Below are 111,420 nucleotides of genomic sequence, written 5' to 3'. Positions count from 1 at the left end.
CAGCTGAAACCTGATATCCTGTCAAACAGACGAATATGTTAAACACCAAGACCAGCTGATGATCAGTTTTTCTTATATTAACCCACAAAATGAACCAGATTTAACATCACAGTCATGAACAAAGGTAGGAAACTACTAAGAACATCGTGGAATCAAACAGTTGCAGGCTTTAATATGGCTGTACACCACGGTATATGATTTATTCACCAAAAAAAGGATAAAGTGGTGGAATTGCAGTCATTTTCCGAAACAATACCGCGAGGTGTATTTATACAAAAGCCCCAGCTTTAGCTGGTTATTTTTACTGACCTATGGGGTGGTGATATGGGCGTGATGTCATGAACCCACATCATCAGGTGAATATGGAGTGATTCAAACAAAGTGACCCTGCGCTGCGCTGCCTGAAACGCAATTAGAGACAGGCTGAACACAAACACGCCATCAAGCAGTGATTGTCGGCGACCTCACACTGGCACGTTCTCGCAAAAACTGGCGTGCGTGGCCGACCGTGGATGTGGAGACATGTCATTTAGTGTGCCCCCACCTTCCACCTGAATCAGCTCCAAACCTTTGATGGAACATCTCATATATAGTCAATTAAGACTCAAAAAGTATCAAAGACTGTGTGTGTGTGTGTGTGTGTGTGTGTGTGTGTGTGTGTGTGTGTGTGTGTGTGTGTGTGTGTGTGTGTGTGTGTAGACACAGGGATCAGCATCAGATAATTAGCTTTTTCTCTGTCTACACTGTCAGCCTGCAAATCTGTAATTGTAATCACAGTTAGTTGGGCTGTGTTGTTGTTGTTGTTGTTGTTGTTGTTGTTTTCCATTAAAGTGTGCTGACACAAATTATTAAATCCACTTGTTCACCGTGAAAGACACACATTCATTTGCACAAACTCAGGTTAAATGCAAAAGAACCATCTGGATGTGCAGGTAACGTCATTAGACACTTTCAAGTTTTGAATATTGTCTTGAATTATATATATAACTTATATATGTAACACACACACACACACACACACACGCACACACACACACACACAACCTTGATAAATATAAATGCCCAGAAATATGGGCACAATGTACAAGGTCCATAAAAGCTACAGCAAAGCAACTCCGCTCACATAAAAAGTTGCTATCTTTGTGGGGCCTTTACATTAATTATTTATTGCCCACAGACTCAGCCTGAACCCCGACCATCCTCTTAATCCCAGGTAGGGAAATGGGCAAGCAAACACGCTCAAGCGCCCGTCTGTGTCTGGTATCGCTGTTGCAACTTTGAATGACTTCACATGATGGTATCTCAATAAATACGTTCAGCTGACATCAGCGGTTGTAGGCTAAGCTCGATATCACGGAGGGTCTATCCGAGCATTTGTTTATCCGGAGATTTAATGAACCTTCCACTGAGGAGGGTGCAGGCAGCAGGCCAACAGCTGTTACGGTAGACAGGTGAGATACTGAAGCAGCGTTTCATGCACGCCGAGACCGAACAAAGGTAGCAATCAAAGAGAGCATTCATTAAACGTGAGCACGTGGCCATAAACGAGGGCAGAGGCTCATTTGTGGATGAAAGTCATGGTCTGGTGATGTAAAAGTCTGCAGAACCTCGGCCCTTCTGTGCATAAATCACATTCTAATGATGGCTGGAACCTTTCACGGGCAGAGAAAAGGTGTTTTATCATCGGGCTTCTGTTCATTAAACGGCCAGGCCCCGGGTCTGGCTCTGGAGGGTTAACCCCCCCATTCAAAAATGACTTCTATTATCTGGGATGAGACCTGCTCGAATGAAACGAACGGAATGGAAAACACAGGGAAAAAAGAGAACATGCCTCATTTTAATGTGATATTTTTTAAAAAACAGTTGCCTAGAAACAACCTTGCTGATCCTGACTCCCCCGATCCCAACCCCCCCCCATAAACACACACATACACACACACGCGCGCGCACGCAGGCGCGCCATGGGAGATAAGATCAGATGCTTCAAGAAAAGTTAGGGTGACTTCTCTCTGTTACTAAGCAACATGTTTTCTTGCCTTCTCTGCGTCTCTGTGGGTTTCAACGGAGATTAATGGTCACAGACTGAAATTTAGGCAATCGCCAAAACTTCCACTGCTTCTCAAAAGTTCACTTCACTGCGGAGCTGGATCTTCCACTTTCCATTGATCTCTTTTAAGCTAATTAGGCTGTTCTTTTTTTGTTCAGTTGCTCAAACAGGGCAGGATTTGTACCATTAAGAAGCTCATTAATTTAGGCAAGCAAAGATCTATTAAAATGAACGGAGAGCTGCTTTAATGCTTTATGTTCCAGTAGTTGCCTGCACCCAACATGGCCCCTGACAGATTAATGGTCCCATAATTGCCACAAATGTACCTGCAACATATTGCGCGTTGCGCGCGTAACAAAAGAAGTGTAGTAGAAACAGATGGCAACCTATATTTGCATTGGCAGAGAGTCTTTTACATTTAACCCTCACACTCTGAGGGGCTTGGTTGGCAAGGCAACAGATTCTGCAGTCTGTTTCCCATGACTGCATCTCAATAGTCCAGATCGGTCAGTCTCTTTTCCCACCGTCTGCCTCGAGCGAATGATTTGAAACTTCCGCCTCGTGCCAACGGACAGGCCTCACATCTCTGACTGAGTTCTTGAGGACCCAACGCAACCCAACGAGTCTGCAAGTCCCTGTTGTTTTGGAGTTTTCATACTTACTGCTGATGTCCAGGGCGCCATCATTAATTCCTGATCGGAGACCTTTATCAGCCCGGTCAGATGGGCGGTGCGTCCTCTGGGGTCCAGACTGGAGACCTCATTGTAGATAATAGATTAGGTGATCAATAGCTCATGTCATAGAGCCTATTAGCCATACAGACTATTGATCCATCTCATTCTTCTCCCATTCATCTCTTTCCAAAGGAAAAAAGATATCTGATAATTAGGCTGATTTTTGAAGCGCTGGTATCTTGTAGCAAGAGGATCTCCTGTTTATAATAGCAAGCTAATGTCCACATCCTCAGTGAAGATGGAGCCTGGGCTGGAGACGCTGCAGCACTGGTTCAGGGAGGTAAGACACGAGCCCCGCCACAGGAAAAGAAAAGTCAAAATGTCTCAGTTGGGCACGTACTTGTTGGAAATGGTGTCATTTCAGATTATTAAGGAGCATGAAGTGTGCTTTGGGAAGAAGGGGGGAGAGGAGTGGGTCAGGGGTATCAAAAATGAGAGTAATGCTCTCCGTTCACCTGCTGCCTCACAGCAAGATCAACTGCACCAGAGGTCTTTAAAACGTGCCCTTTGCTCTCTCCCTCTCCTCATTATTGCCCCTTTATCTGCCCTCTGCAGCAGCTCGGTCGTTTCTTCTCCCACCCACTCCTGCGTTGTCACTGTTTTCCACACCCTGCTGCGTTTCCTTCATTTTTTCCTGACAAATGAGGGGATGTTTTGCTTGTTTCTCACCTGTCAGAGTCACAGTGTAGCATATGTGTAATTAGCATTTGTTCATGTGTGTGTTATAACCCTGTAATTACATGGGTAATGTTAGTGTCCTCACAGACTGAGCTCAGACATAGTGGGATGGATCCCTAATGATCCTTGATAAATTCCTCATCTATATTTGCTTCAAGGACCTTCAAGGGATATTGCTAAAGGACCTGCAATGAGGCGGTAAATATCAAAAAGACCCCCGAGACCCTCTCAAGGCTCAACCTTGTTGGATTCTTCTTCAGTTTCTCATTATGGGAACGAGGGGGGGGCATTGTAAAGTGACGCAGTAATCATTTCGCCTTTTGAAGGAGCCGCTGAGCCCGTTCTCAGTATAGAACCTGCCGCTCATTGAATGGAAGGTTAACGCTTCCTTTCAGCAGTTAAACAGTAATACGGGCAGGGGGTGGGGGGGGCAGCGGGGTTGGGTCGAATCAGACCTGGCTGATCCTCTTCCCATTGTGCAAGTGTTCAGATTTGGCATTCAGCTAAAGAGAAGTGCTCTGACAGGTGGGGACGGCGCAGACAATGGTTTCATTAACTTGATGCTTCGCAGTATTTGCCCGTCTTCCCTCCCAGTTCAAACATACTGGTTGGACTGGATGCAGCTCGACGTACCTGCCCTGGAGCCACATGGGTGTCTGGCATACTTCTGACTTGAAAAGACACCAACGTCCACGGTGTCAGCGCTAATAGTTGAGAGCCCTGAGACAGGGCGGCCTTTGAAACTCTCAAGAAACAATGACTGGTGCCTGGTTCCAGCCAGAGAATCCAACTGTAGCTAGTGGGAGTGTTAACAATATAAATAAAACCAGGCCGTGTGTTCTGTTATTGTCTCACCACCTTGGGTCCTCCTCCATTTCTAACACCTTTACCATTGGGCTGCCTTCTCCACTCTTTTATACCACTCATTTATACTGGTGAGGACACATCAGAAACCAATATTAAAGATTCAATGTGAGCAGCAATAAAAGGTTCCTTCATTTCGAATGCAGCACGAGTCGGATGTAAATGAATAAGAAATAAGAATAACGCTGGGCGTGTTTTCCAAATTCCGGCTCCCGTCAGCTGACCAGGCTCTGAGGAAAACCTGTCTGCTAATAAGACGGGTGACACATTTCTGACTCTTACATCACACGCGTTTTAACGAGACGTCCTAGAGTTCTGCGCGGCTCGTCGGGCGAGACAGACGGTTCAGACCTGTTCTTCTGACGCTGGCAAAAAGTTTCCACATGTTTCCAAGGTGACGGGGTGAACATTTCAAAATGGGAGCAGCTGTCTAATTCGACAGAGGTTTTCCCTCATACTGCTCCATCCCTCATCGTCACGTACCTACACGAGATGGGTATTTTAGAGGAATAAGGATTAGTAGTCGATATTTTGATTCTCTCATGTATGAAATGCCCTGATGTTCAGAGGAGGAGAGGAGAGGAGAGGAGAGGAGAGGAGAGGAGAGGAGAGGAGAGGAGAGGAGAGGAGAGGAGAGGAGGGGAGGGGAGGGGAGGGGAGGGGAGTGGAGGGGAGGAGAGGAGAGGAGAGGAGAGGAGAGGAGAGGAGAGGAGAGGAGAGGAGAGGAGAGGAGGGGGAGGGGGGGAGGAGAGGAGAGGAGAGGAGAGGACAGGAGAGGAGAGGAGAGGGGAGGGGAGAGGAGAGGAGAGGAGAGGAGAGGAGAGGAGAGGAGAGGAGAGGAGAGGAGAGGAGAGGAGAGGAGAGGAGGAGAGGAGAGGAGAGGAGAGGAGAGGAGAGGAGAGGAGAGGAGGGAGGGGAGGGGAGGGGAGTGGAGGGGAGGAGAGGAGAGGAGAGGAGAGGAGGGAGGGGGAGGAGAGGAGAGGAGAGGAGAGGAGAGGAGAGGAGAGGAGAGGGGAGAGGAGAGGAGAGGAGAGGAGAGGAGAGGAGAGGAGAGGAGAGGAGAGGAGAGGAGAGGAGAGGAGAGGAGAGGAGAGGGGAGGGGAGAGGAGAGGAGAGGAGAGGAGAGGAGAGGAGAGGAGAGGAGAGGAGAGGAGAGGAGAGGAGAGGATGGGAGGGGAGGGGAGGGGAGGGGAGGGGAGAGGATGGGAGGGGAGGGGAGGGGAGTGGGGGGGAGGAGAGGAGAGGAGAGGAGAGGAGAGGAGAGGAGAGGAGAGGAGAGGAGAGGAGAGGAGGCGAGGAGAGGAGAGGAGAGGAGAGGAGAGGAGAGGAGAGGAGAGGAGAGGAGAGGAGAGGAGAGGAGACCATTTGATCTGATCAAGAATACGACACATTTTTATTTCCACTTCCCATGAAACCAGTTGAGGCCAGTCGACGTTCTTCGGGGCCACGCAGCAGGTGCGTTCTAAAACGCACAAAAGTGAAGTGTAACACTCAGAACTGCCGAAAAGAAGGAAAGCAGCTTAAACAACATTCTGTCACTCCCATCAGTCCAGGTTGCTAAGTGTTGTGGAGAGCAGGACTGTGCTGTCACCTTTTGCCTTTTCTCCCCCCCCGCGACAGTGAATACCAACGTCTGCGTTCTCCTGAGGGTAGGGTGGTGACTCAGACACATTTCAGATAAAAGTCCGGCGAACGCTGCACAGGAGGCATTGAGTCAAGACAGGAGCTGTACAGCCCAGCCTGCAGGGGCCTCACATCTTTTAATCCTCTCAATTAGAGGTGGGCTTTGCCGCCGCCGGTTCTTCCCCCCCCCACTCAGCTGTGTGTTGACTCAATCCAATTCACGTGCGGCGGGGTGCTTTTCACCGCTCCTGGAGGAAAGAATTATGTCGTTCTTGCTAAGAACTCTCCCTGTCACAAGTAGCTCCTTCCGGCAATGTCGAGGTGTCCTCGAGGTTTTAGAGCCACATGTTGTCCTCCAGATTTTGCCTTTATAATCGTGTACAAGTCCAGTCAGTCCTCCTGTCATTTTGGAGCTAATCGCACCGCTCTTGTTCTTTCTCCTGTTCTTTGATTGGTTTTGTCCCCCCGGCAGACTCACAGCTGTCATTTCTGTCTGTCTGACACTGTTTGCCGCCTGTGTGCATATTGAGTCAGGACTCCTGTTGCTGTCGTCGACAGATTTAGCTGTCACACACTTGTCATAATGCCGAGCCGTCAGCACTGAAGGCAAAGCTCAAACGTAAACACCGGCCGAAGAGATGCAAATCCCGACTAAATCAAAGATTTTTGTCTATCAACTGCATAAAAGAAATGAGCAAAATGGAAAGAGAGTTTCTATGTTGAATGTTTATCGTCATTACTGGCAGAAACTCTATGTTTCAGGCTGGCTACACCACTCAGATAAGGTTAGCAAAGAGGTTTGTTTTAAGCCTGTTGCAGCTAACGCTAACACACAGCTGGAACTGATGACTTTAAACACATGAGAGTGGTCTTGAACCCGGAGTAAAAGTCAAAGAGTCAAAGTAGGGTGTTCATGTTATACAGTAAGGCTCCTTGTCATTGGCTGAGGGGTCGTTTCCATGGCATCAATTTGTGTTAAAGAAGATGACTCCAATGCAATATCTCAAAGCTAATCAAATATGCTATTTGCTATGTACAAGTCAAACGCCTTTGAACAATTTTTATGTAGATGTTTGTTAATATCTTTCAATAGCTGCATGGTGCGTACTCATCCCGAACCCCAGGTAGATTTTAGTTTGCTACTGATGAGACAGAAGCGATTTCATTTCCACGGGCTGACTGCTGGCTGGATGCTGTGATTCATGATTTTAATGACTTTAACAGAACGGAGAGCAGCTGCTGCATTCGCACTTGTTCAGATGGCGGCATCAGACTAAACGACTTGTCTCTGTTGATTCGACTTGTTTTGTCCCCCCTCCCGGAGATGATTTCTGCCGACTCTTGTGCAGATGGTGCAGGTCCATTTTTCCCTCTGTGCACACATTTGGTTGTGCACTTTCTTCACCCCCTCTCCATCTGGCGCTGCTGCTCGTTAACACTGTGTTTACTTACGAAATGCACAATCATGCTTTCTGCTCTGTTTTCCTCTGCGAATTCTCTCAGACAAATCTATCAGTGCGACGCTGAGCGACAAAGGATCCAGTCGTCTCGCAGCGGGATGCGGATGCGGCAGTTTGCGCGGCCAGGAGGTTCTGGGTTCCGTTCTGGGTGTTTTGTTGCACGTTCAGACTCCTCCTGGGAATCCTGTGCATTCAGGAACCCTTCTGAAGAGTTGAAGAACTTTGTTTTTTGTGTTTTGGATATGGTAAACAGTGTTTTTCTGGTTGCTATTGGATACGCTCCTCTGTGAACAGGCGACTGTTCATTTACCAAGAGTCTCGACAAATATAAAACAACCTGGAACATATTATCTAAAAGCAGATGGCAGAAATGTTTATTATTAAAGCTCCTGCAAGTACATGCTAGAACCTTCGTAGGATGAAACAAATCCACGCTGTAACTAAACCAAATATCGGACGCATGGGAAACATTTGCATTTCTTCCAAACCCAGCTTGATCCTCCTATTAAAATGATTCAACCCTCTGCCATCAGACAGTCCAATCCCATTTGGAGGCCATGACTCACACGAAATGTTTAAGAAATCTGTCATGTGTGAGAACAGCAGCAGTTAAATGTTGCCCTTCTGAACATTTGCAAAAGAAAAGGATTTGATTAGCAACACCTAGCAGACCATTGAACCTTTTGGTTTCACACTCTGCGATGATCCATTTTTTCCCGAGCTGGAATTTCCACAAAATGGCCCAATGAGACCTGACGCGGACGTTTGCGGAGTTGTTGTTGAGATTGTGGGGAAAATAAAACAAGCTTTCATGCCGCTAAAAGAAAATAATGCTCTTGGCAGTTGCTCCCAGAGGGGCGCCACTGGTCAAGATCAGAAAAACAGGCTCTCATTTATTTATATGTAATCACTCCTGGAAAGTGTTTATAACGCCCACAGTGTGTGTGTCTGTGTGTGTGTGTGTGTGTATGTGTGTGTGTGTGTGTGTGTGTTTTCAGTACTTCCCAGGACATCCACACATTATATTCCATTTACTTAAACCTCCACTACTAACCGAACTGAAAATAAGATTTCAATCAACTTTTCTTCCGGTGAACCATAATAACAACATCCGCCGGGGAACAGACAATAATGAAAGCAATGAAAGAAACTTGGGTACATTTTCCTGTAATATGAGAGAGCAGAAGAGAGCTTTTATATGTCAATCAGCATCCTGATTTCCTTCATTTGGGCCCCATATTTTTCTACATATTTTCCACATCCATGTCAAGCATTTGTACCAGGTGAGCTTCCGATCTGGATTGGATACTGAGAGAAGCGCGGTGATATTTACAGAGGCGGCGAGTATTTTTAGACGTAGAAGTGATTATAGATCATAGCAACAACGGCTATTGTCACACGTAAGTCAGAGGTTTGACTGAAGAAAGGATTAAAGAATGAAGTTGACAGATTTGGAGAAAAAGATGAATGCAGCAATTAGATGAAATCAACTGAGCGGGTCGTGGACACGCAGGAGTGTGTGTATAAGCTAGATGTTTCTGTAATGGTAATTACAGGGTACCGGGTTCATTCTTTATGTTTCCCACTTCAAAATGAGGAGGGGGAAGAAAATGTCTTCCAACCAACCAGAACAGAGAACGATTGAACAGAAACAATTAGCCTCTCGTCAACCTGAGAACAGGTTATAAAACCTTGAACAAAAAGAATCACACAAGTCTATACAGGATTATGACTGATTTGAAATGAAATGACAGAGCATACAAACAAAAAGTCGCTCTCGAGTCACTTCTACCCGCTAGGGTTCACTCGTACCGGCAGATCTATTAACATCAACAAATGGACTGGATCAGCAATGCTGGAAACCGTTCAGAGCGAACCGAGTGTGTCTAATATGCACTCACACAGGCTCAGATTCTGTTTTAGAAGAATGAAAGATTTATGAGGGCAGGAGCAGCAAACCAAGAGGCATCAAGTACACTCCGAAGCCTTGTACAGTGCTAATGAGCTCTGCTAATGAGCGCCACTCAAATAGCTTAACTCGACTGTAGTTTTCTGCTTCCATCAACAATTCCTAAAGCCACAGAGCAGGAGACACATCAGGCTGGAAGGGAGACGCCAGATTCATTTACATCTGCATTGGTGCCAGTTTTGACTCAATGTTTGCCCAGATTGTGTCAGTATCCAGTGTTGCAGACCTGGTGTGTTTCATGCTTCCACAGCATTTCCTGGAGGGAGGGAGGGATGGATGGATGGATGGATGGATGGATGGATGGATGGATGGATGGATGGATGGATGGATGGGTGGATGGATGGATGGATGGATGGAATACAATCATCGTTGACAACCAAAGGTCACAGCGTGGAGAAGCGCCACTAATTGACAGTGGAAGAACGTTTTACTTCGGGCCTCCAGCCCTCGGGCTCAGCTGGGGGCCGCCCAGAGCCACGTGCACGGCGACATGCAGTGACATGAGGATGGTCGTAGCAGGAGGGGTGCGGCGGCTGGTGGGAGGGATCACGAGCGGCGTGGACAGCCTCGCTGCGGTCTAATTAAAGGTGATCCTGTATGTGCATGGGGTGTGTGGGAGGGTGAGATGATGGTGTCACTTTAATATGCTGTTTTTGGATCGCACCATGTTGCCCTGTCACAGGGTTGCCTTGTTTCTCCTTTTAGGAATGTTGGATCATCTCATTCAGCACCTTGCAGGTGAGCCACACAGATCATGGATTTGCTGCGGCTACAGACGCTGAAGCTACTGGTTTTTTCTTCTTTTGCTATTTGGAACGTCATCGTTTCCAACTCGATGAGGTGACAATCAAGCGCTCCCCCGCCTTTACCACGAGTGGAAGATCCCATTTTTTATCGTCCCATAAACTCCATCCACAGTTTTTGGATGCTTAATTGTCGTTTATCCCTCAGCTCCACATTTACTGAGTTCCCAAACAGATTTTGATGACTCATTTTGTACTTTACATATTAGATCCGTGGATGATGTCTAAAAGCTTTGCAGTTTCCAGCACACATTTTATGCTTTCAGTAATAGTCTCCATACCTATTTGATACAATGAGAGTTCATTTTCCCTAATCAAGTCAACTATATGTGGTGGAGTGTCTGACCATCTAGGATGAATCACACGTCACTAATCTCATGGTTCATCACTAATCTATAATTGGCTACAGTCTATTTTCAGAAAAGCCTTCATGGCTTTTGCACATTTACGTGAGCCGTCACTGGCACCACTTATGTCTGAATGTTGTTTGATTTGCATCGGTGCATCAGATCCGCGCCGTATCTTCGGATTTAGTAAAAATGTTTGCTTTGGAGTCGAATCTGTTTCCGTTCTTCCACAAAATGACTTTATTTCTGGAAAAAACCAGAAGAGCACTCTCGGTGAGGTGGTCTTTTTTTTTTTTTTTTATCAAATTAGCCGACAGAGGAGACGTTTTTGATCAGGCTGCTTTTTGCTCTTCTGTGAGCGAAAACAACAACAGGAAGATGAAGCCGAGCGGAATGAAAATTGAAGAAGATGCTTCTTTTTTTTTTTTTTTCAAGGAGCGGACTGAGTTTTGAGAAGACTGCACAAGCAGAGCCTGACAGCCTCGTCAGAATCAGCCCCCAGACAGAAGCATCACAGCCAAATGTGAACAGCGAGGAGCAAAAGTGCGTTAATAACATATGCAGCCGTGCAAATACAGACGGAACCTGTTGCTTTTACATGACTTCAATGCAGCAGGTGAGATTTCAGAGAATCTGCTCACATTAAAGTTTAAACTGAACCAATGTTGGCTACGAAACGTGGCGCCTGGGAGACAGCAACTGTGAATTAAAGATTCGTGTACAGTGTTTGCAGCCTGATATTAGCTGGCTGATTTTTTTGTTGTTTTTTTTTTAGTCGGCGATCCAAGTGACTCCTACGACGTGGATGCTGAAACCATGACAGATCCACCTCCGAGTTTAACACCTGGCATCAAAAACACTGTGGGCTGAGCAGGATGGGGTGGGTTTTTTGTTGGGTTTTTTTTTCTTTTTTCCTGGCTTTGACCAACACAAGCAGATCCAAAAAATAAAAAAATAAAAATAAAGACAATTCATCCAATGGAAGATCTGGCATTTTTATGTAAATGTGTGGAAGAAACTGGTGGGAAGGAAATGTAATAGCCCGAGAAGCTCGTTCTGGGCTCCCCAGTAAAGGGACCATGGAAATGTTGCTTTAATCACAATTTAACACGAAAGGGTTCGAGCTTTCCTGTCATATCTATCAAGAAATGTCATATTACTGAAATAACAGGCTTTGATGAAGTCAAATGCGTTCAAATGTGCAGAGTTTATTCAGTTTTAAGTGTGCTTTTTGAACTCTTGATGCTATATACGAAATTAGAAATCATTCTTATTAATTTCTATTCACTTGACTTACTCACAATAAATATGTTGGATATAGTAATCTAAACCAACTAGGCCACAATCTGCTCTGCCACAATCAAGACAATCCAGCACGCCTCTCGCTCCCTCCCAGCTCATCAGCCGTATCTCACACACCTGTTTTCCTTGGTGTTTAAACCCAACCTTTGCCCCCCCCTCCCACACACACACACACACACTGCCAGGTTGTTTGTTGCCTCGTTTTCCATCACTTTTTCCCAGCCTGATTTCTCATTTGACCCTGGCTGCTGTGTCTGAGCCCCACTAAATGCCTTTGTTTTCTGTCTGACCTAGTCGGACTGCTCCCTGCTGGGTTCCCCCTTCCTTGAAATTGCTTTTCTTTTTGGTTATCAAAGTAGAGATAATGGTTCTGTGGATCTTTATTGTGGATGTTGTTTGATTGAGATTTACTTCCACTGCTCCACTGTTCATCCTGGAAGAAGAACATGCTGTGATTGGGCCCAGTTTCAATCTGTTGCCATGATTCCATAATTCTCCGTCTGACCCCTGTGGCTCCAAGTTTCACCTCAAGCTTAAAAACATTTAACAAAATGGCATAATACAGCAACATTTGATCAAAATATACAATAATCTATAGAATACATTAACCTCCAGCCATTCTTTTCCAGTAAAAGAGCTCTCTATCAGAAACGTGTCTGTGAGCTCTCTGATGTGTCACATTCATGCTACGTCGACACTGTACAGGCAAAAAGATTCCAAACACCTCTGAGAAAGATTTGAGAATATGATGAATATCACATTTTCCAGTCCCCGAACACCTCCCGCACTAGTTCCACGACTTGTAGAGTTCCATTTTGAAAGAAAGTGAAGAGATGAGAGGTGTACAGTATAAACCTGCCAAGAACATCGAATGACAGCGGAAGAATTGGTAAGGGCGGTCACCAAGACACTCGGGACTAGAGTCAGGGAGCTTTGAAGTTATGCAGTAACCTCTGCAAACAGTCAGTCTTCAGTCTGTTACTGGAAGAATGGTGAAGAGAAATCATATCTGCAGCAGAGAGTATGTGGATAAACAAGTCCATATGCAGCGTCACGCCGTGGGGGGATGCCTCTCAGCAGCAGGTCCTGCAGGCTCGTAACGGTGGAATAAACATCAAGAGGTCCTGGAGGACAGTCTGGTTCAACATGAAAAAAAGCCACAAACAGGAAGAAGATTTATTATAGGGCAAGAAAAATGACAGAAAGTTCACGGTGGAAGCTGCAAACCCAATTAAAAGACAGCAAGATGAATGTTCTGGAGGGGTGGAGCTAAACCCCAGAGCTCAGACAGGGCTTGATTTGATGAATGCAGCTCATGTCTGAGCTCATCTAGACAGAAACTGAGCAGTTTATGAAGGAGATAAGGGTAAAACATAAGTGTCCGAACATGGACCCATACACAGCCCGCGCTGTGATTGCTCAGAGGTGGGGGGATTTATGCAATAACACTAATTTTGCATCATCTATTAGAAAAGTTAAAATATGACCCAAATAATCTCTCTCTTACAATGTACTGGAAGGTTTTCTTTGTGTTTTTATTCAGCCGATGAGATCAACAGTTGAAATTCATTTATATGCAAGTGCAGCTTACGGAAAAATGGGGGGAAATTGTTTTCAATATATCCATCATTAGCTCGCAATATATGAAACTTGTCGGGGGGAAAACGTTGATGTCTAAAATGAGTAGAAACTGTGACTGACAGAGACTTTGGTTGCACTTAGAATATTTAATGCAGACGATAAAACTGTAACGGGTGCCTGGAAGATGCGTTCACGGCCGCCTTTATATTAGACATTACTAGCTCTGGGAGAAAAGGTCTATTCAACAGGTGAGCTGTGCCAGCAGCTATATTAAATTATAGAATTTTTGAAACAATAAGGTCTTTTTGTCGTGCGTTTAATCCCAACACGGACCAAAACCCGATGGAGTGAGACGAATCGAGACTGTAGATGTCGCCTCACACTATCACTACTTTGTCTAATTACAGATGGAAAAGCTCCGTATGTGTTAACAACACAAGGGAGAATATAACACGGAACGAAATTCCTGTGACGCTTCCATTAAAAAACCAACGGGGCGTGAGGAGTGAAACCCGCATCATTTGCAACACTTCAACTGATGAGACCAGAGTCCTCAGCTTCCCTCCCACCCTGCGTCTCCCCTGTGGCCGCGCCGGAGCGGTTCTCACAATAAACAGCATGGAAAGGTATCACGATCTTCTTATTGGCTCAGAAGTCAGAGACCCCATCATATAAAGCCGGGGTATTTAATCCAACACCCACACACCGCTGGCAAAAGCTTCTGGATCTGAGCTCAGGCTAGAGTTGCCTTTTACGCACGGCGCGTCCGGAGAGGTTTGTGAAAAAGCGCACGCCGAGAGGGAGATTTTTCTCTACCCAGGAAAGGAGTTTCACGCTCTACAGGTTCGTGGTGATCTGATATAATCTAAAGGGATGAGTTAAGTTTAGTAATATAACACTGATTTGATGGCGAGATTGCGATTTAACGAGGACGGTCGTTTTAATTTGGTGGCGCACTGAGGTTTGTTTTGAGTCAAATCATTTGGAGTGATGATTAAAACCGATTTGTAAAGAATTTGTTTGTTCTTGGGTTTAATTTCAAAGTTTATTATTTCTTAATTTACACTTGTGCGTGCTGGAGGAGCCCTGTTTTCTCTCGCTGGGAATGAAAGTGAGCCAACCTTTACAAAAAGATGAAATACTGTTGATGCCATTCTGACTGCACCTGCTCTCTCCTTCATGCATGACTTTCCTGCTAGCAGAGTAACTGTCCACTGAGGCGTCATACGTGGGCATGTGGCTGCTGGAGAAGCTTCGAGGCTCCATGGAGAGCAGTGGAACACAGCCTCCACAGACCATAGAGGCCATTCCCATCTCCGTTTACGCCAACGTCCTCACGCCGGAAAGGATCCCCGATTTCTTCATACCACCAAAATTGATCTGCTGCCCGCCAGAGCAGCCCCTCACCCCAGAACCATACAGTTCCAGCTTGCGGCCCTCCTCATCTGACCACGCCATCTGCAGCCAGAGCCCCAGAGCCCGGAGCAGCAAGAACCCCTGCAGCCCTCGCCTCTTTTCTCGGCATGGGGGAGACGCGCGTAATCTCCAGAAATCAGCCAACCGGCACATCATCCAGATTGAGAGCGCTGATGAGCCGAGTGCGTCAGACAGGGCCAGGACCGACTTCAACACCAATGCGGACCCCCAGTCACAGACCGCGATGTCCCTGCCGTACGTCCCCAAGGCCCAGACCTCCTACGGCTTTTCCACCCTCGTGGAGTCGCCTCACACCAGACGCAAGGAGAGTCTGTTCCACAGCGACCCCAGCAGCCCTCTCACGTCTCCAAACTCACAGAGGCGCTCCCAAGGGGGGACTCTTCTCACCCCAGTGGACCACAACCAGTACCGGTATTTCAGCGGTGGAGAGAGTGACACTTGCTCCTCAGCAGACTCCTCCCCCTTTAACTCCCCTCTCCTGTCCCGATCGGCCTCTCTGCTGCGGTCCATCACACAGGGGACACAAGCAAAGGTGAGAACCGTTTCCGCAACACTTGGCGTGTTTGGAACTGTGGTCTCGAGCGTTAGAAAAGAGTTACAAAACTGTTTGCCAATAATGGTTCACCAGTATGTTTCTCCACTTCCCACAAGGTGTCCCGTGCCAAGCGCTCCCTGGCACGCCACAGTTCTGTTTCCACTGACGATTGCAGCTCAGCGGACAACAGTCCCAACATGCAGCGCCGCCGCGTGCGTTGCCCCAGATCCCCTGCCTTCCATGGATGTAGAGGCAGCGGCCTGAGGGCCACAGCGTCAGACATCCTGCAGCGTGAGCACACAGTCATCCTCCACAAGGGGGGCACTCTGAGGCTCAGCACACATTACGACCGCGAGGCGGCTCGGCTGAGGGTCCGCGTGCTCACAGCCGAAGCCATTTATGACAGGCAGACGGACCTTAAGAGCATCAACTGCTGCGTGGCACTCTACCTGAACCCTGGCAAGCAGCAGAAACAGAGGAGCACCATTATCAAGAATAGCAGGAACCCAGTATTCAATGAAGACTTCTTTTTTGACGCGCTGCCTCAGGCACAAGTCAAGAGTCTGGCCATGAAGATAAAGGTAGTGAACAAAGGCACCAGCCTGAGGAGAGATGTCCTCCTAGGAGAGAGGGAGGTGCTGCTCAGCGAGCTGCTTTCAGACCTTTAGGGAGCTCCTGTCAGGACTTTGATGAAAACAAGCAGCTTCACGTCTCGAGGGTCCTTTTTTTTCCCATCTCTGGCTACTCGTCCATCCTGTGCTGTGATCTGATAAATACCCGGCAGGTGCAGTGGTTAACCCAACCGATTACCAGCAAACTGCATCCTGTCAAATAAATCAGAGCAAAAACAAGGACGAGGTTCATCAAACTATGAATACAATGGTGGAGATAAATAGATTCCTAGAACCCCTAAATGCAAGTACGTGCTGAAAGATGTTACAACTATAAACAGTATATGTTTAAAAATGAATATTTTGCTCTGTCGCTGTGACTCGTCATTATTGACATTAGATGATAGAATCCAGAGCGTAGCGAATCAAAATAATGTAAATATGGTCAATATTAATCGATGCAGATGAATATTGATGAGGGTGAAGTCCACCCAAACTGAGGTCGGAACCTAAAAAGATAATATTAGCTGAAAGCACACATATATATGGAAATGTCAGCTTCTCTGTTGCCCTGATGCACATCAGTGGAGTCCACAATGCATCATTTCTTTGATTGTTTGATCTCTCATAGCAATGATGTTTGTGGCTCTACAAACGAGGTTTTATCAGATTTAATATTGCCATTATAGTCTCAGTGTTTACCCCCCCACCCCAAAACATAAAAGTTCTTCTATTACAAATGTCAAAGTGATCTTCAAAATTTGTGTTAAATAAAGAAAAGGTCACATTGATCCCTTTCAGAGGTGCCAATACTCGGCACCTCTGATCTTGACTGGAGCTCAGCTGAGATGAAATCAGCAGAGAAGACAATTACTGGGAACCTAACAGTGTATCGACTTTGTGAAACGTGGTGCTGTCGGCATTGCATACTTCTGTCTGAACACCGAATAAGATGGGCTATTTCTTTTCTTGCATCAGTATCTATCAGTTCCAGTGCATTGATGAGATCTTTTAACCTGGACGTGTATTTTTATTTGCAATAAGTATAATAGAGTAATGTTGCATGTTGATCTTTTGCACGCTCCTGTGGATGATTGTACTTGAGAAAAACTGAAAATAGATTATAATCGCCGCTGGTGTTGTTAAGTGGTGTGACATGCCTGTGGATTTATTAATAAAAACACTGAGACTAAACTTCTGATGCTTTTCTCATTCAAGGATTTTTACACTGATTGAAGAGCAATCGTTGCTCTCCTTTGATTTCTGCTCCAGTAGAGGCTGTTTTCTCTGAGACGGATATGAGCAGTTTCATTTGTGAGACAAATGAACACTGGTTCATTGCAGACAATATTGTCTCTGTGAATCTCCAAACTCCCTGCTTAATTAGAAAAACATGCTTGCCTCGCAGGCTATCCTCCAGTGAGTTTCGAATAGTTATTATGGATGGCAGGTAGTGAATTCATTGGCTCATCTGCTCTCACTTCCTGAACATCCTGTTACTGTAGACATGTGCAATTAGATTATCCCCTAGTTTAGAGTTCAATAGTTGGGTTTACGCAGGGATGGAGATGGGGTTTTATTTTTGCTGGGGAAGCAGTCTTTAATTCACATTTATACCGTTTCAAATATAAATGGTGGTCCCTCGTGATATAAAGAGCACGAATGAACTATGGCTCAAATGCCCCCTCTACTGGTAAATCTTAAAAATGACCATTTTACACAATGTGAAATTTAAAAAATCTGAGGCTGTTTTGGCAACTTTTAATAGACAATTGACCTAGCTGTTTCCCGCCCCCTTTGTGTATTTGTAGCCTATATCTACATTGAAGCAATTAAAATGAAATAAAACCTTCAAACTTTTAGAACAAGCATTTCAACAAAACAAACGCGACAGCCACTCTGCAAAAAAGGTGAGAAACAAAACAGAAATGAAACGTTCCACATAATTTGTGCAATACATTTGAAGAAATAATCATACTTAATATATCTCTATTAACCTAAATGTTTCCTCAGCGTCTCAAAACATTTACATTTGCTTGATTCTGGCGTCGGCTGGTACCGTCTATAACCAATTCCAACGAACTCATCAGCTGGTAGGTCATTTAAATCACGTGCATCCTGGGACATGTAGTTCTTTTAAAACTAGGAAGCCCGCCCTTACCTCGACCCGTGTGTATCGAAACTACATTACCCACAACCCACATTTCTAAACTCGGACGGATAGAACTGTCAAACAACACAAACGCCATCTTGACAGTACCCTCAAAATGGCAGAAAGATGTCAGCTGCAATCCGCGTCCAAACTAAGATTCCTACGCTTTGCTATTTAAAAACATACGCGCCAGCCTTTCCGTAAACGAGTGGTTATGGGGCTGGCGTCCAGCTCGGCAGCGTTCACCCTATAAAATGGACATATCGACGGCGGTTTTCAACGCGGCCAGGGATGGTAAGCTGAAACTTATCCAGAAGTTGCTGAGCAACAAAACTCCTGAGGAACTAGAGACATTAGCCGAGGAGAAAACCCAGGGAGGCACACCTCTGTTGATCGCCTCTCGATACGGACATTTAGAGGTGGTCGATTACCTCCTCGAACACTGTAAAGCCAATGTTGAACTCGGGGGGGCGGTCAACTTTGACGGCGAGACCATCGAAGGTGCTCCGCCGCTGTGGGCGGCATCGGCGGCCGGTCACCTCCCGGTGGTGAAGAGGCTACTGAAACGCGGTGCCTCCGTCAACAATGCCACACTAACCAACTCGACGCCCCTGCGGGCCGCCTGCTTTGACGGGCATCTCGAGATAGTCCGATATCTGGTGGACCACAGAGCCGACATGGAGGTGGCCAACCGCCACGGCCACACCTGCCTCATGATCTCGTGTTACAAGGGCCACAAGGAGATCGCCAAGTTCCTGCTGGACCGAGGAGCTGATGTCAACCGCAAGAGCGTGAAGGGCAACACCGCCCTGCACGACTGCGCCGAGTCGGGGAGTCTTGACATCATGAAGATGCTGCTAAAGTGCGATGCTCAGATGGAAAGGGACGGGTACGGCATGACCCCGCTCCTCGCTGCCAGCGTAACCGGTCACGCCAACATCGTGGTGTACCTCGTCCACCAGACGCGGACCTCCAGAGAGGAACGCGTCGACGCTCTCGAGCTCCTCGGGGCGACGTTTGTGGACAAAAAGAGGGATCTGCTCGGTGCAATGAGGTACTGGAGATGGGCCATGGAGCTGAGGCACCCAGTGTATATCACCGAATCCCTGGCCAAGCCCCCGCCTGGTCCTCCCGTCCCAGCATACGGCTGCGCTCAGGAGGTGAACACCGTAGAGGAACTCGAGGCTTTGATCACAGACCCCGATGAAATGAGGATGCAGGCTTTGCTGATCCGCGAGCGCATCCTCGGACCTTCTCATCCGGACACTTCTTATTATATCCGCTACAGGGGAGCCGTGTACGCCGACTCGGGCAACTTTGAGCGGTGCATCAGCCTGTGGAAGTATGCTTTAGACATGCAGCAGAGCAACCTCGACCCTCTCAGTCCAATGACGGCCTCCAGTTTCCTCTCCTTTGCAGAGCTCTTCTCTTTTGTCCTTCAGGACCGCGCCAAGGGCACCATGTCCACGCGCGTCACCTTCTCCGACCTGATGACGGTGCTGGGGAAAAGCGTGCGGGAAGTAGAGAGAGCGATGGCCCAGAACGGCAACCTGCCCGAAGCCTCCCAGTTCACCAAAGCGCTCTCCATCATCCTGCACCTCATCTTCCTCCTGGAGAAGCTGGACTGTAGTCCGGAGCAGGAGCACCAGAAGAAGCACACCTTGTACCGCCTGCTGAAGCTGAATCCCCGCGGCCGCAGCGGCTTCACCCCCCTCCACATGGCCGTAGACAAAGAGACCACGTCGGTGGGCCGCTACCCCGTGGGTCGCTTCCCCTCTCAGGCAGTGGCGGCGGTGCTCCTAGAATGCGGCGCCGACATCGATTCCCGGGACTACGACAACAACACGCCGCTGCACGTCGCTGCTAGCAACGGCTGCCCGGAGATCATGGCTCTGCTCATAAAGGCCGGGGCTCATTTCGACGCGAAGAACGCCCAGAGGAAGATGGCCTACGAGCTGCTGGACGAGCCGAGCAGCGGCCACCCCGCCATCTACCCGCTGAACTGCGTCACCCTTCAGTGCCTGGCGGCTCGTGCCATCGAGAAGCACAGACTCCCCTACAGGGGGCTCATTTCTGAGGAGATGGAGGCTTTCATTGAGCTGCACTGAGTTCCTCAGCGACCCCCCCCCCCCACCACCCGTCGCCACTGCTCCATAACCATCTGTCTTCGTGACCTTTGCGTTCATCCTCGCCTCCGTTTGACCTTCTGCGTCCCTGGTTTGACCCCGTTGAACCTCAGCAATAAAAACCAGGCCGTCACGTTTGATTTGGTTTTAAATTCCCAGACATGTAATTGAATTCTTTGGAGTACCGTTTAACTCTGGGTGGAGTCATGGCTTGATGTAAACTACACCAATTCCATTCGGTCAGTAAAAATAGAGTATTATGGGATGACAGGTGGGGTGCTGGGCTGTGTGGGAGGATTATTTAGTATTACAGTATCTGAACACGGTGGGCTGTTTACATGCATGAAGATGAGTGGGGGGGGTCTTTTCCTAAGACTTGAGCTGGTCACCTTTGTTGTATGCACAGTTGTTGAGAACCTATGCAGTTTGTGACGCTCCAATCAGAAGTCAAACATGGTTCTTTATGGGACTCTGCTTCCATTTGTCAGATGTGTTTTAAAGTACAACAGCTTTCCAGCCAGAGGCCACTTCACTGACGGTTAATTGACATCTTAAGAATGTTTTTTTTTATATATATATACAGTATATAATATGTGTGAATGAAGTCTGGATTGATTAGTTCTTCTTCAAACGAGGGCCCTGAGTGTCCCTACCTTCATCTCAAATATCTAAAGACGTGTAAATCGTTGGTGGAGAAGCAGTTTTGGAAGCGGGGACATCAACTGACGGCCGTTCAGATTTTGGTTTTTTTTTTTGAGTTTTGCCTTTACCAGGAAGGAACCGATTGTCCTGTTCCTGCATTTAGTCTTACAACGGCGTCTCATCTATTTATCTTGTGTTATTGTGACTGCTGTGTCTGCCTGCGCTCCGCGCCGTGACGTGCACGCCGCAGCAGGCTCCCAATCCTAAACAGACAACTGGCATTCACACTGTGAACAGTGGCTGCCTTTCTCTCTCTCGGCTGAATGGCTGCACAGACGATCGCTCGAGAACAAAAGTGTGTGGGAGATACTTGAATAAAATTCAGTGTCGCTGCATCAGCTGCTGTGTGTGGACGTTATTGTCGTCGGCCTGAAAACAGGCTATTTTTGTAAGGTTTCAAACCCAGCTGTTTGTCCCTGCTCCTCATGCATCGATTTTTAGCCCAGCTAATCAGCATCCAGGCCGAACCTCCGTCCAAACAAGGGCTTCCCGCCGCTCTGCTCGGGGTAAACCTGAGGCCACTGAAATAAAGCGAAGCAGAAACTCGATCTTTCTCGCTCCCGCGCGCTTAAAGTATAAATAGTCCAATTAACGTCACTGCTGCACGGCAGTGTTGGAGACAAGGCTCCTGCCTTGCTAATTTTAGGGCCCATTCACCCTTTGCCTCTCCTCTGAAAATGGGAATACGGCCACAATGTGTCACCATGACAGTAAAGAGCATCGTATTTCTTTTTAATCCAGTCCACATTTTCCATTGCTTGCTTAAAATGTTCAGTGTTGGCGTCGTGCTGCCGCAGAAACAAGCACGGATGTAATAATGATCTCAGTTAATTGGGATTGTAGTGTCCTAACTTTTGGTTTGGGGGCCCAAGCCTGAGTTTCAAAGCAGCCACCGCTAGATGGCAGTAGTGACCCGGAGAATCCCAAACCGGAAGCCTTTGTCCGCTCAAGCCTCCAGAAAGGCAGCTCCCCATCACCATCAGAGGTGGTGGCAGTTGGTTAATTTTCCTGTCAATTAATTCTTGCATCGGAGGCAGAGTTAGTTTGAGATTGACTTCCAGCCTGACACCGCGCTGGGTGGAATGGGTGGACCGGAGTGCAGAGATGCTGACGCCGGGTCTCTGCAGAACAATGCCCCGAAGAGGGAGCAATAAAGAGTGGTTCTGGCAGCGCCATCGCGTCCCACATCCAACACCTCGCACGCTGCCCTTGTGGCTGCGCTGGCTTCACATTGTGCGACCTAAAAAAAAAAAAAAAAAAAAACCCACAGAAATAAGCACAATAAAGACCAGCTTGTGCTAGAGTATGGCGCGTTTTTAGGGGTTAAATCCAGCAGATCCCATTTTGATTAATGCCAAACATGATTAATGGCCTTTCTGCGAAAAGGTGATTGAATCTTTCAGCTCAATTTCCCATATATTGATATTGAAACAGATTAATTTAGTCGACAATGGGCGCACATCTGATACACTCTAAGGACTGATCAAATATATTTTGTTTCTTGTTGAAAACACTACAATAAATAGATTATCAAAGAGATAGAAGGCCTACTAAGCTTCCAAATATATGTCATGTTTGGTGGCCATATTTCTACTTTTTGTCAGGTTTTCTTTATTTCCCTTTAATTCTTCCGTGTGGAGCTCTGTGGTGCAGATCAGTCCGTTTTTATCCACACACACCGTCATGGATCTCTTGTTCTGCCTTTCTGCCAGCAGCTATAATTAGACCCAATATTAAGGGAATCTACTGACTCCCTAGGTTCTTATCTCCATTATTGCCTTCGGGGAGCAGACTAGGGGTGTGGGGGGGGATTCAGCAACCCCCTCTATGCACCAGGCAGCGGTCCAGCCGGAGGTGGGCGCGCGGGCTGGATGATGGGGGCAATAGGGGGTGATGGGGGATGCGGTTGCTATTGGAGACCCTCGCCAGCATCACGTCATGTGAAAGTTGGAGCCTGTGAGGGGGAGGGGGGGGGGGGAGAAATCCGGTGTGTTGGGAAGAGAGAGGTAGAGGGAGGGGGAGGAGAGGAGAAGGCAAAAAGGAGGAGGGCGTTAAGGAAGGAGGCAGGGAGTATCAATGACATCAACCAGCAGCATCTGAGGCCGCCCGCACGGTTGCGCTCTCAGAAGGGCTGAAGAGCGTTCGCCGTGTTCCGGTCCACAGCCAGGTCCGTGTGCAGAGCAGCGCCGGCGATGCGCGCACGCATCCCTCCCAAAGGCAGACCTTACCCCGACCGGAGCCGCGCTGCCACTGGATTACTCTCATCCCCGCTGTTTCCGAGGACGCCTCCAGCTGCAAATCCACCCACATGAATCTACCAGACGGCAAAGAAGACGGAGCACTTCCTGCCAAGGTAACCGCGGCCGAACACCTTCACGTCTCTGATGGTTGCAGTGCGCGGTGCACCCCACCCAGACGTGCCCTCTGCACAGCCAAACACTCCATTAAAATGAAATAAATAAGTAGTTAGTGCTGATGGAATCTCTGGTTGATCAGGGGCGCGCGTCCCTCCGTCCCTCGGAGCTCTTTGCTTTCTTGCATCTCACTTTATACTTTTGCTCCGGCGTTTGGGTCAAGATTGTGCAGACCAGAGGCTGGTTGGCGACGGCGGTGCCCGCGAGTGCGCGTTCCTCGACCCCCCCTGCTTATTTGTTAGCTGGGCAGCATGAGGGACTCGGGGCAGACTGGCAGAGCCTTTGTTCACCATCCAACATGCACCAAGTAGCTTTTATGCCCGTCAAACCACACTCGGGATGCATTCAAGTGTCCCAAAATGAAAGAAAGCAGGAAAAAGAACCAGTCAATGGGGCTGAAAAGGAGTATGATGCTTTTGTTATGCTGATAATTTGGTGATTGCACAGAAAGGTCTCATCACCGTGATGTCATTCTCATCACCTCTGAGGGTTCTATTAGACACCAGTGTGGCGTTATTTACTAAAGGCGCCGGGTGGCAAGATGGATCGGCTTATTTAGTGGGACTGTTTTCTAACAAATAGGATGGCGGCTGCATCTGCTCCTCACAGCCGTTGCAACAAACCCATCTGCACACGCATGTTTCCGTGTGTCCACTCCTCATATGTCTGCACGCTCTCTGCTGCTAACACGGGCCACTCATGCGTGCAGGCTGAGGGGGGGGTTAATGGGACGTAGCGGCCTGTTTGGGGGTGGAATCGTGGACTCTTGATGCCCGTTCAGGCTCTGTTGTGTTTCCGCTTTGTGGCCTGCGTAAACTGGAAAATCGCACTTTTGTGGCGCATCTGAGGGAGGTCTTCCTCCCTCGCGCACAGATGGGAAATTTTCCCTGGGGCGCCTCGCGTTTGCTGGTTATTGTTCCAGACCATTTCCACATCCCTAATTATTTTAATCAGTCATTTTCACACATGGATTCCTTCCTCTCTTTGGTTGATTCTCTCCCCCTTTTTCTCCTGTGAAATTTCAGATTCACGGGGGGGGGGGGGTCATTGCATGGAAGCAGAATAAGTCAAATTTGGCTTTGCTTTGCGAGCTGAGGAGCTCTCGGCCCGCAGGTACTCATCCAGTCGCTGTTAGGAGCAGCGGTGGCAGCGTGCTCTCCTTTAAATAGCATTTCTCAGGGTTCAGTCACAGGCCTCAGTGGTATCAGGATCCATCTAAACTGGAATGTTGGGATGGGATGGCACATGCTCCCAGTAGAGCAGCCTCATTCCCACACCCTTTGGTACTTTCCTTCTGTTTCTTTCTCGGTTCTGGTCGTGGATTTATGTAGAAGAGGGGGGGAAACTTTGTTGTACCAGCATTGATATTAATTGACCTTTTCAGAGACGTCAGAATGACGGGCTTTAGCCGGCGCGCCTGCTTTTTTATTCAGGTGCTGCTGGGGAACGAAGCGCACCAGCATGCAGAATGAAGCCGCAGCAGTAAGGTTCAAATGATGCTAAGAGGGAAAATCTTTTGAAAATATTTGCCTGGATGTCAGGTTCGGTCGAACGGCAGCAAGAAGGAAATCAACAGCAGCGTGTGCAGGAAAGGTTTGTTTATTCAGGTGACCTTTGCCAGTCGGATAAATCGGCATTATTGTGCAATGGAATCATAAGAATATCCACGGTGAAATAGTTTTTGCAGGTTTTAAAGAGGCAGGAGCCTCGCAGAGGAGGGACCTTCCGTTGCTCTTCGCGTGAGGCGATCATTAGCCTGCATTAGCCACAGTATTGGTGCTGATTACCTGATTGATCTTTGATAAGGCCGCGCCGTCACGTTGATGGATGGAGCCGCTGAGACAGAAACAATCGCACAACGCGCTTCATCCATCAGGTCAGAGCCCAACGCCGTCAAAGATCTTCTCCGCGCCATGACCCATCTCTCCTCTACAGCCCTGCGTGGCGTTCACGGTCATGTTTTTCTGCGTGTTTTGTCACACGTGGGGTGGGGTGGGGTGGGGTGGGGTGGATGGGGGGGTGTTGACTGATGCCCTTCTCCAGATGAATCACAGATACTGATGTGTCAGCAGGGATGAATAATGCACAGTCCTCCGCTACCCCTTCCCCTCCTCTCCACCTCTTGTCTCCAGTCGTTCGCCTCTCTTTTCATCACAGCTGCCACATCTGAAGACATCTTCACCCTCCTCCTCCTCCTCCTCCTCACCACTCCTCCCTCCCCTCCCCTCGCCTCACCCTGCGAGGGAAGGCATCACTCCGCCGCTGCCTCGCCGTCCTCCGGTTCGGCTCCTCAAGTCAAACCCATCAAGATTTTCATTTTCCCAGACTCCACTTTGAAGCAACTTTTTTTTTGGGCCATTTATTCGTTTGCTCCGCTGACGTTTGGTGCTGAAAAATGCCTAAATGTGTGTTTGTACACAGCTCATTATCCCATTATGGGAGGATGGCGTGCCACCATTGACTGGGTCTGACAGTTACATGCCTGACTGACAGGAGTCATTAGGAGGGTCGGGCTGAGTGACAACATGGCTGACAAAGCAGAGGACAAACTGCCTAATCAGAACTTGCAGTGAGCAGCCTCCGCTTTGATGTGAGCGGAGAGCTGCGGGCGAACCTTCAAACGGCTGAATATTCCGCGCATCTTCCTTAAAGCGCCCGATGGGTCCCCCGGAGAATGTGAAAACTTGGCAGGAAGGAGTCCTCGCTGCGCACGTTCGCGCTGGTTCCCGGCGCTAACGGTTTCCAAGATGGCACCAAACCAGCCAGTAAGGTTTTTTTGTGGCTTTGCTTCACTTAGCGAGATGGATGAACCCAAACCAGGCTCGTTAATCAAGGCTGTGCGGTCAGAGCCATCGTTCGGATGTCTGGATTCGTTTGGGATGGTTGCAGCCCAAACGTCAGCATCAACATGAACTCCAGACAGTAATGTTAAAATCATGCCACAGCCAACACTGGGTGACCACCGCAAACCTGCTGCCTGCTCCTTAGCCGCGGCTAATGCTAATAGGCGAATGTCCTTAGAAAGAGTAGCCGACGCCGCAGGAGCTGTGCTTTCCTCTGGTTTGCAGAGAAAGAGGTTCAAAAAAAGATTTAAAAAAAATCCAATTACTAAACCCAGAATATCCAAGAAAACCAGATTATACATCGATGATTTTCAGACAGTGGTTCTCTCATCCACCCGTTGGGATGGCGAGGAAACAGACGGTACAGGTCGGACTTAAGAATCATTCCCACTTTGATGTGTTTTCTCTCTTGTGATGTTCTTCCATGGAGGTTGTAAGAGTAGTTTTGGTCAGTTAACATGTCCAAAAAAGGACATTTTGTCCTCTGCTGGTGGAGGAATATCTTTGCTGCATCAGAGAGCAGCTCTGCTAACACAAGATGGGATGGAGGGGAGGGGGGGGGGGGGCAATCCAGGGATCAGGTGGCGCTGAAAAAGAAGCGAGGGCTCGCACTGTTCAGGTAATGGTAATGGCAATCTGCGAGACATGTGACCGCGGCTCCGAAGGTTGTCGGCTCGGCGGAAGCATCAGCGTGATGGATGCGACTTTAATGGCAGAAAACGCTCGCCGCTACGAGCGTCGCCCTTGACGAGCGCGTCTTCACTTACCTCCACGCTCGGGCCTCGCTCGATCCGAGGCGAAGGCGCAACAATGCATTTCCTCGCCCCTGAACAATCGCTCCATTTTTCCACTTGCCTTAACAACTCTGTCTCCCAACGATTTGAGACGCGGCTAGAGAAGCTAACGTCTGTGCAAATGCAACACAAAGCTGCTGAATTCAAACGATTGTGTCGGGCGCTTTTGTGGACGTCATTTATGAATCCACCCCAAAGGCCGCATGAGGAAAAAGTGCTCGTTTCTGCTCCTCTTCTGCAGCCGATCCGTTGTTGCCCAACAGTCGTGCGCTAATGAGCTCTCGGCGGACGGCGTATCATGTGACCAATCCGGAAAGGTAACACTCAGGCAGAACAAACACATGGGAGAGAGTGGCAAACGCGTGGGCGGAGCGCCTTCGCTCACAAGGCGGTTCGGCACGACTGCTGAGAGAGGAACGCCACATAGGCGATGCTTCGCAGGCGCTTTCTCAGCAGCGCGCAGGTGTGTGACGGCGCCTCGAAAACTGATGGCGCGGATCCGTAAACGGAAGTCTCCTTCTCTCGTCCCATCGCGCGGTGCTCTGAGAAATGTCGATATGGGTTTAGTTGAATCGAGCTGCTGTCAACAATGGGAAATCTGCTCCACACAACCCAAATGATGGGGTGGGGGAGGGGCTTAGCCGCCCGTGGCAAACACGGCTGGAATATGATGAAGGCCGGGGCGATGACAGCGATGCGAAGATGAAGGTGTGCCGCGTTGTCAGGGAGACCTAATCCCGCTCCAGAAGAAGCTCATTAATTGGCCGTGGTGTGTCTTGGCTGGCTGGGTCTCCAAGCGTGCGTGTGTGAGCCGCTCATTCATCTCATTATGGAATCTTGATGAAACACCAGGGGACGACAGCCACAACTGACTGGAGACGGAGAGGCGCACATTCCCAATCGCTTCGACACTGACGGATGGAGGTCAGCGCTGTTTACCAAAACTGCCGACGGTTCTTCCCTGCTCTTTTTCTTCACGCGCTGTGAATTTTCGTTCCTTGATGACTGAAGACCCAGCTGAATTATGAATGACCCCACTGATTATAAAATGAATTGTTAACCACCCTTAAAAATAGCCAAATGGAGCCCGTGCTAAATAGTTCAAACCTCCTCTATCAAGACGCGTGTGGCTCTGGAATGGCTCCTGCTTTATTGCTGCCATCATTCAGGCAACGCTTCTTTGCTCCCACGTCGCCGCTGTTTAACAATTAGGCAGGTGCGTGCGAGCGCATAACGATGCTGGCATCAGTATGGATATACGGTTCCTCGGCGCGCCCGGGCGGGAGACGGCGGCGGCTTTATATGCTAATTGGACAGTGAGTTGACAAGGACTCAGCCGTCAGCCTGTGTAATGAGCCGCTGCACACGCCATCGACTTCCTCTGAAGAGAGCCAGGGGTCACCGCGAGGAAGCGAGCGGAGGCTTGCGAGCTCCTTGTCGCCGTTCCAGGTGACTGAACGTCAATCCGCGTGGCCAGACGCGCATTCCGTTGTTCCGGCAACCATCCACTTGCAGTGGAGTTGGCGTTTGCCAAATGTTATATTACTTGAGCGTTATTGTAAAGCTGGTGACGTGTTGACGAGCCCATTTTCCCGTGATTACACAACCATACATGGCCGTACCATATTTTTCAGCTGAATTAGCATCACTTGCTAACGTAGCCTTTAAACCTCCAACTCAGCTCGGACCGGCCTGCAGCCTGCATATTATCCACTTTCCATATCCAGCCAGGCTGATCTGAAGCTGATGCATCATAAACGAGACGTCTCTGTCTTTGTCTGACCTTGGAGCCCCTTTAGGAGGCGTAGGTGTGTGTTGGCAGCACCGCCGTCGGGCCTGCTGTCGCCGACACGCTGAGATCGGGGTCAGGGGTGAACGGGTCAGTCACGCTTTTCGCTCCACGTCACCACGATCGTGCCGAGTTGAGCCGAGTTGAGTGAAACTGAAAGTGTAGAGTTGAAAGTCGCTGCTTTCTTTAAACGATAGCATTCGATCCCTCATGTTTATGGTACACGTCGCAGGTGACAAGCTAATCACATCGTAGCCTCGAGCGAAGCTGAAAACGACAATGTTGCACGATCAAAGTGAGGATGAAGTGTTTTTCTTTAATTATTCTTAATTCTCTGTTCTGGTGATTATGATAAAAAAAAAAAAAAAAAAAAAACCGAGGAGGATTTTTCTTTCCTCCCCCTGATTGAGACAAGGACAAAATCTTGTAAAGATGCTGTGAAAATGGCTGCAAATGAACTTTTCGCAGGGACAGTTGTCGAGAAAAAGGCTATTGTGCGTCTTGAAACGAGCGTTTGAGTATTTCTGTCCACGAAATCACACAAAAATCCTCAAATGGGAAGCGGCACAGATGCTCCACGGTGCGCGGCGGCTAAGAAAAGCTAATGATCCAACATGTCAGCAGGTAATTATTGCGTTCTCCCACTGCCTTTCATGGGAACGAAGCAGCGTTTTCATACAGAAGCAAACGTTCTAACAAGATTAAAGCCGCTCTCAGCGTGCCACTTGATCACCAAATCAACCATAAAGTAATGATGAATAATTACAAAATGAGTAATTATAAACTCCCCGCGCCCACAGGTGTGGCGTGGGCTGGCGGCTCTCTGAGTCACGCGTGCTCGCGGCTGTGCCATGAAAAGCTCTGGGGGAAACCTTGTTTTCAGCTTCGGGGGTCGCGCTCCGACCCGCTGAACGTTGACGGGGGCGCCGTCAGTGATGCCGTTCAGCGGCTCCATTAAGGAGGTTGGGAGTTCAGGCGCCGCCTCTCCGGAGTCGTTGTTATTCCGGACGGAAGGATCTCGCCGTTTGATTGGCAGCTGGGTTTTCTTGTTGGAGCGGCCTCAGATAGTTGCCACTGCTAAAAATGGAAGCGGGGCGGCGCTGCTCCCGCCTGCAGCGAGCTGCGCGTCACCCCGCGCGTCTGATCCTCGACGCCTGCCCGCGCGCGTACGCACGCGCACGTCTGAGGTTCTGTGTGTTCAGGAGAGAGAGAAAGGAAGCGCGAGAGCGCGGCTGCCAATCTCCCCCATGATGCTTTGCCATCTGCCGCGCTAGCATGTGCGCGCGCGCGTGCGCGGAGATCTGTGAGCGTTGGGGGCCTAGAGAGTCCTCGGAAAAGGCGAGGCATTATCAGTCCCTCAACTCCGACTTTGAGCCGAGTTTCTCCTGAAAACTTTTCCTCCGCGCGCTGCCTCAGAAAAACATGCATAATTTAATACCAAAGTTATTTTTATGCCGGGGAAGGAAAAAAAAGGCCCCGGCTATAAATGTGGAGTCATTGGGAGAACTGTTTAAGAGGACAAATGACTCCGGATGTGATGTTGTGATTCACCTGTGCGAAGCTCCGCGCTGCATTGCGCAGCCACAGATTTGGCTCCTTCCGTTGTGATCCCATAAAATATGGATTAAACACCTTCCCCCCCCCCCGCAGCAGGTAGGCGATGCATCACACGCCGCTTCCACAGCCGCCTTTATCGCTTGTCAGCCAGCGCAAAGAGATCCGGCCTTTCGAACAGCGCACCCAGTTGGTTGTCATGGAGACGGGCCCGCAAGGCCATCTAAAAACCCACTTGTGGAGTGGAGGGGTGGGGGGAGGTGAGGAAAAACAAAAACGTGTCATCTTCCCAAGGCCCCAGCGGAGCCGGGGCCGGCCGGGCGCCGCTGGAGCGGAGTTATTTCATCAGCCTGATGGGAAACAATAACCGGTGTGGCTTTCGCCACCTGAGCTGCGGTGTCATTACGCGCCGCCCTCGCAGAGCCCCTGGACCCCCGTCAGCCCGTCTGTGCTGTCGCGCTCCAAAGCTAATAAGAGCGGCCCTCGCCGTCTCCTCTCTGGATGCTGAGCCAGATGATCAGAGAGCTCACGGGGGGGTTTAGAGGCTGTGGGGGCCCTGAGTCATGATAATATCCCTGCTCACACCTTTTAATGGGCCTCAGATGTTCCGTCGGAGCCGACAACACGGCAGGACCATGGACAGCCGGGCTGCGAGAACGGTTTGAGCCAGTAACGTAAATACGGGATTGAGGAGACGATCCCGTTGTAGAAAAGTGTCGGGCCGAGGAGTCAGAACCTGGCAGAGGTGGTACCGCCACCGCGGGCTCAGGAGGAAAATACAAGACTTTTAAAAGTTAAGGCTGCGTTTTTAAAATAAAGAAGAATAAAGGTCGAGAGGGTATCCGAGAATTCTGGAGTCCGAGAGAGACTCAAGACTTCCCGGAGGAGAGGAAATCCAACCCAGCCGTCGGTTTGGAAGGAATTAAAAATAAAAGGCCGGGAAAAAAAGAGAAAATCCTGCCGTGAGCTACAAAAGTTTGTGTAACACCAGCGCGGCCTGCTGCTTGGTTCCCTCTTGCTCAACATCCTCGGGACGCTCGCGCCCCCTCGTTTGACCCGAGCCGACGGACCCGCAACAGCTGGAGCCGTGCAGTCGGCCCGGCACAGCTGGGGAAGGAGAGGAAGCGGATTTGGATACGAATCGAGGCTGCAGTGATAAGAGACGGCGAGGAGGGTGAACGGCGGTGGGGGGGGGGGGGGGGGGGTTGAGATACGGGAGATTTGATGCCGAGGCCGGCGCCGATCCTGCGCGGACAGGCCGCGATGTGTCCGCAGCCATGTGCTCCCATGCGGAGCGGCGTTCCTAGTTAGATTAGCCCCGGAAAATTGAGTTTCCGTAAGGGTGGAATTTACTTAACATGCTGCCAGTGGCGCACAAATGAGCCCTGATTTGATTCCCTTTATCGCGTTGTTCAATTGAAACGGGGGGTCCGCTGAAAGCTTTTCTATTTGGCGTCGATTCGCACGATATCAGATAAGGGGGGGGGCATCAGATCGGCAGCCATGTTTTTCGGATGGGCTATTTTTAGCAGCAGACAGTGGGCTGCCTGACAGCAATGTGCTGGAGCAGGTCATTAGTTCAATAGGTGTTGGGGGGGGTGGGTGTGGTGTGTGTGTGGGGGGGGGGGCGGTCTTTGAATATGCAATTGCCAGAATTGCCTTTATCTGTCACTAAAAGCTGGAAAGGCTCGGTCTAATCTCCGCTCCTCCATTTGTGCATATTTCCGCACTGATCTCCCCCCCCCCCCACTTCCTGGGCCGCCGTCCTCGCCGAGCCCCCCCCACCTGTGTTCGGTGGGGGTTCAATAGCACCGTAACGATGGGCTCTCGGTCCAGACGCTCCTGCCTGTCTAAAGCTCAGCCAGCGGCACTCTGAGACGCGTGCACGTACACTGGTGGCGCCCCCCCCCCCCCGCGAGGCGGGGATTATCAACGGGGAGGGGGGGGGGCTCTAGGAACGTAGCAATGCCTGAAACATTTGCTGTCACTGAATTTTGCCGCGACCCCTCAATCCTCTTTGTTTAAGTGTTTTCCATTAATGCGGCGTCGCGCACGTTTATTCGCCGCCAGAACATTCAAAACGCGCTCAGAGGGAATTAAGAGCAGGCTGAACTAAAATGAAATGATTTTGGATGACTGGGGGGGGGTGGGGGGGGGGCGGGGGTAAAAAACACTTAAAAATTGATCATTGCTTCCCACTTGAGGGCTCGCTAGGAAAGGTGACTTATTAATAAGGAAGCCGTGTACGGAAAACTATTTTGGGCTTTTTCCTTGTCTTAGGCGTTGTGCAGCGGCTCCATTGTTCTGGTATTAGTTCTGTTGGCGCCGGCCCGCTTGAGCTGTTAATCCCGAGTCAGAAGTGCTCAGGCTAAATCAAAAGAGCTAATCCTGCATTAGCATGAATTTGTCTTGAATGTTCTTCATGAGGAGCTCCTCTCTCCTCCTGGTGAATAATTGTATCTGCCCCCCCCCCCCCCCTGACATTTGGGCCGCCATTCTCGGAGCAGAATGATGAATCAGAGATTGAGGAAATATGCCTTTAATTCGCTGCATCTGACCTTCATGCTGTGGGTTTTTTTTGTCTCCTCCTCCAGAGTGCCTACTCCTGTTGAGCGAAGCCCCACTCCAATCGCGTTTGCCTCCGACCCAGCGACAGCAGCGGCGCCATGTCTCCGCTCGGCGCAGCTGGAACACCGATCCAGCCCGGGAGACCCGTCCTGAGGCCCTGCCTCAGCCCCTCCCCCCTGTGGATGCTGCTGTCCTTCATCTTCTTCATCACCAGCCATTTCAGCTGCATCTGTGGAGCGCCAGGTACGCCTGGGTCGGGCTAGCTCCAGGGCTAGCTCGCTAGCCACATCCTGTGTACACTTTTAAGCGCCAGCGTTGCCAAACCATAAATTAATAATCCAAACTAAAATGTGTTGAAATGAAATAATCTGTTATTTATCCTCCGGTGGGTAAATTTGCTGTAGCCTGCAGATTAGCCTAGCACACAGCATATGGGTCCAAGAGGAGCGGAACAGAACGACGCAGACGATCGCCGGCGAATACTTTCACCATCTGCCGCCATAATCAGTCAAAAAGGGCCCCCCTGAGACTCCGCCGCCCAGAGCCAGGAACAGAAGCCTCAGCGTGTAGATTATGTCATTAACAGGCGCCGTTCCCTTGGTTCCCACGTGGGCTCCGCTGCTCCGTTTCCACCGACTCCACGGCAGGTCGCACCGGCGATTCGGGCGCGGTATCTCGGGTGCTGAAAAAAAGTCATTTGCTGCTTTGATTCCTTTCTCCCCCCTAGAAACGCCCCTGTTTTGGGAAGCGGCGCGTTTGTGTGTCGCAGTGAAACCGGTCCCACCAGTGGAACCGCACACTGTGGCCTTGTTAGTGTGTTGTGATAAACTGGGCTGTTTCATCAGCATGTTTCCCATCATCTCCCTGATTGCAACATTTTCCACAATTTCCTGCCTCAGCGGTCTAACACACACACCCACACACACACCCACACACACACACACACACACACACACACCTGCCGCTACTAATTAAATCAGCCTGGAAACAAACATTTACATTATCAGACCAGGGTGGTCTGATAACATCAGAATTAGAGTAGAATCACCTTCTGGACCACCTCTGGACCACCTACGGAGCACCTGAGCAGAACCCACAGGCTGGGTTCTGCTCCATCGCTCAGGCAACAGGAGAAGAACACTCTCTTCCTTCCCTTCTACTATTAAGAGGATGCGCTGCAGAAGTTTTCAGCTAAAACTTCCTAATTGGCAACAGAGTTTTTCTCCTCTCCTGGAGTTTACTCGATTTTAACGATGTTTGTGGAGACTAAACGGTATCGACCCAGATTGCAGGTGTACAGTTGAACTGGAGTTGTTAGCTAATGATTTTTTTTGGGAACACTCTCAGTGTAATGACAGAGTCGCGGTGTTCCCGAAAACCCGCGTCAGGCTGTCTTGTCAACACTTTATCGATGACCTTTGCGCCTACTGACTTTTTTCTAAAGTTCACGGTGGAACCCGTTGGCAGCGTTGAAGAGTAAATGCCAGAATAAGTGGAGACAAATAGAATCTGAAGCGAGGCGTTAAGATATTCGGCTGCCGGATCGCCCTTTTTTTTGTCTTTCCTGCCTGTTTTGTGTGCAAATGTTTCTCTGTTCCAACATCCAGATCTGAATTTTCCCCAAATTACTGCTTAAACTGCAAATCCTGAACGCATCGTCGTGGGAAATGAGGCTAAGCTCATTTTCCATTTTCCCTTTTTGTTCCTCCTGATCATTTAACCATGACTCGACTGAGGTCAGAGGCGTTTTTGGACCGGCGCTGAACCCATCTGCACAGCCGATGATTTCATCTTCAACAGGTTTCCCAACACATTTGATCAGAACAAATTATGTTGAGTGCAAATCCACCCCGATCCAGTGCCTTGCTGGGCTTTTCCAGGCTTTTGAAAGAGGCTTAAGCGCTAACGTTGCCAGTGGGCTCTCTTTTTTTCTTTCTTTCTTTCCTTCATCATAACATTGGTGTTGAAGAGCGTGTAAGCGTTTTGGACCAAATATAAAGCCAGCTCTGACCCATGTAGACGTTTAAAAGCGCGTGTGAAATGCAGAATTCTGGACTGTGGAGAGGACGGAGATAGATTAGCATCAGCAAGGAGAACGGCCAGTCGCTTCCTGCTCCTGACTCCTGAATTAAAGTTCCTCTGATTGAGGATTCTCAGCCAGCTTCCTGTTGAAGATTATAGCAAGGATGACCTCCGAATACCTTATTTATTTGGACATTTAGAGGCATTGTTGGGAAGCCGCAAAGGTCTCCGTGCACCTGTTGCTGTCTGACGTGCACGCAGGTTTACTGGATGGGTCGGACTCCTCTTCTTTTTCCGCTGTTCTGCCTTCAGAACAGAAGTGAGCCGACACAGTCGGACGTCACACGACTGGGGAGTGGGATGAGGGATCCGGGTTGCCATGGTAAGGGTCATCCTGACTTCACCCTGATAGATAGCGGCGGTTCTGTAGCTGGGAATGAGTTAAGCTGGGCGCCATGGCAACAGGCCACAGACAGATCGCACAGGGTGGGTGCGTGAAGTTGCCTGAGTGATCTGACTCAACCGCAGCAGAAAACGTAGGTTCACTCGGTGCCGTCGGCTCAATAGCCCACTTGGAAATTACTGTTTTCTTACAGGAGCCACCGCCCCCCCCCCCCCAATCAGACACAAATCCCCCCTGAAGTTAATGGCAGGAATTGGCACTGAGTGACGCCGCGCTGCAGCCGACTGCTCGTGCGAATTCCCCCAACGACGCCTGGAATGAGCACGTTTGGGCCAATTATTTGATGCGAATTTGCGCAACTCTGTCAGAGAAACATGTGTCGAGGCAGCCTGCAGCACGAGGACAGGCTGGCCGGGCGTGAACGCGTGCATAACGGAGGGAGGGGGGAGGGAAAGAGGGAGAGAAAGAGGGAGAGAAAGAGGGAGAGACCTTCCTCCGAGACCCAGCCACATATTTTATTTATGACCCACAGGAAGTCCTTCAGTTTGTCCTCCAGATGATACCCAGGAAGTCAGCGCCGCCAACAGAGCACAAGTCAGAGCATTCACCCCCCCCCCCCCCACGTCCCCCCCCCACTTCCCGTCGGTGGAGTCGGGTGTGGTCAGGCGGGGGAAGTTTTCCGCTCGTGCGGTCGGAGCGAAGCCCTCCTGAGGCTCAGGGGAGCGACACTCCTCGTGTTCATGCTTTTGTTTCCTGTCCTCTCTGCTCTCAGCGCCCCCAAAGTTCACCAAGATTCCCACCGACCAGATCGGAGTGTCGGGGGGCGTGGCGTCGTTTGTCTGTCAGGCCTCTGGGAGTCCCAAGCCCGTCGTCTACTGGAACAAGAAGGGCAAGAAGGTCAACTCCCAGCGTATCGAGGTGGTTGTCACAGTGTACAACGGATAACCATCAATGCATGAAAGACAGTGGACATAATCACATTAAATCAAATACTAATGTGGGTTTTAGAATTAAATTGACATTCAAAGATCGTTAATCATAAAAGCTCAGGTCATACAGATGCTCTATATTTTTGGTTTAATGCTGAAAGTTAGCTGAGTCTGCGTATATGCTAATGTACTTAGCATAGCATCTGTTCTGATGAACGGCGGAATCAGGTCGCCTGGATTTAGTTCAGTAATGTTGGAAATAATGAAATCATTGTTTTAATCTCACAAAAATAGCAAAACGCCCGATCAGTCGTTGTTCTGCTGCAGTTTAAGGTAGCGCAACTGTTTCTTGGTTTCACAGTGAACTTGTAACTGTTGTCGCTTTAACGGCAAAGAGTCTTTTCAGTTTTTGCTGTTTTAAAATATATTAATATAAATATATATTTCATTTTGGCAAAAAAAAAAACAACAACCCTAAAACATTAAAGCGCTAAAGACTTTTGTAGCCACTTGATTCCTACACTTCCAATGGGAGGATAATTCCACATCGGTGCCGCGTTTGTTAGCATTTTCACACCTTGATTTTGCACTCAGCCCCTTGTGTTGGTAGGGCATCTGCCCTTCTAAGGTGTCCTCCTGCAGGACACCGACTCCTTCTGACCTCCAGGACCCGACCGAGTGGAACGGTGGCAAGTAACAACATGGAATGACTCCAGGGATCAATCCGTTTTGTTGCATTTTTGCTGTAGAACAGCGCTCAGACCATTAATTAGCGCCGCTGAAATAGTGATTCGTGTGTTTTCTTTGCTGTGTCTAATTTCTTTTTGTCCCTCCTGTGGTTCTGTGGCCGTCCAGACAATCGAGTTTGACGAGGGTGCCGGCGCCGTGCTGAGGATCCAGCCGCTCAGAGCACCGCGGGATGAAAACACCTACGAGTGCGTGGCACGCAACAGCGAGGGAGAGGTGTCTGTCACCGCGAAGCTGGCCATCATCAGAGGTGAGGCACGCCCCCTTCCCTTCCCTTCCGTCCTAACGTCCTTTCCTTTCACGTGCACAGACCCGGGTCCTGGACGTGACAGTAGAGCCAGACTGTGGTCAGAGACAGGCTGCTGCTTTTTATAGTCGCTCTTCAGTGCGGCCGAGCGTGATCTGGCCAGGGACAGGGCAAGCTAGCGTGCTAGCTAAGGGCTGCCGCACCATCCCAGTTTGCCATAAACGCTGTGATTTCTGGCCCGATTGAGGGTGTTAATCGAATAAACCCTGCTGCCTTGGAGGGGGAAGCTTAGCTAGTGTCGCTCTTGAACATGTTAGGAAATAAAGTTACAGCTGGGGGCCTGGTTCGTAGCCAGCAAGATGAAGGGGGGGGGGGGGGGGGGGGGTATCCGCCGAGGCTGTTAGTACACGCAGAAACACCAGGGGATTTTGTCCTGGTTTGGCAGTCAACCAGTCCCCGCCCGCCCGAGGACGTTGAGCAAGAGCAGAAAAGAAAAGAGGGAGGAACGGCTCAATAAGTGTGATGGAGGACGAGGAGGTGAGGAGAACGGGGTGGCAGCGGGGGGGGGGGGGGGGGGGGGGGGGGGGGGGGAGGGGGGGGTGAGGGCTGTGGGGTCCTGGCAGGGCTGGATGCAGAGGGAGCAGACTCCTGTCCATCTGGTGGCCCCTCCATGATCCCTCCTGGAACACATTACCGACCTCCAGGGTGAAGCGTGCGCGTTTGTGACGGTGAAAGCATTTCTGTGGCCTCCTCTGCCCCCCCCCACCATGAAGAGGACGCACGGATCCCAGATTAAGAGATAAACTGGAGCGACGGAGACGGAAGCGTCTGCAGATGATCAGGTCACTTCCTGTATGAAACCCACGCGCACGTCGTCATTAAAATGCAAACAATAATCCCCTCTAATCCAAGGGCCGGTTGCTATGGCGACGCGTGGCTTTCTAAACAGCTGCAGGAGGCTTTTTTCATTCCCTGCAACATCTGAGGCCCCGTTGAGAAATTAATTAGCTTTGTGAGCGATTCTTTAACGCTGCAGCCCCCGTTTTTGAGCTGAGTCGGAAACAGCAGATTAAATGAATCAGGAATTAATCCGTAATGAGAAAAACAGCCTCTCAAAATGATGTCAGCCCCCCCCCATCCCCCCCATTCACGCCCATTAGTGGAGGGGGGGGGGTCTTGCGGTTGGCCACAGGACGTGTGCAAGGTTACCTAATCCACCGAGGTGTGGTAGACCTTCCTTGTGACATCACGTGACCTCTGCATCTGGTCACCTGATCCCCCCCCCCACCCCCAGCAGGCTCCTCTGCCCACGCTGCTGCGTTTCTAATTTCTGCTCTCCTGTTTTATTCATTTTTGTTTCATTCTCTCCTCCATCTTGCCTGCCTCCCTCGTTGCCCCCCTTGCTGCCCCCCCCCCCCCACACACACACACACACACACACTCTCTCTCACCACCTTAACCGCTCTTATCTCGACACACTGCAGTCGTGTTGTTCTGCCTCGCGGATCTGCGAATATCTGCGGCTCTGCGTGTTTAAAAACCTCTCGTGGGCGACAGATCCTCCTCGGCCGTATGTACGGCCCGTGCACGTGCGCACGCACGCGAGCGGCATTCACGACGGCGTGGGTGGACGCGGGCGCGTGGAGTCCTTTTGTTTGCATGTGAGCGTTTGTCAGGAGTAATCCTGGTTCTGCTCAATTCTCAGCGTCCCATTTTCAGAGAGAGCGAGCGAGCGAGGTAGAGAGACAGTGAGAGAGCCCTGCAAACAGCCTGCAAGTGAACAGTCGGATCAGTGGTTCCCTCCAGGCGCCGCATTGGCAGGCTGGCGGCTCCGGCCCGATCCTGAGACAACAGAGAGCATCGGCGCAGCCAGGATTGCCCCCCCCCCCCCTCACGGCGCCGGCACACGTGGGGCTTCGGCTCTGTTTCGACTTCCTGGTCCATTATGGCCCGTTTGCGTTTCAAGTGTTCCGCTTCCGCCCTCCTGCAGGTCATGTGACTCACAGCTCCGCAGCCTCCGGAGGCTTCGGAGCGCCGGCGCATTAAGCCGGAATCGGGCGCTCCTGGTCGGCTTTCCTCCCGGGTTTCCTCTCATGACGCCGGCTGACTGACGAACGGGGAACCGGCTCCCGATCCGGGACGAGCGGATGTTTCCTGCGCACAGAGGAGGGAGAGCTGGATCCCCGCGTGTTTGTTTTCCGCGGCATCATATGCATTCGTGCGTCTGCGAGCGCGTGTTTGCACGCCGGCGCGCGGACGCCGCGTTGGCCCAGAACCGGCTGGCTCCTCTGACTGGATTTGGGCGCCGGGCCCGTTCGCCCTTCTGCAAACACGACCGGTCCAACAACAACAGCAGCAAAAAAAAAGAGTCATTCTCAGCCTTTTAATACAGCCATCCTTTGCCAGTGCTGCCCCCCCCCCTCCCCCCCCCCCACACACACACACACACACACCACCCAGAACACTGTTGACACGCCCGCTGCCTTATCAATTTATCCAGGGGATGGAAAATAAGCAGAACTTTCAGAAGTGTTTGTGTTTGGTAAATGATTCATTTGTGTGTGTGTGTGTGTGTGGGGGGGGGGTTAGGGGGGGCAAGGCCGCGCCTATTTCAGGCCGCCGCTGACTCATCCAGGAGCCTCGGTCCAGCAGTGATGCTCCCAATTCTGTTCCATCACTTATTCGCTGTAAAAAGCCCCAACCTGACCGTTCTTTCATTAAACTTCAATCTAAAAGGTGCTGGGGTGTGTGTGTGTGTGTGTGTGAGGGTGTCGGGGGGGGGGTATTGTTGACATCCCCCCTCCCCCTCCCCCCAACTTGGCATGCTCTAATTAACAGGCATGCAGTCCATGTATTTGTAGTCCACCTGGTGATAAAAAGACCATCTGACCCCCCCCTGGGGGGCTGGGGGGGCGCAGATGTCCATTTAGCATATGCATTGCCTTGGGGACGCCACCTCCTGACCCCCCCATCGATCCCTTCCTTGTCTTCTCTTCACTTCCTTCTTTTTCCAGCAGCGATCATACTGCCGGCCTCCGCTCGGGTGGATCATTACAATTGATTGGTGGGGGGGTGACAGATGGGGGTTTGGGGGGGGGGCAGGGGTTCAAAATGATTAGCTGGTGCGAAGCCCGATCACCACCTGAGCTCAACCGGCGGAGCTGACCCAGTTTTACCGCCACTGATCTCCCGGAACGCCTTCCTCTCCCTTTGTCCCAGGATTTGATGTGAGACCCTCACCGCCTGTCCCACGCTCACCGCCGATGTGACCGTCAAAGCCTCCCGGAGAGTCCACACTTCTTTTGAGACGTTTTCCTCGGGGGTGGGGTTGAGGTGCCCCCCTCCTTGGATTTATTAGCTGGAGAAATTGCCATCTTGGTAATTGCTTTGCTGTGGTAGGAAAGTGGAATATATAATTAGAGCTGCAGGTATGGGGAGGTGTGTGTGTGTGTGCGTGTGTGTGTGTGAGAGAGAGAAAGAGAGAGAGAGAGAGAGAGAGAGAGATGGAGATGGAGCAGTTAAAAGGAGAGGAGGAAGGAGGAAGCAGCCAGGCTGATGGATGCCTGATTACACGTCTGGCCATCTGGACTGCTGTTACCGAGCCGCTTAATCCTGTTCACTATAGCAAAGGTGTGTGTGTGTGTGTGTGTGTGTGATTTCACACGTTGAAGCTCGGATCTCCAAAGACGCTAATGGGAACGTAGCGAGGGAAGCTAATATGATCAATGTGCGACACGCGTGCACGCTCCCGCGCTGCTTGCGTAATCGGATGCCCCCCCAATCATCAGTACATTTTGACAATTGCCCCTAACCAGCGCTCATTACCCCCAGCGTCCTGCCCGTTGCTGGGATCCCGGATCCTCCGCTGCCGGCGTTCCCGCGCAGCTCTGCATAGTTATCAGACAGGAAACGGCGCCAAACACCTGCGCGCAGGGGTGAAGCGTGCGCACGCGCACGTGTGTGCACGTGTCACCCTTTCAGTACCTCCTGCTGACTGGGCCGTGTGTTCATATTCCTGCAGAAACAGCCTGTCAGGACCACAGTCAGGCTCAGCCAGATTAGCTCAGGCCAGCTAGCCGCTGCAGCAAACTGGGGGGGGGGGGGGGGGGTACAGTGACTCCACTGTAGTGTTCGCAGATGTTCAACAGTGGCTCTCACATCACAACGGAGAAGGGAAGTGGGGGATAAATAAATCCACGGCAGGGCTGACTCCGCTCCTGCGCAGGGAGATAAACTGGTTTTGTTGTTCTTGGTAATAAGCGAGGATTCCCGTTTCTCCCTTATCGTCGCCCCGACTTTTCCTTCATGTTGCAGTTTGTTACTGCTTTTCTGCCGCGCTAGCGGGTTTTCCCTGGAGACCCAAACAGGGAACAACTTCAAACTTTGGTCAGGAAGTGGAACATTTGCAGAAAGGGGGCGCATTCAGATGAAGAAGCCTGTTTCTTACACATTAGCATCGTAGCCATGTTTCTTACACGTTAGCATCGTAGCCATGTTTCTTATATGTTAGTATCGTAGCCATGTTTCTTATATGTTAGTATCATAGCCATGTTTCTTATATGTTAGCATCGTAGCCATGTTTCTTATATGTTAGTATCGTAGCCATGTTTCTTATATGTTAGTATCGTAGCCATGTTTCTTATATGTTAGTATCGTAGCCATGTTTCTTACACGTGTCCTGGATGGTTCCAGAGGACCTGCTGCCCTTCGGCTTCCCCAGCATCGACATGGGCCCCCAGCTGAAGGTGGTGGAGCGCTCCAGAACGGCCACCATGCTCTGCGCCGCCAGCGGCATCCCCGACCCCGAGATCTCCTGGTTCAAAGACTTCCTGCCCGTGGAGCCCGGCGCCAGCCAGGGCCGCATCAAGCAGCTCCGCTCGGGTGAGGTTCTATTCCATTTATCCACCCTCGCTATCAGGTTAAATCCCTCACGCTCCAAATTTGGGCGATTATCACTTTTTTTAATTGGGTTTGAGGGATTACACGATCCACTCAGAGTTTAGCTGCATCCTTTGGGGGGGTGGGACCCTTTTAACGCCAATTTCATTAAAGCATAATTGTCCTGTTCTTAAGTCAGGGGGGAGGAGGGGGGGCGTTTTTATTAACATTTGGGAGAATAGATTAGAAAAAGCGGCCACTTTTAGCACACAAAGGTTGACAGAGGTCAACAGGACAAAGAAGATTAAAAGGTTAAAAGGTCAGTAATCTAGTGAATGACTCCTGACCCAAAATCGCAATTGTTAAACGGATTTCTTTGGGGGTTTTTTTTGGGGGGGGGGGTAATCGATAGATAAACTCTGGGTCGGGAATTCCTTTATATCCTACATTTAATTGACGCTCCTTTCATCTTTTAATCCATCTGGCGCTTTAAAACGGGAGCTGAAAATCACTGTGCAGGAGACGGAGGGATGCGCTTTGATGGCGTCGGCGCGCGCACGCCGGTGCCGGCAGATCAAGGGGCGCCGCGTATCGCCTCGAAGACGGTTTGCTCAGCTTTGTTTCGGCTCCTCTGTATTGCTGCTCGCTCGGCGGTCCTGGGGGGGACGAAAGTGATGGTGAGGCGAAACCATTTTGTTGTTGCTTCATCCGTACGCCCCCCCCCCCCCCCCCCCCCCCCCCGGGGTCCCGCCAGCCACGCTGTCAGCCGATATCCCGCGCTGATCAGCGGCGCCCTCGACATGAAAGGGCTGCAGATGCAGTTTGATGGCTTCATGATGCACGAGCAGCTAACGTCTCGGAGGGGAAGATGCAACCTAGAAGGGAAGCTATTAGCCTAACTAGCGGGAAAAGAGACGTAAACACTGAGGTTCTGCTCTCGTGGTGCAGCGGATTCGCACTTTTTGGTCCCGCTTTCGAGAACTCTCCAGATGAAGGACCGTTTGGAAAGCGGGCTGTTACGATCCCAGAATGTAATCAAGCGCTAAATCGCCGTTATTGTTACCCGGAATCCATCATTTCCTCTCGCTTTCTTTTTAAAGGGACTGATTGGAAGTGTTTGAGGAGCCTCTTTCTATGTCAGGGCTCGGCAACCCGCGGATCTGGAGCCTCTTTAGCGCCGCCCTAGTGGCTCCCTGGAGCTTATTAAAAATATGAAAAGGAAATTGTTTTAATAACGTGACAATCCTTCTTAAAGTTTTCCAATGCTGTATAAATGTGTAATATATATATACACATATATAAATATTTAATTTCAGCTTCTCATTATAATGGAAGTTAAACTTAAAGTGGCCATGTGGTGCATTATGTATTTGTAGCCTACTCATCATTTGGAAAGTAGGCTAATAGAGCTAATATACAGCATGTGTTGCCTTTATTATAAACCGTATATGAGGCTTTTAATTTTTTGTGGCTCCAGACAGATTTGTTTCTTGTTTTTTTGGTCCAATATGGCTCTTCCAACATTTTGGGTTGCCGACCCCTGCTCTATGTGGCGATTAGCTGCTTTTAAACCCTCCTCCGCACGCCGCTCGCTCACGCTGCTGATGTAGCAGCGCCCGGCGTTGGCCGGCAGATCCCATCAATGTGCCGCTAACAAGATAAATGGCCGAGCACCGCGGGCTTTAACAGGGCCTCAGCTAGCCAAAAGCATCTCAAAACGCACGGCATAATGAACCGAACGCCTCAGTGAAATGACTCGGAGGAAATCAATTAGACCTGAGGTCGGCACTAAAGAACGCCAAGCTTTGGAAAGGATGAAACATTCCCTTTAAGGCCCGTTTGCCGGAGACGCCTTCCAAGCAACGCCTCTGATTCCGTGGACGCCCGCCAGCTCTCGTTGGAACACAGCGAGGGGCCTTTTCATTTTTGGCCGCCGGCATTGTCTCCCTTTCTCTCCCTCGCTCTGTGGGGTCCTTGAAGTGGTTTTCTTCTCGGGCGGCGCCGATCAGGATGAGAAATGACGCCGAATGCGCCCAAATCCCACAAGAGATGACTTTCAGCTGCCCCAGAACCCACAAGGTTCCCGCACATCATCTGTGGTTTCCTCCTCCGCCGGGTCACCAACACCACCACTCACACCGCCCTCTTCCTGTGGAAAAATATGGCGGCCTATAGAGATAAACAGCTCAGGAGATCTTCTTCTGCTGCGCCAGCTATGGTTTTTTTACCTTGCCGCCATCTGCTGCTGCAGAGTTTATGGACAAGCACCACCGGCTAGCCGGAGGTGATGGCGTGTGGCTCGTTTACCAGAGCTCAGGCGCCTCTGGTCTGACAGACGCTGAGGTTGACCACCGGTACTCAGATGCTAATGCTAACGCTCTCGGTTTAGCGTTATTATTTAGACGAGCAAACGTGGCGTCAAAGTGGCTGCGACTGGCGCTTGTCACGCCGCCGAGATCGAGAACGGCGGCGATTTCTCGGTTCTCTAACAAATTTCTTTTCCTCCCGTCATCTCATCTCGCGTCTTCTTCGCTGAATCGGTCAAAGGCGGCGGCTAACTGTGGCTCATTAGCGAGAAATTGTGCTCCGTCCCATAAACCCATTAGTTTAATGGGTTTCCGCGATCTGCCGCCAGTTTGGAGTTAATGTTCCACCTTGCGGGAGGTCGCCGGGCCGGGTGATCTGTCCGAGGTGAATGCGGCGCCGCTATTGGGTTAGCATATCCTCTGTCATCTGATCAGGCGCGTCCAGGCGCAGCAGATGCGGCTCCTTTTTCAGAGGTTCCATCTCAAACGGCTGTCACACGCTGTCACTTTCTATATTTACCCCCTCCAGTTGCACGTATACATATGTATACGGGGAAGTTGTTGTTGGTTTTTCGCAGCCATACGATAAACAGCCAACACGTTTTGCGTTAAAGGAGATTTCCGATGCTTCGCTACATGAGCTGCGTCCAGCTGTCAGACGGGCTCCTGTTTGCACTCGTCTGCCTCCGTCTCTCCTCCAGCCCGTCTCCCTCTCGCTCCGCCACCTCCTGGAGAGAATGCTCAGCTCATGGAGAATAGAATTTACTCCTGTTTATCTCCAAAGCCGAGGGCCTGTGGTGGGGGGGGGGGGGGCAGAGAATAAGGAGGGCTTTCATGCACCTAATGGAGGGGGCAGAGGCGAGCGGAGGAAGTTTCCCCCTCTAATCGGCGGCAAACGCGTTGTTTCAATCTTCTGCGCTTTGCTGACATCACGATTTAATTACAGTTGGGTTTTTTTAACCCTCATGGGTGTTGAGGAGGTCGATGATCAATACCTACTTTTCTGAGTATTGAGTAACTTTTTGTCCAATTGATCCAATTAGAGCTTTAATATGCTTGTGGGGACTCGGTTTCTAACACCAAAGAAGAAGAAGAGTCTATTAAAGCGTACAAGTCGCCTTCCTTTCTGACCGTTTGTCGTCTTTGGAGACCGACTTTGCGACCTTTTCCCGCGCTCGCGCCGCCTTCCCGAACTTTTCCAGCGGAAATTTTGCAAAACAGACGCCATTTTAGGATTTTTGGACATGACTCCAAAAATAACCGTCTGTCATGTGAAGACGACGTCCAACTGGAATCGCTTTGATAGCTCAGATGAGAGCGAGGGATCGTATCCTAGCTATGCCGCAGTTTCAAATGCTACAATTGGCGCAATGAAGCGAATGAGCTACGCTAGCCTCTGCTTGTTCTGGGCTCTGCTAGTTCTGAACCACTTCAAGGCCAGTAATGGATTTTTTTTCCCTTCCTCACCCTCTGCTTTATCCGTCCAATTGTCTGTCAGCCCAAATCACCCCCCCCCCCCCCCCCCCCCCCCGCCCCCAGCTAATCTGGAACGGCGAAGGTGCCGCTAAAGGTGCGCAGAGCCACAATTAGACGCAGCTTCATTGACCGAGCATGTGAACACATGCAAGGGCTTGATTTGTTTGGTGTTCCCATCAATACGACGGAACACTAAATAGAGACGGAGCCACACCATCAGCTAATTGGTTTTGCTGGTATCGAACTCCAGCTGACTGTATCGCGTGATGAAGCAGCGGAAAGCAGCGCAGCGCGGAAGCGGCGCGGAATCGGCCTTTAACCGGCAAAATCTTGGGAATATTAGCGATCAAACAGGAAACGAAAGGCCTCAGGACTGATATTAGCGGCCACCGTTTCACCTCCTTCCATTGTGTAATTCTCCCTCAAATTACAGCTTTACCTGAGTTAAATAAAGATCTTTATTTTGTTCATCACTGTTTGCATCTCCTCCCTCCGGAATACTGTCGATAATAATAAAAAGCCAATTTCTGGGAAAGCGCAGCGAAAGGAGGCCTTAAATCACAGCGCAGAAGCGTCTCCCTCAATACCATGACACTAATGTTCCATCCCACCGTCTCTCTGTAGCTAACAAATGGCTGCAGAATTAGCTTGCTCGCCACCGTTAGCACGCGCGGTGCATTTTGAACCGTCTCCTCCTGCAGCTGAAGGTGAACGCCGCCATGTTGCGTCTCCATCGCGGGCTTTCGCATCAAAGTCGTCTTGATGTGAAAAGGCCCCGAAAAATAAAAACAGAAAATGCAGGTGGAACAGGAGGAGTGTGAAATAAAGGAATATCTGATGAGCGGTGTGTGTAATTATAGCACATTTAGATTTGGATGTTTACCACAGCAGCGCCGCGGAGGATGAGACGGGAAACAAGGTGAGGAGGTAAAAAGCCTCGTCGGTTGCTGCTGATGTCAGTTAACTGCCAGCAGAGACGCGGTCTCCCTTTGTAACAGCCCCCCCCGCCTTAAGAGAGGATCCACCGGAGCTGGTAAAGAGGTGTGCAACAACAAGGAGGCGCTTTACGTGTCGGCTAAGTTTAGCAAAAGTCGCTTTGAAGAGTTCCAAACTTTTCAATGGGGATTTGAATGGAAGCGGAGGGAAAAAGGCGACGCCTGCCTTTGAGACTCGGCGGCTGCTGTCTGAGACCGGGACAAACGGAGAGAAGAGGAGACACCAGAGTCACCTTAACATCTCTATACCCCCCCCCCCAACCCCCACCCCATCCTTCTGTGTTGCAGGAGCGCTGCAGATCGAGAACAGCGAGGAGACCGACCAGGGAAAGTACGAGTGCGTGGCCACCAACTCTCAAGGCGTGCGCTACTCCTCCCCCGCCAACCTCTACGTGCGAGGTAGGACCTGAACACGGAACACGAGAACACACACGCAGAGACACCGTCACGGATGCTACGTCGACCTAGCTGCTGTTAGCATAAATCAGCTATTTCTTTGATATACATGTGCTCTAATATGAGTATTACTAACCCATCCATCGTCCAAAGTACATGTTGACTGTTGTTTGGTATCTCTCACAACCACCCTTAACAATTCCACCTTAAATCTCGGTGCAGGCCCCTCTATTAGACTCAAGATGAACATGAATTTTGAGGGGGGGGGGGGTCTCACCTTGGTTTAACTGCATGGAAACATCGCTGATCCGTCTGCTAAAGCGGTTTCTGTACAAGAGGCAGAAAAAAGAGGGAAGCGGTGCACAAAAGGATGCACGTACGTGACGCGAAAGATGAAATTCAATTGGCTCCGGAGCGAAACGGGCCGCGTCCGGTCCCCACAAGTGTCGCCGCCGTTCAGCCCCCCCATTCGTGTGTCGACCTATCGGAACCAAGGGCGCCGGCTGAAAGACCGCAATCATGCGTTTCAATCAGAAAAAGAAAAAAGATCGAATTTTATATCAAGTGGGTATTCCAAGGAGAGTGAGCGCGGGCGCGTGTGTGTGCGTGTGTGTGCGTGTGTGTGTGTGTGTGTGTGTGTGTGCGCGCGGGTGGTTTTGCGCTGGCCGTTTTTATTCTCTCTGTGTTTCCCCGTTCTCTCTCTCCCCCCCCCCCACCTCATTGTGTTCCGCATCAACCCCCTTCCATCCCTCAGAGCTTCGAGAAGGTTGGTGCGCTCTTTCTTTTCTTTTGTTACTCCTTTGTTTCAGAAAGCTTCCCTTGTTGAAACAGAGAGAAACAAAGAAAAAAACAACACTTTCTAAGGACAATTTGACATGAACTCCCCCCCCCCCAAAAAAAAAAACCCAAAGAGAGCTAATATTTCTAAAGCTGCTGCGGTGATGACGCGGTCTGCCTTCGCTGCATCGTGAGGCCTTGTGTGCAGAACCCTTGGTGTTGCCTCCCCGATCGATGATTTCTGCATGGTATGATCTTGTTGTCATGGAGACCCGGGAATTGCGAGATCAAATGGAGGTGGTGTTTGCATGGGAGGAGCCGGAGAGGCGGAGGAAGGAGCGCCGCTTGCATGCGTGCAGACTGAGGCGGGAGCATGGCGCCCGGTGTGTGCTGGCGCTGACCGACGCGCTTGATGTCAAGTTCTGAAGTGTCGCCTTGTCGCGCCGCGCGCTGCATTTGTGTCCCACGTGTTCTCCCCCCCCCGTTGCACTGGGTGGGAATGGTGCATGCCTGATCACACGCTAACATGCTGTCAACTCATCTGGATCCATATTTAATCTAACACCATATTTTTACCTCTCTGCAGCTGTTTAACAGGTATAATTGGTGCTAAATGATCATTTAGGCATTTCAGAACAGCTTTTAGCCAGGGATGCTAGCTAGCGCTACCTTGAATTTTAGCGAAGTGGCGATTCTTTCTTGACTTTTCTACAGTTTCAACGCGTGAACCCGCAGCCGCTGCTCTTAGCATAATCTCAGCAAGAGCCTCAAATATCACCAATAAAGTTCCAAATGTATATCAAATCTGCCGCGTCATGCTGCCGCTATCATCGACAAACATTCGGGTTCGGCAGAACTGAGTGACATTTGAAATTAATCATTTCAATTCTCTGAGCTGTTGGGGGCTATTAATGATTCCCCCTCACTCCGGCGTTAATGAAGCCGCGTCCTTGAGACGGTCGGGCCGGCGCGGCGTAAATGTCAGCTCGGCGTCGGTAGCGAGCGGCTGGTGGATCCGGCGGTAATCCTCGCGGCTGAGCCAAGGTCTGGCCGGGCCCGCGGACGCCGGGCGCCCTGCAGAGGTCGCGGCTAATGACAGCTCCCGCTAATAAAGCCCCGAGCTCTCGCCAAGAAAATGAAGGGGACTCTGGCGCCATTACCTTTAAGCCAGAAGCTGCGCGACCACACGCGGGATTAGCCGCCGTTATGAGCTCGCTTTATTGTGAAGCTCCTCCGTCCCCGCGCCGCTGCTCCTCATCCTCAGCCTGCATGTGCACGGAGCCGACACGCATGTCCGCGGCACGCCTGACTGATGGGCTGCCTTCTAACAGATGTCCTTTTCTCCATGTGTGTGTGTGTGTGTGTACATGTGTGTGTTTGGTGTCTTCAGCAGCGTGTATCTAAATGTGTCTTGTGTGTTCCACGTTTGACGCTTGTGTGTGTTCTTCTGGTGACGCCATGGCAACATATCTTTTTTAAATGCTAAACCTGTTAACTTGTATCAACTGTCTCTAGATTCCTTTAGTAGGGGGGGATGTGATCCAGGAAGATCCCCAGTAATGATGTAACATTAAGGAGCGGAGGTTGCAGCAGATTCACTCATTCCCTCCCTCCCTCCCTTCTTTCTTTGTTCCTTTGAGGTGCTGTGAGATCCATCTAGGACTTCTTGTGTTCCAGTGAACCTGTTTTAATGTCCTTTTTTCTGTCACCATTGGTCTTTATGAACTGAACATGTTTTTTTTGGTTCAACAATGTTTTTGCTCTCTGTCTTCCTCCCCTCTCATTCTCCATGAAGAAATGTCTCTCTCTCTCTGTCTCTCTCTGTCTCTCTCTCTTTCCTGTCCCCTCCCCCTTGGAGTGTCCTCCTCCTCTTCCTCTTCTTCTTCTTCTTCTTCTCTTGCTCTTTTGGGAGCCCCTAACGTCTCTGAAGGGGCCTGACTCTGGTATACAGCCGTGTTTTAAATAGATCCGTGTGTTTTCTTCTTCCTCGCTCCTCTCTTCTCCCACCCCCCACCTCGCCCCCCCCCCAACCCTCTTCTAATCTTCTCTTTATCTCTGCTCTCCTGCCCCCCCCCCCCGCTCCCCCCCCCTCTTTTTTGCCCCTCCTCCTCCTCCGCCTCCTGCCTCACCCTGGTGTGTAGGAGCGACAGACACATGTACATAAGTTTATTAACTTATAAACATGCACATACGACCTCACACGCTCTCTTTCTGCTCGCACCCGTTCTTGCCTCTCTCATGCTGTCTTGGTGTCCCTCGATGAATGTGTCTGATGATCACTCTGTAGTCGGGTCCACACACACCCCCCCCCCCCCCCCACCACCCGATCACTTCCGTCCACATCTCCATTTGACTACACACTGTATCACCTCTGAATTCTGTGTATTGTACAGTATCCTGTTGTACAATGTGGCTGTCCTTTGCTACATTGCCTGTCATCGTGTGGAAGAGAAGCAGAGCTGCCTCTTTCCTCCCTCTCTCCCTCTCTCTCTCTGTCTCCCTCTCTCTCTCTGTCTCCCGCTCTCTCTCTCTCTCTCTGTCTCCCTCTCTCTCTGTCTCCCTCTCTCTCTCTGTCTCCCTCTCTCTCTGTCTCCCTCTCCCTCTCTCTCTGTCTCCCTCTCTCTCTCTGTCTCCCTCTCTCTCTGTCTCCCTCTCTCTCTGTCTCCCTCCCTCTCTCTCTCTCCCTGTCTCTGTCTCCCTCTCTCTCTGTCTCCCTCTCTCTCTCTGTCTCCCTCTCTCTCTGTCTCCCTCCCTCTCTCTCCCTCTCTCTCTCTCTCTGTCCCTCCGTCTGTCTCCCTCCCTCTCTCTCTCTGTCTCTCTCTCTCCCTCTCTCTCTCTCTCTGTCCCTCCGTCTGTCTGCTCTCCCTCTCGGTTCTCCGTTCTCTTCTTTGTGTTGCTCCACCATTTTATCCCTCTTGAGCGGCCCAGGCATGCAGGGAACCCACGAGCTCAGTTTCTCCGGCCCCGCTGACAGACGCAGGATTGAGTTGAACTCGCCAGTTTGCTCGTCCTTCTCCCGGGGGGGAACGAGTACCTGGCAGGGCTCCCCCCCCCCCCCCCCCCGCCCAGACGCACGCCGGCTAAATAGAGCCCGGCTAACGCAGAGGCGGGAACTTGGCCTCGGCAGAGTCGAGGTTCTAAAAGCGGTCGCTGGTCAGCGCAGAGAGAAACTGACTCGAGGTGTCATGTCCTGGTGGACGCCAGCCTCAAGAGTCCGCCGCCTTCCTTTGAGTCGGCGGCTCCCTCTGATTTGTTGAGCTCAACACGAGATTTGTGTCTTTCTGTTGGAATCATCAGTGCCATAAAGTGAATTGGGACTAAACGTGAATTATCCCTCTGTAATTTTCTGTAAAAAGAGACCCTGAAGTTCATTCTCCCCCTCCCTGTTACCTCTTTCTCTCTTCTTTCTTTGTATCCTTCCCGCCCTCGCTTTCTCTCTCGCTCTCCACCTTGCTTTTCTGCCTTGTTCCTCCTCTCTCTGATGCTCCCTAACCCTTTCACCCTCCCTCCCCCCAAACCCCCCCTCCCCCCTGTCTGCCCCGGCTCTCCTCCTTTCCCAGTGCGCCGCGTGTCCCCGCGTTTTTCCATCCTCCCCTCCAACCACGAGATCATGCCGGGCGGGAGCGTCAACATCACCTGCGTGGCGGTGGGCTCGCCCATGCCCTACGTCAAGTGGATGCTGGGGCCCGAGGACCTCACCCCCGAGGACGAAATGCCGATCGGGCGCAACGTGCTGGAGCTCAACGGCGTGCGGGAGTCCGCCAACTACACCTGCGTGGCCATGAGCAGCCTGGGGGTCATCGAGGCCGTGGCGCAGGTCCTAGTGAAAAGTAAGAAACGCCTCAAGTTGCCGGCAGACCTGAACCACCGCTTTGATAATGACGCGTCACCTTCTGACCTCCAGCCCTGCCGAAGCCCCCGGGAACACCCATCGTCACGGAGACCACCGCCACCAGCGTGACCATCACCTGGGACTCCGGTAATCCCGACCCGGTGTCGTATTACATCATCCAGTACCGGGCCAAAGGGCCGGACAGCAAATACGAGACGGTGGACAGCATCACCACCACCCGCTACAGCATCGGCGGCCTGTATCCCAACACCGAGTACGAGATCAGGGTGTCGGCCTTCAACAGCATCGGCCAGGGGCCCCCGTCGGCACGCGTGGAGGCCCGCACGGGAGAGCAGGCCCCGGCCAGCCCGCCCAGAAACGTGCAGGCCCACATCATCTCCCAGAACACGGTGATGGTCCGGTGGGAGGAGCCAGAAGAGCCAAACGGACAGGTGGGACGAGGAAGCGGTTCGTCCCCCTCCCCCCCAATGCTCAGTAGAGCTTTCCCTCCTGTAATTCCCCCGCTAGCTTCCCCGCTCTCCAAAGAAAGAAGAGGCGATTTGATGGTCCCTAATAAGTTCAGCGCGCCCTCCCTGGGGCCCGTTTCCATCCGGACCGTCGGTTTATGAAAGCGGAGGGCAGAATCGTGCTCATGTGGGGATTACGGAGTTTGAAGAGTAATAAGCAGAGGGGGGGGGGGGGTTAATGCAGTGGCATGGCAGCAGGATTAAACCCTGAACTGCCCACAATCAAACACAGCAGGAAAAAAAAAAAGTATATGCGGACCCGTATTGGTCCTGGTTTAGACAACCTTAGTAGGACATCTGTTAAACAAGGTTAACCGTGGCCCAGGGCATGAAAACAGGACCAGCAAATCCACGGGCCCAGCTGGACCCCAGTAAAGACCTTAGTGATGCTGTCGTCGTGTGTTCTGTGAGCTGAAGCCCGTTTTTATTTTAGGTGAAAGGTTACCGCGTGTACTACACCATGGACCCCTCCCGGCCCATGAACGAGTGGCAGATCCACAACGTCCAGGACAGCGTCATCACCACCATTCAGAACCTGGTGACCTCAGAAACCTACACCATCCAGGTCCTGGCCTTCACCTCCGTGGGGGACGGACCCTTCTCGGACCCCGTCCACGTTAAGGTCATGCCCGGAGGTCAGTGGGTCTCGCGAGCCTTAGCGGCCGTCCTCAGTCCAGGTTTTTGGGTGTGAGCTCGCACAAATGACTCATTATTTGTTTGTGTGGGGGGGTGGGGGGGGAGAAACCTGTTAAGCGGCTTATTTGAGGAACTTGCGCAAAGTTTTTGAGGCGATCCGGTGGCGGAATGCTCCGTGAATAAGCCTGCACCGACTCAGAAGTGTGACTCATTTCAGCTGAAAGAATTCCACCTGCTGGGACAGAAGCGCGCACACTTGCGAAGAGGAAACAGGGATTAGCCCGCCAGAAATGCCCCGTGCACTTTGGCACCGCTCGTGTGATGGTGACAGCTGCTGTCGCAGGTTTTATGCGATAGGAGGGACCGAAAGATGATTACTCTGATGGTATTACTGGTTTAAATTCTTGCATAGCTTAAGCCACCGCTACGCCTTTTGATGTCCTTAAAAAGTCCATCATTCCCGGGAGCACGCAGGGAATGGAGCTGCGGAGATTTACGGGTCACCGCCTGTACTTTTAGGTGGAGCAGAGCAAATGTATTATTGATCGGCGTCACGACTATAAGCTGAAAATGCGAATCGGAGGAGGCTACGACTAGCTAGCGACTCTAGCATTTGCATATTTAGCATTACCTGCTGTAAATAAACCGTCGTTTTTTTCAGTTATTTTGACGCACCCTGAAAATCTCGTGGCGCCACTCAGACCTCCGTAAATGTAGGATCACGCCGCTCGTGCCTGCATCATCGCCCACGGTTTCGGGGGTGCGCTACGAGCGTCCAGAAGTGGAGGAGAGGCCTCTGAAAATATCCCTGCATCTAAAATCCTCACTGTCCTTGTTAACCCGAGGTCAAACATGCTCATTGTTCTGTCCTCTTCCCTTTCAGTCCCGGGTCAACCTGGCAAATTTAAAGTTGGCAGGGTGACAGATACGAGCATAGAGCTGACCTGGGAGCCCGCTTACACCAAAGAAGGCATCGTCAACTATGAACTCCTCTACAAACCTGTCAGGTTTGGCGGTCTGGTAAGGACCTCTCATTCTTTATTAATAACTCTGTCTGCTGGGCAGCCTTTATACAAGAAAGAGACGGGTTGAGGGGACAAGTTGAAAAGACAGTCCCCACCTCCTCATCTCTCCCAGTCCTCCTTTAATGACTACTTTTCCCTCACCCCTCTCTCTAACTGTCACCCCCGTCCACTTCACTCGGATTCTTCTGTCTCGCAGGAGAAACTGACCTTCGGACCCAGGAATTCTTACACAGTGGAGGGTCTGAAACCAAACACGGAGTACTCCTTCTCCCTGGCCGCCATCTCCAACAAAGGCATCGGAGCGTTCACCAACGAGCTGGTGCAGAGCACGTCACAAGCCAGTATGTCCAAAACCGCTGCTAACGGCCTTTACCTCGTTAAGCCTTTTACCCATGCAGACACCGTGCACCTCCTGCAGCTCGGAGCGCGGCTTTCCCAGCCTCCCGAGCGGCTGCAGCGTTTGAACCATCTTTGCATCGCTCCATCTGTCTCCTTTATCAACTCTTCCCCCTCTCATCCATCCTGACCGTGCCTTTCCTCCTGCCTTCAGCCTCTGGCTTCCTCACACAGCCTCAGCAGACCTGACGGATGGAGACGGCGCACAGATTAACACTTTCGCTCTTCCTTTTCTCCACCATTCCTCCGCTCTCTCTACTCAATGAGTGTTTAATCTCTTTGAGGGGGGCATTTATGCTACTTATCGGTTAACAGTCAGTGATTAGAGGCACTGAGGGTCGGCCCGCTGTGTTGACAGGTAAGTGGTGATCAGCCTTGGATGGTTTTCCTTGTTTCATTTTCTCCTTTGAGTCATTAAATGGATGACTCAGTAAAAGAGAAAATGGCACAAAGAAAACAATTAGTAAGGTTATTTTGGACAAAAGCCCCGGACTGGTCCTTCAGAGCGGTACCGTACCCCTCGGAGGGTAAGTATTTATCATTCAGTGAAAAAAAAACCCTATATAGCATATTTAGGTGGTCTTCTTTCACTTTATTTCCTTGCTCTTCTTAAAGAAAGACAGAACAAGGGGGTACAACGGAGGAGGGGGGCTGGAGAAAGAGAAGGTGCCTGATAAGCAGCCTATTTCATGCAGCAGAATTCATTTCCCAGGGAGGTTATGTGTTCTTTGTTATCGCCAAGCTTTGGTGCACATCTAGATTGTCCCCTGAGGCCAACAGAAGTGGCTGTACGGCTGAGTGAATAGATACTTGAACCTGTCAGCTACCAATGCTACGCTCCCGCTAATACAGCTAAGCCGCTTTTAGCCCGATGCTTCATTTGTGTTCTCTTTATAGGCTGTAGTTTGAGCACTACAGTTGATGAGTTTGTCCTAATGAAGCTTTAGCTATAATTCTTATTTTTCTTGCAGTAAATATCGTAAATCCATCGTTTTTTCGGGTGACTTTTCATGCCTGAGTGCCTTCCTCCCTGCCTTTTAACACAGTCGTCTAAATCCTCCATGCCTTGTGAGATCTCTTTCTTTCCTCCGCAAAGCCCCAAAACTTCTCCCGGCGAGGGGGTAGGAAAGTCCCAGACCGCTCTATAATCCCGAAGACTCGAGGATTATGTCACCACACGGCCCGCCTGCATGAAATGTTTACATTAGCCGTGCGTCCCTCCTTTCCGTAGAATATTTATGCTTCTCATTCATAAATGTGGATCACGCGGAGCCACTTGCCTCAGTCAGAGGATGTGATACAATCACGAGGTATCAGATTCACATTCTCCATCGGTCTAATTAAGTTGTCCACTCAGGATCGATACTCCTGTCTCCGGTTTATTTCATTAGGCCCTGAGTTTTACATTATGCTTTTACGTTCTGCGGTCGCTCCCTGATCTCCCTCCTGATTTTTTTCTTTCATTTCCTCTTACCTTACGATTGTTTCCTTTTCATTCTCGTCGCCTGTCCTCTTGCTTGTGCGCCCCTCTTCTTGTTTTTCTGCCCTCTGTCCTGAACTCTTTGCCGATCGCCCTTCTTGCCCGTTGTCCAATCAGAGCCCTCAGCTGCCCCCGAGGGTGTGTCCTGCGAGAGCGCCGGCTCCACCTCGCTCAGAGTAGGTTGGCGGCTGCCTCTAATGGACGGCTGGAATGGCGAGTTGGCAGGTTATGAGCTGAAATACCAGAGAGTTTCTGGGGCAGGAGGAGGAGGTCAGGGCCATAACACGAGCGGGCAGCGGATCCCAGCAGAGCGGGGGCAAACAGTGCTGGAGGGGCTGGAGAAATGGAGCTGGTACAATATCACCCTGGCCGCCTTCACCGTGGAAGGGACTGGCCCCAGCAGCCCCGGCGTCCTCTGCAGGACCGACGAGGACGGTGAGACCGAGACGCCCCATCATCCTCTAATAATCTTTAGTGAGAGACACCCAACGAATTCCGTGTCTGCCCAGTTCCCGGCGCCGCGCCCCGTCAGGTGGACGTCCAGCCGCTCAACTCCTCGGCGCTCCGGGTCACCTGGCGCCCAGTGTTGCCGCGGTTACGGCAAGGCCAGATCCGCGGCTACCAAGTCCACTTCGGGCGGGCGGAGAGCGGCGAATCGCGAAACCTCCCCCGCATCAAAGACCTGCTACTAGATGAGTCGCAGGTGACGTCACGGCCACAGATATAAATAATTAAACGGCGGTCATTTATTTCGCCATTAAATATCTTCCCTGTCCGTCCTTTTGTCCTCTGACTCTCTCATCCGTCTCGGCTGCCTGTGGGGTGCGCTGCAACCGTGGGAGAAGATGGAGGAGGATGATTCAACTCAGTATGTGAGTGCAGACTACCTGTCTCATTAGAAATGAGCGCCTCGCTTATAAATTCAGCAAAACACATCCGTCACACACAAACTTAGGAAAATCCGCATCGGCGTCGCGATGTTATGTAACGCAAGAGGCCTGTTTATCGTCGAAACCGGCGAGTTTGTCGCATTTAACGGTGATGCGTTTCCTCCATAGGAGCTGATTATCGGCGGCCTGAAACCAGAGACCACGTACTCGGTGTCAGTGGCTGCGTACACCACCAAAGGGGACGGCGCACACAGCAGGTCCAAGCTGGTGCAGACCCTGGGGATTGGTGAGCAGAAGCCAAGGGTAGCGTTCGATGTGGTAGAATTGATCTGACAGTAAGCTGCACCGCTGAGCAGCAGTAAATACAGCTCGGAATCAATTCTAATTCTTGTAGATTTCCGTGATATATGTTTGCACACATGCATACAGATATTGATTCCAGGCTGCCTACGCCCTTTTGCAGTGCCCGGTCCGCCCTCCCTGTGGGTGCGTCCGGGATCGGGCCCGTCGGTGGTGGTGCGTTGGGCTCCACCGCTGGAGTGCTCTGACTCAGGAGCTGGTAGCCAGAGGGCCCCGTTGGAAATCCAGGGCTACCGCCTACAGTTTGGCCTGAAGAACGCATCCTTCAGCACCGCAGTGGATTTCACAAACCGAGAGAAGAACTTCACTGTCAGAAACCTCTCCCCTGGGTCTTCCTACGTCTTTGTCCTCTCTGCGAAGAGCCGAGCTGGCTACGGAGACGTAGCGAAGCAGGAAATAACGGTTCCCCTGGTCCCACCGCTGGGATACCCCAAAATATCAGACTACGTGAACGCCACTTGTTGCTCCCTCCAGCTCTCCTGGGTGCCCCCCAGCCCAGAGGAGTGTTACGACGTCATCACCGAGTACACAGTGGCTTACAGAGAGGTGGCAGTCCCCAAACCGTCGGGAGAACCTGGCCCCTCAGCCACGTCCCCGCTCTCAGCCCTCCCGTGGCTGGTCACGATACCAGCAAGCGAGTCCAGCTACACCCTCCTGGGCTTGAATCACAGTACAATCTACATGGTGCAGCTCAGAGCCCACAACAAGGCAGGCCCAGGCCCCTTCAGCCCACCTGTGGTGAGCAGAACTCTGGCCCTTGAAACAGGTAGGGCTGGCCTCAGGACCCCCCCAACCCCTCTTTTGCTTCAGCACTGTTTCGGCCTGATCTATTTCTCTCTGAGACAGCTTCCAAATACCAGGCCAGTTCTTCCAGGTTAGGATGTCACTCGCGCACCACAGAGATGCCTGAAACCCTCCGGTCCAGGGGAACACGGTTCCCCTCCCCCCCAGTCTCCTCCACTCCCTCACTTATACCTCCATCACCTCCCCTTCACCACCAGTGGGAGCGGGCTGAATGTTAATGGATGTTTGCTTCCAGAGCACTGCTTATCACAACCCCCCCTCGAGGTAAAAGTCAACAAGGGGCTGGGATGTATAGTCTCACAGAAGGTAAGTGTTCAGTCTGAATTTGAGCCGAGATCTGGCCTCCTGCGTGCTCGGAGGTAAGCATTTTTTTTAATCTGATCGACCTTCCACCTCCACCTTTCTCCGAAGCCTTTTGCCGACATGCCGGATTCTGAGTTTGACTAAGACACGAGCTCCCACTCTGAGAGCGCGGCATGTCACCGTCCTGCAGCCAGTGTGTGTGTTTTTACCTCTGTCTCCTTCATCCACTCTCCTCATCACCTGCCCATGCCACTAACCACCAGGTGTTCTTACCCCAGCGGCAGATCCGATGGACGGGCTTGGCTTTTACAGGTTCTGCTGATGGTTGTGGGGGGGGGGGGGGGGTGGGGGCGCAGATGCCGCTGGCCGGAACAAAACGTTTGGTCGCAGCTGACCTTTCCGTGGTCTGTTTGCTCTCGTTTCAGATGTTCCGAGGAATTTTTCCGTCAATCTGGCGACTAAGACGAGTGTTCTTCTCACCTGGGAGTTTCCAGAGGGCAGCAACCCCTACCGCTTCTCTGTAGGTGCAGCGGGCGCACGTGCACCTGATCCCCTTTGTTCCGTTTATCCAGATGAACACTGCTTTAAATTAGGAAAACATTGTAATTACCCTTTGGAAATGTAATCCCTAACACCGCAGACAAAAAGCTGCTCTAATCTAACATCAGCATTACTGCACTCAAAGTTCCCCAGCGGCTGTTCTGGGAACGCTGACCTGCTCCCGTCCTCCAGGTGGAGTATAACCACCAGAACATAGAGGTGGACGCTCGGACGAAGAAGGCCGTCATTCAGAACCTTCAACCCGATACCAGCTACGACTTTAAGATCACCGCCACGGAGGGCAACATGGGAGGCCTGCGCCACCGCATCTCCGCCAAGACCTCCCCGTCCATCACCATCCGCCGCCCCGAGATCGACCACACCCGCGACACGGAGACCACGGTCACCATCATCCTGCCCTCCCTGGAGACTCGTACTCCCATCAAGTAAGTCAGCGGGGTTGTTAGCGGCGTCGGGCTGGGTGGCACGGAGATAATTAAAATTGCGTGAGATGCCTGCTCCCGTATCCAGGCGACCGGGGTGATTATTTGTCCGCCTCTGCTCCCACAGGAATGTTTATGTCGTCGTGGTTCCGCTGAGAAGAGCCCGCGGGGTCCTCAGACACGAAAAGAGCCCAGATGAGATGGACCTGGAGGAGGTGAGCCTCGCCGCTCGCACCTGCTGTCTGTGCCCAGAAGCAATAAACCTCATAAATACAGTCACGTAGCTAAAAACAACCCTCCCGGTGGTCATAATTCCACATTAGTCAGAGGTGCCTGATCAGAACACCTCGGCGTCTCTCTGTTACTCAGCTGTTGAAAGACATCAGTCAGAAGCAGAGAGACTCTCGCCAGCAGAAGCAGGTGGACCTGCGTCGGGCGTACATCACCGCCCGCTTCACACCTGCCACCCTGCCAGCGTTCTTCACCCTGGGGGACCAGCTGGACTACGGAGGCTTCGAGAACCGAGCTTTGGACCCGGGGCAGGAGTACATGTTCTTCATCCTGGCGGAGCTCAACTCCACCACCGGGGTACAACAGCCACACATCTCTCCTGTCACTCCCCACCCCACACACACACAGACACACACACACACACACACACACACACACCTGAGTTCCCCTCCTGCAGGCTCTCACTTTAGATTAAAGTCAGAGCAGCTCTGCGTCGAAAACAATAAAATAAATGTCAGTCAAGCTGCTGTAAGCAAAAGACAATTATCCTCGTGCACTTTAATGGAGACTGAGTGTACCTACTCTGGCAGGAAATGAGATATTATACGCACCTTTGACTCGAAACATGCTCAATATAAGTATTTGATTATTAAAAGATGATTTATTAGGTATCCAGACGTGTCGTAGCTTTTCAGTGAACAGTATCCAAGATGTTGGCTGAAGGGATTCCGTCACGTCCCCACACAGAAAATGTACGTGGCCAGCCCCTACACGGACCCGGTGATCGCCCCTGACTCTGACCCTCAGCCCCTGGACGCCGGGGACGGTCTGATCTGGGTGGTAGGGCCGGTCCTGGCCGTGGTCTTCATCATCTGCATCGTCATCGCCATCCTCCTTTACAAAAAGTGAGTGAGACGTCCTGTAAAGGCAGAGAAGAGTCAATGCGTAGATGTGTTCTGGCGAGGGGTCCTGGCGGCAGGGCGGCTCGTTTGGGTCAGACCCGACGACAGCGTAAGAAGGTTAGCGATTGCGAGCGCGTGACTCCCTGATGAGCTCTGGATAGCATCTGAGCCGCGGCGAGGACAGGAATTAGCTATTTTGGGCTTTGGCTCCAACCGCTGCACTAATATCGTAAGATCCATTTGCTGCTGAGCGTTGTCTTAGTGGGTCTGTTGACAATCAGAGGAACGTTCCCCAGCCCTGCTCCTCATAATTGGATTATCCTTCTGTCTGTCACGCTGCGCAGCGCTCCCCATGTTTGTTTAATCTCCAGTTATCCCCCCACAAATGCTCAACTCTCAGTTTGGTCTTTGTGACATCATGATGATGTTATTTCTTGCGTAGTTTTTCCTGCTTCTCCCCCCCCCCCTCTGTATCCATCTACAGGTATCGCCACCTTCATAGCAGTATGCTGACCTCCGACCCCGCTGACCCACTCAACTCCTATACCAGCAGTTTATAATAATGAATGTGCTTCCCCTGCTATTCTCTCCTCTACCTGTCCTTCCCCCCTTCTCCTCTCTCTCTACCCACCCCCCCCATCAGCAGGAGGGTCCCCCTATATGAGCCTGGTCCTGCTCAAGGTTTCTTCCTGTTAAAGGGGAGTTTTTCCTTGCCACTGATTCTTGTTGGGGGTCAGACCCTGGGATTCTGGAAAGCGCCTAGAGGCAGTTTTGATTGTAACAGACGCTATATAAATAAAGATTGATTGATTCATCATATTTGTTCCGAGCCCCGTCTAACACCCCCCCCCCCCCCACCACCACCACCACCGCCGAGCCCTGAAAGGCCCAAATCCTGCCGCAGGCCCCCAATATGTGCTGCAAGCCATCAAGCTTTTGAATACTAATGCAAAGCTATCGATTCCCCTCTTTTAACAATCTGTCCATTTCCTCCCTTTTCTTCCTCTAATTATTCCTGCCGTGTTTCACTGGGAGCAGCAAGCCTGACAGGTAAGATTAAACCAATGTCAAGCTCTTTGCTCATTTATTCCACAGCAATTACACAACGCTGGGTGCCGCGCACAGCTTGTACAAATCCGTAAAACACCATATCTGCTAAATAGAGCACTGTTGTGGTAATGATGCTGTGTCACGCCTGAGTCGGATCTCAGCGCTTATTATCGGGCCCCTAACGCTCTTCTTATGTGCTGGCCTTTGAGCAGCAAGCGGAAGGATTCCGAACCCGGGACCAAGAGCCTTTTGAGCAACGCCGAAATGATGGCACATCACCCGACGGACCCGGTGGAGATGCGTCGCATCAACTTCCAGACTCCCGGTATGAAGCTCTCGCCCACGCAGGCGCCCAAACACGTCCCTCCGATTACTCATTATTTGCTAATGAAATATTCATGCGGTTAATTATATCCGGGGTGAGATTATGCAGAAGAGATCCCAGCGGCACACCCCCGCACGGCAGCCAGCGCCTACCTGGCAGCTCCCGCTCAAAATGGCCGCCGCTCAGGTGGCAGCGAGCGCTCGGCGAGGCCTGAGTCACTGCAGCGTGACAGAATCCGCCCACGTTCCACGGATCGCGCATTAGATTGGGTGGTACCGGCAGCGGTTGGGCGCCTCTCTTCCGTCAGCGTTTGTCCTAAAGTCACACTGTGAAGTAACGACACAGATCCCGACGCCGTCCCACCCCCCCCACCCCGCCGAGCGAGATCTAACAACACAGCTGCTCCGGCGGTGGCACAAGACTAACGGGGCGCCGCTTTCATATCTCCCATTAAATTAGGAAAAACACACAGCATGGATTATTTTAATTAGCGCCGCCGTTTGCAGGCGCTTCGTTACTTTCTGTGAGCCGGCGAAGAAAAGCAGAGAGCCCACAAACCCGGCGCGGCTCTCCCTCCGCCGTGCGCAACCTTGAAGCTCCCGGCTCGCCCCGCTTCTCCTCCAGAGATTTTTCTGCCTCCGAGTCGCTCGGCAAAGATGAAAATTGTTTCCAAGCGAATGCGGCAGAGGCTATCTGAGGTCAGGGTTCGGTCGTGACAGCAGCGCTTTGTCGTGGTGCTGCATTGCCGAGCGGGAAAAAAGGAGAATATAAGTGCTCAGGGCTTTTCAAAGGGGCAGCAAAATATTGAATTTAACACTCTTTTGCGCGTTGACAGTCATTGGAAATGAAAAAAAAAATTGTGAGGGCGAGTGGGAGTGTGCGTGTGTGTAAATAAAAAAAACCACTTTATTTACTAAATAGGGTTACTGATGATGTGTGATTACTGTCATCTCCATGTTTTCCACTCCTAACTGGGAATTACATGGAGATAAGTGCGGTCGGTCACATGACTGATATCTTGCTGTGACTTTTGCCCGGCTCTCACGCAGGAATGATGAGCCATCCTCCCATCCCCATCAACGAACTGGCCGAGCACATCGAGCTGCTGAAAGCTAATGACAACCTGCGGCTCTCCCAGGAATATGAGGTAAGACGTACAGCGGGACCTCTACTTACGAACGTCTCTACATGCGAAATTTTCCGGTTACGAAACGTCTTAATGGGAAAATATTTCCTCTTGTTACGAAAGAAATTTCAGGATACAAAAGGCAAAAATACGCGGAGTTTAGCGAACGCAAACATGCTTGTAGCTGCTCTGCCACTGGCTATCGCCTAGCATCTTCCTGTAATCCCATTGGCTAGGAGGGACGTCGCTATGTACAAGTTTGTGTGTATCACAGCGTCTTCTTCGTCGTCTTCGGGATTTATTGTGGGCGTTCGTATGTTTGTCCATTAGATGGCGGTGTTACCAGAAGTCTTAACGTTCGTTGCTAGTAATGACGGCTAATGTAAGATTAGCCTGTAATAAAGTTCATTTTGTTCCTGGAGAAGCCTTGCACTGAATTCCTACATTTATTGTGCGGTAATCTAATTGTAACATGTATTTGTTACATGTTTGGATGCATAATTTTATGATTTATAAAAAAATTATGTCCGAATTTCTGGGGGCTTGAAACGGATTAGGGCATTTACATGGAAGCCATTACATGGTTACGTAATTTTCAGGTTACGAAACAACTTCCGGAACCAATTAATTTCATAAGTAGACGTCCCACTGTATAATTATTCCATATGAGCGTCTATGTCATGATTAGACGGCGCACCGGCGAAGCCTCTTATTTAACATTTGCACCTCAGAGCACAGACAATATGGTCATGATTTATTCAACGCCGCTATTTATTTCAGTAACAAGTCTACATTACAGAGCGCACGCTCTCCATTATCCACTAAACATGTCTCCTCGCATCTGCGTGTGTTTGCTGTTTTCTTTCCAGTCCATTGACCCCAGTCAGCAGTTCACCTGGGAGCATTCAAACCTGGAAGTCAACAAGCCAAAAAACCGCTACGCTAACGTCATAGCGTACGACCACACCAGGGTCATTCTTGCCCCGATAGACGGTAAGGGGGGGGGGGGGTGTTTAGAGATACTGCCGTGGGTGATGGGAACTCTGGGGGCGTAGCTGCTGCCTGATGGATGAAACCTGAAATGTTACTAAAGCCGTGCGCGGTGGCGGGAAGCCGACAGCGTGGGTGCGCTGGAGTGCGGCGAGCATTGTCTCAGGACAAAAAGAGGCAGCGCACCATCCAACGCTCATCGGTTTACTGTGACACGCGCTCGTTTGTTTGCGTTCCTGCACCAGTAACCTGGCTGCCATCTGCTGGAAGCAGCAGCTGTGACAAACGGCCTCGCTCAATAGCCCGTTTGATGTTGTACACGGAGGGAATCTGTCGTGGCGCTTATGCAGATCGCCGTTTAAGCGGGAGCTCCGCTGTCTCGTCCCGCAGGCATCCTGGGGAACGACTACATCAACGCCAACTACATCGACGGCTACAGGAAGCAGAACGCGTACATCGCCACCCAGGGACCCCTGGCAGAGACCTTTGGGGACTTCTGGAGGATGGTGTGGGAGCAGCGGACGGCGTCCGTCGTCATGATGACGCGGCTGGAAGAGAAGTCCCGGGTGGGACAGTATAACAGCCTCATAAAGATTTGGGCGCGAGAAATGATTGACATCAGCCATTCATTGGTTTTACTCTCACCTCGGCAGATAAAATGTGACCAGTACTGGCCGAATCGTGGCACGGAGACTTACGGAATGGTCCAGGTGACCCTGCTGGACACAATGGAGCTGGCCACCTTCTGTGTGCGCACCTTCTCCCTGCACAAAGTAAATCCTTTTGCTGTTCTCCGCATGCTTTCTCCCTCTGACCCACGGTTGACGCACGCGCATTTTTCTCCTGGACGCAACGTTCTCGGTCGCGATGTGCGTGTGGACAGGCAGAGGAGTGGAGATTTGTCTGAGCCGCATGATTTGTTCAAACTGGGACAGCCTCCCCGTGTCAGGCGCTGAGATTCGATCGCCGCTGTGAGCGAGGCGCTTTCTCATAGCATGAGGCTAATCTAAGTCCGCCAGACTAGCGTGTCTCTGTGGCCTACTTACAAACACAAAAAACTGGGCCAGCTGTAACTTCCAATTGTAGCATGGCTTCTCCAAAATTTTGTTGATGTGTTGTGATGCGTCAAGTTAAGGGATCTGTCACAAAGAAGAGAGTAATTCATATAAAATATTCAACGCCGCAAACAAACAATGCTTCGCTCTTTATGAAGAGAGGCTACGGCGACACGTTTGAGTGGCGCTAATTAGGATAGGAGCGATGATTTATGTAGATGTAGCTCGGAAAGCGTGCTCAGGTGCCAGCTCTGCTTAAGCGGCCGATATGTAGGTTGTGCGTCATGACGTCAAATCAAAGCGCCGTGTAACAGCCCGTCGTCCTGTCACATCAGAGCGGCAGCAGCGAGCGGAGAGAGGTGCGCCAGTTCCAGTTTACAGCCTGGCCGGACCACGGCGTGCCAGAGTATCCCACCCCTTTCCTCAACTTCCTCCGCAGGGTCAAAGCCTGCAACCCCCCGGATGCTGGACCCATCTCCGTTCACTGCAGGTACCGCCGACATGCTCCAAGGGAAGCTTTGAAACTGGGAAATAAGCACATTCGTGGTCCTGTGAGGAAAAGCTGATAACGGTTTTATTTGTTGGCTTCGAAAATGAGGAGCCTGCATGAGGACGCTTATCTTAAGACAAAGGCTGGACACCAAAGGCCAAATGTAATCAATAAATGTGACAGCATCTCCAAGTAATTGCATACATATCTTATTCGTTTGCAAAGCCACTGTAGGAACGAAATGTGTTGTATATGCTAACGTCCCGGGTGCCTCTTTTATAACTCTACACCTTAAATTTAACACATGTGTAGAAGAAAATAATGTCATCTTTTTTTGTGCTTATAGACAGTCTCACATAGATAATAAACATATTGGCTCATAAAAGACTGGGAAAATGTGATAAATGTTTGCATTTTTGTTGCTAGCTATATGAATTTACAAATATGGTGCACAATTACGATGTTAATTAGTTTGGATTATAAATTTGAGTGCGCTAAGCTAAGCTAATGGTGTGAAAATTCCTAAATCCTCTGTATCAACCGCCTCTTCCTGTTAGTGCTGGTGTCGGTCGCACCGGCTGCTTTATCGTCATCGACGCCATGCTGGAGCGCATTCGACACGAGCGCACCGTGGACATCTACGGTCACGTCACCCTGATGCGCTCGCAGAGGAACTACATGGTGCAGACGGAGGACCAGTACAGCTTCATCCACGAGGCGCTGCTGGAGGCTGTGGCGTGCGGGAACACCGAGGTGCCCGCCCGGAGTCTGTACTCGTACATGCAGAAGCTGTCCAAGGTGGAGAGCGGGGAGCACGTCACCGGCATGGAGTTGGAGTTCAAGGTACAGAGGGGGGAGGGGGAGGGAATGCACCCAAATGGAGGTAATGGTAATACAATGATGCTGTTTTCCATGAATCCAGCGGCTGGCGAACACCAAAGCCCACACGTCCCGCTTCGTGACGGCCAACCTGCCCTGCAACAAGTTCAAGAACCGACTGGTCAACATAATGCCCTACGAAACCACCCGCGTCTGCCTCCAGCCAATCAGAGGCCTGGAGGGCTCCGACTACATCAACGCCAGCTACATCGACGGCTACAGGTACGCTTCCGCCGCTAACGCTAACACGACCCGACCCGCCGGGCCTCTTGTGATGCCTGGACGGCTGAGTGGTTGGGATGGGTTTGCTCCGCGGTGCTCTCACCTGTCACGTCCTGTCAGATCCGTCTTTACTGTAGTCACGTTCTGCTTCGATGTCACCGCACGCCGCCGCCTTCAACCTCCTCCCTCCCCCGCCATTAGAGAGGAGGGACACCAAACCTCTTGCGACGGCTCGGATATATTTAGCTTCCCTGTTCAAACGTGTTTTGACCGCTCCGCGTCTTGTCCCAAGGCTGACTCCCTTTTCCTGCCCAATGCCTGACAGCGAGACCCACAGAGGAGGTGACTTCATATTGTGTGTGTTGGCGTGCAGGCAGCAGAGGGGTTACATCGCCACCCAGGGCCCGCTGGCGGAGACTACAGAGGACTTCTGGAGGATGCTGTGGGAGCACAACTCCACCATCGTGGTCATGCTGACTAAGCTGAGAGAGATGGGACGGGTAGGCACAAACGCACCGCGGGCGGCGATTGATGAGGAGCCGCTCGAGTCATCGCGCCATGTCGTTCTTTTCCTTTTCACCGTTCTCAGGAGAAGTGCCACCAGTACTGGCCCGCGGAACGTTCTGCCAGGTATCAGTACTTTGTGGTGGACCCCATGGCGGAGTACAACATGCCTCAGTACATCCTGAGGGAGTTTAAAGTTACCGATGCCAGGGTGAGTTCAGAGGGTGTGTGTGTGTGTGTGTGTGCGTGCGCGTGCGTGTGCGTGTGCGTGTGTGTGTGTGTGTGTACCGCTTCAGCATCTCAATGCAGTGGTGGTCGTATCAGCCCAAGGTGTGTGTTGGTTAGCATGTGTTTTGTGTCCAAATGTAGCTGGAGTGTATTAGCTAACCCCTATTTACTAATTTAACCATCCTGTCTCCAAATAACATTGAGCGCACACATGTGTGTTATGTGTGTGCGTAACCTGCGTGTCTGCTCCCAGACGTGCGCGCCGGGTAACAATATTTCAAGCCTGTCCCGACGCCACGTCGACAGATGCACTATTGATCTCCATTAGGAGGGAGACCGAAAGGCTGTGCAGAGAAGCAGAGATGTAATTGCCTGCCGAGCGGCTGACAATAACAGACACGCTGACGTTACAGCTCCAAGCCGCGCACGGCCACTGATCCAGGATCAGATGGCAGCAATCATTAGAGAGGAAGAGGAGGATATTGCCTTGGCAGTCGATACTGCGAGAAGGCCGTCTTTTAATAGTCTTTTCACGATGAGCACCTCGTCCGTCTTTGCGCGTCCTTCCTTCCATCTGCAGGATGGGCAGTCGCGAACGGTGCGGCAGTTCCAGTTCACCGACTGGCCGGAGCAGGGCGTGCCCAAATCTGGGGAGGGCTTCATCGATTTCATCGGACAAGTACACAAAACCAAGGAGCAGTTTGGCCAGGACGGGCCGATCGCCGTTCACTGCAGGTGAGTTGCAGGAGGACGGTAAATTTGCACGGTCAACGCAGCAGACGAGAGGGGGTCTGATGGCGCCCTTTCCCTGTGCGGCTGTAGCGCCGGCGTGGGGCGGACAGGTGTCTTCATCACCCTGAGTATCGTCCTGGAGAGGATGCGCTACGAAGGAGCGGTGGACATCTTCCAGACTGTCAAAATGCTGCGCACGCAGAGACCGGCCATGGTGCAGACTGAGGTAATCACACAGTGGAATCGGCCTGTTCTTTGTTTGGTGTCACGTCCTTGTCAGAATACGGCTGTAAACGCCGTCACGGGTTGCGTCCGGTGGCTTTTGCTTTTGTTTAAATTTTAAACTGCCGTATATGTATCAGGAAGCACAATCGCTTGCTGGCAGTCATGAGGTCTCACCTGTTTCTATGGCAGCGCACATGATCGCCCTCCAGCGGGAAATGTGTAGTTCTGACAACTGTTTCCTTTAGTTTGGGCGCGTTGACTGGGCCTGCCAACAGGGGGCGCTCGAATCATCAATAAAATCGCCCGCGAATGCTATTTTAACAACACCGTTGTTGGATTTCTCCCTCTCAGGACGAGTACCAGTTCTGCTACCAGGCCGCTCTGGAATACCTGGGTAGCTTCGACCACTATGCAACGTAAGGGAAGCGACAGCAACCCACCCTCCGTCTGTCATCTGCAAGGTCCACAATCAAGCTAACAAGCGAAACAGCGAGAGAGGGAGACGACCTGAGACGCCGGTTTTGTTCCCGCCTTCAGGGGTTTGAGGCTCGGAGATGGAATTTCACTCCAACACGGACAAAACAAAAAAAACCCAACAAAAACCAACAAAAAAAATCAGTATCTGACGGCACCCATGCTCATCGGGAGGCTGGCTGAGGAGCTGCTGGTGTGGAGACTGTCCATGTGTAATCCATATACTTACCTCAGTGTTCCAGTGTGAAGGACATATAATACATGTGTGTTGTGGTCAGCTATCTCCAATATGAACCAGTGAAACAGCTTATGAACAGGATTTATGATACTATATGTGTATAAAATAATAGAAAAGAAGAAAAAAAAAAGACACAACGAGCCTGGATATTTGCTGCAGCCTTAGTGGGCTTTCTATCCTCAACTTTGTATCTATCGGTTTGTTGTACAAAGTGCGAAGGTGAAGATTTCTGTGTCTGTGCGTCCGCCCCAAAGTCGCGACCGCAAGGTAGCTCGTGTAAATGAGGTGACCCGATGGACCCAATGTGCAGTGCCAAGAGAACCCGCGCCTGCCAGGACACACGGCACCAAGAGACACCTGCGCGGTTCAGCTAACACCCCCCGCCGCCACCCGCGCCACCTCAATTCGCCTCCTCCCTGAGAAATAGCCGACCTCAAAACAGTCATTAGGCCCCATTGTGTCCTAACTGGGCTGAGGTCTGCCGCTCTTCTTCTGCTTGCTAGTTGCCGTGGTCTTTGTTCATCCTCCAGCTCATCTCCTCTTGATGTCAGCCCCATTGTGTCACTTCAGCAGTGGCTTATTGAAAGAGATGCTAATGAAAAAAACGAGCGTCGAGGCCTTTTTTTCTTTCTTTCTTTCTTTCTTTCTCCTTTTCAGAAGCGCTTCTCAACCCATTTCTGCAGACATTTTTGCTGTTTTTACTCCAAGTCTTTGCCTTATGCAGACGGATTTCTTGTGTTGTCAACATGCTGCTTAGCACTCATGCATTGTCTGCCATTCGAAGGTGGTGTCTGAATCCTCTCCCTTCCCGAAGACGTCCTGAGTCACTATTATATTTTACTATAGAAAGCTGATGAAATATATTGAGATAAGACCCCAACACCTTCTGCACAAGCAGGAAATTGATCATCTTCTCATCCGACTGTCCACATGAGCTCCACTGAACTGGGACTGTACAGAACCTTCCCACCATTGTAACACAGCCACACGTCTTTAATATCGATATATCTATCTTTTCTTGACATAATCAGATTTGGTCCCCACGCAGTGATTAAAGAGCACAGCGGCATTGGAGCAAAATCCCAATTTTTGTACATACAGTCTAACATTGGAGTCCTATACAGTACAGTTACATGTGTCCGAGCACAAGATATAACGTGGGATTGGATGTGATGTAGTTCTAATCGTCGCAAAAGAAGCCTTATTGTTATCGCTCACGTTGTCTGTTTGTTTCATATGATTTTTTTTAAAGATATTTATTCTATTTTGTTACATTTTACGTTTGTTTTTCATGTATTTTTTTAATATATATGCGGCAAATATAACCAATGAGATGTTGTTTACCTGTTTCTTTGATGAGCCGATGTTGAATATTGTGTGTGTTTTTTGTTTGTTTGGCTTTTTTTTTACATTTATGCGTCAGTTTTTTGTGCTTTTTTAAATTTCATTTGCTACATTGTAATAAGGTATGCCCTCTGTGTAGGGTGCTATTTGATACTAATTACTGATGTCTAGTTAGCGACGTGCGTTCGAGGCAGACCTGTTTACGTTTACAGCGAGGCCCCTCCCACCTCACCGTGAGACGTTCAAGGCCATCGGCGAAGAGTGCGTCAGATAAGCAAATGGTAGCAAGTGTATTTTTGTCAAAAGAATGGGTGAAGAGTCGCCCGGCTGCGCACACGTAAAACATGTTTAAAGCTGAATTTATTCTATGAATTGTGTGATCCAGACGTCTTTACGGTGCGTGACATATATGACATATGTTATTCTCTGGATTTTTAACGATTATCATGTAGAGAAATATCAAAGATACAGGATGTATAATCAGAAATGTGTCGAGGGGCCTGATCTGACAGCGCCATTATTCCCCTACCACCCCCCCACGCCCCCACGTGTACCTGTTTTTTCCTTTTAAACCATGGATGTAGATATTGTATCTTCACTTTGTATTAAAGCAAGGATGATTGGATATACAGCACAATGGCTGCTTCCTTTTGTATTTTTTAAACACCTCTGGCAACTAATTTGAGGGTTCACTTTGACAAATTGTTGGAAAAATAAAATAATTTTTCAAAACTATTTAAACACAGGAAAGACAGAAATCACGGAAAAAAATTTAGTGTATTTAAGATGACATATCTAAGCCCCTTTCGTTGTGTGGTTTGGGGCATGTTTTAAACATAGTAAATAATCAATGATAAATTGAATTTTTGGCCGTATTTTGACTTGAAAATGTTAAATTTACTGTCGACCTGGTTAGAAAGAAAGCATGCGCAAATGCACAAACACACCACAAACACACACTATCCACGTGCAACGCTGCTTTCTGCCTTTTGTCCACTAGGTGGCGCAAAGGTTGCAACAGCAGCTTTCCAGATTACAGCATCTGACATCACTACTTAACCTTCATTGTCTTTTGACTTTGACACTTTGCATCAGTTACACTTATGACCGATAAGAAATGGTTAAAAAAATAGCTTTAGGAGTACTTCCAAGGTCAGTTTTTGGTCAGTTTTGTTCCCATTTCTTTTCTCTGCTTTGATCTTTGGGCTTTAGTTGAATAGCTTTGCTGCATTTGTGCTGTAATTCATGTATGAGAACAAAACATTTGCATATTTTCATTCAGGAATAAAAAAGAAGGTTGTGTCCCTGATCCTGAAATAAAGGAAAATGAGCTCTTTACAATGTTTGAGACAGGCTTGCTGAAATGGAAATTGATTATGAAATGTAAATTGAGTGCAAAAGGAAGGGGTGAAATGGAAATTTAGGAAGGGTGTGGTGGAGACTGGTAGAGCAGATGAGTCCGTTTGGTTCCTCATTTATTTACAAGGAAACAAAGGCGCCCTGAGGTTCAAAGAACCATTCAACTTCTTGCACCAGCTGGAACACATGCTGTGAAGGCAACAAACTCCTGCGGTGCATGCAGCACACACGTGCTGTGAAGACGTCCTGTGTCCTGTGCATGCAGCACACACGTGCTGTGAAGACGTCCTGTGTCCTGTGCATGCAGCACACACGTGCTGTGAAGACGTCCTGTGTCCTGTGCATGCAGCACACACGTGCTGTGAAGACGTCCTGTGTCCTGTGCATGCAGCACACGTGCTGTGAAGACGTCCTGTGTCCTGTGCATGCAGCACACACGTGCTGTGAAGACGTCCTCTGTCCTGTGCATGCAGCACACACGTGCTGTGAAGACGTCCTGTGTCCTGTGCATGCAGCACACGTGCTGTGAAGACGTCCTCTGTCCTGTGCATGCAGCACACACGTGCTGTGAAGACGTCCTCTGTCCTGTGCATGCAGCACACACGTGCTGTGAAGACGTCCTGTGTCCTGTGCATGCAGCACACGTGCTGTGAAGACGTCCTGTGTCCTGTGCATGCAGCACACACGTGCTGTGAAGACGTCCTGTGTCCTGTGCATGCAGCACACATGCTGTGAAGACGTCCTGTGTCCTGTGCATGCAGCACACATGCTGTGAAGACGTCCTGTGTCCTGTGCATGCAGCACACATGCTGTGAAGACGTCCTGTGTCCTGTGCATGCAGCACACACATGCTGTGAAGGCGTCCTGTGTCCTGTGCATGCAGCACACATGCTGTGAAGGCGTCCTGTGTCCTGTGCATGCAGCACACATGCTGTGAAGACGTCCTGTGTGCGCGCCTCAGAGGCGGGCCTTCGGCTATATAAGATCAGAACTGTGTACGTTTAATAGAGATCTCTCCGCATGCTTCCGTGTGTGTATCCTGACCGACTGACTGGAATAAAACCATCTCCTACGCAGTAACTTAGATTCATTGTTTACTTCTCAAAACATTGCATAAGTGGATGTAATGCATGGGCTCATACAGGTTGTTGCTAAGTTACAAAGATCTTACATACTGATCTTCTTATGTTGCTATTTTTCCCAGAGGATACATGCGTCCCTTATGAGTCCCAGAAATATGGTTTTAAAATAGGAAAGGAACAGGCTGTAAATATACAAGCACTAGTCTATATTTGGTATATTTCTAATAGACCTTTAGAACAGTGCAACACATTTACGACTATGTCGGGAAGTGGCTGCTTTTGTCGCCACAGTGTCGACATCATGTCAGCTTTCACATGGCTACTCAGTGATACTCATCTTCTACACCTTCAGATAAGAACGGTGGTGTGGCCTGATGGCGAGAACACTGGTTATATCATCATGGAATAATAATAATAATAAAGACCTGGGTCATGTGTGTTGCTATCACAACACTAAAAAAGATGGAAAACAAAAGAAGCATCGTATGAATATCTTTTATAACCACGGTGGGGCTCATTTTACTGGAACAGGGCATAACACACACCTCTCTTAATGTTTACACAATATTCAATTTGAAAACTGTTAAACAAATTCCACAAATGAGACAAATTCATTACTTTATTTTTTTTTTTAGCTCAAGCATATCTTCCTTGACATTGGTGACTTGTGTAACATATTTGTGTCGGTCATTTTGTCCTCTGATGTGTATCTAATGGTCACATTCTTGTGTGTGTGTGTGTTATTGTTCTCGTTCTTGATGTATACTGAGGACCAACTTAGACATTCCACCTGCAAAGTGAGGACCTCTGAGGAAAACTGAAAACTTGGATTGGTCCTCACAACATTCAAAGACCTTTTTAGGGTTAATACTGAGGGTTGATACTATTGCTGTAAGGGTTGGACTGGTTTTATGTCAGTGGAAGTCCTCACAAAGATACAAATGTGTGTGTGTGTGTGTGTATGTGTGTATGTGTGTGTGTGTGTGTGTGAGAGAGAGAGATATATTGAGGACTATAATATGTATTTGACGAGCAAAGTGAGGACAGAATTATGGGAGAAATCCAGTCCAGAATCTGTTTAAGGGTTAAGACTTTTAAGGTGATAAAGGTGGGTTTGAAAGGTCAGGTCAAGCGTTGTGATTGTGATGCCAGGGTTAGATATGTCTTATGTATTCTGTGTGCAGATGTGTGTTAGTACCACCCACACAGAATGAGGCCATGAGGAATCTCATTGGCTCAATATTTCTTGTTCATTGAGTTCAAAGTGAAAAAAACACCACACCACTGAACACCACTAATTCCACCTCTGGCAGCTGATTGGTCGACAACAAAAGCAGGCTGACACACCCAAAGTGTCAGGCTGGTTAAGGTGAATACTTCAGGTGTTTCACTACATTCAAGTAAGTGTGCGAAAGTGTTCCTGTATGGGTGTTATAACCTGGTGTTCCATCATGAGTCTCAAAGGAAGGAAGTTCTCGCTGGACAATTCTGTGTGAGTACGCTTATTTTACTATTGCTCTCTAATTAAGGGTCATGGGGGGGTGTTATCTGTTATTATTGACTATTACTCAGTTGATGTGAGTCGGTGGTGTTGATGTTGTTGACAGGCTGAGAAGTTCCTGGTGTTACAAGGACAGAAAGGAATTTGATTTATTAAGAGCAGCACATTCAACTGCTGCTGATAGTTTGGGGGAGAACTTTCTTGCCTTTGGCACGTGCTCTGTGATGGACCTTAAACCAACTCAGACATGCAGCTGCTGCTCTCTGGACAGACTCACGGACTCCTCCCTGGGGGGCAGAAGAGGCAGCGGTAGGACCGGTGGCAAGTCCCGGAACAGTATGGACGAGAGTCAGATGGAGATCCACAGCTTGAACTCCAGCATGTTCCTCAGGTGAAGCGCAGAAGGATTGTGGGGTTCCAAACCGATGTGACTGACATGTAAAACTTGACCCTTTGACCCGTTTGTCCTCCAGCAAGGAGATTATCGCCGAAGAGAGCCTAGAGCACTCTGAAGGACTCCTAAAAAAGAACGTGAGTCCTCCTCAGTCATAAAGATGCTATAAATGAGCCTTAAATCATCATTTATTCTGTTTATTTCACGTTTGCCCAACAGAGCCTCCAAAAAAATAACAAAACCTTCCACAAACTCTTTCCGGAGGTCCCCGAGGACGAGACGGTGACTCACGGTGAGCCGATCTCAGCCGGGCAGCCCAGATCCCACCTTCCTTCCCTGCGTTTAACGTCCCCTGTGGTTGTCTGCAGCCTGCAGCTGTTCCCTGAACAGGGAGGTGTTGTACCACGGAAGGCTCTTCGTTTCGGAGAACTATCTGTGTTTCCACTCGTCGGTGCTGCTGAAGGACACGAAGGTAACGGACGCGTCTCCCGGCTTCACGGACGACGTCCAGCTCAGAAACCTGTCTCTGCACCCCTCCCACAGGTGATGATTCCCATGCCCAGCGTCAGGCAGGTGAAGAAACACTACTTATCCATGGTGTCAGTTCAGACCGCTGATGGAGAGAAGGTCAGAATCAGCACACACACACACACACACACACACACACACACACACACACACACACACACACACGTCCTCACATTTCATATCTTTTTGGGGAACTTTTCCCAGACATTATCCAGAGCCCGAACCTAAATCCAAATTCTAAACTCAACCTTAAAACCATCTCTTATCCCTCACGCGGTCTTTTAAAGTGGTCCAGCAAAATGCTTGCTAGTCGAGTGAGGATTGTGGGGCTCAGTGTGTATTAAATGTGAGGACACACACGCACCTGGTGAAGCTCTTTTTTTCTTTCAGTTCTTTTCAGTGTTGATTGTGCCGGTCTTTGCCTCACAGATGGTAAAGTCTTCAGGGGCGTATTTATTAAACGGGGATCTGAGAAAGGAGTAACTGGGGACGCGCTCATTAAATATTAAAGCCTCCTGAAGCAGATGTCCTCACACATCACTGCTTTCTGTTGAACTTCTTTTTTCTCCTTTCAGTACACTTTTGTGTCGCTGAGGCAGCGCGAGTTCACCTTTGAGCTCATCCAAACTCGCTGCTTGAACACGCAGGTGGGGAATACATCAGTGACCCCCCCCCATCCCCCGACCCAGAGAACATCAAGGTTCTAACTCGTGTCTCCGTGTTTGTATCAGGGGGAGAGCACCAACAGCAGCCCTCACGTGTCCTCGGCGGAGAACGAGCCCGATCAGATGGTAGGTCCTCCGCCGCGCGTCCATAAATCACGCCGGTTGAGCTGACGGCGCTCAGAACCCGGCCTGTGCTTCCGTGCGTGCAGGCCTCCGGGTGCTCCAGCTTGGAGGACAGCTTTGACCACGACGTGAGCCGGCAGGACAGCGTTCATCTGGAGGAGGACTTTCCCCACGCGTCGGAAGAGGGGGAGAAAACCGGTGGGTTCACGTTTTTGCTGCCTGTTTCCCAGTGCGCCGACTGACTGTTTGTGGCTTTTCAGGGCCGTCCAGGCAGAGCTCAGACGCCCAGAGCAGCCTCACGGACGCCGACGGCGGTAACAGATCGCAACCACTCCCTCACACACTGCTCTATATGTCCCACCTGATTGTTATTACTCCTTCCTCTGATTCAGCTCCATCATGGATTTGGGGGCTGATTGGGCAGCTTTCACCGTTCCGCCTTGACCTCCAGGATACCAGCCTGTTCTTCTACTTCAACATGCTGCTGTGAGTATCAGCAACCCTCACATCGCTTCTGTGCTCAGTGTTTATAATTTTCATGGCTTCTCGAAGTGAAAACTTCCCTAGAGCGCCATTTGCTTTAAAGCGTTACTCCCGCAGGCACTTTTTAGTTTGTTGACTTCCTGGAGTGGCTGCAAACCTTCAGCACAAAATGGCCAAGTCGTGGCTGCACCGTTTTTCCTGCTAATCAACCTGTGGGATCCACTTTGTTTGCCAATGAGGAATGTGTCAGATGATGAGCACGCAAGCGGATGCACATCACTGTGTGTTGGACACGTGTGGTCACGTGGAAATCATGAAGCCGAAGCCGATTCGCGCAGCCTCCGGGATGACTGCTGTGTGTTTCCAGGGTCGCGCTGCTTCTGCTGGTGTCCGGCTTCATCGGCCTGCGGATCATGGCGCTGCAGGAGCAGCTGGAATCACTGGGAGCTCTGGCCGAGCTGCATCTGCACCACAAAGAGTGAGTGGAAAACGCACAAGCGCTGGCGATGACGCGGACAGGAAGAAACCTGTGCGTACAGCTGCCGGGAACCCGCAACGTGAAATACAGCTCAAACCGGTTGGGTCGCCTCGTTTAAAAGAAAACCATCACGCAGATTAGACGAGATGTGAACAGAGTAGTCGTGCAGGTTAACCGCCGATGGAAGATAAGTGATGGCATTCCTGCGGAAACACTCCCGCGGCGGATGAACTCACAAAACTGTGTTGAAACAAAGTAAATTTCTCAGAGATGCCACAAAATGCAGCGTAGCAGTCGTGCTGACGTCATGCATGTGTTCAGGTCATTCATTCTGCCAACCTGTTTCTTTTCCTTACCCCCCCCTCCTTTTCATAGGTACCAGGAAACATAACACAGGACAAATCTGTCAACTGCTCATCATCTTTCGACACTCCTTTTCTACATTCTCTTTGATCCACTTGGTGCTCACCTTTCTGCAAAAAAAATCTTTAGGAATTTAAGAGATCTCATCAACCAATGACTTGTCGGGAAAAGGCCGTGCGTGGTGAGCGACACGACGACCGGCTGTGCTGGCAGTTTATCGGTTCATGCGCGCTCGCTGCGATGACAGGTCTGAACATCGACTTCTATCCCCTGGACTGAACTCATCCGAGCTCAGCTGCTGCCCTTAGCAACGTTTTTATTAATAATTGGTTAGAAAATAAATCAGACTGGGTGAGGTGATGGAATCTGATTTTACTTTGTCACGAGTAATAACTATAATCGACCAGCAGAGGGCAGTAACACCCACTAAACCACGAGGTGGAGTTTCACTAATGTCTTCTTCTATGGACCAATTTGTTTCTGTACAATTGAGAGAGGCTCTTTATGTAATCTGCTGCTTTGTTATGCTAAAAAAACAAAAAAGTATAAGAATGTTGACTTTATAGCATCTTCACACATTTAAAATATTGTCAACTATTAAAAAAATGTAATCGATTTTGTATTTTTGTACATAAGTGATCTTTTTTATTTTGTCGTCAATAAAAAGGTCAAGATTCAGTCCCATGAATTAAATTCATTACATCATAGTCTCAAAAAAAAGCAACATAAAATTACAAATCATATTACAAAGAATAGAATAGGTAAGTACAGTAACCATATAAACAGCCCGCTAATGTTGTCTATCCCCCACAGCCCACCTACCCACCGCTGACCCGGTCAAACTCTAGCACAAAAACTCATTACAATACGTCAGTTAGTATCAGCAATTTAAAAGAATAAAACAAACTAATGAACATCCCGTTTGCTTAAAAAGCGCTTCAATGTTCCGATGCCATGAGTTCACCTTGACCCTCACATAGAATAGATAATAGAGATAAAGTTTAACCCCATCACTTGCTTGGTAAAACACAATTGACATGCATACAGTTTTCACTGCTCGGTCCCCCGGCCCACCCCCGCCTCCCACCCACCCCGTCGATAAACATTCAGGGCCAGAGGATACAATATACCGTAGTGGTGCATCGATAAATCAGCGAGTTTCTTCTCGAATCGCGTGAATGAAAGGTGGATCCAGTGGTTTCCCTGATAACGTGACTTTTCCAGGAGGACCTGAGGCCGACTTCTACGTCCGGAGAGTTCTTTCCGATTCTTCGCGCGGCTCAGACATCCCTGGTTCAAGATGGTAAAAGATTCCCATCGTTTAAATACCAGACGCACACACACACGAAGCACAGATAGACAATGTAAAGGTTCCCTGTTGGAAGGGGCGACCGGGAGCCAGTGGCCTTCTGTCCACAGCTCCCAACTGGGCTCCAAAAATGGAGCGATCTGATCAGTGTTGGTACAACGACGTACATGTTCCCTTATAAAAACCCACCCCTGCGACTCTGATGGGTCTGAGCAGACACCCTGTGTAGACCTGAGAGGTGGTGCTGGAGCAGCCAAACGCCGACTTCCTGTTCTAGTTCCAGGTCTACACACAGGAGGTATTACTACTTATTCAAAGGTGTTGTTAGTATCCTTAATGCTGGCCTGTAGAAGACGAGTCAATAACAATGAAGACACACTCAAACGCACATTTTAAAACCCTTATTACACTTTGGATGCTTTGTACAATAGTGCTGAACTTAAGACCTGCTCTTGTCATGCTCGATCTGATATATATAAACGTGTAAATATACTGTCGAGTACAGTACGTGTATGAAACGCCGATGCCCGTGTATGTTGTGTGCGTGTGGTGGAACCTGCACCACACCGACAGTTTTGAGGCTCAGATATGGCGCGTCAGACGGGAAGCGTGCTGCCAACCATATGAGAGCTCCAGTACATTTCTGGGGCCACGAGGAACGGGCGTCCCGGTTCTGTAGCGCCGACACAGGTTTCTATGACAACCCATGGCCCTGCACTACTTCAAATGGTTTAATTACATTACAAGACGAAAACGTAAAAACAAATGTGCTCGGTTTAAATGAGGGGACGTGACTAAGCCCTGGTGACAAGTGCAACAGGAAAACACTCACGTGAGATGTTAACTAATCCATATTACACTAATCTCAGATGAGGTCAAAATCTACCAGATTAAAACCAACATTTATTGTTATTTTACCGACCCGAGCAGCTGCTCTCGCTGCTAAAAAATGATCGCTAGACAGTAAAAACTGAGTTTTCTCGCTAAAATAGAAGAGACAAATGCTACAGATCCATCCACACCCTTGTCGGCCAGCCTCCCCCAGCTGCTAAAAGATACACCTGCGGCAAACTCCTCCATTTTTTTGAGTGTAAGGATCTCAGGAGAGCTCATCAAACATGGTAAGTTTTCCCTACAAAACCTGGTTAATTCTCAGACTTAATGAAGCGAAGCTGTACCTTAAACGTCGCGCGTGGCTAATTCTGTTTAGGGGAAATCCCTCCGCTGACAACCCTCCCCCCCAGTAGCCGTTCGAATTAAGGCTGAAGGAATTTCCACATGAACAGAGATATTCTCAGTGCGGCCCGATGTGATTTCATACTCCATTACTGGCTATACGAGGAAAGGATGAGCTGGGAACCAGTAACAGAAATCAAAACACTCCTGCAACAGTGCGTAAAAGAATAAACAGACAATATTCCGGACTAGTCCTCGTGAACCCACCGGTTCTGTCTGACACAAGAAAAATGACCCCCCCCCACCTAAACCGCACAGGTAATATAGGTTAGTGTTAGCGGGACGCCAACGTTGGAAATGCCCTGGCAGTCACATGTTTGTCTAATAATACGTAAACTTGGAAGGGGAAGGTGGGGGGGGGCGTTTGTCCATTAGTGATACGACTGGCCGAGCTGTGGAGGTATTCTTCATACGCACGCGCCCAGAGAAACAGTAACATCAATATTGATAAGCCTCTTAACATGCAGCTCTCCATGTCATCAGGATGTCCTTCATTTCCTTTATCAGTGGCTCGCTCACGCGCACGCACACACACACACACACACACACGCACACGCGCGCGCACGGTATTTGTGCGCCACTCACCAGACATTCGCCAACATGTCACACTAAAAAGATGTGTGTGCCTTTTTGGACCGAGCACCTCTTAAATCATGTGACCGACTTCAGAGCAGATTTTCTGTAGTTGCTGATGTATAAAAAGATGTATCTTCAGATTGTGATCCTTGTGTCTACAGTCCCGCGATGCGCCGGGCCGCAAGTGCACGCGGCTCCGCGCGTATTAAAAACCTATCTCGATTGAAAACATAGCGTTTGCTGGACCATTGTTGTAGTGTACACATTCTCACACACACACAAAAACCCATGTCATTCGCGCCGGGAGCATGCCCTCACACCCTCGCTCGGTCTTCCATACATACACGCGCGAGCGGCGGCGTTCGCGGGGAGGCTGCGGTTGGTTCTCAGGCGTGCTGCGTGGCCAGGTCCTGGTTGATGAAGCGCCGTAGCCTCTCCAGGTACTGACTGTAAAGCTCGATGTCATTGTGGCCGGCGCCTTCCACCCAGAGGGGCTCCACGGCTTTGGGGCAGCGCTCGAACAGGGCGAGGCCGTGAGAGAAGTCGATGACCTCGTCTTCTGTACCGTGAATGATGAGCACTGGAGACGGGATTTTTGACACCTTCTCTATGCTGAAAGAAAATGCGGAAAGAGGCTCAGATTTGAGGATATTTAGCTTTTAAAACACTGCTCTGTGAAGGCAGCCGTACTTGGGAAAGGCGTCAAAGCAGTAGGTTTTCTTGGTGTCGGGGAAGGCCACCCTCATGCCAGAGGTGAGGGGGGAGTGGAGGACCACAGCAGCGCACTCAAACCGCGATGCCAGATCCACTGTGGGCACTGTGCCGATACTCTGCCCGTACAGGATGATGTTCTCAGGGCTGATGCCGTACCTGCAACGACAAGTCCCTTTAAAACTGGCTTTGCTGTGAGTTTCAGGTACGCCAAACACACGTTGGGGCCGGTCCAATTCCGTCGAAAAGGGGGACAGACGGTTCATTTCTGCTTACCGGGAGCGCAGGGCGTGCCAGGCTGCATCGATATCGGCGTAAAGGTTCTTCTCAGAAGGCTTGCCAGTGCTTACGCCGTAGCCTGAGTAATCGTAGGAGAAGATGTTGCAGTTGATGCGGGTACCTAAGCCGATGTAGAAGCTGCTCATCTGGCCCAGGTCGACTGCATTACCGTGGGAAAACAAGACCGTGAACCTGGAAGACGAAGAGGAGACAAGATACAAGTGAGGAAGCAGCCGAGAGCTAAGTGGGAACACTACTGATGCGAGAGGCTTCGAGTTAAAATGATTTGGTTTAGGAACTTAGAACACTATGATACCAACAATACCTAAAGCTTTGCTTGCCCTCAGGTGCTTTTGGATATCAGCCATTGAAAGCATTAGCAGAGCTCGTTAAGCCCAAAGCTATTAAGTGTTTCCACCGCAGATGTTAACCCAAATTAACAGGATTCTTCCGGAAGCTTTGGTGGTTCCATTTCCACTTTATTCCAGTCCTGTCCTTGGGAAGCCATTGACATTTTCCTAAAACATCTCTTTCCCCCTGAATACACACTTGCTTTCTTATGTCAGTGTGTGTGTGCAGTTGTTTCTCATGAAAATGAGACGAGCGTTGCCTGACAAAAGCCAGCGGGCAGTAATAACGTAAATTTAAAACAAGATATGAGACCCGACGACGGGCATCAGGTAAACTGGATCAATCGGTAATGTTTAACGTTGACACATCGGATCCTGAGCAGAAACGATCTGCTCCATTAGACGTACAGGCAAAACAAAGGTGTGCAGGATGGACGTCTGGGGGAAAGGGGCGTTTGCCTCACCTGGCGTTTGGTGCGCAGCGAATGTACATGCAGCAGACTCGGTTTCCTCTGTTCGACCGGGTCAGGAACACATCCATCATATCCAGTTCTCTCTGTGAGTACTGGAACTCTGCTCTTTCTGTGAGGTGAAGCTTCCATCTCGCCTCGTTCCCAGTGCTGCTGCTGCCTCCGCCGCCACTTCCTCCTCCACCACCACCGCCGCCGCCGCCACCACCTCCCCCTCCCCCTCCACCTGCGCCTCCTCCTGCTCCGCCACCGCTCCCCCCCTGCTCTGTCGGTTCCACCGCTGGTGCTGAGCCTCGAGCGCAGTCCCGGGGCTCCGAGAGAAGGCACAGCAGCCCCAGAACTGGATCCAGAAGTGGTTCCAGCTCCAGAACCCGAATCTGGGTCAGGGAGGAGGGCATAGGTGGGCTCTGGAGGGAGGAAAGCTAGTTTGGCTGCAATGCGGCTGGGGCATGGGGGACAGCAGAAGAGGCAGCATAGCTCTCGTATCGACAGGCCATTCATTTTCTGCAACATGAGAAGCAAAGGTTGAGAGAAACTTTATTTCACAGCAGTGTCTGCGGAATAATCCCACCTCCAAATAACAACACCCATCCCTGACATTACGCTCAAGACCCTAGGACCAATCCTCTTATAGGTCACCACTTTAAAGGGGATTTCATAAAGTAAAACCGCCATGGCAAATGCATCAATCTGCTCCATACAAACCGATTCTACAGCGGTAACATACCTGGATTCAGAATTCCCTGGGTTGTGAAACGAACTGGCACTGTGTGGTGCCGAGGTTTCCTGGATTAGTCACTTAGCCAGCTGAAAAATCAAATTAAAAGGAAGTTTTTAAGAGATTGGGAAAATGAACATGGCAACATAAACACCATATGGCCACAGGCCACGTGACGAAGCTGTGCGATCATATTAGATCACCCAATAATAAATGAGGAGTCCACATGCTACTGAGAAGCTTTCGAAAATATATTGGTTAAATCACACACAGAAAGGGATCAAATGATACCTATTGCAATATATTATACAAATGATTAAATAAAAACCAGGCATATATGCGCCCAAAGCTGACCCATTCACTATATTACGCTGGGATTAGTGTACTTTTGGTGTGCGATAACGGACACTGGTCATTGATTACTACACCCTAACGCCGCAAAGATACGACCGACCAGTTAATATGCTAATTGTAGCTACATGGATAACAACGATGATAACCTCTAAGAGTAGCCCGAGATATGGGATTTCCACAATATTCTGACAGCGCCTGGGTAAAGCGGGGAACGCATATCAAGCGACACAATAATATCATAATATGACACAAAACAATGAGTACAAAATGCTATAAAGCCGTCAAATCATTATCAATTATTGCTAGCAAGCAGCTAGCGGCGGGGGGCTAGCACGGTAGTCGCAAAGATAGCTAGCTACTTACCGATAGGTTAGCAGGCAGGCTGGTGTGCCCGCAATATTTACACAGAAGCAGCACACGACTCCGAAATCCCTGCTTGTATCTTGACATGGATGGTTTCCCCCAGGTGTACTCAGGGGCTAGCTAGTGCAAATTCATGGCAATTTGACTTTTTCTACCTCTGTCCATCCATGCTACTGACCGACTAAACCCGGAAGTGACGTCACGGGCGCTTCCATTTCAAAACTTTATTATAACGTGTCTTAATATAATTTATTATATCTTCGCCACACATATATTCAGAACCCTGTAAACAAGCCACGTTTTCAGAGCATAAATTAGTAAAAAATAAATAAATAAAACATTAGGGTATACTGAATTATTAAGATGTAATTGGCATTGAACAATAATTGTGTATAAGGGTCTCACGCCCTATTGTTCAAATATTAAGGTCACATTTTATTAACTATTGTATTGTTGAATATCTTACAAAAAGTCTTACAAAAAATCCATCAAATTGACGCATGCGCACATTTTTTAAATGATTTCACTTTAAAAAATGAATTTATTATGAATAATTTGATTGTGCCTTGTTGTATGTTTCACGAGGTTGAACGACCTCTGCGCCAGTATAGCGAAAAAATAAATTAGGTTCTGTATCGTAGATTATATTTAATTAATTCGAAGAACATTAAAAATAGGTCATTTTTAATAATGGTAAGGGGTCACTAACGTAAGCTTGATACACACGAGATTTTAAAAGCTCGCAATTAAGGTTGGAGATGTTTTAGCATAATCCAACCACATCTTGAGGACACAATTATTATTTAGGATCTATATTGATTCAGCTTCCCTTGCCCGATGTGTGAAAGGGGGGGGGGGGGGAGGGGGGGGGGGGGGGTGGGGGGGGGGGGGGGGGGAGAGAAGAAAGAGAGAGAGAGGAGCGCATTCCCATTCATCATTGATCCGCTTGCAGAATCCCTGTGTTTTGGCTGGGTGGTGTGAATTATGGGCCCCTGCTGTCACCGTGACTGCTCTGCGTTTGGACAATTCACCCCCGCCACTGTAAATTTCATTTTGCTGCCCTCTGATGTCTGACAACTATTCGCAGGCAGGTTTTATCCTAATATTCCACCAATCTGCTATTTCAGATTCGGCGCCTGAACAATAACGGGAGAGGAGCGCTTTCTGGACCGAAGGGGAGCTCCAGACTGTCGTTTCCACAGACCTTTTCTCGCCGGGGGGGAGGAAATGGTTTGCGCTTTGGATGAGTCCGTTAAACGGTGATGCTACGACGGCGCGCAGGAACCGTAGAGGGAAGAGACAGGTGAGGTGCGGCTGAGGGGCTGCTGCTGGTTCACAGAGGCTTCGGATACCGAGAGAGCTGATAGAATCGTTTCCTCCAGTTAGAGGGAGATCTGCGACCGGAGAGGGTGAGTTGGCAACCGGCGCCTGCCTCCGCCTCCCTACCTGGCCATCTGTGCGGTGAGTGTGCCAAATGGTGGGGCTGAGAGATGGACGCGTGTGAGGGGAGCGGGCTTGCTTTGGGTGGACAGGTATATACTGTACAACATGTGCGCAACTGTGTTGCTGTCTGTGTTGCTGCATTAGCGTGGACGCTGGTGGCCAAGATCCGCTCTTTGTGTCTGCTGCAACTTTCACCATTTTCTCTCGGTTTTTTTGGGGTTTTCTGCATATTTCCCCGGTGCATTTCATTGTTATGTCACGTGTTGCACAGGACCCCATCCCAACGATGCTTATTATTTCACGCATTGGATAGAATGATGCCACCTTTCCACTCTGTAACAAGGAGGAACACAAAGCCTGATTAACTGTTGTCAGCTTATGGTGTCAATTATGGCTAGATTGGCCAGGAAATGTCGCCTTCAGTTGTTTGAACAGAATCTGCCATTGTTAAGTCGCATGTAATATCTTTAAAGGCCACATAGTCAACTGATTATGTCATTACGCAGCAGGAAAACAGGAGCGGCACAAGCACCAAGGGCACCATATTAATACTACTGGAGTAGTGATGAGGGCGAAAATCCCGAGTGCACCGACGAAGCAGCGCCTAAACTTTAAAGTGCATCACCACTTGAAGTAGCTCCCGTCCTAAATCGCCCAGGGATGCTCCGCAAACTTACTTTCTGGCTGTTGCTGTGGTGATTTAGTAGTTGAATTCATTTTTTTCCACTAAAGCCGTTGCAGCTGCTGGTGTTTTGGTTTCTGTGTGAGGTGGGAGGCAAAGAGATGCTGGCAAAACCAAAAAGAGGGACGTGGGAGGGTGGAGGCCAGACAGAGACAGAAAGACAGACAGACAGATTGGGGATGTAAAGGATAAAGTGTGGTAGATGGCAATCTAGCAGGCAGGAGGGGGGGGGGGGGTCAGAACTGTTGGAGAGGAACGGCGGAGGAGAGAGCTGGTGAAGGAGCACTGAGGGAGAGGGGCTGCGGTGGCGGTCTGGGCGGGTGTGAATGGCCTCCCTGTTATCCCCGCTGCCCCACACAGACAGCCACACAGCAGCGGCACGAGCAGGTGCTGACCCCGCAGCACAGGAGCCACCGCCCACAACAGGTGCAACCATACAGCCGCGCTCCGCCAACCTCCACTGAGGGGACCCGAAGCGACGTGGAGGGAAGACGTGATTCAATCACAACACATAATGGCATAAAAACAAAGTTGGGAGCACTTTCAGCAGAAAAGGCAGCGCCGGCTGGAGGTAAAATATAATCTAATGCAGCCCTTGTTGAGGTAACCGCCCAGGGGGACATTTAATAAGCCGTATTGATCACATGGGATCCTATTCAATCACATGCGCTGAGCCACAAACAGTGCATCTCAAGCAGGGGAAAAATTAGATTGGACCGCAGCAGAAGACTCAGAGAGTGATGAAAGGTTAGCGTGCTTCTGAGAACGTTTCTACAACCGCGCGTGTGTGTGTGTGTGTGTGTGTGTGTGTGTGTGTGTGTGTGTGTGTGTGTGTGTGTGTGTGTGTGAGGTAGAGCAGACAAGATGTTGGACAGAAAGAGACGTTACCTAGCTGCATCTCTGTTGCCATCTCCAAGGGAATACGTGACACATTCAATGACAAGTTGCCTCTTTTTTAGGAGGAACATGTACTGACCCTTTTCGGCTTCTTCCATAACGCTGTGACCACTGTGAATAGATTTTTTCTTTAATTTGGTGTCTCTTACATTAACCTTAAATCAGTCCCCTGTTTTGCAGTCTTATAAAACCACTCCCTCGTTAGTCGTTGCTGTGAAAGCGTGTTGGATGAACTTTAAATTTGCTGTTTCAAATCGCCTAAAGTAACAGAAAAACAATATTCCCTCATCTGATAACGCGAGAATTAAGAGAAAGTTTGTTACCCTCCAAAACAGCCATTTAGACCCCATTTGACATGCTATTTGTGATAGTGAGGCAGGATTTCTTTAGTTCAAAATCGACACAAAAAAGGCTGCAAATCTTTAAGCGATGAGATCGGAGGAAATGTGACTGAGCAGGTACGGCTCAGGCCACCTATTCCTGCTGGGTCCTCAGAAAAGTGGACCTCAGGGAGTCATTGTGCAGACTTCCAAAGGGTGAGGGAGTTCTGGAGTCATTCGGAACCACTCTTTGTTTGTCAAATAAAAGCTTATTAGGATAAAAGAACATGCTCCTGGCTGCTGTGAGGGCCATTCACGGGCCCTGGCAGGTGTCAGCGCAGGTCAGGGAAGTGTCACCTGGGGCAAACGCCACCATAAACTGTCTGCTGTGTCTTGAACGACACAAAATAAATGATGTTCAGGCGACAAAGCCTGGTGCACAGCCAGTGCGGTATCCACGGATACGGTGGAATAATACGGTTGTTTCTGAGAGTTTAAAGCATGTTTGTGGGACGTTCTTGGGACACAGATTGTCTTTCAAACCCAGCGAACCCCCCCCCCCCCTTCCCACGCCACCACCGCCCCCCACGCCACCCAGCTGGTTCCCCCTGCTCGGCGAATTCGGGGTCGAGCGACATTGCAGCTGTTTCCACTTAAAAAGAGGGAGGTGGCCGAAGGTCTCGCCAGCTGCGATCTCATCTGCATCACAAAAATCGCGAGGCGACGGGAGCGACTGTCCCGCCCTCCCAAAATCCGCTCTCCGGCGAACTAACCTTTGCCTCACCTGCCATCTCTATTCGGACCAAATCAACGCAGGTGTGTGCATTTCTCCAGCACTTTTTGTGTCCAATGTTCTCACAATTTTCTGCCCTGCTTGTCCAACAGATTCCACGCAGACTTGCACCAATGGCAGGCTTTAGTTATGGCAGCTTAGTCACAGGGATTTGGAAGAGGTTTTATTGGAAGCTAGAGAGACATCAGAGTCTTTTGTTTCCTCCGCCGCCAGACGTCGGTTCCGAAGCGGCAGCAGAGCTTGGTTAAGGCCGGCCCTGCTCCCTCCGTTATCAAGTCCTGGTCCACGCCCTGCGCCTTTCCTCTAATGTCGCCCGGAGGCAACCCGGAGAAGCAGAAACACAATTATACCTGCGTGAGGGGGGCTCTCAGCGTAGGTGTCGTCTGCACGTGTGGGTGTGTTGGCCATAGGTGTGTGTGTTCCTGCGGGAAGACACCACACGCACGCCCACGTCAAATAGCTCCTCTGGCATTTTGGTGCCTGTTGTGCGAGGACCACCTATTGTGAGCTCTGATCCTCTTAGCGGGCATCTGTCAAAAGAGCTATATTTACCCACGCTGCTGATCAGAGCACGGAGAACAACAACTTGACAAGAATATGAGATCTTTCAGTCGGTTTCCAGGCGGTGAAATAAGCCCGCAAGGGTGCACGATAGGTATGGTAATGACTGCCACTCTGAGAGGGAGCCGATGATGAAGGGAAATGAAGAGCGGGGGGGGGGCTGAGCCGTGGTCAGAGAAATGTGGAATGCAAATACACTCAAAATATAATGTGAAAAATGGTTGGTAGGGTCTATTCATGGGGAAAAGCTCCAGCTCCAGTACGATTCCCCTCCCTGGAGACAGTTGTCATGAAGCTCCTCTCACACCACCGTGTTGCAGTAAAAGAGACAAATAACGGCGCTCGAATAAAACAGGTCACATTCAGAGACGGAGAAACCCGTCCCACTGTTGTGCAATTATCTCCGTCTCCATTGCATCGGTGCGCAGCAGCGTGCGCGCACGTGCGCGCGCGCGCCCCACACTGCTGCTAGTGTGTGTCTGGGTGCGTGCACCGCATACTCATGCGCTCGCCTTCAGCTCGGGGCTGTGCAGAGAATGTATATGTGCTTACTGCAGTCAAACTCTGGTTAGTAGCGTTTGCCGTTTGCCCTTGCTGCAGATTTGTGTGTGTGTGCGTGTGTGTGTGTGTGTGTGTGTGTGTGTGTGTGTGTGTGTGTGTGACAGAGAGAGAGAGAGCACAGCAGCAGGGGTGCACACCTCACCTGCTTTTGTGTTGCGTATTCTGTGATTTGCACGTGTTTGATTGCTTCCCGCCTCGGAGTCGGAGGCTACGGATGCATCTCAGCGGACGCCGGCGTCCATTATCCATAAAACGATAACGCCGCATGCTCACCGTAGCCTGCATGTGTCTGTCACTAGCAGCAATTTGGCTTTATAGCGAAACTCCTGATTGGAGAAGAATCCTGAGGGGAGATGGAGCTCTCCCTGGCTAGACTCCAGCTCTGTCCATCCTATTTTAATTACCTATGGCTCCCACCCAGGGGAATGTCTCCCTTCTTCCCTGCCTCTTTATCATCCCTTCTCTCTCCTTTCATCTCCCTCCCTTTTCTCCGTGAGCATCTCCTCTTTTCATCCCTCTTTCTCTCATTTAAGCCTCCCTCTATTTTCGGTCCTTTCTTGCCCTGCATTGTACGTGCACACATGACTTAACAGGTAGCAGGGAGCTGCATCAAAAGGCCTATATGCAGAGGTAACCTTCTGCATTAGCATATAAATGACCCTGTGGACTGAATAGTATTTGGGGATATTTAACAGCAAAAGACAGCTTCCTTTAACTCTGATTAGAGCTGCACCAAAGAGACTGGCAGACTCTTGAGGGAATATTTCCCCCCACCTTGATAAGATAAAGACCTGACAGAGTGATTTCATTGCCGAAGTGGCGTATGACGGATCTGTGCATGTGTGAATATTTGAACGTCTCAGAGGAAGGAAGCTAAATTTGCAGAATAAATGAAGTCCTGTGCAAAGAGACTGATATTAGTCCCCTGGTTGTGACTGGGAGGAACCGGTGAGTGTAGCACGAAAACCGGAATGAATGGGGAAGCAGATGTTTCTGGCACCATCAATCAAGTATTGAAAACTTGAAATAGTTCCGTTTGTGGCTTTTGTTTTGCAGAGGCAATCTAGTTAGCTTCTGCGGCTACTGGCTGTAGTCCAGACATGACACTTTTGATTTCATTAAAGTTGGGCCAACAAACATGGATTTTACTTTGCTTTTATTTTACCCACATATTCACTCTAAACCTCTCATTGAAGCAGCCATCAACCCAACCAAATTCTTTATATTTCCTTATTTCAGGCCCCTTTTTACCTGGAGAAATTTAGACAATGTTATGCATAAAGCAAGAGATCAGCGGGATTTTACCGCTTTGTCTTTCATTAAAATGAATTCTGGTGTTTGATGCGACTCGGGGGGCTGTTTTGGTATCGTGACATTTGTCCAAACTTTGTTTTATCCGCGACTCACTGAGTTGCCATTTCATTTGCCTTCCTTTCATTTTGATAATCTCTCTCAAGTCTGTTAATGAAGAGCGCTCGTGGGTTGGTGTGCTACAGCGTGAAGGTGACCCAGTTCTTCCAGTTTAGCCCATGTCTGAGTTTCTCCCCTCAGGCTAACTTCCTTTATTCCAGGACTGATCCAGGATGTCCTGAAAGAGCCGACATGCCTTGAAGTCAGTGTTGAGATCTTTACACACCCTCCCCCATTTAGTCTGTCCTTTATTTATTTATTTGGATGTTCTAATAACAGAGTTCTGTATGCTGAAACACCAAGGATTGTCTCCGTCGCAGGCCGCGTCCCGAATCCCCCCTTTCATAAAGCTTCGCCATCACACAATAAGTTGTTTTCTTTTAATTACCCATTATTGACCCATTGATTTTAAATTAACTCCACTGTCGCCTGTGTGGATCATGTTGAGACGGAGCTCTTGCCCTTTCCCCATCCCCCCGTGCCCCCTGAAAGAAAGGGGACCCCCCCCCCCCTCCTTCACGTATGGATGTGGATTTGTGCTCATGCGCTGTGGCACCGTGCACGCTCACACACACGTATGCTGCTCGTGTGAGGGCGAACACACCCTTTCCTCTCTCATCTGCTGCAATAGAACGTCTCTGCCTGGCTTGGCTGTGGGTTGCTACGGTAACAAAGCAGCAGACTAGAGTGGCTGCAGCAACGAGAGTCACACACACACACACACACACAGAAAAAACATGGAGGGGGTGATTTTTGCCTGTGGACTTGCTCACAAGGACAGATTTGTCAGAGAAGCAATCAGTGCAACGACGAGCGTTTTAGGTCATGTGACCGTGTGTTTTGTATTGATGGATGGATTTCAGCACAGTATTGGGGTCACAGAAGATGCCCGTGCACGTTTCAGTTCTTTCACAGAAGCTATAGGTGCTTCACGCCGACCCGACTTCCATCGAGGTGCCTTAAATACAGTGCGTCCACCTAAGCGGCGGTATTCAAGGATGGGGTCAGGGAATAACTATTCCCCGTCCAGCAGGATCGAGTAAAGCAAAAGAATCTTAGCTGCCGATGAGAACAAAGCCGCAGTTTAAAGGCAGATTTCTAAGACATAAAAGCAAGTGAGGGGACTTTGCTTCAGGCTCTATCTGCCTGGACGTATCAACTGAAACCCCCGACATCCAAACCTCCTAAAGCACTTTTCATATTTTGGGGGAAGCTTGACGGATGGAAGAGCGGCTGCAGGCCCAGAGTCAGGTCAGCAAAGGTAGCCGAACCCCCGTTTGACCACTCTAAGGTAGCTGCTGAGGCTAGAATTTAGATTTAGCAGGATAAGACCACCAGGGGGAATGCGTTGCGCCGTTTCCACGGCAATCAGTAGAGGGGGATCACGGCGGCTGAGTCGGGCTGAAGCAGAAGAGAATGTCAGGGTTGGAGCGTGTTAGAGCATGGGAGGCTCTCTGAAGGTGCGTGGGGAGGTGGCACCGTTTAAAAACGGGCTGATGCTTTATGTTATGGATCAATGACCTTAATCAATACAGCTCTGATGAGGACGGTCCATCAGCGGGGGACCCACGCACACTTTCACTTTGTTGTTTTTTTATCATCATCGCCATTTAATCACATTTATTGGAGGAAAGTATTGGCAAACGACTCACACACGCATGTAAACCATGTTCCTTTTCTATAAAAAGGTAACGAGAAGGTGTGTTTGTTGCATTCAATCAAACAGAAATAACTGTCTCTTCCCTCCGAGACAGTTTTGCAACTAATTGGACGTTTGCTGGATTTTGAACAAAGAAAGCATGTAGGCTGACTGACTAAACAACCCTGGTAACAGACGCGCGAGGAGTGTCAGCCGCACGGCGCTACAGCTCTGAATGTCAGACTGATGATCTCATCAATAACGCTGCCCACAGAACTCTTATGAAACTGAAAACACGCCGTTCTCTGAAGCCGCTTCTGCCTTCAAAACAAGGCGGTATCTGTGGCGCGTTGCTCACGGCGTGGCAATCAAGCGCTTTTTAATTAGAACCAAGACGCGCAACTCCAGGAATGGCCATTTGTGTCGTTTTTAATGGCCGTTTGTGTCATTTTTAATGGCCGTTTGTGTCATTTTTCATCTCCCTTTGTGGCTGCGTGGTCGGGTGCAGAGAGCAAGCGAATCGCTCACGGAGCATATCTTTAATTTAACCAATCCGACCTTCTCAGCATTGACACAGCAACAAACCGGGCTCCTTCTGTTATTGTCATACAGATAAATTACACTCTGGGTTCCCTCTTCTTCCAACCAGACCTGGAATTTCATTCCAGTGACGCCACAGGGGAGCCGGCGTCTCACGTGTCTCCGATTAAGGGTTGTGGAAACACGGACGACCGCTGCCAAGTACACAACCGTGTGTGGTGTGTGTGTGTGTGTGTGTGTGTGTGTGTGTGTGTGTGTGTATGCTTTATCTGGGTGCATCTGTGGGCACAGAATAGCAGCTGTCATCTCCTTAGCAACTAAGACATCCAGCTCCCTACCTGTCATATGTGGGTTTTTATCCTGGAACAGATGAGCTGAGAGATAAAGAAATAGGAATAAAAAGAGGAGCAGGGTGATGGAGGCAGGGGGGAGTGAGGATGAAAGGAAACTAGTGGGGGTGGAGGGGGTGTTCAGGTTGATTTGCAGGGAAACAGCATTCACTGACACATCGGGGCTTTTTTGATTTCTGTTCAAACCCGCCTTTTTATTCTTGTTCCCAATCAACCGCCTCGATTTTCCTGAATTTTTGGCAATTCAGAGACATAACCTGAGGAATCCACCTTCACCACCACCCCCCCCCCCCCCCCCCTTCTTTTTATATGCTCTCATCTCCTTTCAAAGATTCCTCGCATCAAAGTTCTTTTGCCGTGCTGCAGGGCGGCGGGAGACGTGTGTCCAGGAAAGCTCTTCCTCGCCCTGAAATGCGTATTTGATGGGTGGCACTAGCTTGCGCGCAGTGTATTATTCCATTATCTGCGTGTTATAGCCATGCTGATGTGCAGCGTGGGGCTTGTTTAGGTAATAGCAACCGCTTCGAATTTTTTATTCATGCTGAGTCCATGTCGACTCTCTGTAGCACCCTGACTTGTAAATCTAATGGCATTCATGGGCTGTTTAAACATGCTACTGGTGTTAGCTTTAGCTAATGATTACCGGACTAGACTCTGTGTGCATATGTCATGCACAACCTATGGCCCCTGTGGCTGTTTTTAGAGGAACTTTTTTCTTGCCCAAGATTAAAGGTATTTAAGGTATTCTTAAACTGACTTATGGCCTTTAGCGAGCTGTTTTCCACCCTGAATGGCTGCTTTTTCTGCCCTCCTCCCCTCAGCTAATCCACCCCCGTCTCTTTTACCATCCACAAAGCTTCCGCATGTCCACAGATTTAGTGAAAGCAACGTTACCACCCGCAGAAAACCCTGTAGCCTTGTGAATTTCATGTTGCAGGGCCTCGAGCATCTTCTTTTTGAGGGTAGGAGGACGTTTCTGAGTCGCTTTAAAGAAAAGTAAGACAATAGAGCGATATTAGCTCCCCGCTTTAGACAGGTGGGTGCCAGCAGTCACCCTGCTGCACTTCTGACCCTGCACACATCCCCTCACACACACACACACACACGCACACACACTTAACACACCTGTTGAATAAGAAATCTGTCAAAATGTCGCACTGGCACGCTCACACCGCAATGAAATTGTTCTTTCCCTCCTCTCTGTTAACAGTGCCTGTGTGCTGCTGCCATGGGGACCGTAGCTCCTCCCCTCGCGTTTCTCCTCCTGCTGCTTCATCTGGCTGAAGGCTCATTCCCAGAGGAACCCAGTCCTCTCAGCTTCGTCCCCATAGAGGGTACGTGCGTCTGGATTTGTGTGTGTGTGTGCGCGCGCCTGCGTGCGGCACTGATGAATGACTCTGTGCTGGATGTGGAAATCAGAGGTCAGGGGTCGGCGCCTGAGTGCAGCGCGGCTTTAAAGGCGAACCAGCATACAGATGCATTCAAAATGGCTTCACTCTGCCTCTCAGGGAAACTAAAAAAGAGCGTTGAGACAAAAGGAAGGTGAGATGAAGAAACGGGAGACAATTGGACTGGATGGGGAGCTGTAGATGGCAGGAGGGACGGCTGAGGGGTGGACGAGGCAGGCGGAGATGGATCGCCGCGTCCTCCCTGCCTCCCCTGCAGTCAAGGACAATGAGACAGTTTCCCAATCCATCTCCTAAACATGAGGCTTCCCTGTGGAAACCGTTGTCCTCCTGTTGGAAACTTCCCGTGAGTCAGATGCAGCAGAAATGGAAGCAGGAACCTTTGCACGCACACACACACACACACACACACACACACACACACACACACACACATACGTACCTTTTATGGATCTGAATGCAAAAAAGAGGACATAATGAGTGTTTCTGGTTCCCATTATCTTCGCTTTCCTTAAGAGAAACACTGAGCGAATAAAGTAGCGAAGGCTGACGTTGTTGTTCTGTGTGTTCCTGCCAGTCGTGCGGAGGTATCCCATATTCTTGGGCAGGGCTCACCGCTCGGCTCCGAGGCAGGAGCTGCACATCCAGACGGTCCTCCAAGTCAACCGCACGCTCTACATAGGTGCCAGGTAACCAACGGCAACCGTCTCCAGCCGAACGCAGCCTGTGCCATCACATTAGCATCCCTTCATTTTCATTTGAGGCAGCTTCTATCCTGTGACAGTCGGCTTTTCTTGCATATTAAGTGTCAAGTGGAGGCTGAATGTTTTGACATTATTCTTTAAGGAAATAAATCGCTTCGCTCCAGCTGTGGCCCCTCGAGTCAAATCTGAAGCTCGTGGGTTGGAGTTATTTTGTGTGAATGCGCCGCGTAGAGCATAAAACCCCATATCATTAAAGGGAGGATTAGAGGGAGATTATCCACCTAAAATCTAATAACGAGCCAGCATGAGGAGAGAGGCCGCAGAGGAACGGACTGATGGCTGATCCAGGCCACATGACAGGAGCCCGAAATGGGACTTTTCCAGAAAAATGCAGGTCACTGTTTGATTTTTGATAGAAATGCTCAAAGCTTAGTAAAATATTTACCACCCCGACAGCAGAATTGTCATTTAAATCGTTAAAAAATCAAATTGCTGCAGGTCGCACGTGTCTGATCGCATACAGTTAACAACCGAAATGTCAGTGAAAATGACTTTTAAAGGTCCAGATTGGCAGATTGTGTGAAATAGCTGTCTTCACGCCCCTCCTCCCTTATTTAAGATGTTCAAGATATTCCAGGTCCAACGGTCTGTTGCTATGAATATGCCCCCAGAATGTCATTTTGTCCACTTTGGGCTACCATAGAAACAGAGCACTTTGGTAGCTGTGGGGGGGGCTACCTTACTATTCACATACTCCTAAGAAATAATGCTACTTTTAATAAAATCTCATATAAAAGACCTTTAGATAGCCATTTAAACAGTTTTAAAAACAATATTTAATGTTTTTTTTGCAGAGATGATTTGTACAGGGTTGAGCTGGATAACATGGCAGGAGAAGAGATGTTCTACAGCAAGGTAAGAACGGACACAAAGGAGTCGCGCGCTAGCAACAATCCGACCTTGAACAGTGCACTTCCTTACAGAAACGGACCTGGGAGTCCAACAAGAATGACATCCGAGTGTGTCGGATGAAGGGCAAACACGAGGTACGGCGACACCCTCTTCATCATCGCATTAATAAAAGCTGTGAAGCACGTGTACTTCCTGCTGTATCTTACGTAAATATCCGCCCAACATTGTAAACATGTTACTGAGGCCAGACGAAGTGCCTGATGCCCCAAGGCCACCTTCTTTCCCACCTGTTCCATGTCATTTGTCTTCAGACGTGGGCTTTATAGTGAAGAGAGTCAAAGAAATGAAACAATTCTGAAGTGATAGTTCACAGTGGTCCAAGATATGAAGGTAATGTCATCAGATCTACAAGGGATTTCATGGGTCGTCTGCTCCGTTGACAGAGTGTACTTCCTGGTAATATAAACTTTATTTTACAACGGTGCCTCTGGCCAAATCCAGTCTGGGTGGAACACGTTAAGAAGGAAAGAAAAAACAAGAGAAAGGGAAACATTATAGGGCAAAGTGAGCCGGGTATCATGGCCTGGGGGGAGGAAAAAGTAATTGAAATCACTTTAGGAAGGTTATAAGCAGGGGTGAGTGTGTAGGTGGAGAGAAATGTGAAGAGGAGAGGTCAGATCAGGGCGCAGGAATGAAGCAAAGCCAGACTAAAAAGATCATCAGCATTCAAAGAATTCATAAAATACAAGAATACCTGACTTAAGTTTTGGTCAATGAGAGTGAACACACTGTTGTGTGTGTGTGTCTGTGTGTGTGTGTGCGTGTGTGTGACGCACACACAGTCACTCACACACCCTGGAGCAGTTTCAAGTCTGGAATTAGTTTCGGAAAAGCTAACATTGTTGCTGAATAGCGACACCTCGCTCACATATGGATGCTAGCTGCTGGATTTAGCCAAGCTGAAGTGAGCAGATGCTTAGCCTAGCTTAGCTTAAATGCTAAGGAAGGCTCGTCTGGCCGGTAATACAATTAGCATCGCTGAATGAAATGTCAAAGGGGTTGAAAAGCTTGAAAGTTACGACTTAAGGTGGAAAGTACTCCAGATGGAGACGGGATGGGGGCATTATTGACAGGTTATGGCTGACGTTTCCATCCTGGGTTGTTGGTTAAGCGTCACGTCAAAGCCACACGACACTGCGCTGCGCCTCGCCTCACGATTTTTCTCTCTGTCTTTACTCTGTTTTATTTTATTTTATTTTTTCCTGCAGGGAGAGTGTCGTAATTACATCAAGGTTCTGCTCAGCCAGCATGGCGGTCTCTTTATATGTGGAACAAACGCTTTCAATCCTCTCTGTGCCAACTACACTGTTAGTATCCATCTATCTGCTCTGTTTTGGGGCTTTAGCTGCCAGTTATGATGTTTCTACATCACCTCTTTCATAATCATATTCCAGAAAGATACTTTAGAAATGGTGGGAGAGCCTGTCAGTGGGATGGCGCGCTGCCCGTATGATCCTCGCCACGCCAACGTGGCTGTATTTGCAGGTAGGATCTCGCATTTTCGCACTTTAGCCAGGCAATTTATCATTGTATCCCAGACACCAGATCCACTTTACAGCTCCAAAACAATGAAGCATCTGTTTACCTTTGCAGATGATTTATAGTCTCAGCATTGCCTGTTTGGTTAATCTCCATGACCTTGCGCTATCTCCACCTGTATCTTCTTAATCTTCTTCTCTCCTCTTTCGGCGCCTCGGTCTGACTCGCAGATGGAAGTCTCTTCACCGCCACCGTGACAGACTTCCTAGCCATCGACGCCGTGATTTACCGCAGTCTCAGCGACAGCCCCGCCCTCCGCACTGTCAAGCACGACTCCAAATGGTTCAGAGGTACCTTCAAAACCCTGAAAGACCGCTCGGTAAAGCAGCCCGCTAATTGAAAAGCTGCGTTCGGTGATGGTTCGGAATAAGCTGCGATTGTTGGGATTCCACAGTTTTTAACCGGCCCCCCGAGCCCAGCTTGTTCTTCAAAAAGACGAGGCAGGGAAGGTCAAACCTAAAACTCTGCTGGATGAATTAATGAAAAATAATGCGAATCATCTTGTCCAGGCTAATAATTCAGGCAGGATATGAATATTTAATGAGCACGGCCGGTGGACAGCAGCGGCCCGCCTTGATATGACTGTTATTACAGCCCGATGTCAGGCTCTGCGGCGCCCCGGGCGCTTCGTTACCGCCGCTCTGAATATGTGCCTGTTTGTCTGACTGCATTTCTCTCCTCACTTTTCAGAGCCCTACTTTGTGAGCTCCATGGAGTGGGGGCCCCATATTTATTTCTTTTTCCGCGAGATGGCCATGGAGTTTCATCATCTGGAGAAGGTTCTTGTCCCCCCCCCCGCTCCTTTGTCTCTCCGTCTGGAGCTGATGGTTTACTGGAAACCCGCTGGTTTTGTTCCAGGTGATGGTGTCCCGCGTGGCTCGGGTGTGCAAGGCGGACCTGGGCGGCTCTCAGCGCGTCCTGGAGAAGCAGTGGACCACCTTCCTGAAGGCACGGCTCAACTGCTCGGTGCCGGGAGACTCGCACTTTTATTTCAACCTCCTGCACGCCACGAGCGACATCATCCACATGCAGGGGCGCGACGTCATCCTGGGCCTCTTCTCCACGCCGCCCAACAGGCACGCCGCTACACCTCGCGCGGGCTCGAAGGCGAACGCCGCGGTTTGTCCTTACAGCTGTCGTCTCCGTCCGTCTCTTCCAGCATCCCCGGGTCGGCGGTGTGCGTGTTCGACATGCAGCAGCTCGCTCAGGTCTTTGAGGGCCGCTTTAAGGAGCAGAAATCCCCGGAGTCCATTTGGACCCCTGTGCCGGATGAAGCGGTGCCTAAACCCAGGTATTGTCATGCAACGCACAGGTGAGCCCAACTTTGGCAGAATTCTGCGGTGCTGTTTTCACCAGCATCTGTCACATAGTCTACGGTATTTACCCCCCCCCGCCCAACCGCTTCAATAAGCCCCCGTCAATCCCGCAGCAGTTTCATGACTATTCAGCAAATATTCCAAGTCTCTCGGCGACCACAGAACTCCTCTGGCTCTGTCCTTTCTCCTCTCTCTGGACATCTCACCTCCCTCTCCGTCCGTTCCTGCAGGCCGGGGGGCTGTGCGGTGCAGGGATCCAGGTTTAGCTCTTCCACCACGCTGCCCGATGAGGTGCTGAACTTCGTGAAGACCCACCCACTGATGGACGAGACCGTTCCCCTGCTCGGCCATCGACCCTGGGTGGTGAAGACGATGGGCCGGTACGCGAGCCCACCTGCAGATCTACCTTGGAGAAGGCGTAATCTTCAGCTGATCCACTCATCTCCTCACGCAGGTACCAGCTGACGGCCATGGTGGTGGACACAGAAGCCGGTCCTCATAGGAACCGCACTGTGTTGTTCCTGGGCTCGACGCGGGGAACTATCCTCAAGTTTCTCATGATTCCCAGTGGCGATTCTGTGTCCCACAGCAGCGTGTTTCTGGAGGAGGTGGAGGGGTTCAATCCAGAGAAGTGAGTCACAGCTGGAGAATCATTGTCCGCTCCTGCAGACGTCCACCAGAGGGCGACAAACGTCAGACTCAATTCTAACGTTCTACCTTGTGTCTGTTTCTCCAGATGTGGCGAAGATTCGCCTCAGGCCCGCCAGCTCTTGTCCCTGACACTGGACAGGACCAGCCACACCCTGCTGCTGGCCTTCCCCTCCTGTCTCGTGCGGATGCCCACATCTCGCTGCCACCTGTATTCACGCTGCATGAAGTGAGAGACAAGAGTCCTGCTGTGTCTTTGGCACCTTTCAGGTGCAAGAGGGAACATTTTTCTCACTTGTATGTGTGTGTGTGTGTGTGTGTAGGAGTTGTCTGGCCTCCAGAGATCCGTACTGTGGTTGGACCAGAGGCAGCACCTGTGTTTTCCTGAGACCAGGAACCAGGTGAGCTCATGCAGACAAACACCGGACAACTTCCTGCATCTGTAGTTTCATTTAATACGCTCCTGCGGGTGCGGATGTCTTTGAGCGTTTTTAAGACCCTGTGAATCATCTATTTTATCGAGGCAGACGTGGAATTGTGCCTCTGTGTTGGACATATTAAGAAGGAGCAGAATGGCAAGGAGTAAAGCGGGGAGTGGTACTTATTTCACAGTCGATTAAATCAAACGAACGCAATTCAGGAGGAAAATGGTGAAAAATGAATGCAAAATAGGAAAATGTCATCAGAAAATGGACGTGCTAAGGATATGAACGTTCTTGTTTACAGATTCCAGATCATTTTCCCCATAAATGTAGAGTCCAAGCAGAGACAGCAGCAGTTGTATCCGTACATCGATACAACAGCTCCCGTCAGTGCTCGTAAGACTGACCCTGACCTTTGCCCTTCCTTTGAGGTGACAAGCGAGAGAAAATCAATAATGGGGTCAATAGCATATTCCATTACACCGGGTGACTCATCGATAAGTCTTTGTAATCGTTTAGTGAACATGGGAGCTCTAACATATTGCCTGATATTTTAAGAATTATTAAAAGATAAACTCATAAATGTTCCCTCTGTGTTTGCTGTGGCCTGCAGGTTGCCTTTTCAACAAGATGTGGATTTTGGAAACGCCACCTCTCACCTTGGAGACTGTGATGGTGAGTTGCAGCAACATGAGACGGATGCTGGAGCGAGGACAAGCTCCTCCTAGTGGCACAATCAGAAACTGCACCCACAGTCGGCACTGAATGTTTCACTTTTTTATGCAAATGGTGGAAACAGTTCTGTAAAATAACATATTTGAATTATATCATGCAAACAAAAGGCTTCCTTATCAGGTAGGAGTTCTAGGTTTTGCTTTCAGACAGAATGCTCCCAGTGTGAGGCAGGGAGCCTGCGCAGCATCTGGTAAACAACACAAGTCTGCACAATGGGAAATGAAACATTCCTCAGTTGCGTGACTGTGTTGTCACACATCTAACGAAGGCATCGCTCAGCATAAAATACTGATGCCGCGGTTGTTTAGAGGCCCATGTGGAGGTCTCAGAGCCTGGACTCATGCTCTAAAAATGCAGTGGAAAGAAGAATTCCCTTTCCAGCACATTCATTCATTTTGAATTATTCTTCTGAGGCAAGACTCAGAACAGTCCCTGCCTGCATCATTTGTATGACAACTGATCCTCTTGTTCTCATCCATCTCTTGGTAAACTGTATCAGAGTCAGTGATGCCAAGCTGCTGAACTGACTGAATCTGAATGCCAGAAGTAGAGCAGCAGACAGGCACGAGCTGCCGCTCCGCAGATGGGAGTGATTAGAGCAGGGTGGAAACACTGAGGTAATGGTATGCTGCAAGAGGAGAGGAGATGAGGGGGCGAGGAGAAGGGAGGAAAGGAGCGGAGAGGACAGGAGAGGAGGGGGGTAGGAGGAGAGGAGAGGAGACGCAGCGGCCTGATGACAGTTGCAGACTGAAACTGGAGCCGGTGGAGCCTCAAGGCCAAAGTGGAGACGAGCTCCTTTAAATAAGTGCAGCGCAGAAAATAATGGCATAATGATGACACACATTCAATGGGTTATTGTAGTTCTTAATTTATTGTGCTATGCTATATCTTCTGAGGGGGAAAAAAAGTAATAATCTCTGCATTTAACTTCCCCCAGCAGGCAACATTTAATGCCATTTTAATGTTCTGTAAATGCTCCTAATTAGTTCTTTTACTGTGCAGGAATCCTTCAGCAGAGTTTGCTGATTGAACCAGAGAGCTTGGTCTCCCTCAACCTGCTTGTGGCGTCTGCGGTCTCGGCCTTTACCATCGGGGCGGCGCTCTCGGGTCTTGCCGTATGCTGGATCATGGCCCACAAGCCCACCAACCGGCGCAGTGCCAGCCAGTCCTCCATCCAGAGACGAGAGCGAGGCCTACTGAGCAACGGCGGCGGCATCGGCGGCTCTGTGCTTAGCGTGACGAGGCAGGGAGGCGGGGAGCGCCCCTGCTCTCAGGGTGGGGAAACCCTGTTTGTCATGCCAAATGGCTGGGTGAAGTCCGGCGAGCTTGACCCGGGCTTCCTGCCGACGCCCGAGCACACCCCCCAGCAGAAGCGCAGAGGCCTGCGACTGTCCGACTCCAACTCGGGAGGGTGGGACACCAGCCAGACGTACCTGGGTGGAGGGTCTGTGGGTCTGGGTTCGCCCTGCCGCATGCCCCCCTCAGTTTATCTGACCACCAGACTTTTTCAGCAGGGCGGAGGCGGGAGACACGGCGGCGAGGGTCGGGGGGGCGATGCACCGCGCCAACAATACGTCTGCCTGAGCAAACAGGAGAAGGGAATGAAGGGGACGCCAAAAGCCCCTCTCAGGAAGTCTGCTGGAGAGTACGTATACCCCATGACGCCCCAGGACTCCCCAGAGCGCCGGAGAGTGGTCTCAGCCCCCAGCGCCCCTGTGGAGTACAGCGAGCCGCTGCCTCTACGCTGGCCGGCGCCAGAAGGATACATCCTGAGCAGCCACGGCATGGTCCCCATCCCCCTGCCTCCGCCCTCCATGCCCCCTCCCGGACCCCAGCCTTACATATCGCAGCAGCACACCCCGGGTCTGACCAGGGCCCTGCTGCGAGGGGCCCTGGAAAGGGGGGAGCTGGGCGAGCTGGTGGACCTCAGCCATCTGATGAGCAAGAAGAACTGCGGTGACAGGACTCAGCCTGGCCAGTGAGCAGATGGGAGCTTCTACTGGTTTGTCTCGTTCCTCCCCGCCTCCGTCCATCACATCCCCTCTCTCTTCCCTGCATCCCTATGTGTCCCTCAGCCCTTCTCTTAGCCTCTCAGGCACCCCCACCTCCCCCCTCCCTCCCTCCTTGATGAATCTCTCCTCGTGACTGGCTGCCGGGCCTGCCACTCATCTCCCGGCTCACATTAATTGGTCAGACGGTCTGAGGTTGTTGCCGTGTCTGCATTGCAGAGTTGCCGAGGAACAGAGAGAGAGGATGGATGGAAGATGGGACGGGAGGCCGAGCGGATTTGGACGGAGAGGCCAAATCAGAAGCTGCAGTTTATCTGAGGCTGCAGGAGCAGGAAGCTTCTGTTTAACAACACTGATCACCCACAGTTCCCTCTGGGTCCGATTGTAAATTTTAAACCCACTGACAGAAACGGACGATGTAGGAGACACATTTAACTGGGGACGAGTCCTCAGGAAGGTCGTCCCTCACTGCTCTTTGGCGCACACGGGTACAGGCCACAGAGGATGTTTAGTATTCTGTGTGCAGAGAGAAGATCGACGTGCGCCAAATGCATCTAACCTGTCTGACAGGGACCATAACTCTGGAGAGCAGAGTGCACGACTGAAACGTCAGCACTATTTCTGCCAAACGCATGCTCGGTTTGACGGCAGCGTCTCAGCCGCCTTTCCCGCCGCTCCAGAGAGGCCAATGAGTTGATATGGACAGGACAGAGAGGAGAATACAGAGAATATCCAACCACCACGTCCTTAATTATCAGTTTAAGGCGGGGATTTATTAGGCAGAATTCCCCCGAAACAAGCAGGAGGTCACCTGACCCAGAGGGGGTGATTCAAACTTCTGGTTTCCCTCTGAGCTGGAGGGGCTGAGAATGTCCCCGGGATGATCTATTCAGTCCATCAAAGTGCCGTGAAAGGGTGGAGCCACTCCTGGCTGGAGGACAGCGTGCACCATCGACGTTGGAACCCTTCTGGCCGTCTTCTATTCTCAGCCACAGTCGGGCGGCTAATTTGTTGTGTTTGTGCCGACCTCAATTGTACATAGCTAACCCCGCAAATAGCATCACGCCCTCATAACTCATTTGTCGATGCGCAAAAGCAAATGTCATGACTGTTTTTACGATCGGAGTCGCCTCTTTTTACTCACGAGCCGAAAGGATTTCATCGTGTGTAGCACGCCTGAAAAAAAAAAAAATTAATAAAACTGGGAGGAATGGTTTTGAGTGCCACGGAACCCCGCGTCGGCGCATCACATGCACTCACACACTCTACGAATGCCTTTGACTACAAACACGCCGAATGTTATTTTGTTCTTGGACGTCACGTCAGCTTCTGCTGCTGGGAAAACAACGGCTTCAGCCCCCGACGGCGTCGAGAAGTCTGTTTATGAAATACTGTTACATGTAACAAAGACTGTAAATATGTAATAGAGCCGATGACCCCCCGACACGACCTCTGTTTGATACCTGTTAAGCAACTGTGCCCATTCGGAGGTGCCTCAGAAACAAACCTTCCGAACAACTGAGATGCTGTCAGAGGACTGTTAACCTATTTTTCCTCCCATCCGGATTGTTTCTGTCTTGCGGTTGTCATTGGCAACCGGCTGCCATCTTGGAGGAGAAACGGTGAACAATGCCTGTTTTCGGTCAATGAATGTACTCATCCTTTTCATGTTTATAGTCACACATCTGTGCAGTAAGAAGGGAAAGCACAAAGACTTTTTTCTTGCATTCGAATCCGCAGCACTTACCATGTGTGAATAGTGTAAATAAAGTCGACCTGAAGGTGTAGTGTCGGTGCGGTTTGCCAGGGGATCTGTGTGTTTGTTTGTTTTATTTTCTGTTCTCCCCCTTCTCTTTGTGACAATGCTGTGAATAAGATGTATGTACAGTATTTACGTGAGTCTGGCTGAGTGCTGACTTCAGCCCATCTATATGTTGTTAGAGTAGATTTGCAGGCCAGAAATGAGCCTTCATCAGCTGCCTTCTTTTTGTTTCAGTTGCTAAGATACTACTGATATATTATCCATCAATCTTTGGAGTACTGCTATTAAATGGCATTATGTAATTGACTGCTATTGTTGTCCCTTGTGGTTCTGAATGCACTCATTGAAATAAATGCATATCATTATACACAGGCCTACGCAATGCGCGCTTGCAAAATGCATCTGTACTTCTCCTCGGGAGTCGGTGGAATGTTTGCATCATTACTGTGCTTTATTTTCTGTAAATGAGGCACATTTGTCATCAAAGACGGAACGTAAACAGAGACGGAACCGTGTGGTGTAGTTACTCTTTAAGCCACACGGGGGAGACAAACACTGGCACTATGTGATCGACGGTTTCCGGTTTTTGTTTTTCCTGGACTTGGCGACCAGAATGTAGATTCGCTGCACAATGAGAGAAGACATTGCAACTGAGATGTAAAGTCCTCACAGAAAGCACGAAGGCGTTGCGGTTTCCGCATAGAAGCGGATAACAACCTCAAATCATAAGATTCTATATGACAAGCATGGAAAGTTAAATTACAACAGGTTTAAAACTAAGTTGGCCTCACAAGAGGGGGGAGTTAAAATTTAGACCAAAAATGTGGAAGATTTCAAGATTTTAACTGGAACCAGAGGGAAACTCTTTTCATAGCATCTGAATAATACCTCCTCAGTAAAAAATAATAGCTGATGGAATCAAAACAGCAGTTTGTGGAAGCGATCCACTCGCACACGAGTAAGTAAATATGTACAGGTGAGAGTACCTCCTGCCAGTCAGGAGGAAATTTGTAATAATAGTTGACAAGAAAGCCAATGTGGATGGGCATGTAGCAGAAAATGAACACAGCCATGTTTGCCGTCACAATGCCGATGGTGCTCATCTTCTCCTCTGACCTGTTGTCTTCCTTTAACAGAATGGTGATGATCTGGTGGGAGCAGTAAACAATGATCAGCAGTGGGGTGAGGAAGCCCAGACAGGTCACAATCAAAATGAAGACCAGATTAAGTGGGCGATTTTTGCATCTTTCGAAGCAGTTCCACAGTTTATCGGGGTAATTTTCCTTTCTAAATATAGCGCACAATGTCACCAAAAGTACCCACACGACCAGACACACTGCAAAAGCTGTCTCCTTCTTCTTCCGCCATGACCTGGCCTGCAGAGGAAACCTTATGGTGAGGAAGCGATGCACAGAGATGGCCGTTGTGGTCAGAATGCTGGCATACATGTTAATGTAATGGCTGAATATTAGAAATGTACACAATTTGGTCCTGTCGAGGCAAAATAGGGCATCGTATATCCTGAAGGGCAGGAAGAGGATGAGGGCAAAATCAGCCATGTTTAGGTTGAACATGTAGATATGGGTGTCTTTCCAGGAGGCCCTTATGGCGATGAAGGTGCGTAGAGCGGCGATATTGAGACACAAACCCAGGAGAAACAAAGGAGTGTACGCCAGAGCGCTGAGGTAGTCCACCTTGCATGGAGGGCTGGTGGTGACGTTGGTGCCATTACACATACTTATCTGTATAAGAGATAGCGTTTTAGAAAGCAGGGCCATGAAGTTCAGCCTCTATTTATCACCATAAGAATGTCAAAGTTCAGCTTGATCCACAAACGTTTAGAATCCATTTTCCATCTGTAACGTCTGTAGGGGCTGTTGATCTCACAATTCAAGCATATGAGAGTTCAGAGTGCCAATAAAAACTCACCCAGTTGTCGTGATCTGTGTGTGATGGACGGTTCCTGCTGGTTCAAGTGTTACTTATAGACAAAGCACGCACATTTATGCTGCTTTCGCATCTGTGTTTCAGCCAAGGTGCAGAAGTTCGCATGCTCTAAGCAGACCGCAGACAGTTTCCTTTTCAGTTTCACGACCGCCCAGCATGTTATAAAAAAGAGCGAGATCAGTTCTACGTGATATACTCTAAGTGCATGTGAAGGTGGCACTAACCAGCCACACACATTATCATTTTATTTGCACCAATGGTTTTGAAGAGTTTGGGTGGGGGAGCAAGGCCGCGGTCCCTCAGTGAACAAAAACAAAAAAAAAAGGAGGGGGGGTTGGTTAGGTTCAATGTTTCCAAAGAGGAAATTGCAAAATTTAGCTCAACAGGCACGATGAAGCGCACATCCTCTGCACTCTTCAGCAGCCAGGTTTGAAGGGGTGGTTTTTTTGTCTCTCTTGCTAAAATCAACAAAATTTAGGGGCGGGGGGAAAAAAATTCACCACTTGAACGGAACTTTTGCTTTTTTCTCGGAAAATCCATGTCATGATGGGGAAAATATTCGCCTGATGTATTGTATTCCATCATCGTACTTGAATTGTCGAGCAAAAAATAGCCTGGAGCGTCTCCTGAGCTGAGCAGCAGCTGACAGGAACCGAAACAGCTGCAGCACGAGGGCTTAAAGCTCTTCTTATCGTAGGACCTATGGAAAGATTCCGGATGTGGCGCACGCGCTCAGAGAAGAATCAACACGCGGCTCCGACCAGGTTGTTACTCGGTCGACGTGGCCTCCAACAGATGGCGGAGGCCGACGCGCTGGGCCATCGCTTCTGTTGTTTTCCTATTGTTCCTCCTCACAGAAACACCACCTCCGCTTGTTTTTCTTCTGGGTGTCTGATTCAGTTGTTTATGGCAGCGGGCATGTACACGCCAGAGTGACTAAGAGCTGCGTGTCACATCATGGCACACTGACCCAACCCGCCGCCGTTGTCAGATTTAGGCTGTTGTAATATTTAGTCTGTATACACAGTTTATACCTGCGTCTCGTTCAAAGGAATCGGGACGAGCGGAGTCCGGAATGTTTTGGTGTTGTACGGACCGATTTTCCTCAAGGGTCTGGAAGGTCAAACGCCGCGTAGATGAATCACCGTCTGCGTCAGAATCCTTTAGGCCTCAAATTTGGCCACTCGGGTAGAAGAAAGGAGACCACAGGCTCGGGGAAATTAGGTTGAGAAAATGAGAATCGCTGGTGTTTTTCCACATCAGGCAGCATTGCGTTCGGCGGCCCCCACGAGCTGAGCGGAGGGGGCTGGAGTGGGTTTTGTCCTGTACATTTGGTCGAACTTGAGAAAGACAAAAGCATCTCTGGGCTTCATCTGCGTCAGTGTTTCCACTAACTCAAGAGGGTACCCAAAGTGCAGAGATAAGTCCACGGACCTCAGCAGAAAAAAAAAAAACAACAAAAAAAACAAGTTCAGCTAAAAGCAAATTCAACGAGGGAAAGAACATCGTGATGGAAAGTAACCACTCAGGATGACTGATGGGCTTTTAAATGGGACGGGGGTGGAAATATGAAAATATAATCTGGAGAAAATGTTTGGACGGGCCAAACAGAACAGCTGGGGATGCTGACACAAATACAGACGACTGCAGGGGAAACGGTTCAGGTTATAAAAGCTCCATTTTTACGTTTAGCTTTAAGTGGTTCGATCTATTTTTAGTTGCATTTACGGGCCCAGAAGACTGGCCTTTGCCTTCTCTCCGAAATGTGGAGGCCTTGACTCCAAAAATGAGGATCCTCTCTGAAAACAGAGGAAAGGTGAGGAATGATGAGCCACCATGAGAAGCCGTAGTTCCGTCAGCAGATGTGGACGCGAGAAGAATACAGGACGTTCATCTGAATACAGTTAATTCAGCCACAAAAAAACCACACACGAAATCACAGATTAAGTCTCATTTATTAGGGATTACAGTTTGTACCTCTGCAGTTATTGCATTTGTTGGCAATGCCCCGATTTTATTAAAAACCACAAATGTTATTCTCCGAAAATAAAGGCTGAAATCTAATATTGCACAGGATATGAAGGGGGCTTCATATTTTGGATGGGGCTTGTTGTTATCATTAATTTGTTTTGAATCCCTTCGGGCTTTTCCTGTTTTCACAGTCATATTTCCCAGCTCTCCCCCTGATCTGGTATTATTGTGGGTATATTTGTTCAAGTCTCGCTTGATCTAGTGTTTCTGGAGTCTCGCCTGAGCTTCCCTCCGTTCCTCCTGTCCAGGCTTGTTATTCCTCCATCCTGCCCTCCTGCGTTTATTCCTGTCTGTCTGGAGCCGTTCAAAAGTGCCCTTTCCACGTCAGTGGCGAGGCAGCGTGGTGGGTGAGGAAGGATGAGGAGGGGTGGAGGGGTTCATTGCTCTATCTAGGTCAGTAAAGACACACCCTTTTCTCTCCTTGCTGTGCCCCTGCTCTCCTCCTCCTGTCGTCTTTCTCTCAGCTTTCTCTGCTCCCAGCTGAGACGCAATGCAGGCTTTCTGCACAGTCCTCACGAAGCTCTCTTACATTTCTAAAAGAATACCCTGCATCAGCCAATCATGCCGTGAGTGTCCTTTCACCCCAACGCCAGGCCTTTACACCAGATTCTGATCAAACCTTTTGCTCCAAAGCCTGATTACATAACGGGGCGGAATTGCATAATGTTTGTCGGAGCTGTCAATCTGTGATGTGGCACTCGTGGCACATGTAGGAGTAGAATATTTCTAAGGAAGTGTCCCACTGCTGTTGAGCTTTTGCTATGGTGACACACGCACACACACAGAGTGAAAATGCCACTGTGTGTCAGAGTAGAGGAACAATAAAGACTCCGTTCATCTGCACTTCTGAAACTCAATAAAGTGCCTAAAGTTGTGGCGCATCATGTGTATGAGAACTTTGTTGACAATCTTGGCCAAATAAAGTGGCGAAATGTGCACGCTGCAGCGCAAACTCAGTATTACATAAGCACGCCGTGCTGTGGCACATGCTCGCCGCTGGGGGTCGCTGTTTCTACCAGTTGTTCGGCGATGACTCATCCCAACAGTTCTAATGGCATAAACTGCATTACTGACATAAACACATTAAAATAAGATATCTGAAGTATTTAGACGTGACAAACACGGCATTAAAATAAGAGCAGAAAATCCGTTCATAGTCAGCCAAGAGGAGGCAAGAAAAGGACTTACATTATCTTATTTTTGATTTATTACATGTGGGTCGACATAATAAGATTACACAGGGAGTATGGGAGTTGAATACTAAAAAAACAGCTCCAGCAGGAAAATTGGAAGAGAGTCTAGGATCTATGGAACAAGGGGGAAATGAGAGAATGACACATGACTGATTATCAAGCCAAAGATGGGGAAAGCGAGCTGATGGGCGGTGGAAGGGGGAATGATCACAGTTGAGGAAAATGCGCAGGATACTGGAATAACTGTTTCCATCTCGCAGGCCTCCTTCAACGCCAGCGCTGCCTTCTGTGTCCATGTGTGATCGCACGCGTGTGCCCATGTGTCCGTGCGCACACGCGCACTTCGTCGCGCAGTAACTGGGTCAAGTTCACATGGCGAAGCACGTTGAATCACACAGGAGATAAACACGGCAAAACACCGCCGTGGCAACCGGCCTGTCCCCCTGACCCGCTCTGCCAATGGCAGGTATTCACTTGCATCACACGTTTTGGGGTATTTTTGCTCCACGCTGCAGCGAGTGCGCGCGGTCGTGAGAGTGCGTCCACACTTTAATCAGTGACATCTGTCTCCAGTCTTGATAGTGTATTGACCAAACTAGACGCTGCGCTTCTGGGGATGTGTCAACATCGAAGAGGCCCTCCCTCTATTCAATCGTGTGTGTGTGTGTGTGTGTGTGTGTGTGCGTGCGTGTGTGTGTGTGTGTGTGTGTGTGTGTGTGTGTGTGTGTGTGTGTGTGTGTGTGTGTGTGTGTGTGTGTGTGTGCTGAACCTGCTTTTCTAGGAATTAGAAAAAGAGATGAGTGACGGAGCAAGTAACCGGCTGATTATGTTTGTGGAGACATGTCTGGGCATATGGTGGACAGCGTGCTCACGTCAGCCTTGCGTGCTCCAAATGTCTGGAGGAACAGTAACATTAGCGAAGGTCCAGGAGTTGGAGAGGTGGGTCTGTTGAGTCCAACAGCATCTGTAACAGTCAGGATCGCCCCTCTACACAGAAACCCAGAGCAGCAATGCCAGGACAATGAAAAAAAATGTCATTTAACAGGAAGAAACTTTGAGCTGGACCCAGAAAATAGGAAATAGGACAGATAGAAATGAACAGACACAAACATTAGACATATAATTGTCCTGGGTTGTAGGTTTTTCATTCCAGTCTGTAAATTCCAGGTCCGTGACCAAGCACAAAAGGTTGGGGTAGGCTTGGAGAACGATCCTGCGGTTGCTGCGACTGCCTGTGTTTGCAGAGAGCTGCCATTTGCTGACATAAATATTTGATGCAGTTTAATTAAAATAAGCTGGTCTGTAAACAGAGAGGAGATTGATTATGGTGGAACGCTTGGTTTCGAGCCATTGATGTGTGATTAAAGATTAAACCGAGACTGTAAAATAGGTTTTCAAGGACTTGTCACATCCCCATTGGCGTGCTGCTGAATGGTGATTGGTTTATAGAGCTGTGGGCGAAGAGGGGGAGAAAAAAACTGGATTGTGATTTAACAGAGCAAAGTTTTACCTTTTCTTCCATGCAAAAACTGGTCGCCAAGTGTTACTTGTTTAGAATGTCCTGAGGAAAAACTTTGTTGAGTGCGACTCAGGCCAGGAACAGGACAACCTTCTACGTATCTGTTTATGCTGTAATGCATAGGAGTGAGATTAATCTTCAGCTAACTGCCTGTGATTGAGCTGGCGTCTTGTTTAATCTGGAGCCACTATTATTCCAGAGAGCCACACACATGAAAAATGAAACTGATAAGACAAAAGACAGAACAATAAAAGAAGCAGATTTGCTTGAGCGGCAGCGGAAGCTGGTAGGAAAACCAGAACTCGCGGAAATAAAAAAA

The 111,420-nt window shown here is 49.8% G+C and overlaps 7 protein-coding genes across 22 annotated transcripts; 5 read left to right on the top strand and 2 right to left on the bottom strand.

Annotated features, from left to right (window-relative positions):
* Positions 1–13,944: 13,944 nt before the first annotated feature.
* Positions 13,945–17,181, top strand: LOC101071623 (C2 calcium-dependent domain-containing protein 4C-like). Of its 2 annotated transcripts, none has more exons than XM_003975695.2 (3): positions 13,945–14,251; positions 14,611–15,377; positions 15,497–17,181. In XM_003975695.2, the coding sequence occupies exons 2-3, from the start codon at positions 14,643–14,645 to the stop codon at positions 16,046–16,048; spliced, it is 1,287 nt and encodes a 428-aa protein (XP_003975744.1). In that variant the 5' UTR covers positions 13,945–14,251; positions 14,611–14,642; the 3' UTR covers positions 16,049–17,181. The 2 variants fall into 2 exon arrangements, with proteins under 2 accessions (XP_003975744.1, XP_029687520.1); XM_029831660.1 differs by having other exon boundaries at positions 14,608–15,377.
* Positions 17,182–18,213: 1,032 nt separating this feature from the next.
* fem1a (fem-1 homolog a) lies at positions 18,214–21,311 on the top strand. Its single transcript, XM_003975673.3, has one exon. The coding sequence runs from the start codon at positions 18,398–18,400 to the stop codon at positions 20,249–20,251; it is 1,854 nt and encodes a 617-aa protein (XP_003975722.1). The 5' UTR covers positions 18,214–18,397; the 3' UTR covers positions 20,252–21,311.
* Positions 21,312–23,011: 1,700 nt separating this feature from the next.
* LOC101075769 (receptor-type tyrosine-protein phosphatase S-like) lies at positions 23,012–70,994 on the top strand. 10 transcript variants are annotated; one of them, XM_029830723.1, is made up of 37 exons: positions 23,012–23,324; positions 32,960–33,176; positions 36,131–36,279; positions 37,143–37,284; positions 41,974–42,162; positions 47,225–47,335; positions 48,087–48,098; positions 50,251–50,265; positions 51,670–51,939; positions 52,014–52,393; positions 52,902–53,103; positions 53,988–54,124; positions 54,326–54,470; positions 56,123–56,440; positions 56,515–56,708; positions 56,851–56,877; positions 57,064–57,181; positions 57,359–58,021; positions 58,788–58,882; positions 59,095–59,348; positions 59,473–59,560; positions 59,715–59,933; positions 60,324–60,481; positions 61,517–61,528; positions 61,741–61,853; positions 62,903–63,000; positions 63,849–63,972; positions 64,360–64,535; positions 64,623–64,742; positions 65,360–65,514; positions 66,072–66,357; positions 66,437–66,615; positions 66,989–67,115; positions 67,205–67,330; positions 67,928–68,082; positions 68,170–68,305; positions 68,656–70,994. In XM_029830723.1, exons 2-37 carry the CDS (start codon positions 33,032–33,034, stop codon positions 68,722–68,724), a joined length of 5,907 nt encoding a protein of 1,968 aa, XP_029686583.1. In that variant the 5' UTR covers positions 23,012–23,324; positions 32,960–33,031; the 3' UTR covers positions 68,725–70,994. The 10 variants fall into 10 exon arrangements, with proteins under 10 accessions (XP_029686583.1, XP_029686586.1, XP_029686584.1 ...); XM_029830724.1 differs by having other exon boundaries at positions 23,013–23,324; positions 36,131–36,276; XM_029830726.1 differs by lacking the exon at positions 50,251–50,265.
* Positions 70,995–74,128: 3,134 nt separating this feature from the next.
* LOC101075994 (GRAM domain-containing protein 2B-like) lies at positions 74,129–78,012 on the top strand. 2 transcript variants are annotated; one of them, XM_011616459.2, is made up of 13 exons: positions 74,129–74,293; positions 74,409–74,693; positions 74,776–74,833; positions 74,916–74,988; positions 75,065–75,168; positions 75,240–75,323; positions 75,800–75,871; positions 75,956–76,015; positions 76,099–76,210; positions 76,273–76,326; positions 76,405–76,498; positions 76,863–76,973; positions 77,349–78,012. In XM_011616459.2, exons 1-13 carry the CDS (start codon positions 74,226–74,228, stop codon positions 77,362–77,364), a joined length of 1,191 nt encoding a protein of 396 aa, XP_011614761.2. In that variant the 5' UTR covers positions 74,129–74,225; the 3' UTR covers positions 77,365–78,012. The 2 variants fall into 2 exon arrangements, with proteins under 2 accessions (XP_011614761.2, XP_003975681.3); XM_003975632.3 differs by having other exon boundaries at positions 74,135–74,293; positions 74,574–74,693.
* Positions 77,980–83,906, bottom strand: abhd17aa (abhydrolase domain containing 17A, depalmitoylase a). The gene is made up of 7 exons (XM_029831132.1): positions 83,703–83,906; positions 82,995–83,074; positions 82,546–82,771; positions 82,262–82,508; positions 81,445–81,639; positions 81,148–81,327; positions 77,980–81,069 (listed from the first exon to the last, which is right to left on the bottom strand). The coding sequence occupies exons 3-7, from the start codon at positions 82,766–82,768 to the stop codon at positions 80,844–80,846; spliced, it is 1,071 nt and encodes a 356-aa protein (XP_029686992.1). The 5' UTR covers positions 82,769–82,771; positions 82,995–83,074; positions 83,703–83,906; the 3' UTR covers positions 77,980–80,843.
* Positions 83,907–84,660: 754 nt separating this feature from the next.
* On the top strand, positions 84,661–102,772 carry LOC101076448 (semaphorin-6B-like). 5 transcript variants are annotated; one of them, XM_029831230.1, is made up of 19 exons: positions 84,661–84,743; positions 84,830–85,005; positions 85,085–85,111; positions 94,109–94,232; positions 94,882–94,993; positions 95,863–95,923; positions 95,992–96,054; positions 97,189–97,287; positions 97,375–97,465; positions 97,690–97,809; positions 98,210–98,298; positions 98,378–98,595; positions 98,679–98,810; positions 99,066–99,215; positions 99,290–99,466; positions 99,572–99,712; positions 99,807–99,884; positions 100,519–100,580; positions 101,643–102,772. In XM_029831230.1, exons 2-19 carry the CDS (start codon positions 84,946–84,948, stop codon positions 102,620–102,622), a joined length of 2,784 nt encoding a protein of 927 aa, XP_029687090.1. In that variant the 5' UTR covers positions 84,661–84,743; positions 84,830–84,945; the 3' UTR covers positions 102,623–102,772. The 5 variants fall into 5 exon arrangements, with proteins under 5 accessions (XP_029687090.1, XP_029687091.1, XP_029687093.1 ...); XM_029831231.1 differs by lacking the exon at positions 85,085–85,111; XM_029831233.1 differs by lacking the exon at positions 84,661–84,743 and having other exon boundaries at positions 84,870–85,010; positions 85,085–85,163.
* Positions 102,773–103,820: 1,048 nt separating this feature from the next.
* LOC105418130 (G-protein coupled receptor 35-like) lies at positions 103,821–106,639 on the bottom strand. Its single transcript, XM_011616461.2, has 2 exons — positions 106,341–106,639; positions 103,821–106,153 (listed from the first exon to the last, which is right to left on the bottom strand). Exon 2 carries the CDS (start codon positions 106,145–106,147, stop codon positions 105,245–105,247), a length of 903 nt encoding a protein of 300 aa, XP_011614763.1. The 5' UTR covers positions 106,148–106,153; positions 106,341–106,639; the 3' UTR covers positions 103,821–105,244.
* Positions 106,640–111,420: the final 4,781 nt, after the last annotated feature.

The sequence above is a fragment of the Takifugu rubripes genome, chromosome 22, assembly GCF_901000725.2.
Source record: "Takifugu rubripes chromosome 22, fTakRub1.2, whole genome shotgun sequence".
Classification (NCBI taxonomy): Eukaryota; Metazoa; Chordata; class Actinopteri; order Tetraodontiformes; family Tetraodontidae; genus Takifugu; species Takifugu rubripes.
Note: the sequence above shows the minus strand (reverse complement) of the source record. Positions and strands in the feature narration are given on the sequence as shown.

Bases quoted from the DNA above. Each gene is read 5' to 3' on its own strand.
- LOC101071623 (XM_003975695.2), top strand. From the start codon at position 14,643: ATGTGGCTGCTGGAGAAGCTTCGAGGCTCCATGGAGAGCAGTGGAACA. The intron at 15,378-15,496 runs GTGAGAACCGTT...ACTTCCCACAAG, and splicing joins CACAGGGGACACAAGCAAAG to GTGTCCCGTGCCAAGCGCTC.
- LOC101075994 (XM_011616459.2), top strand. From the start codon at position 74,226: ATGGGTGTTATAACCTGGTGTTCCATCATGAGTCTCAAAGGAAGGAAG. The intron at 74,694-74,775 runs GTGAAGCGCAGA...TTTGTCCTCCAG, and splicing joins AACTCCAGCATGTTCCTCAG to CAAGGAGATTATCGCCGAAG. The intron at 74,834-74,915 runs GTGAGTCCTCCT...TTTGCCCAACAG, and splicing joins AAGGACTCCTAAAAAAGAAC to AGCCTCCAAAAAAATAACAA.
- LOC105418130 (XM_011616461.2), bottom strand. From the start codon at position 106,147: ATGTGTAATGGCACCAACGTCACCACCAGCCCTCCATGCAAGGTGGAC.
- LOC101075769 (XM_029830723.1), top strand. From the start codon at position 33,032: ATGTCTCCGCTCGGCGCAGCTGGAACACCGATCCAGCCCGGGAGACCC. The intron at 56,878-57,063 runs GTGAGTGCAGAC...TTTCCTCCATAG, and splicing joins AGGATGATTCAACTCAGTAT to GAGCTGATTATCGGCGGCCT. The intron at 65,515-66,071 runs GTACCGCCGACA...TCTTCCTGTTAG, and splicing joins CCCATCTCCGTTCACTGCAG to TGCTGGTGTCGGTCGCACCG.
- fem1a (XM_003975673.3), top strand. From the start codon at position 18,398: ATGGACATATCGACGGCGGTTTTCAACGCGGCCAGGGATGGTAAGCTG.
- LOC101076448 (XM_029831230.1), top strand. From the start codon at position 84,946: ATGAGTCCGTTAAACGGTGATGCTACGACGGCGCGCAGGAACCGTAGA. The intron at 95,924-95,991 runs GTAAGAACGGAC...ACTTCCTTACAG, and splicing joins AAGAGATGTTCTACAGCAAG to AAACGGACCTGGGAGTCCAA. The intron at 98,299-98,377 runs GTTCTTGTCCCC...GTTTTGTTCCAG, and splicing joins AGTTTCATCATCTGGAGAAG to GTGATGGTGTCCCGCGTGGC.
- abhd17aa (XM_029831132.1), bottom strand. From the start codon at position 82,768: ATGAATGGCCTGTCGATACGAGAGCTATGCTGCCTCTTCTGCTGTCCC. The intron at 81,328-81,444 runs GTAAGCAGAAAT...TTGTCGTTGCAG, and splicing joins TGGCACGCCCTGCGCTCCCG to GTACGGCATCAGCCCTGAGA. The intron at 81,070-81,147 runs GTACGGCTGCCT...ATTTTCTTTCAG, and splicing joins TGCTTTGACGCCTTTCCCAA to CATAGAGAAGGTGTCAAAAA.